Source organism: Vidua macroura, chromosome 3, assembly GCF_024509145.1.
Source record: "Vidua macroura isolate BioBank_ID:100142 chromosome 3, ASM2450914v1, whole genome shotgun sequence".
In the NCBI taxonomy this organism is placed as follows: Eukaryota; Metazoa; Chordata; class Aves; order Passeriformes; family Viduidae; genus Vidua; species Vidua macroura.
In genome coordinates, this window is record NC_071573.1 from 105,287,030 (window position 1) to 105,406,562 (window position 119,533).

Consider the following 119,533-nt stretch of genomic DNA (forward strand, 5'->3'; position numbering starts at 1 on the left):
TTTGTTTCACAAACTGTCAGTTAAGACTACCAAAATATACAGTTTTTTTCCTTTCTCCCTAACAAGGTTGTGAGGTACAACTGAATTTTACTACTTTATCTTTCTGTGCTTTACAAGAACCTTTTCATAGATAGACCTATCAAACATTTCTACATTCCTATACAAAGCAAAGAATTACAGCTGAAATTAACACCATCTGGTCATTGCATTAACCTATAAAAATTCATTCAGTAAAAAAAAAAAAATCAAACCCAAAACAAAATAACAAACAACTGAAAATAGAACAACCCAAAAAAAACCCATAATGGTTGTTGCAGTTTTACTTAAAAAACCAGGCAACTACACATATGCACAAGTTCTCCACGTGCATAAAGAAGAGTTTGGAACCAAGACATTTTGGAGTTTTTTTCTTGTGTTTGCAGCAAAGGCACCAATTTTAGCTGCATGGCAGCTCAGGAGTGTTTTATACTTCATTTAAATTACACAGGTTTTTAAGTTTGTCTGTTAACGTGCAACGTTTGTACCAACTGTTGCAGTATTGTCCAATATACTCAGATCATTCCCTCTGGCTCAACAGTACAAATATTTACATCAGCTGTAAACACTCCTCCACCCACCCCATACCTTCTGCACTGAGTGATTAGGAGCTGAAGTGGCAAGAAGCTACCCAAAGGCAGAGCAGAAGTAAGGCTTGTACAGAACACCACACTTGTGTTCGCACGGTTTGAGATATTCTGGAGAACTCCAGACCCCCACTGAGGCCCCAGTGCCTGACATCTGACAGCACACTGACCACACACAGCTTCAGGCATCCAGACTGTGCTCAGGAGGTGCTTTTCTACCCTTACTAGACTGACATCCCTGGAGTGGCTTCTCTCCAAAGTGCAGGAACAGCTTCCAAGGAGCCGCTCCGGAGTAGCGAGAGTCAAGCACACCAACTGCTGTATCTATTTAAGGCCACCTACACTCAGCCTTCCCCAGGCTCATTTCAGATGCTTCTCTACTCCTTAGCTGCAGTCATGACGTGCTGCTTCCCACCTCCCAGCCCTGTGTGCCATGGCACCCTGTGGCACAGAGGGCAGAGTAAGTTCCGAGACAACCACAGTGACGGGAGGTGCTACAACACAGCCCCGGTGACCTGGTACTGCCCAGGGTCAGATCATCTACAGCAGGACAGCCAACCTCAGCTCAGCACCTAGGAAAGGGAATGTCTGAGATGAGACTGCTTGGAAAAATCTACTTCTTACCTAAGAAAAAGAGGGTAGGGGGACAGCCCAACACTATTGATAAAATTAACTCTCTGCTTAGTTTTGGGGTTCTTGGGGTTTCTTTTCTGCTAGTGTATGTACCAGCTGCTTAGGAGCTGGTTCTGAGTATGGGATAATGCTTCTAAAATATAAGTTATTTTAAACCACATGACAGTCATTTGTTTACCCTGCCCCTCACACCTCCTTTTGGCAGAGATCAAGTTCAGCTTGATGTTTCATAGCCATTAAGTGCTCCAAATACAGCTGTCAGAAAGAGCTAGAGGATAGCAGTGTACCAAATGTCTGCCCAGCACAGCAACTTATTACACTCAAAACACATCTATGAGTTAAATAGGAAGGACCCCTGCTATACAGAATTTGAGCACTGATAATTGGTTATTCTTGCTAGCCCTTTCCCTAAATATCAAGAGTTTTATACATACAGTGCTCCTTTATCTTCTCCCCACCGCCTGTCCCAGCAGTCTTTAGATAAACCAAAGTGAGTTTAGGAACTTGCAGTTCTAATTCTGTTAAAAAAAAAAAAAAAAAAAAAAAAAAAAGTTGTGCAAGAAAGCAGGGAATGTTCAATGAATCCAGATCTACTTTGTAGTTATAAAAATTCCAATGGCAAAGTGGTAAGGGCAAATAACCCAATGATCATATGGCTTAAGTTTAATGCAAAGCACACTAGGAGGTCCACGTGCAGGGAGAGAAGAGTCCAAGAAAGATGGAATAAGAAGTGTCCTGAAGAACAGTGTTTATGCATAGAATTCCTCTTGTTTGTGTGGTTTTTGGTATCCTCCATTAGACTGTTTTGGTTCATCCAGTGAATAGCTGCCTTCATCTTTTTTCTTCATTCTGTACAGCATAAATGCAACTAGAAACACTGCAAACACCAAGCCTACAAGTCCTCCAGCAATTACACCTGGAAGGGGAGAAAAAGACACAGATTACTCTAGATGCCATAGCAGATAGTACTACTATGATTTTAAGTTCCAGATTGTTCCTTAACTGTCCCTGGCTTAATGGCTTAAATTAATTTGTCCTTCTGTTCCCTCCCAAACCAAGCACCTGCTCAAATACAGCAGCCAGTCCTAGGGACATGGATCTCCCACTGGGCCATGCTGCAGAGCACACACGGCTATGGTGTTCAACCCTGGTAAGTTGACTGAGGCAGCAACAGAGAAATTTTACTGTAACTTTTCAGAGGAGTGAAGGAAGAGGTTTAAACAAAGTTGCAGATAATGCAGTCACTGCTAGCTGCTATTAGCAAACTAATATTTGCCCCTGTTAGGGTTTTGGCAACACAGAATCATCACCCTAATTTCAGAGGTCTAACATAAAAGGTTGGCATCCTTGCTCAGAGATGTATTTGCACAAATGCAGCTTCTGTTGCCAGGAGACTCCAGGAATCTGCTGTTGCCAACTAGAAATCCAAAATATCTGGTACCTCCAAGAACTTCTTTTCTGTCCATAATTCCCGAGGCTCCTGCTGCTTTGGCATTCCTCTCAGAGTCAGCCAGTACTTCTGCATTCTGGGTGGGGAACAATTCCTCGTCTTTAGTTAAGATGAAGTCTCCCTGTTGGGACATACAAGGCAGGTTATTCATGTTTCTCATCATCTCTGTTTCTGGAGACTTTCTTTTCATCTAAAACCCTCCACCAACATAACCTATTAAACCAATCACTGTTTTTGACTAATTAACACCTATTCCTACCAAACCAACTTAGTAGATCCTACTAAAGACATCTCCCAGCAGAGGGTGTCAGAACTATTAGCCCTCACCGGGTCTCCAGAGCCATCTTCAGAAACCTCCTCATGTGTAGGAACGACATCCCTTGGAGCTGTGGCCGCGGGGGTGGCAGCGACGTCTCCCTCACCACGGACAGTAGAGTGGGGCTCAGGCATGTCCTTGGTGTCTGGCACATCAGAGCTGGGGATTTTAGGTTCAAGCTCATGGACCACAGCAGAGGCTTCTGAAGGAGTCACATGAACCACGGAAGGAAAGTGAGCAGTGGGACTTCTCACTGTTGTGACTACGTGGCTTGTTGGTTTCCCATCAGGTGAGCCCAGGATGGATACTTCATCCTTCACAGCTACAACTGGTTCCTCTGTCACTGGATTACTGGTTGCAGAAGGAGATATTACTTCCTTTTCAGTTCTGCTCTCAATCCCATGAAATGGCTGTTCACTGAAATCCACTGGTGCTGCCACTATTGAGGAATTAGTTGATTCTCCTGGGATTCTCCAGGTGCGAGACTGGTCAGTCAGGGGACCTGCAAAACAAACAAACAAGCAAACAAAAAAATATTATCCTTGGCCAGTTCAGAAGCCTATTAATAGTATCCTCAGGACACTGGTCTAAGAAGGATAAATAACCTTCAGAGTCAACTTTCATAATAACGGAAGTTCAGTTTGTAATTCCTCATCCTTTTCAGTGGAATAAGGAAGGGACAGACCAATGTGATGTTCAGCAATACTTTGTTAGTCCCCAAGGCAAAAGTGCCTGTTTGTGGTGAGGTTGACAAGGGAAATCTGCTTTCAGTACACTGGTTCCTCAGGGTGGATATCTGAGTCTTTTTCCATAAACACTTTTATTTGATTCAGAGCAGTCACACCTTCAGTCTCAACCACATCTGGCACTGATTTCAGGCTCTTAATTTCTGCAGAGTATAATCTAAAATACAAGCTTGTGGCTGGAAGGAAGCAGAAGCATAGCATGCTTCAGATTTCAATAGCTTGCTCTTTTCTCACTAGCATCCCCTCAACTTCAGTACTGAACACCAAGGGTCTCTCTCATGCAGTTTAACAATCATTTTTACAGACATTTCCCCCTACCCTAAATCCCCTTTATCACTTATAAAAATCTATGGCCCATGGGAACATGCACATCTGATGACAGATAAAGTTTGCACTTGATACATGTTGGTAGGCTGGGGTTTACACAGCCTCAAACATTATCTCCTACCTGCTCATAAAGGACCTTGTTATGATCTCTTTTCTTCATGAGTGAAGAATCAACTCCAGTTTCATAACATTCTTCACACAATATCTCACATTAGCAGTCACATGGAGTGTACCTCTGCTTCTGGCTCCCTCTCAAGTCTCTTACAGCTCATTTTCTACTAATTGTTAGAATCTCAGGGAATACAAGATTAATAAATTAGGCCCTTTCTCTGTTCCCAGCTCTCATATTCTGGGGTGGGTGTGTATGTGTGGATTCCTCCCTCTACCCCCCCTTCACTTGGGTGCTTACTGAGCTCTCAATTGCCACTTCCTAGAAGGACCAAGCACTATCAGCACAAGTGCTAACAACTCACCTGCACCTGAACCTGAGAACACATCATCCTCATCACCAGATGAATCAAGGTCTTCAGGGGGAAGATTCAGATTTGTAGTTTGCTTTAAAGAGAAGAGCAAAAAGATACGTCAGTGATGAGATTGAAGTGATCAGGTTGCTTGCTCGCTTCTAGGGTTTCCTAGAGGTCACACAAACATTTTTTGTTCAGATTGTATTTTTTCTTCTCCCTTCATTTCAGCTCCCCTCCCCAGAAGAGCGGATCTGGTTAGTATGTTTGGTGTTGGAAAGGTGAGTCTTGCTGTCTCCTTTCTCTGCACTGCTTCCAGGCTGCAGTTGCTTTGGGAAAGAAGAAAGCAAGGAATCCATTTGGTGTTGCATCCTGGTAGCAGGCAATGCCCAGTCCTTTCCAGCCTGTTTCAGGTGCTGACTGTTTGTGTCTTCCCTATGCACCAACTACTCCATCTGCAAATCACTGCATTAATTCTAAGGAACAGAAAGGAAGGGGAGGCAAAGGAGCTTGTCTTCTTTCCCTTTATGACTCAAATACTGTTCACATTTCTGAAACTAAAGCACCTGGCTGGAAGGAGAATCAATGTCCCTTTTATTAAGTATGGGCACTCAAAATGAGTCCGGAGATAGAAGCCAGCCTTCACTATTGGAGAATAAGCCCTGAGCTTTCTCCATTTACACTCTAAGGAGTACACTAACCAGCACTGAAATTCAGTTGCTGAAACAAGAGGCCAAACCCCTGTTCTATGGCACTTGTTTGTCAGAGCATACAACACTCAAAGCTATTCAGGATCTCCAAAGATGACAATGCTCTTTCAGTGTTTACTAATTTACTAATTACAGAATGATTACTTCATGCATCTCATTGGCCTCTGCTGTATACACTTACTGCTCCTATCATTACAACATGCCTGACTCTCAGCTCATGACGAGTCTCAGGTTTATTTCTGCAGGGCTACCGTTACCTGGTTAGTAATTTTCCCTTCTCAGATTTCAAACCAAAGCCCCGTTAAGTCACTTCTTCCAAAATTCATCTTTTTGACATCCAACTACATTCCCTGTTTTCACAAATTTTGACTTCTATCCCATCCTCAAGTCACTTTTGGCACCTCTTTCCAGCACTGCCATCTGCAAGTTTAGATGTCGCATCGAATCATCCAAGCTGCGGGATCCCTATGATCCCAAAAAGTGCAAAGTCTCATTTTATTATGTAAAAAAAGGACACACATCCTTTGCAGCCAGGCCCACTGTATTTCTTTAGCTCGCATTAACAAAGTGTCACTTAAAAATTAATATAACATTCATCCTCATCTCAGGAAGAAGTTAGCCAGCCCAGTATGTACTGTTGAAACAATCCAGCTCTGCAGTTGTCACTTTATTACCTACAATGGATGTGTTTATTGGTCCTATCTCCTTATTCTTAAGATACCAGGTTTACCCAGTTTTCTCTTCCATCCTTAATACCTTATCCATTCCCCCCATTTCCACACAACTAGTTTCCAAGGTGGTTAACTAGCCCATTAGATTCCACCTCTCTGAAGACAAGTAACCAAGTTGCCACCAGCCTATTCAGCCCCAAGATCTTACCCCTTCTAGGCAATTATTGTAGTTATACGTCTTTTTTAAAATAACAAAAAAACTAGCAACAAAACCTCTTATATAGACATAAATTTTTTAGCTTTTTTCTTCCCTACTGAAAATAAACCCCTAAAGCATTATTCCTTAAGCTTCTGCAAGCATATTTCTAGAATGAATTGCCCTTCGATCTCTTGCTTAACTGCAAGTCATGAGGTAATTTTGACTTTTAGATTTGTCCCTGCTTGTTTGCACTGTGCTTTTGCACCTTTCCACAGAAAGTAGGTCAGGTAAGTACTTCCCGTGTGTTTTCCTTCTTGTGTCGAAGGGTGGTGACTCACACAGGCTGATCTCACTTCAAATATTAAAGAGTATGAACTGTTGGTGCATAAAGAATAAAGAAAGAACTGCCAGGCTGCCCAAACTCAGCTCCCTCGTGTGCCCTTCCCAGTACATTCAGAAGATAAGTGAGGCCTTAGAAATTGCACTGTTTTTATTGATGGGGGGTTGGTGACCACTTTTCTCTCTCCTTCTCACACCAGCAGTGGCAAGCACAACCCTTTGTTCTTTCACTCAGCCTGGCTGATTGCAAAAGGGGAACATGTTGCTAAAGGTGGGGGTTGCATTCTCCTTCCAGCGGGAAAACTTCCTTGAAGCAGCTAGAAAGCAAACTCTCCAGCTTTTTATTGACGTAAGGGACTGCCAATACAGCATAAAATTGTATCACCCAAACATTCAGCTAGGATCAAGGCCACATTCCCCCCCAATTCTGAATATTCAGGGGTAGCTCATATGGATTTTCAACAACACCCGGACAGATTGATCATCTGCAGACCTCAACAATCCTCCTGAAAGGATCACAGACTGCCAAGAAATAAAATGGCAACTCTTGAACTTGACTATTGAGCCTGCACCCCTTCCCCTTGAGGGGTTAATAGGTGAGGCTTGTTCAGTTGTGTCACATTTCCTTTGTTCTTACTGAGTGTGTCCAGCCACCCTACCCTTAACACCTCCCCTCACACCTGAGCTCTGAGCCTCTCCCCAGGCTGCTGCAAGCTCTGCTTCTTCACAGCCTTTGTCATGCACCCATTTGATTCTTAGTTTGATTTCTGTATCTGAGCAGGGACAGTGAGGTCCTCCTCAGAGGAGAGAAGCCCAGGGCAGCCCAGTCTAAACCAAGGGAGACCCAAGGTGTTCCAGGGCAGAGCTGTCCAGCAGCTGCTCAGCACCCACCCTCCAAACACGGCAGATTCAGACCAGTCCTAGTCCCCTGAGGTTGGCTGCTGCATGTAAAAATAATAGAAAACAAGAATCAGGATCAGTAAAGCCTGCTTTCCACAGTTTTATATGAGAACTTAGTGAAGTTACATGTCCCCAAGGGTCTTGTCCCCTTGTCCCAGCTGCTCCTCTGGGCATTGTTGCATCTCCCTTTGACCAGGCAGCTTGAGGCTTGGGATCTGAGAGGGACTTTCTTTGGCCCAAATACTCAAGAGACAGTATAGGATTAAGCACATGTGGATAGCAGTCAGAATACCCACAAGGTGCTGTAATTTCATGACATCATCCAATTTCATGACACACGAGCATTAAGGAACATTTGCCCAATTTATTTAACTGTATGGTTATATAAAGACTACATTTCTTGCTCCATAAATTACAATTTCAATGGACATAAAAGATGGTAACCTCCCCACAAAATACAAGTAACTGTAGAAAGGCCATGTTTCTATAATGATCTGCTGCTGAAGGATTTCAGACACAGCAAGGTTAGAAAACACTGACTCAGGACAGCATTGGAAGGGACTGAACTAATTTGGGTTTGCATCAGGAAGACAGACTGTGCTGTTCAAACAACAAACACCTCATGGTCAAGGTTTTTTGATGACCTTTTATTGAAGCTGACTTACACCAATGGGAAAGGTTTTGATTAGCCAAGAGGATTAGGGGCACAGAACACTGGGTTATACTATCATACGAAAGAGCTGAAAATAATTCCAGCTTAAAACAAGCTTACTCTGCCTTTCAGACAGTGGATCCTTTGAAGGACCTCTGATGGGATCTCATGTACTCTAGTCAAAAACTCTTCACATTCTTATCAAGCATCTACAACATGTTGCTTTTTTACCATTTAACAAGCTTGTATGGTTTTGTTAGCAGTTCAGACAACTGGTTGGAAATACTTGTCCAGTCCTTTTGATTTGCTGTCACTGAATTCAGCTGCATGTGAGGGGTAAAATATTTAACTGTATTTTTGATATGCTTTAACCAGTTCTCATTAACCAGTGGAAGACCCTCTTCCGCAAGGATCAAAGCAGCCTGTTTAGGGGAAACCCTGGGGTGACTGTTCGCTTCTGCTCTTGCTGAGCACTGTATTGTTGCAGAACAATAGTTATTCAGTTCTGCTGGGACAACCAGAAAGCTGCTTAGTGGCATCTTCAATTTAATCAACAATGGGCCAGGCTTTCACAACTCATTAGCAATATTATTGGATCCAGAAGGCTGACATAGTCCAGACTTTTTTTCTTTTTTAAAGTATCATTTTTAACTATTCTTCAGTCTTCATCTTGGTCAGAGTCTCAAAGCATGAGTCTTTCTGGGCTTATCCCATCAGCTGCTAGAGAGCTCCCTCCTGCTATAGCAGAGATCCGAAGCACTCTCTCATTATGAGGGGGAGATTTGTAGTTGATTAGTTGATCTAACCCTGTCCTAACTGGGAACCACATTTATTTAATTTGATACATGCAAAAGGAAAGAGCTTTTCTCAAATTGCTCGTTGAGGTAAGCAAAACCACTGGCTTTGCCACAAGCTGCTACAAGCCCTTAACTAGATTAAGGATGGTTTGTATCCAGCTCTTCTTAATCCAGTTAGTGATCTGCAGTGTCAAAAACACTTGAAATCCTCCATTAGCTGAATAAAGCTGTTAAATTTGCACATTTATTTCCCCTAATAAATCCTTCTTACTCAGCTGAAAAAGAATGAACTGTAATGAGCTCTCCCACCTCAAACAGCTCCCTAACCATCCTGTGAGAGTATTGCAACTGCATAGGAAGGAAAACCTATAGTTTGCTCTTGTTTAAGAGAATATACAAGAGCAAGACAAGCATTTGCTCTGTAATTTGGCTACAATAAAGCATCTAGAAGAATACTTTCAAAAGTATTTGAACAATTCTTAAATAAACTCAAACAGAAAGGTTTGTCTTTCACCTTTTCCTGTATACTGCAGAGCAGAAATACTATCTGAGGCAGAGCAGCCCGAAGAGCTTCTAACTTCAATGTAACATTGGTATTTCAGTGGGGGGAAGACAAAACCACGTGCTGAAGGAAACTTTAGCTTTGTTAAACCTTGATATTCTGCAGTTAATAGCCAATGGACAATTAACTCCAATCCCAGATGTTCATGGTCAGCAGACAGCTTAAATGGTTAAGGGGAGAAAAAAATTTAAAAAGAAAAACACCCAACAACCAAAAAAAACCCACCCCAACCATATAAAACCCACCACTAGCATCCCCCTTCTTTTACAGACATACAGACTCTGGAATTAAGTTGGCCATGCAGACCTTCTCTTTAACTGTCAGCCATAAATTCTGGAATAGCAGAAAGAGAGCTGATGCTTTTATATGGCAAGTCAAGAGTGAAGCTTGCATGCAAGCCTATTACATCAGAACTCAGCAGCAGTGTGGCACCACTTCACCTAAATTCTCTTGTAGTTGTTTCTCCTGCTACTCCACTGCTCAAAATAAACCCTGGTGCTCCTTGGTGATCATGTAGGTTAATGAAGTATTTCTCTTCCTAGAGGAGCCAAAGATGCAGAATAACACAGGCCAAAGAGCACAAAGACAGCTACAAACCACCCCACACACAGTCCAAGGGCTGGACAGCCTAGATTTAAGCAGTATTTTATCTCTGGCTAGTGTTCCAATCAAGAATGCTGTGATGACAGGGGTATTGGAGCTAGGTGATCTTTATGGCCCCTTCCAACCGAAACCCTTCTATGATTCTACAAACTAAGTCACCAGCACTTCTTACTTCCTAGTGCCCTTCCTGTTTCAGATGGTGGTGTTTCCCTGCACCCTCAACAACCTTTTGATGTGTATCAACAAGCTTCAGCATCCCCACCCTTCCATTAATCAATCTCTGTCACCTGGAGCAAGGCTGGATAGTGGCTCAGAGGGTGCTCCTTCCAAAGAGAAGCAAGTGGAAAGCAAAGAGTGCTCTTTTGCTCAGCAAGGCAAGAACCATTTTAGCAGAAAGAGGTAAGCAAGCCAGTTAATCTGGCTGCTTATCTAGCAGATCATTATTAGGGCAAAGAAATACGGAAAATCTTGGTTAATTGCATTCTTACTGGCCTCCTCTTCTATTTTTGTCTGGTGACTTGAGAGAGGAACTATCTTTGAGGGAGAAGTCCTGGTTGTGTTTGAACTCCCTGATCATTACACAGTACTCAGCTCTCAAAGGCAGCAAAACACCTTCCAGTAGCTGCTCAAAACAGGTTGAGAGCTCTTAGGATCTATTCCACTATGAGCAGAACAAAGCAGACTCTAGACTGCCCACTGTTCACTAGGCTGTGATCCTCCTTTTCTTCAAGCTGTAGGAGCATAACCTGATCCCTTACACAAGATGCAGTGGCCAAGGAAGAGCATCCAGCTACTCCACAGGCAGAGCAGCCAGTGTCCCAATGCTTCTAGAGGCTCCACACTATTGCCCAATCAGCTTTACATTTTCTCCTTAGAGTGACAGAGTAACTTTTTAAATAAGTAGGGCAGAAATACAGTAATCAACATGCCAAGTGCAAAAATGAACCAGCCTGTTGCCATCAGGTTAAGTTTCACACTGTACAGCAGGGCCCTTTTAACTCCCACCTCCCACAAGAGCATGCCACTTCATGTTTCCTGGACCATCCCCTGCATGTCTGTTTGTGCACTCTCATGGTCAACCAGATCAGGGAACTGGTCTTGTTAAACTAAACAAAAGGAAAAACAAAAAACCACAACCAAACTCCCATCCCCCCCCCCCAAAAAAAAAACCAACAAAACCAAACAAAAAAACCAACTAACAAGAAAAAAAAAATTACGAAGAGGATAAAATATCATGCAAAGAATTTTCCAGCAGGACCAGTTTCCCAATCCTACTCAGTGCATGAATGCACAAGTGTTTGTGTTGGCACAGGGCAGAGCGTGGCAGCCAGGGCTGCTTAAGCATTCACAGAGGCTTACAGCCTGCATTCTGGGATGCTGACACTCATTCCCCAGCCCACCATGCATTATGGAAATGCACATCACCAGACTGCAGGCAACACACAAATCAGAGGCTGACTCAGAGGGCCACACAGGTTCATACAAAAATGAGCAAGCACAGGGGCTGTAGGGACAGTTCTCTTCTGCAGTGTTTGCTCATGGATTATGTTTATTCCAAGGTCTGACAGCAGTGCTTTTGAGTCCTCCCAGTCCTCCTAGGAGTAGGAATACACAGCTAAAGGCTAGACAGATGTCTTGTTCAAACCAGAGCAGTTCTAGTTTCATCCTGGGCCACCTGAACTTTACAGGAGGCCCAGTCCAATTGCCATTTATTCCTGGACAAAGAGTACATTGAACATCCTTCATGAGAGAGGGCTGAGCAAAGCTGGAGTAGCTGGAGTCCCAGAGGGCTATGGATTCCTCAGCAGGGGAAGCTCATGGCCGTGCTCATGGCAGCAGGGACAGCACAGCAGCTGTGCATGGGAGTCCTCTGTGCCAGGAGTGCACAGAGCACCGTGCCAGTTCTGATGCAGAAGAGCTCAGCTGCCTCTCTAGTCCCTCTCAGCCAGCTCCACTAGAAGCCTGCTCAGTCCCTCAGCAATAGAGAAGCGTTACAGCCTGTGCTCCTGCTTTTTCACCTGGACAATGTATCAAACAAGTTACTACACACTGCTTTCACTCACACCAACCTGCTCCTTCCAGTCAGGCTATGCAGACCAGGCCAAAGACTGAATCTCACCACAGATCAACACATCACAGACATGGCATACAACAGGCACACAGCTGAACTCTGTATCAGTGACTGGCTGTCACAATATGGCCAAAAGTGGGATCCCTTTTGTCTCCCATGTTCAAGGCAGCCCGTGCTTTGAAGATGCAGTCTAACGAGAAAGCTCATTTCCCTGCAGCTAATCTCATAAGAAGCAGCCAGTTCAGTTTTATGTTATAAAGCACTTTTCTTTAAAGATCCTTCCCTGCAGCTCTTTAACATACTTGATAGTTCAGGCATTTGTTTCTTGAGCTAGCACAAGAAAGCCACAGCTTTCAGGGTTTGTGCAAAGTAGGTGCAACTCACTGAGGCCCATCCATCCTGGGAAATTAATTTCAATCTACTTAAGCTGGCTTGAGAGATGAGCAGTGAGCTGCCTAAGTCAAGACTAGGCAAACCTAACTTGTCTTAAAACCCGCTGACTGAAAGCCACCAGCACTTCCTACTTCCTAGTGTGGCAAAACCAGCAGGGAAGATTCATTCTTACTGCAACAGCCACTTCATCTGCTTGTTTAGAAAGGAACAGGCCAAGAATTGCTTGGTTTCAGCAGAGGCTAGAGGTGGGCCACCCATCCCCGAAACCTGACAAAGTAAGGCTAAAGAGGGGAGCATGCTGGCAAGCAGAAAATCTTTATGAAATTGAAACCTATCCAGCAGAGGACTCCAGCAGCCCAAACCCACACATTACCCACACATACTGGTAACTACAGCACAGGTAAATGCAACCTTCTTGCCAACAGAAGAAATTAGAAGTGACAGGATCTAAACACCTGCTGCCTCTTCTTCCTGCACACATGCAGCCCCTGCTGTGGAGTTCAGGTGAGAAAGAGCAACTCACCTCACACAAGGCATCAGCAGCCACAGCCACTTTAAGTAAGAGACTGGACTTTGCAGTGTTGCCTCCTGCACATATAAACACACTGAGCTTATGTCTTCATTTTCCAATTATTTTTTTGCCAGTTATTCCTAACCAGCTGACCTGTGGTGGAGGCAAATTCCTCTCCTTGCCCCATCTCTTGACACCCACTCACCCTGTTCAGCGATCAGCACTGAGCACTGTCTTTGCAGTTAAACTTGCTACAGAATCGGAGTTTGTGACAAGTGAAACTGGGCTTCAGATTGCCTGGCTGCTCCTTAGCAGCATGTGTGGGCTGGGGAAGCCAGTCTCCTTTCTCCACACACCTAAGAAACCACCCAGCTCCCAGTGCAGCAGACCACTGGCACTACAGCCCTGAGGCTGCTGAATGGAGTCCAAGGCTGGGTTTGAGGGAAGACCTGCAGCTGGTGAGTGCCCCCATTTGTTCCATTTGGGACTGGCTTGTCCCAGCAGCCCTGTGAGCTCCAAATGCTCAGCGTGGGGCTGTCGGCCTCGCGCCAGGATGCCCAGAGGCTCGGCCCCGCGCGCTCCTCCTGCCGAGGCCGTGGCTGCAGGACAGAGCACGGGCCTGCAGCACACCAGTGTCAGGACATGGCAGAGGCAGCTCAGGGGCTTTGGTCCCACGGGAGCACAACTTGCTCTCGTCATCTTCGGCCAATCAGCTCAGGAGGTCCCAGCTCAGAAGTCAGAGGGGTCTGGCTATAGGAAAGCAAGATGTGGTCTATGGCATCTCAAGTCCTCAAATTATGGTGGTGGCGCCCTGTGCATCGCTGATGCCTCTCAGCAGCACCAGAACATGTGTGCCTCTGGCCTAGGGAAGCCTGTTTCCTGGAGACAAATGCTGTGCAATTTGGTTGGTGGAACTACTACCCATTTCAAATGAGCTCCATGGCAGCTTTTATGTGATCAGCAAACTACCACAAGCAGTGCTACAGCTGCACAAGTGCTCTGACCTGAGCAGATGTGGTCCCAGAAGTCAAAAACCACCTCATCACCATGCTACACAGTATTCTGAGGGGAAAGACACTGTTCTGCTTCATCCAAGGAAGGGAAGCCAACATGCAGCCAGGAACAACTGTCAGACAAGAGAAAATGCAACAGCCTTCAGTGTCCAGACACAAGGATAGGAAAATATTCAGGTTCTTATCTCAAGAGTTTCCCTCTTCTCCACCCTGAAATCCAGCAATCACCTAATGTGAGATATGCCAAGGAGCCAGGAGACCAAGTTCTAAGATTTCTTGAAGGATCACAGAAACATTTTCAGTCTACTACTGATGCATACATGTTTCTAATTTGAGCAAATTGCTTGCAGTGCTATATTAAATTAGTGAAATCCAAGTTTCAGATAAAAATCCCTAGTGTACCAAACTAAAAGCTTGTACTTAGGGCAGGACTTGTTGCTCCTGGCAGCTAGGATGTTGTTTAAACCTCAGCAGAAAGATGAACTTGCAACCCTGGTCTCAAAGGTCTCAGATAAAGCCATTGGTAAACTTAAGTTAGACTACTTAAACTTACAAATCCTTGGCCTTACAACAACAAAAAAGCTGACCAGGTGTTCCAATTAGTTACACAGAGGTACAGTGGAACTGCCCAGATAATGTTTTATAAGAGGATGTATTCTGCAGAAACCGGATAGGGACAGGACAACAAAAGTTACTTCTATTTGCTTACACCTCAGTGACAGAAACACCTGCCAGCTGCAAGGCCTGTTGCTATCAAACTCTGCTCTATCTTCCCAGCTGATCTGCTCACAGTCTAACTTACAGAACTTATGTCAGCTTCTTCATACCATGACAACATCCCAAGCCTCAACAATCCAAGGCCTCCTTGATTGCTTTTGTGAAAATTCCACATTTTCTTCAGCGGGATGCACAATGAAGTCTCCAAGGCTTGTGAAATTATTTTTTTCTAATGTCCCGGGGTGACAGGACCTAAACCAGGACAGCTAACACTCTGTATTTTCCATACAAGCATCCCAGACACGTGTTCCCTTGGAATGCTGTATTTCACTATAAATGTAACACTCAACTTCTCAATTGCAGCATCACCACCAGCCCTTTCAACCACAACCCCCACTGAAGAGCTGATGGATCAGGGGACTGGAAGCACCCAGAAGGAGCTGCCTGGCTTGACCAGGCACCAATGCAATCTCTCTCCCACATGTGCACACCAGATGGCAGGACCAGGGACATCTCAAAACCTGATTTTTTGGTGCTGTTGCTTGTCAGTCTGGTACAGAAGACCTGGCTACAGGGAGCTACAGAAGCGAAACTTGGGCAGCAAAATGAGCCAAGAGTTGGCATTCCACAGCACCCTTCTGATCTGGTCACAACTAAGCTCCAACCAGTTCTAAGGGACTCTGTTCTTGCACAGCAGGGCTCACAGCAGCCAGCACCAGTCTGTTAAGAATGAACTCGTGAGTCTCAATTGACAGCCAGTGGCTGGACTCACACAGACCATGCAGGCAGCTTTACATTTTGGGTTTGACCCAATGCAAGGCAGTTTCTGCATCTTGGCAGGTCTTACACTAGCACACAGTGGACTCAATGATCCTTGTGGAGCTCCAACTCAGTATATTCTATGATTCTTGGTGTTCTCTTTATGTTTGTTTGTATGGCTCACCATTGCCAGCTTAGATCTGATGAAATCAAGTCTCTCCCTACATTATGAGGCATGCTGTCCCATTTGTCTTATCTACAGGATCTCAGGGTTGACTAAGCCAAGGTTGTTTATAATGCAGAAGTCATCCCCATAACAGATGCAGTTACACTGCCATGACTAAGCCATTCGCTAAAGGACTGAAACATCTCCACCAGAAGCAGGAGGCACATCTCAGATCAGGAATACCCTGTTCTCCTATCCCAAAAGTCTTCTCAAAGAGGCACTTTCACTGTTACCCCCTCCTTCCACAACAGTCCTAGCAGCTCCTGAAGAAAAGCATCATGGGTTTTGGATGCTACTGGTCTCCTTGGAATAAGCAGCAGTAGTTCAGATGGTCTTTGGGCACAGGCTGCACCATATTTCACTGAGTTATTCTAAGGGAGAAGACAGTTCAGACTGCATGGATTCCCTTAGAGAAACATACATGCTCACACCCCCTGGAGCACACAGCCAGGGATCTACCCACATGAAACGGCACAGACCAAGCTCACAGCAGTTCCTCCTGGGACACCCAGGAGTCTCTGTGCTCAGGTTTACAAAAGCACTGCTAATCCAGCACATACTGCAAAGTTCTGAGAGCAGTTACCCCATTCATAGTTAAATTATGCAACACCTCAGTGAGATTATGAGAGTTGACTGCTGTACTTCCATGCTGAGTCACAAGGGTGTTGAAGTATCATGTCGGTGATGAAGCACCAAATGAAATCCTACCATCAGAAACAGTCTGATGCTGCAATTGTGCACCAGTCACCTACTGTTTCACTCATTTAATTAATGGACATTAAGCATTTCTTGACCAAACACCTACTGGATTAAACTAACTCTGACCTAGTCACCCAGTTACACTGTTTCATACCACATCTGTACAGCAGAGCCCTGATTAAGGGACTGTTACAAAGGAGAGCTAAATCAGAGCTTCCTTTGGATCTCAGCTGTTATCCAAGCCTCACCTCCTGCTGTCATTTTTGGGTATACAGCTTGTTCACCTGTCTTCCCCATGGCCCTCTTTCAGAGCAGCCACCAAATCAGGTGATAGATTAGAGTTTAGTGGGAGATGCTACCATGTTTGTGCACTTTGGATGCTCTCCTGCCTCCTATGGGCAACTATAAGATTTCAAGTTGTGATTTGGACATCCCTATGTTTTATACATCTATACTGTGAAGAGACAAGAGACACCACTAATGCTACTGCTGACAGATTGACAGGCACCACAAGTCAATAAAACAGTGCTAAAATTGCAAGGCAAGGTGAATGCTTTACTACCAAGTTACTCCTAGCACAGCATGTCCCCTAGTTCAAACCAGTTTCTGTCAAGAGGTACCATCAGTATAGCCAAGATGTGACATAACAACAGATCAAACCTGTTCAAACATCATTAAGTTGAAGATATTTAATATACATGAATAAATTTCTGGGTCTACTCAGTGACTACCAACTCCAGCCAGCACATTATCCCTCTAAATAAAGCAGAGGAAGAAATGCTGAAGGACCACTTTATGGGCCAAGTCTAAAAGCACAGGCTGAGCCATTGGCATGTATCAGCACCATCACACAAACACTGAATGCTGTCTCAGGTGTGTAGTATTCACCTTGCAATCCTCAGCTGATGGATTTCACAGGACTTCTCACACAACTGTACTTGCTCATCTCTCTGAGTTATCCAAAACAGCTTCCAAGAGAAGAGTTGTGATCCTCTATTGTGAACTTTCACTTTCTTTTACTGGATACCACAGTTTTCTCAACTTCATAATATTCTGGGCCTGCAGCCAGAGACCCACTGGCTACATCATACTAGTAAATTAAATAATATCAGAGAACATCCCCAGGCACTAGAACACTACCAATACCATAATATTATTAGAATGATTTATGGCATAGTTTTGAGCCTTGCCAACCAGTATGCCCCCAAATAAGCACAGGAAGGTTCTCAGGAGGCAGTCTGGTGAGGAGGGTGCATTACAGACAGGCCAGACAATTAGATTTCCTACACAATTGTGACTCCAACATTTAAGTTGGTCACAAGACACCTTGTGTCTAACATGCTTTATTGTACTGGGTTTGCATTGTAGGATTTTGGTAGCAGGGGAACTACAGGAGTGGCTTCTCTAACAAGACAGAGCTTCCCCTGTGCCTGACACAGCCAGTGCCAGTCAGCCAGGACAGACCCACTGCTGGCCAAGGCTGAGACCATCAGTGACAGCAGCAGTGCCTCTGGGATAACACAGTAAAGAAGGGGAAAGAAGTTATTGCACAGGAGTAATTGCAGCCAGAGAAGAGAGGAGTGAGAATATGTGAGAGTAGCAACCCTGCAGACCCCAAGGTCAGTGAAGAAGGAGGGACAGGAGGAGCTCCAGGCCCTAGAGCAGAGATTCCTCTGCAGACTCTGGTGTAGCTGTGCCCCTGAAGCCCATGAAGGTCCACAGTGAAGCAGAGATTCACCGGCAGCCATGGAGGATCTCAAAACAGAGCAGGGGGACACCCAAAAGAGGCTGCAACCCCATGGGAAGCCCATGCTGGAAGAAGCTCCTGGCAGGACCTGTAGCCCCCATTGAGAGAGATGCCCACAGCAGAGCAAGTTTGCTGGCAGGACATGTCACCCTGCTGGGACCCAAGCTGGAGCAGCCTGTTCCTGAAGGACTGCGCCCCATGGAAGGGATCCAGACTGGAGCAGTGATTTAGACCTGCAGCCCATGGGAAGGACTCACACTGGAGAAGTTTGTGGAGACAAACCATTTGCAAGGCACCCCACACTGCAGAGGGGAAGACTCTGAGGAGTCCTTTCCCTGAAGAGGAAGGAGCAGCAGAGACAACGTGCGATGAACCAACCATGGCCCCCATTCCCCATCCCCCTGAACTCCTGGGGGGGGAAGCTGGAGAATGTGGATTAAAGTTAAGCCAAAAAATAAGCCAAAAAAGGAGGGGGGAAATGGAGACAAGGTGTTTTTAAGATTTGGGTTTACTTCTCCTTATCCTGCTCTGAGATGATTGTTAATAAATAAATTCATTTCCCCAAGAGTCTGTTTTGCCTATGATGGTCACTGGTGAGGGATCTCTCCCTGTCCTTATCTCTACCTACAAGTCTTTTGTTATATTTTCTCTCCCTGCCCAGCTGAGAAGGGCAGTGACAGAGCAACTTCAGTGGGCACCTGGTACCCTGCCAGGGTCAACCCACCACATTTACTTTCAAGCACCAGTGTAGGTATGTTTGGTGAATTTTTTTAACCTCTTCTGGCTGCATGCTAGGTGAGGGGGGGAGGGCACATTGAGCATTTAACACTTTTGAGCTACTAGAGTAATAACTTCTAATTATTCATAATCACATCTTCCAGCTTGTGTAGAAAGAAGCTCCAGTGTTTCACATCTCAGTGCAACTACAGATGCAGACTGGGGAACTTTTTGCAGGTTAAATACACTTCAGAGGGAGCTGTGCTGCTGCAGGATTAAGCCAGCAGCTTTCTTCTGCAGGCCATGAGTCAGTTGATGTGAGCACGATAGCACAGCACTCCTTGCCACTGCCCAGACATGCCAGAGTCAGCCTCTTTTGTTCCGTCTTTTGTTCACTGATGGGAAACTAGTCACGATCTAGATGATTCCTCTGTTAGGACAGAAAGAGATTTAGAAGTCAAAGCTGTCTAGCTGCAGGCTGTTGGGCAAGTTTCGATGCAAGCCTCATCACCACCTTCCACTGCATGGAGGTGCCACTTACACACTGCTAGAGCCAGTGTGGTGGACAAATCTCATTTGTCCATCGAATCTGCTGGTGTGAGAGTCTCTGTCACAGTTTCATAAGCAACAGAGCACAGCAAGTGAGTAGACGAATAGGTAGAAGAATATCACATAGATTATCATCTGTGTTAGATAAGAATTCAAGCAAGCTTTGTGGTTCCTCTAGTTTGGGCTTTTACCCATCAGTTTCCTGACTGAAGAAAGCCTGGACTCTGTCCCTAAAGAAGATTCCTATTAGCTGGTCAATGGGATAACAGGTTCTCTCCTCTGCAGATGCTTTTAGCAGAGACTGATGTATTGGTAGATCAACAGGCTGCTCTGAGCTCCTGTGCTTGTGCAAAGCATAGGTATCAAATCTCCCAGATCACCATGCTAGGGCCAGGACACACAGCCTCCAAACTCTGCTGTCAGTTGGATAACAAGTAGCAGGCATAGATGTCTCTCTCTATAAATATATACATACCTATATTTGTATTTCTCCACTCTTCTGGTCTCAAAGGATAGGAAAAGACAGCATGGGATCCTGTTCTGGGACAGGAAAGAGCCAGGTAGTCTCTTCCTACAGCAATATAGCTGCCAGCTCTGATCCCCAGAGAATATACAAAGGTTTCCTACCAGCACAGCCACAGCAGCACCACTGCTACGACAGGGAGCTTCACAAGAGCTCCCATCTGGAACTCGTTAGGTTAATCACCGCTTGCTCTCTAGAAAGCAGACTGGCTCCACTCACCCCTGCCCACCTCTGGCTTCAATCTACAGCCTGCTCCTCCAGTAATCCCTGTATATGCAAGGGGCTGGACCGGAGCTGCTGCCTGCCTCTGACCAGGATGTGTACAGCCACCAGCATTAGAAACTAATTAGCAAGAGCTTTCCTGTGTACAGCACAGGACAATCATGGTCTGCAGTGCCGCCCAGAAGCATGCTCCCCTTCCAAGTGGAATGGAGTTCAAGTTTCCTTACATTTAAAAGAGGCAATAAGTTCCTCATCACATGGCAGAGGCAGACAAAGAGCAACCCCCATCTCCAGCTACGGTTTGTGTGTGCTCAGGTGATGGAGGCAGTGCACTCTGAGGAGTCGTTGTGTGAACTGGCTGTACTTTGCAGAAGGCTGCCTGACAGGAGTGTGTGCCTGAGACTGCCCACAGCCAAAAATCAAGACTGTCAGCCTTTGCTTCTATGACTGGCAATCAAGACATTGACATTACTGCACAGGCAGTGTAGAAAAGCTACACAGTGGAGTATGACAACATAGAGCCCTCATGCAAGGCAGGATACCCATGAGTATTTTAAGCTGGTTGGCAAGCAGTTTCCTAAGTTATATCAGCACCCTTGATTTAGTCAGTAGTCGTTCTGCAAGAGCAATCCAGAAGACCTTTCAGTTATTAGAAAAGCCTGAATGCCAAGACACAAAATGTGTGGACGTTAAAGAGAACCATGTTACAAAAACATGGGCTATGGAGAAGATAGTTCTGCCAGAGAGCAGAGCAGCAAGACACAGAGGTGAAGCAGCAAGAGTTCTTCAACTGAAAATACCCCAAGGAGTTTCTAACTAGAAACCTAGCAGGGAAAGCCATGACTTACAACACCTCCATGACTCAGTTGTTACTGCAGCTCCAGTGACTCAACAGGAAGTTCCATTGCCAACTCCATCCAAATCCCACTAACACATCAGTTCCCATCCAGCAAGGCAAGCCTCACTGGTGAGACTGGTCTCAGCAGCAAGATACAAACATTACAGTCGAGCAGGGCAAGGAGCCCAAGCTAACAGACTCCATTGGACCTGTGCCGGTTCCACAAGACCCAGAACGCCGACTGCAGCCAAGCACTGCTTGAGAAACAGAGAGCTTGGGAAACCACCACATTAGCAGATGTTGCCCCACAAGAGTTGCTTGTAGGAGGTCCAAATGTTATCTCACCTTGAGGTGAGGCTTCACAGAGCAGTAACTTTTCCATTAGCATCCCCACAATAGAAAATGCCCTGTCCCAAGTTTCTAGCCAGGCCAGATCAGGCTCATCGCTGCGGTACACCAGTAGCCAGCAGAGCAGCAGCTCAGGTGAAGTACAGCCCTAACTTAGAGACCTGTTAATAAAGCTGACACTCAGTACTCCAAAGGAGGCACAACATGCCTTCTACATTTAAGAGTATCTTCTCAACTCAGAAGTGAACCTATAAGAAACATCAGAAGTCCTTGCACTCTTTGCCAAAACAACTTCCCCACTGTAAGTTCACTGCCTATATCAAAGTCTACAGAGTAACAAAAGCTCCTCACATCTAATCCACAAATAAACAGTGTCTTTAAATATTACAGTGTTCTGATGCTTTCTCAACCATCCCCCCCCCAAATACAACCACTTATGTTTCTGCTTATATATATTCTGCTCACTTCAGAATGCTGAGACAGGACCCAGCTGTAACCCCTAATTTCTTCCACATTCTTTAGCAGAGCAAGACTACAGTTACACTAGAACAGAAGAGAGCTGCTGTTCTAGCCAGCAGTTGATGTTCTCCACTGCTTTGCTAGTTCTCTTGGCAGGAACAACTGTCCAGTCTGTTTCTTTATGGAAAGAGTTACCAAAAATTTCCACAGATAAAAAGTCCATCACTTTGAGCAAAATCGCTCTCAGATAAAGGCGACAGAGTAAAGGTGCTGTGCTCCTCTTATAGGAAACTTGAGATCTAGCCAATAAAGCCTTGACAAAGCAACTCACCTTGGAGCAGACGTGCAGGGGCTGGTCAGATAATCACTCTCTTTGGCTCCAGTGATTACATCGCCTTGACTCTAATGAGGCCTTAAGCACCCAGCATACACAGACACCTACATTTAGGTGCTTCAGCATCAGCTGAACGCTGTCCTGAGGGATTTGTGCCATTTGAACATAGCAAGCCCATCAATCTTCAGCTGTCATAGAGTGCTGTATTAGATGTCTTCTACTCTTTATTATCTCAAAGCTATTAGATTAAAACACTAACGCTGCAATGCTGAAACACTGCAATTTTATAATTGGCAGCACATATTCAGGAAAAGGCCCTATCTTCTCTCTCTCAAGAAGCTCCCTCCTCCCTGTAAGGAGGGCCTAAAATCTCAGCTCCTCAGATGCCAGAGCAAGTGTGGAATGTCCCTCTCAGGGATATTAGTATGGTTCTTGGACACAGAAATCACTTCAAACAAGGTTAGGACAGAGTGCTGGTATACAGGCCACCTGGAGACATCTGAGTACAGGCAATGCAAAACACATACTTAAAATGGACCAATTTTGCTGCTAAAACAGCAGCCTACATTTCAGGTTTGTGCACTAACTTAATTTTAGAAGGCTTACAGATTTCTTGCACTTGCTGTAACTTGTCTCAGGTTGTTAGAGAGGATTGTTTGTTTCCAGAAATTTCAGGGTGCTGCCATTAAAATGTTAGCTCTTCTCACCACTTGAAACTGAGAGAAACCTGGAACAAAGACTACAAAACTGCACCAGAGCCCCCTTACAACATACAAACTCCAGCTCATCTGCCACTGCTCTACTCAGAGCTGAGCAGATACAGCAGTCAGCATTTCACTGGGAGGTGGTCACCAGCAAGTCAGTGTTCAGATGGAGAAGCTCTGTTTACAGTGCTAGATGAATATTGTGACTGCTCTGTGCATACTATAGAATAAAGTGTTTCCTCCTTATCCACTGCCTGCACATTTAACAAGCAAGCTGGACTACCCAACTTCTTCTAATTAGTTTATGTTCAGATAGGAATGACATCACCCTTGGAAAAAGGTTTGGCCTGCTCTGGTAAGCTTCAGTCAACCACCAGCATGCACCTACACCAGATGAAACAATCAGAACCCTCCTCCTCTCACCATAGGGGCTGGATTGCCCAGTGCCCTTCTGCAGCGGGATGTACATCTTGGCTCAGTTGGCTTCCTGGTGGTGTTTTACTGTGTTTCTATTTTAGAGAGTAACAAGGTTAAACTGTTAAAATGGTAAGATGTATCAGCCTTCTCATTTCAAGGAAGTCCATGCCTCCATCATAACAACAGAGGGCAATTACTCTCATAAAGAATGTTTTAAGCAATGAAGTGTCACCTTGAAGGAGATCAGGAACCTCCCAAATCATTCCTGCAGGTAAGAGTACTCAGGAAGAAAACAACTATTGTTTGGCCAGTTTCTTGCTCCAGTTTATTATTCCAATGACAATATGCATAGATGAGCCAAGCTACACAGCAAGAGCCAAGGGCCAAGCCATGTGCCAGCAGCAGTGGCATCCATCCCAACAACCAGACCACCAAGAACCCAACACCACCATGGCAATGCCCACAGCACTGGAGTCTGGCAGATTCAAAGTACTGTGCAAGGTCACTCTGCTTCAATACGGGAGGTTTTCAGACACTCAGTGCAAAATCATAATTATTCCAGATGGGTGGGAAAGGCAGATTAGACCCTGTCACTGACATTTGGACATGGGGGAAAAAAAGAGCCATGTGATCACCAGAAGGGAAACAGTCTCAGTGCTGAGTCACCCGGAGAGCCCCAGGACTTCTGCTCCTCCGTGTGCTCACCCTTGAGACCCCTCGATCTGCAGTGCCAGCCAGGCCTGAGTGTCTCATAGGCACAGGAGAACTCCAGACAAGCATTTACTTCATGTCCTTCTCATTTCTAGTAAGGAATATTTATCACAGGGGAATTTTATCCAAATAGAGTACAGAGGCTGTAAATTAACTGCAGTTTCCCCACTTCATTAAGCAGAAGCTTACTCAGAAATTGAGAGCAGAGCCTTCCTCCCATGGAACAGTGCTGCCTACACTCACATGTTTGTAATTTTTAGCCATCTCATAACGACTCACTGCCATGTGGGCCAGGAGGGTCCACGTCCAGAACTATAGGCAAAGTTCACAGACAGAATGGTACAGCAAAACCAGAGGTATTTCAAGCAGCTCAGAGCCCACTGTGCACTTTGTTCTGCCACTCCTTATCCGACTGGTGCTGCAGTTTACCCCTAAGCAAGTTTTAAATCAATCATGTCACAAAGGAAAAAAACCCCACCAGTTTTACTTTGATAGCCCTGCCTGCTCAAACTATCTCATGCTCCATTTTTTCCGCCTAACTCATCCAAAGGGGAAGACTCCACAACCGGTGCACACTCAGGTCTGGTAGGGGACCACACGGGAAGCAAAGAAGCGTGTCCCTCATCTCAGAAGAAAGCGATGGGACTGGGGCTTTTTGCCCCACAAGATCTCCTGCCCCGCACCCTCCGACCGCACACGGGGCTCGACGCCGCCCAGGCTGCCAGCGCAGACTTGAAGCAGAGAGCACAGCACTTCACGGGGCTGCGGAACCAGGTTTCCGCGGAAAGGCTCTCGCAGGCGGGGCGGGAGCAGGAGCAGAGCCATCCCCTGTCCGCGGATGACACCTGGCGGCTGCTGCCGCTGCGGGACCCGCACGGCTCCGGGCAGCCCCGAGAGCTGCTCCCGGGAGACGGCAGCCGGGACAGGCCTCTCTGCCGCGGGGTCACCACGCTCCGGGGAGCGCCGGCACCGGCGCGGCCGTGCGCCCAGCCGGGCAGCACCGGGACCTTTGTTTCAGTGGCAGAAAGCAAAGCCCGGGCGTACCCTGCCCTAGGGCTCTCAGGCACAAAAGCGGCGGGGAGCCACCGACCCGCGCTCTCCGGCGCTGTGCCGGGGCACGGCAGGAGCGCCCCAGCTTCAGGAGTCAGCCGTGACTTCGGCCACAGCCGAACCACAAAGGGCCACATGTCAGCGCTCCCCCGGACCCGCCGCTCACCGCCTCCGGGGCGCGACTCGCCGGAGGGGCGGCGGGAGCATCCTGACCCCCCCCGGCCCTCCCGGGCGCACCGAGGGGTCCCGCGGCCGGGGGGCTGCGGGGAGCGCCGCCCGCCCGCTCCGCGGCGCCCCGGGGCGGAGCCGCGGGCAGGTCGGGAGCCGCCGCGGCGGGTCTGGTTTGAATTAAGGCTGCCGGGGCAGCCGGGCTGGGGCCCGCCGCCAGCACAAAGGCCACCGCAGCCCTCCACCCCGGCACGGCTGGGCACCGCTGCGCTCCCCTGCGGGAACCCCTCGAAGCGGGGAGCCGGGCGGTCCCCCCAGCCCAGCCCGGCCGTGCTCGGCCCGGCCCACCCTGCCCCGCCGGCCCCGGCCCCGCTCCGCACCCCGGCCCCGCCGCCCCACGTGCGCCGCGCCCGCCCCGCTCCGCTCCGCTCGGCTCACCGGGACAGCAGCCTGGAAGCAAAGGGCCACCAGCCACACGGCCACCACGTTTATCATCCTTCCTCCTCGCCGGGCCTCGGGAGCGCGCAGCCTGCCCCTGCTTCCCGCCGTCTCCAACGCCGTTCTTGCTCCGCTCCTCTTAGAATTGTTTTAAGTAGCTGCGGGTTTGCTCCCTTTTCTGGTTTCTTTTTTGTTTTAGTTTTGTTTTATTTCCCTCCTTTTCCCCCTTCGCACGCAGACGAACCAGCCTCCCAGCAGCGCTCTGCGATGGCGAGGAGTTGAACTCTGTCTTTTAATGAACCCACTGCAACAACCTTCACCTTACGGCCACCCCCCGGCCGGCTCCGCCTCCGCTCCGCTCCCCTCCCCTCGGCTAGGCTCGGCTCAGCCCGGCTCCCCAGCCCCAGCCCGGCCCGGCCGGCACGCCCTGCCCCGCCGCCCGCCCCCGCTTCCTGCCGCCGCGGTACCTGCGCCGGTGCCCCCTCCCCGGCCGCTCTCCCCCGCTCCCCGGCCGGTCCCCCGGCAGCCGCCGCTTCCCTTCCACTGCATTCCCAGATTTCCTCTCTGGCAGAGGCATTGCTCCCGCCGAGCTTCCTTTCCTCTCGCTAAAAATAATAATTCAAAATAATAATAATAATAATGATACTGTTAAAAGCCATCCCTTCCCGTTTCACTGTGGGAATAGCCCGGGGGCGCTCCGGAGAGAGGGGCGGGGGCTCTCCCCGGTGGCCCCGCACCCGGGGCAAACCTCTGAGCTCCCGGTCACCTTCAGCGGGGGCTTCTCCCCCAGAAAATACGTGTTTGGGGAAGTAAGGTATCTTCCCTCCTGCCCGCAGGTCCCCGGGGCCGGCCCCATAGCCTCTGCCCCTGCCTTCGTGCACACGTTTTTCTGCCGCTCGGAACAGGAGTTCTGGCAGTGTAAAATGCTGAGAGAGGTTTGCGGCAAAAATGCCGCTTTGAAAGAAGCGCCCTCCTGCAACTCGCCCTTTTTTTTCTGGAGTTAAAAGCGACTTCAGTGCTGCTGTGGCTTGGTCTTCGCACGTCCCACTGAAGATGGCAAAAATGAGGCAACAACCATCCAGCAAAAACACACTGCGGGATGAATCGTATCACCCTTCCACGGGGTCAGGGCTGGAGTTCCTGTTCCAGTCCATTCATTTGTCTTGTTTTATTTTCTCTGCTTGTGCCAGCACATGTTGAAATGTTTGCTATAAACAATGCAGATGAATGTGTGTGCAAATGTTATTCAAAAAAAAAAAAAAAAAAAAAAGGCAGATTTTAGGAATTTTACAGCTGCTGGAAGCTGTAGCAGCACAGCAGCACACACTGGCCACATGGCCAATGGGCACAGCATGGCCATGGCACAGCTGGATGGATGAGGGATGTGGTTAAGGCTGCAGCCACTGGGACCTGCTGCCCTGGAGTTGCTGGGGAGAGGGGTAACCAAAAAAGAGCCTTAACTGGTGTTTCTTGGTTGCTCTGGAGGCTCTCGGTGGGTGTTGATCAATCTGTGCCAGACCCAGGATCCCTTCCCACAGCTGTGGCCCAAAGGCTTTATAGACCTAATTGGATATTCAACGTGGCTAAAACTGTTGAGATTTTATCACGTCTTTAATTACCTTACTTTCTTTCCCTCTCTATTAAATTACTCATGCAGCCTTACCACCCTGCCTTTCCCTCAGCCATGGCCACCACGTTCTTCTTCCTGCCATGTCTTGAACCTGGTGCAACCAGAACATTGGATATGAGACTTTTGGGGCAGGGCTTGGGTCAGAGGTGCTTGGTGCCAGGACCTGCAGAGCACAAGGCTGAAAACGTCACCCAGACTTGGTGGGCGGGTGGTGACATCCATCTTCACAGTCATTACTGGGAATCAGGAAATGCATGCTGGGCACAGCCAGCCTTCTCAGCAGATTTTGGTGGAGCAGGGGTCAGTTTGGCCAATGCTGCATCTGGTGGACCCTGTCAGCACAGTGGAGGGAGGGAACACTTTCACAGCACTCCTGGGAGCAGTGGCAAGGCACTGCTGGGGTTGAGTGGCGCATGGGTTTCATGCCAGCGTGGGCCTGTGTGTGTCTTTGATCAAATAGGTCTGCGGTGCTTCTTGCTGAATTGGCCAGAAAAGATTTAGAGCTTGATTGGGATGTTCTAGTTGGGATCTGTGAATGGGGTGAGAGAAGAACAATGCAGCGTTCGGAAGCCAAGTGTTTTCAGTGACATTCCCGTGCCCTCTGCTTGATCATTGAAGCATGTTAAGTATTGTGGTTTCAGTCAAAAGAACTCCATGCTGAAAAGCCAGATGAGACTTGTATGGAGAGGAGTTTCTTGGCAGCCTGGAGCTCAGGGGATCATAGGAGTTGGTTGCTTCTGCCCAGTACAGTGGAGCTGTGGGGATTTCCCAGAATTGGATCAAGGGCTTCCAGCAGTGTAGCCCAATTGAACTCAGTCTCCTCGGGGAAAAGGAGCTGGTTTGAACTGTGTGCTGCCATGGGAAGAGAGGAAACACAGCCACAGGAGGAATCCAGCTCACTGCTTCTGCTACCACCAGAGGCGAGCTGGGAGCAGGGATGGCAACTGCTGCTTTTGGGCAACCACCACCCTTCTGCACTGGGTTCTGGAGCAGAAGCCATGGTCCTCTACTGTCGCACTACGACACGAGATAACTCACGCACTTACACTAAGATTAAAAGAGCAAAAGGAAGGAACTTTTATTTCTGACCTCGCAATATATTGAATTCTAAAAATGACAGTGAATTGGAGGATAAAATTGCCACCTCCCCAACCACACTGGTCAAACCAAGAGTCTATCAATTCTCTCCTCCCACAAAGAAGAATGCAAAACAGTCATTATTTACATGAACATGCGTGAGAACTCTAGTAGAACTACGTAAACATCAGAAGGCATAGAAAACTTTTAAAAGAACTTTAAAACCTTTAAAAGAACAGGGTGGCACCCTACCCCCGATGAATGTGATTATCACACAGCAGCAGGATCTGCCTCCCTGCCTCTCCAGACCCACCCACAGTAGTGAGTGAGGATATGCCACTGTCACTCTGTGTCCTCACCTCAAAGCTGCCCATCAGCAGCAGTGCAGTAGATGATTGATGGATGACTCCTGCAGCCTGCTGCCATTTGTCCTTAAATGGTTTATTAATGGTTTATTAATGGTCTGTGACCAGGTGGGGTAGGGTTAGAAAAAGGGTTAGATTCTGCTTTGAGCTTCTTACCAAGGGCTGGACTGTACCAGTGGCATCAAGCTGGACAGACTCACACATCACATCTCAATGATTTCATCAGCTGACAATCTTGTTTAAGTATGCTACAGCCTGACATCTTGGGATGGAGAAGAGAAATACATTCCCTAACACACAGTGGGAGGTTAGAATATGTGCAAATATTGAGATTGCTCCAAGTGTCCAGGCTGCCCACCTACTGGGGTTGACAGCTCATTGCTCACATGTGCTATTTTTGGTTGGCCTCAGGTAGTTGGCTTCTGAGGTGATGGTTGCCATTTTCACTGTTGCTGCTTTTGTGACAGAGAAAAAAGTCTGGTTTTCCCCCTGTGTGGTAGCTCAGTCAGCTAAAGGGGATTTGTAAGAACACAAAACCCACAGCTCTCGTGTTTCACTTCTCAGGTATAACGTGTAGGAAAGGCTTTAGGTGAAACTCTGAATTTCCATGGTGATTGCTGAACAGGGAAGAGAGGAAAGAGGGTGCCTCTGGACACATGGGGCAGTAACAGGATGCTAAATATATTTAGCTAAATGTATTCAGATTTAGTCTGCCCTAGAAATTTATTGGAGTGAGGTGGGAGATGCACACAAAAAAAAAGGGATGGTGTCTGGGAAGGGCAAAGTATTGTCACTGACAGTGCCTTCGATATCAGGGTTTTTCCCATGCGTGGTGCCTCAGAATGGTGAGCTAGCAACAAGAAGCTTTGATCAGTGAGCTAATACCTGCAGATGGAAGAGGAAGGATTGTCCTGACAGGAGTAGGTTAGGACAGTGTGGCTGGTGACCTATTTGGAAACTGTATAGAGCAGGAAGATTTGCAAAGTTTCATTTGCTGCTAGCCTGGAGCTTCTCTTCTTCTTCCCCTTTCAAGTTCCTCAGGCCAGTGCCTCTATTATCCATGGCCCACACCACATCCTTCTCCTTCTAAGTCCATGCAGTAAGAAAGAAGCAATCTGCCCAGTCATTAAACCAATACAAGCATTAAGAACGAGTCTGAGGAGGAAGCAAGCTGGATCTTCAGCCTCAGATTACCAAGAGCTTGTCTGCCAGCGTGCAACACTTGCTGTCCAGCCATTGTGCTACTCATCTCTGGGTCCCCAGACACAGGGGCCACTGTTCACCAGGTCCCCTATTCACCAGGCCATTTCTCTTTGTTCAGGCTGGTGGCACCAAATACAATTAGCTCTTCTAACTCCTTGTATGCCTTGGCAAATCCTGTGCATTTTGGTTTGGATGTCCTTTCTCACTGATGTAGAAATAATTGATTCTGACCCTTTCACATGCAGCTGTGACTTGCAGCAGGATCACCTGAACGCACCCAGTTTGCTTGCACAGTGATATCTGATTTTGCTTGTTCTGTCCGGCCGACTTTGCAGTGAGTCAGACATCTCTGAGCAACTCCATCTGCCTCCTGGCTTTCACTCCCAGGAAGTGAGAGACCAAAGGAGACTCCCTGTGGCCCACCCTAAGGTGTGGAGTGTGAAGTTAACCTGAGGCAATGTCTACTCTGATCTCCTTTCTTCTCCCCAGTGTAATGCTCTGATGGAAAGGATGATCTTGCTTACTTGGACAAGAATAAACCTTGTAAAAAATTGGAGGTTGGAGGTTTTTCCCCCACTTAAACAATGCAAAGTGTAATGGTCCAAGTGTTAGGGTAGCTGTATTGTTGGCTTTATAGTTGCTAACTGAATCAACTTGGCTGCCTCTCCCAAGAGTTTGCTGACCTTTTTCTTTCTCCTCTATCCCCTTTCCCTTTGTTCTACTAGTGAGAACTTCTGTGTGGACACTGAAAACTATATATAAATATGTCTGTGCCACTAACCAAATAATTCTTGACCTAATTAAGCAGAGCTTCCTTTGGCAAAAGCTCAGCTGGCAGTGGCATGCCACTTTTGTGATAGTTTTCATAAACAGCTGTAATAAAAGCAGCTGCATTGCTTTGATGCTGCGTGTGAGGGCCTGGTAGCATCCTGCATGCTCATTACAGAGAGCCTCAGAGCTGGATTTCGGGGGCTGGTGTATGAAAACCTACAGAGGGGTTTCCCATTAGCCTGAAGTTACACGGTGCTGCCCACAAGAAAAGATTGACTCGCCCTCTCTTAATGAGGCCTTTTCCTGTAGTTCTGGATGCTGCTTTCACTGTTCAACAATTTTCGCCCACCACTTTCAGAGCTTGTGGACGAGGCAGATATTTCCGAAAGCACTCACTCGAATAACCACTTTTTTTGTAGTTCTATCCCTTGCCCACGGAGATGCTCTGCTGCCTTCCTGTGATGCTCTTACCTCTGTGGCCAGCTCAGGGCAGCTCACTCACGGTGACTCATGCTGCCTTGCAGTGCATGATCCCTCGACCTCCGTGACCCTAAATAATTTGAGCACAGAATGGGATTTGCCCTGGCATGAAAATGAGCATGGAGAGAAGGGTATCACGACTTCCAGGAACATACAGGCAGGCGGTGCTGGGAGCTTTGGAGAAAAGGCAAGCAATTCAGGGACAACAGAGCTGCCCCGTTTCCACAGCACCCCTTGCTTGGTACCTGCTGTGTTCCCCTCCGGCAGCCGCCCTGCTCCTCCAGGGGAGGTTTCCACTGATCCTGCGGTCCCCCTGGGGACAGGAGCTTTCTTCATTGCATTCAGTGGGGAAGTGACGAGAAGTTTTGCAGATTGCCTGAGTTGCAAACCCTCTGACCATGAGAGAAGTTGGACCCTGTACAGCTGCCTGCCACCCTGCAAAATAGGAACTGTGATACTTGGTGCTTTTGTAGTACCTCAATAAGTGATGTGACAATAAAATACGTGTACTTTTAATCCTACAGCTGGCTCTGGCAGTGTCACAGAGACCCATTATTTGCCTGGGGGAGATGGGGACTCCAGATCGAATGAGGTGTAATCTCTTGTCAAAGGCCTCCTGTATTTTCTCTGTATTCCTTTGTTGTCCTGATTTGTGATATGCCTTATGCTCTATCTTACGATAGATTATACTTGAATAACTTGCACAAAACTTTAATAAAAGTTCTCCTTGTGTAATGTGGTCCCTGTTCCTCTCTGACCATACCCAATATACAACATACCCCTGGAGTTAGCGATCAGTTTTTGCACAAACTAGAGCAGCACTGCTGGTTAAAAAGTTCCAAACAAAGGAGAGAATGAAAGTGTTTTAACCAAAATACAGAAGTATTTGGTCCACATGAAACATGTTGACTATAAGACTGTCACGTTTAAACATCCAAGTGTCTTGAGTTAGGTGTTTCTGCTGCATGGAGAATTTGAGTAAGCACGTCTAACTGCAGGAATTCTGCCAAAGCAGGTTTAATACTCCTACGTATGCAAAAAAGCTGGTCTTGGGAGAAGCAGATGCTGCAGCAGAGCAGTTGTGTGAGCAGGGCTAGGCTGCATCAGTTGATTAGAACAGATATTTGGAACATTGTAAAAAATATTGTTGTCTTTTTATGTATTCATCAAGCTGAGGTGATCTGGACCCCAGACTGGCTGAGAGTCTTTGAGAAACGATGGCTCTGGGGCCAGCCACAGATTTTACCATTTCCTCTTGCTACCAATCATGACTATGTGGTGAAATTGATACGATATAACGTACAGGTTTTCTTCCTGATTAACCAAATGGATGCATCTTGCTGCAATTATCATCCTCCATTTAGCATTTCAAGGCCACTTACCCCCTTCCGCAGACATCTGCTGGCTGAGGGCTGAGTGCAGTCACTCCTGGCCGAATCCTCCAGGCAGAGCAAGTGCCTCCGGCCCTGGCTGTCAGAGCATTGATTCACCACCGATCCCACCCATCCTGTCTCCTCCCTCACCCTGGCCCTTCCCATGCATTCATTAGGAGAAGCCTTTCCCCAGCTCCTGGGGGTGGGATGCCCCCACCCTGGGTCCATCGGTGCTCGTGTGCTGCAGGGGTGGCGCAGGTACAAGGCTGGGGCAGAGACTGAGCTGTGTTCCAGTGTCTGCCTGCCAGGACCTTCCTGGTGGTGACCCACCTCCATGGGAGCATCTGCCCGGTGAGAGGAGGGCACAGGGCCACAGCGGGGCACATACCTGGATGAGGAGCTGGAGGGAAGGACGGGAGCAAGGGCTGTAACCCTGGCTGGGCAGTGGGGGGTCCTGCACTGCTGACCTACATGTCTGTAGGGTTAGAGAAAGCTGTGGGTTTACCATGGGGTGGGTTTCAGCTTAGTGTGGATGCCTGCTCAATTATGACAGCACTGACTTTGGCAGGGTGAACACAAATATTTTATTTGCTTCATATTTTATTCTCTTTTGTTTCCTTTTTTTTAGTTTGGTTTCTTTTTAGGAGACTGTGAAATTAGCTATACTTCACTGGGAGGCCTGGAATGAAGGTTTTGCAATGCATAAAGTGTCTTTTTATTATTATTACTATGTTATGTACTTTTTAAAAACACCATTTGGTTTTCTAGGTGCTCCTTCTACCTTCCCCTCCCCTTCTCCCATTATTTGTAATCCAAAAGGTTCTTATGGTTGTTTATTGCACTGTGGTTACAGTAGTTTTGTGCGTGTGTGTAGATGTAGGTGCTTTATTTCGCCACCTCTCATCCCATTCCATTCTTCAGTATGAAGTTGTTCTCACTCCCAATCCCAACAAACCCTTTGGGCCTAGTCCTTCCTTCACCTCCCTCCCTCCCTCCCTCCCTCCCTCCCTCCCTCCCTTTTCTTCCTCCCACTTTTAACCACTGACTTATAAAATGTTGCTTACTGATTTCTGGTATGTGCTAGGTGAAGAGACCAACTGTGTATATTAAGGTGTCCAGTGCCATCTAAGACGTTCTTCTGGAATAGAAGGTTTGGCTGAGGCAAGCTCCTAGGGCATGTTTCCCTGCCCTGCTCAGGTGTCTTGTATGCTCAAGAGTCCCTCCAATGGCACCAGATCCCTAAGTATGCAACAGGATCTGTTCCCAGTGTATGAGTCTGCCTGGGAGCATCTACATTTCAACAGATTTGGTTTTAAACTGGGGAGGTATTTCCCCCACAGCCTTGCTGGTGGGGTGTAGCTGCATGGCCCTTGTGGGGGTATCCCTTCTCCAAGTGGCCAGTGGGGGCCATGCAGCACTTCACAGAAATGTGGGCTGGGTCACCTTGAACACCCTGATCGGACCTCTGGATTTTTGGTACTGTGCATGTGGAGGGGCTGGCACATGCGGTAGGGCTGCATGATAGAGCCTTTCCCCGCAGTATGTGAACTTGTATGACTCCCAAACTGGGATGAATAATCAAACCCTTAGTTCTCATGAGACACATGATATTTCAAGGAAACAGGAGACATCATGTGAATTTTGGAGTACTTAAGATTGTGAGCTATCATACAAAAAGGCTTTTTAAGAGCCAAAAGGCCCAATTGAAAGAGATCAGTGTATAGCTTGGATCTCTGATAGGGTTGAACTCTGCTCCATTCATACCGTCCCCCATGAAAGGGGTTGGAATGGATTCTGTGATTTACACTGAGGTTGCCCATCCCCAGCTCCTCAGCCCAGCTTCAGTCCTCTGATTCTTGCTTATCGAGTGATTGCTCTGGTTGCTGTACCAGCCTCTGGATCCAGTTCACACAGAGGTGTGGAGCAAGGAACAGCATCTAGGCAGACCCACCAAAACTGAGCCCAGGCAAGGGGGCTGAATTCTTCTCCAAGATCCAGCCTGTATGAACAGATGGCCTCCCAAAACCTCTCCACCTGAATTGATCCTGTGCAGGGAGGAATAGAAATACTTTCTGATGCTGTATTTTAGCTGTCTTAGAGAAAGGGAGGTAAGGATTATACAGGGGAGGAAAGAGAGGTCTTCATTCCCACCAGGGAGCTTCCAGTTTTTGATCCTCAGTTTAGACAAGGAATAGGGTGCCTATATTTGGGAGAAGAAAGTATAGCTGTGAAATGTGCTGTCATCATCTCCCTTGCTAGCCAGGCTGGCTAGTGCTTTTGCTTTCTGCCACCACCTGTGTGTGTTCCCTTGCCATAACTCTTCCCTTCTTAGTTTCCATTAGCCCTCAGTAAGAAGTTGTATGTCTTTGGGGATCTTTACTTGGGGACCTGACACCTGCAACTGTTCTGCTTCCCCAACACTGAGGAAAGCCCTTTGACAGGAGCAGACAGTGGCCTTGCAGACTGAGAAGGCACAGCCAACATTACCTGTAAGGAGAGGGACCTCAGCAGGCTTGGCCAATGTCCCCAGTGCCCACGAGTGACACTCCTCTGCGGCAGTCAGGTACTGGGGCAGCTCTGTGCTGCTGTGGGTACGATCTGCAGCCAGTACTCGGAGCGAGTGTTTGTGAAGCTGGAGCGTGTGAACCTGTCCTGTGATCAGCAGACAAGCAGGCAGCCTTCCCCAGAGCCTCCACCACCTGAGCACGGCTGCGCTGGGGAAGGGCTGTCTCGCTCCCCGAGGCTGGGCTGGGAAAAGGTCCAGCAGCCAGACTGAGGAAGGGCTGCGGTGCTGTGCGGCTGCCAGGAAATCTGAACCCTCCAGGCAGGTCTGAAGCTCAAACGAAGCTCATTAGGGCTCAGCTATGTAAGGGGTTTCTCCCTGCCCGATGTTCTCGTACACCAGCTGTGTCACTTGCAATGTGCTCCGGCTCTTGTTTGCAGATCTGGGGAGTTTAGAGTTGGGTAGGCACTGTGCAAGCAGAAGAGACAGAAGGCCTTCTGTGCCTAGAGCACTGATGCTGGTGAGAAGGTGAACGTTTTACTCCAATGTTTGTTCTTATTCATGAAAGGAAGAGGGTCTTTAGAATAGGTCTTCCTGCATTTCAGCTGCTTTTTATAAAGCCTCTGGAAAGTTTCCAGTCTGATAATGATGGGGGAATGCTGCTCCCAAGATATATTTTGTATTAAGTGAGTCTGAGAGAATCGAGGTGGAGACAAGGATCTCAGGTGCAGAATTTCCAACTCCCACCTGCGTGCTTCAGGAGTCATGCTCCATCTTGTGCTCTTTGTGATGCAATGAATGGTTCAAGCTGTGCTAAAATCCCAGCCCAAATTCAGGAGTAGAAAGTAAACCCGCCCAGCTTCTTGTGGTTAGGAAAATGCTTGTGAAGTGAGGGAGGTGGGTTCAAAACCCTGAGGCTGGTAATGGAAACTAATTCAAGCATCTTGTTTGCTAGGCAAGTTCCCTAACCACAGAGCAAGCCTGCAGAGGGAGCAGGCTCCATCCAACAGAGGAAACGCTTGTGCACCACCTCACTGAGAAGCACCAGCAGCTCAGTTAAATCCCTAAGCTTGGTCTTCCCCATCCCTCCCTGCCTCGATGCAGGGTGGTCGCTCCCCCTCCCCACAGCCTCTGTGTTCTGACACCTGATGTGTGATGTTGGGATCTGGTTCATTCTCCTGGCTAAAGCAGTTACTGCCTTTCCTGCATCAACTCAGCAAGGCCCGTGTCCCGTATCGGCTCTGGAATACTGTCAACACTGGATGGATGAACATCCTTCCATCCTTTCCATGTGTGACTCTTTCTGTGATGACAGTGCTGGTTTTTAACCCCTCCTGATGATGGAGTTGGGGTGGCCTGGGGTGCTCTGCTGCACAGGAGACCAAACACCCCAGGCTCACTCTGCAGCATCTCTCAGATGGTCTCTTCCTGGGTGGCAGGACCTACACTTGCCAAGTTCTCCCACATTTCCCTAGCCCAACATCAGGAACCAAGCAGAGACCCAAGATGGATACATCCCTGACAGGAACCAAGCTTCCTCATTCCCAAGCCAAGAGGTGCTTGAATCAGCATCCTTTGGGCACAGATAGTGCCTGTGTATCTGAAACTGTTTGGGCTGAGTAAAGCACTGCCTGTAGCTCATCACATCAGTGCTGCCCACAGACTGACACTTCGGGTAGTGCTGGCAGCTTGCAATGGTGTAAACCACTGTGTTAACAAACCAGGCCACTCCTGGCCTGCTGTGGGCTGTGAACAGCTCAGATCACACAGCTCATGGTGTTTCCCTTTCCTTCCTCAAGTAGCATCAGAGAACTGTGTCACCACAGGGGCAGGATCTGCTACCCTCTGGACATGTGATGCTCCATGCAGAATTCCACACCCAAGCACTGTGGCTGTCCTGGCTGCAGGGGCAAAGTGCTGCTCTGTTCTCTGCCCTGAGTTTTCCCCTCAGGTGCATGACTTACATGCAATCTGCAGTTTCAATGACCAGTCACTAGGTATTAAAATACTTTTGCACTCTCTCAGCTTCCCCGCCTGACACAGTGGGAATTGTTGTCACCCCACTGTTAACCCACTTTCCCAGTTACTGGAATGCTCAGCATCAGTCTCATGGAGCCCAACCTCACTGCTGTGCTACTATGCTGTGGTGAGCCATCAGCATCTCTTCAAATGCACATTCTTAGAGAAGAGAGAACAGTGACTAAATTGGTTTCTGAATTTTCATCAGCACTTTAAAACATCTAAGCATTACAACCCCAAAAACCTCAATTCTCTCCATGCTCGGATGGAAAAGTCAGGGATGGAGGAATGGGCATTATGACTGTTCAGTCCACAGGGGCCCCTTAGGTGAGTTATTTCCCACCAGGCTCATTTCCTGTGCTGTCAGTCCACTTCACTCCACACCTTCAGCTAAAAATGGTCTTTTGAAAAATCTCCTGGGCAGTAACAGAAATGAGTGTGGACCCAGGGATGCCACAGAGAGCTAACAATTTCTTCTCTCATTTGAAAGCTAACCCTCTCAAATGCTCCTGAACTCATCCTGAATCCAGGGATGTACAAAGAAACTGTCACCAGACTGTAGCCTTAACTAGTCATCAGTAAAGATGTATAATATAGGAAGGTTTAGCTGCTTAAAACTGGCCTTTGAAAATTTAATGATCTAATCCAGGGTTCTTCAAAAATTGCCCAACTCCCATCAGAACAAGTGAGCAAGCACCTTCCCAAAACTGAGTTCCACAGACACATGTAAGTCACATAACTGAGAATATGGCTGGTTTCCTACAGGAAAAACACAAGACCAGATATATTTCACACAGTGTTATTCACACATTTTCATTTTGATTTTTACAATATATACACGTGAACATTACATTATTCAATACGAGCCACCTGGAGTCAAACCTAATCAAACTGGTCTGTAAACAATCTATATCAAAAAGCAATACTTGAGCAAAAAGTCTAGTGGTTCTACCCAAACCCTAAAATAGTTGAAAGGAAATCCAGTGATTTTCATGTTCCTGGATAAAATTTGTGCACAAATGATCTCAGGAGAGCAAGTGGAAGATTATACTCAAGATATTGAAAGCACCAAGGATGACAGTTACAGGACTGTTTAAATTCAACCATGGCATGAGTGCTGCAGGGACAAAGTACAGGGACATTATCAGTTTCTGTCTGGACATCCCCAAAAGCCGGACGTACTGTCTTATGTGTTGAAGGAATGCCGGCTCTGTGGATTGCAACACACGGCACAGGTACACAGGGTAAAGATAGTCACTGAGAATTGATGTGTCCAAGGAACTGGCTATGAAGTCATCCTTCGGGTGACTACAGGAAAGCTCTGGCTCCAATGACTGGGCTGGTACCTCGGGGGAGGAATTTTGTGAACTGCCATGCAAAAACTACTTGGCCATTAGAATTGTGCTTACTCAAAATAACGAGGCCTACCACTTCATTTCATGCAGGCACTGGAAGTAGGCCAGAAGAAACGTTGCCATTTGCCTATTAAGGAGTTATCACTACCATTAGAAACGCAGCGCCTCAGATGTCTGCTATAGTAACAGTTAGGTAACCCTGGTTATCAACAGTAACATGACAGAATTCCTCATACAAGTTTATACCACTACTATTTTCTTTCTAATGATCACACCCCTACCACAACAGCCTTTTATTTGATCAATGCTCAAGACGTGGCTTCGAAACTACCACGTTAATCAAACCTTTAGGTTAAGCCATCCAAATGAACATTTTACACAAAATACTTACTTCAACAACATACAAAGCACTTTCTTTATCTTTCAGAAACTGAATATACAAAGTAAGCTTTTTCCAAAATATTTCCATAGGCAAAGGATTAAAAAGGATTTTAATTATACACATATGGTCACAATTCTGCCTTAAAAAGATCATTGGGAAATGTACATAAGGCCGCTTGTATATGTACATCATCTTTATGTTACTGTTACAATGTCGTATGTCCAGAGGAAAAAAATCGACAGTATCATACATATTTGCTTTACGCTGCGAGAAGGCTATTCAAAAATACAGTACTCTTCTGTACAAAAAATTCATGCCACATTTATTAAGATGGAAGAAGCATTGGTTTCTGTAATAACCAAATATTTCAGTCCACTTCTTACTATGCTTATTTATCCTGATTTAAAATTTGAACAGATTGATTTCCCAAAGTGTCCATATGAACAGATTCAACAGCTATGTTATAAACAAAACATAATGTTTCTCACAATAGATAAAAAGAAAGCCGGTTTGTATTTTTGAAACCATATAAAGATAGAATTTTAAAAAAATCACTCTTGGTTTGCTGAAATAAATTTACATTATACAACACTATATGCCAGGGGGAAAGAAGGGAATGAGGATATGAATATACACTAAAATGCAAATTTTTGTCCCAAAAAGGAGTAAAACAAATTACATTTACAGCATGAAGGTTTACAAATGTACATCTGTACAACCAAGGTAAGCATCACTACTAAATTAGCAAGGCTTTGTAATAAACATCAAAAGGAGAGATTTGTTTTCAAACTGTAAACTTACACCTATTAACTACACGTATACAATGCATATATTTATAGGAAGCAAAAAGCTATCTGAATATTTAATCAATCATGCTTAAATGTTGAGCTATCAAGTTTACTTTTCAGTGGCCCCTTCTCTTTATCATTACCTATTTTTCGCATCTACAGTGAGAAAGCAAAATAAATGCTCAACACTTTCAAATCCTTACAATTCTATATGCAAAATAAAAAAATACGTATCTCTACTCTTCCTGCGTTGTAAAACTGACTGTATTGTTAATACAGGGTTCACTCCTTTTCCAAAAGAGTACTTAGCTGAATGGAAGTACCACCATCATTTTAATCCCTCTACCTTGTACAACAATTAAATATATAAGTATATACAGCACTTTATTTTTAATACATTGCTAGAGAAAACCTTAGGGCATGATTTAAAAAAACCTGTATCCACAGCAAGTGCCAAAACCTACTCTCTTAAAGTTTCCATCGTTTTGTTCTTCCCTACTTTAATTTGCTGTGCCCTGTTTATTTGGATAGGATGTTGTGAACCACCAAAACACAACTTAACTTTTCAACATGTTAAATAATGTTTATGCAGCTGATCAATTTTAATCTGGTATAAAAGACTTCACACAAAAGGGAAAAATAAGGGTTAATTCTATATACAACTCTATAAACCTGTTGTGCTATGATGCTGGGTAGACCTACCAGATTGCAAGCCAGTGTATTAAAAGAATACTGTACTTTTTCCCTTTAAAAACTATTTCAGTGACTTTACAAGGTAAAAATTTACAAAATATGTGACAGCTATTTTGATACAATTACATCATATACAGGCATTCTGTGCTTTGCCAGCCATCCAATCTGATAGGTCTCCGGATCAGGGCTGGAGATATTTTTTTAACAATTCACTCCCCAAAAATATACACAAGAATAAAAATTTTACAAATGGATGAACAAAGTCAATAAATAGATTTAAAAAAATCAGAACATTCAGAGTTAAGTTGTAGGTTTTGATAATTCACAATTTAATTTTTCTTCCATTTCTCTTTGTCTTTTACAGCATCCCATTTGGTGGTCCACCAATTGGCCCCAAATCAGCACTGTTCTTCAGGTAATACTTTTCCAGCTTGGCCAGAATGTGTTTGCCATAGGTGTATTTACGCAGAGTCGTGATGTGGGGTCGAATCTGTAATAAGAAACATGTTTGGCTTTTAAAACATCCACACTTTCAAGCAGAGGTGACTACACTTTGAAAAAATTATGCAAAAAGATGCCTGTATTTCAAAGTGCTGGAAGTTTCTGGAAAGACGTAAAATTGATGACTTTGACTCATCAAATAACTGCTGTTTCTGTTGCAGGAAAAGGGAGGCAGTACTTTGTGGGAGAGCCCTGTTGGTGACTGGGGAAGGCAGAGCTCCTGCAGGAATATCCTGGGCCCTGTGTTAAATAGCCTCCAGCTATTATGGCAACAGCACACTTCTCCATGTCTGGATATTCTTAAGTGGAAATGTGCCTGTATGCTAGGAAGTGTGGGAATCTCTTCTGGGGGAACTGCAGAGTGGATTTATACCCACAACCAGGAAATAAAAAGATAAACCGGTATTTCTCCTGTTATATTATTAGTGACAAGAGATACTACATTTTCCTGCTACAAGTATTTTCACATAAAAGCTGGCATAAAGACAGGAGATGAAATCCAACTATTGAAACTTTCCTTTTTTATCTCAGTGCTCAGAGACCTGAGTGTTTTCTGCTTCACCAAGCTCCACTGAATGTCATGGTTATACATCAAGTTCTAGATTACAGAAGCGTTGGGTTTTACATCTGCAGGGAAAGGTGCTCTGGCAGAAAAGCTCACAGACACATTTGTGAGTCTCTACACGCATGCTCATGCATACCTTGTGCATTATGATCTTCCTCTGGGCGGGCTCGGCCATGTCGATCATCTTCTGCACGACGTAGTTGGCGTACTGGTCCTTCATCATGGTGTATAAGGCACTGTGAGGGCCGTCGTTCTGGCAGCACACCTCGTCGATCAGCAGGGCTCGCTCCGCACGCGACGCGTGAGTCACACATTTTTCTACCACGTTGCTGAAAAATAAGGCAAGTCCATGATGGGACTGGAGGTGTAACATTCTTCCAGGTAACTATTATCAATTTCTCTGGAAGTTTATCAGTTCTTCAGGGTTCTTAATGCCAGTAAAAAGCGTAACTGCAAATGCATCAATTCCTCATTTCCAAATTTCCAGTCTAATGACTGAGAAGTTAGTCACCACATCACTATTACTTCACCCATGTGACAGGGTTATTTTCTGATTATTTAGTAGGAGAGACTTTTCCATTGAACCTACATAGGTATAGTGGACTTCAGGCTGCAGATGTGTTCTAGCACATCTATTCTGGTTGTGGGCCCTTTGAACACACAACAGAGAAAGCTAGGTATGAAGATTCTTGCTTTTTGAATAAATGCACTTTCTAAGAGCATGCCTGCATCAGAAATTCCATCAAATATTCTTTTGTAGAGCAAGTCTCTGACCTTCTGTTTTTATTTCAGAAGCTGGAAAGGCCATCAAAGCTTGTAACACAGCAAAATGATCCTGGGTCCTAAATTTTTGCTTTAGAAATTAAGCAAGTTAGAGGGTTATGAAGAGTTCTATTCAGGCAAAAGAAAAATAAAATCCAAATAAACTAGTTTGCTAGCAATTTTTAAAACAAATGCTCCCATAAAGTCACAGTGCATTTCTATGTCGTTCTGATGACAAGGTCAGTCTCACTAAATAACCTAGAATGAATTCTGAGGTGTATTTTTCCTTCACAGAAGGCATATAATCCGTACTTCAGCAAAAAGCATGAAAGTAGGAGTTTTAGGTTCCAATGTCAGAACAGTTCAGGCCTCCTACAGCAGTATTCCAGACTTTCTAAGGCAGAAAATCCTTGTCAGACTGAACTACCACTTTTTAAAGCTAGCCTTGTTATACTTGCAGATTGGTAGGCTGGATTAAGAGTCAGCAAATCCCAGTTAATCATCATCAGCGCATCACTCAAGTTCCAGCAGAGCTTTTCACCTGGCTCTGGGCATCCTTACATGAAAACTTGGAACTTGTTCCCTGCATTTGCACAAAGTGAACAAAAGCCATCCCATAAACCCACAGAACCTCTTGTTTTGCTACAGAACATTTGCCTCTTCCCTTCCCCAAACCTAGTATAAAAGTATCACTATCATTCATCTCTATAAAAATATAAAATTTCAGGAGGTAAGATAAAAAATTAAAAAAAAAATCATATCCCTTTTGTAACACAATAAATAAACCCAGTGTTACAACTATACAATATTAATGAATCTTTAATATATGAAAATTGTGCAATACCTGGCAAATTTGTGCTGACTCAGAGCTAGAACTTTTCCTCTTATTTCTGAAACGATTTTGCTTTTGTCTTCAGGACGACCATGCTCCAGTACATGTTGAATAACGTAATTTCCATATTGATCCTGAAAATAAGATGACTTAAATTTTCTTTTGTGTTCATACCAAGTAATAAATACTGACAGCTTTTGTACATGAGCATAAAGTATGAAAGTACTATTTGCATGGATATAAGGAAAATACAATAATGTCAACATTACAGAAGCAAAGTGATGCAAGAAATATTTAATCAAAAATTACTTAATGGACTATAAATTTTACATAAAAATGTAAATAATCCGTAAAACCAGTGTTTTGCTAGAGTATCTTTTATCCTCTTTAAGAAAGAAGTCCTCAAATTGAGGATCATACTTTTTAACAGCTGTAATATTCCCCTGAATACCAAGCTACAGTCAAAAGTGTAAGAAAAATGCTTTTTATATCTTCTTTGCCTCTCAAGTTCCAAATTCATTTTCATTAAAACTATGAAAGGAAAGAAAAACAAAAAAATCAATGTCTACAAAACTAAAAAGAGGTAAATGCATTTAAACTAGGATACAGGAGTAAATTATGGCAACAAAAAACTCTGAAGTGCATTAAAAATGAGCCTACATGCACTGACCTGCACTAGCTGTTCTGTGTGCTGATGCAGTTCTTCTAAAATTGGCAAAGTCTGCTCAGCAGTGCAGTGCTCCAGAATACGCTGAATTACTCTACAACCATATGGATGAGTTGAAAGTACAAATACCTTGAAAACAGGATTGCAAACTGAAGTTAAACCGACCGAAGCTCACATCTATTACAATATTGCTGCATTCAAAATGGAACTGAATGTAACAACTACTATTAAAAAAAGTTTTGTCTGCCAAGACCAGAATTCCATTTCCAGGAAAGTCAGGAAAAGATGAAAAAGCAAGTTTTTATGTGTCAAGGACCTCAGAAAACATACAACTAAGAACCCAAGTGTTCATTACAATGTTTCTGTCCTACATAGCTGCAAAGGAAAGCCTGTAAGTATGACCCTTAGGTAACTGCTGTTCAACTTTCAAGCTTTCTTTTTTACTTTCTTTTCAAATTTTAAGACTTTGACACTTATAAAAATAAATTAAATAATGGTGGCTGATTTTCACCAATTTCATATTCTACATAATAGGCTACCAGTTACATATATAAAGTTTGTAAATAACTACTCAAAACATACAGCCATATCTTGCTTATTCCTTCTGCTTGCCTCTCCCAAAGCTACATTTATGGTTTGGGGATTAATTCCAAAAATTTCAGTGTTGGTCAAGACTGAATACAGAACCTTGTAACCTTGTATGATTAGGCATCAACTCAAATGATGCAGACACAAGAAAATGATTAAGTAATATCATGTAAATGTGCCATTTTCTATATATAATTACTTGGTGCTTCGGATGGATATTCAGTACATAAACTCACACTTTAATCAAGGGGCTGTATTTACAGTTTAAAAAATGCATCTCCTGTACCTCATACACACTTTTTTGGTGTAAAAAGACCAAACCCTAGAAACCTTGGTATGCAATTTAGTACTATGTACAACGGTAATTCAGGTATTGCTGTTGTGTAAAATGAGAAAGATATTGTAGATTTTATTAGGAAATATATTTGGCCATCCATTAAAGTAAAATTTAGTTATATAGCCAAGTTAGTAAGATTTTTACAATTCTTCTCAAGACTATAAAAGTACACACTTGTCTCAGAGGATTAAAATGTTATTTAGCTGCAGAACATTCACTAGCCTGCAGCATAGTATCAATCTTACAGTAATAATGTTTTTTTGGAAACAAAGCAAAAACCCCAATCTGAAGTAAACAAATACTACACCCCCTTCACACTAGTCCATATGAAGGGAACAGATTAGTCAATTTCATCACTGCAGTTCCTTAAGGACTGACATTCATTGGGAAACACTGAAAGACACATGTGCAACACAAGCAACAGGAGAGGAAAATGTAATTTTTAATGAAAAATATATACCAGAGAGCACATACGTTATTATTATAAAAATAATGACCCTGCAAGAGTTGTGAAGGAAATGTGAAATGGTGTTATCACAAAACACAAACACAAACCCTGGCCTTGCAAAGTCCCTTGTATGTATTTATATTACATAAATATTTATTATTATTTATAATACATACAAACATGTCTTTCTAGAGCCTTCTCTCCAACAAATTCATCTTTTTACAGCGTATTAACTGTCTCTCCAACAGCTTCCCAATGCCATCATTCCCTTTTTCATTCTACTTAAAATAAGCTGAGTGCAAAGTGGCAAATTCTCTCTTGTACATGCAAATGATGGACAAAGACCTGCAGATCTTTTTCTGTGAAATCTAAGCAACCTGCAAAGAGGAAATGAACCATTGACACTACCTGTCCTTTGAATGCATCAATGATGAACTGGAGCGACTGGGGCTGAACACACTCAATGCATTTTTGTACAACGTGGTTTCCATTTTGATCCTTCACACATTTCAGAACATGGCCATCCAGCTCTTTCACCATTTCATTCTGGAAAAACAAAGATTATCCTTGTCTTTATGATGGTATTTCCCCCACCCTCCTTAAATGGGGAAAAATTTAATTGCATCCTGACTCCAACCTTCATATTCACTGGTGTTAACTGTGTACCTCAGTACTTTCATTTAAACAACTATTTTAGCCCCCAGGATATTTCATGATGAAGGGAATAATCATCAATTCAATGAAGTAAAAAGAGGGATACAATAAAAATAAATAAATAAAATTTAAAAAGCATTGCTCTAACTTACAATTACCTGCTGGTCAGGTGAGATTGACTCGAGTGCCTTCTGGATAACACGACAGCCATACATCTGGAGGGCCAATGGCAGAACGTGACCACGGATGCGTGTTGCTAGGGCTAACTTTTGATCCAGGCTTCCAAACTAAAAGAAAATAAATATGCTGTTAACAAATGAAGACATTACAGTGTGCTGGAATTTACATGTCAGAGTAAGTATTGTCAAGATGTACATGACTGTAATATTTGGATAATTTTTCACTTTGTGTTTTGGTGGGTATATTTACCAGAAGCTTTTCTTTTCTAAATGCAACATTTTGTAATATTCCACATCCAGTTCACATACCTCCTATCAAATGCATGACCTTGAAAGACAACAGAAGAAATCATATAGTTTATGCTTGCCTGTCTATAGGAATATTTAAGTGCAACTAACCACTTTTTAAAATTGTACTGGCAAATTGATCACAGGTCACTATTATGTATGAATCCAAATCAGACTTTCCATCTTGTACAGCATATCTCACATCTTGTAAGAGAGGTCACAGAAGTGACCAGCTGGACAACCAGCTGGTGGCATGGCAATATTCCTGCAGCATTGCTGAGAATTGTCAAACTCTACACCTGTAGTCAGCTCTGAAGAAAGCCTGACCAAGAACTTCACCTGCCTACCTATACAGTAAACTGAGGTCCCCTATTACATGTAAGGCCACATGCACTTTTTTCTTGAGAAGTGCTCTGCAGAATTAAGATGAAAACACTCAGCTAACAATGATTAACTGTGTATTCATCCAACTTAACATTATGGAAAAAATAGCAAATGATGACCCTTAAGCAAAATCAAGATCTTTTATATCGTATGTCAGTGACAGTTTACAGAAGATGTTTTGATTGGTTATTAAAAAAGAAGTAAAAACAGTGTGCACATTAAAAATTACATTCTTGTTTATAGCAAGTATCTTTATTTCTTACTGGGCATTTTCTAGCATCACCTTCCCTCCACCACTCTTTGATATGGTCCTTGATTTAAAGTACACTATACTAGATACCCTTCCTACACATAATTTTTCCCGGGACACATGTATTACTTTTTTCTTCTCTCTGTAAGCCAAATCTTGTAATTCTTTGATAAAGTCTTGTTTTTTTTTTTTTTAACCACATAGTTTTTAAGAGAGGACAAATCTGTTTTAAATTCTAGTTGTAGTAATATTGGATATATCTTATGGTGGATACCCCTTACTCAAAACTCTTCTGCTTCTATACATTTTATGGGAATTTCCTCATACACAGCACCCGATGAAGTTCACACAGCTGTTTGAGTGCAAGTACATTTTCCAGACCCATTCTGTACCACGATGCAGTAATCAATAAAAAGCATTTTTCAAATATTTACGTTCCCTTTCATCTGCTCAAAGTCTCTGCAAGTTCTGCTCAGAGGTTTGTGAAGCTTCAATGTGCAGCCTGTGCATTCACTGGTGTTCACCAACACATGCACCACCAGTGTAAGGAGAAACCATGTCCATTATGGCAAAAAATACTGGGTACAGAACAGAAAACACCCAGGCAGAGTTACACACTTGGGTTCTGTGGAAGTCATGTAGAATTCTGCTACGGTGTTAAGGAAAGACCAGTTAAATTTAATCAGATTTACAGCACTTCATTTGCATGTCCATACTCTTAGTGCTATGCTTACCTCAAAGAACTTCTGTATTACATAGTTTCCAAATACATCAGTCATCAATTGATAGGCTGCTTGCAGGATCTCATTAAATACCATCTGGCGCTCAGCTGGAGTAGCTCGCTCCAACTTTTGCTGTATAAATCTAAGTGCAAAAAAAGGTCCATTATGCTTTGCATCAACAGCAGGAAAACCTCTCAAACACTGTTTCAATGAGACACCTCAACACTCTGAAGAAAGCAGTTAACATTTATAAAATTTATTAAAATGAAAGTAGCACCTCTGCATATAAAAGGATACATTTTAGTAAAATTAAGACTTTAAAACTTTCATTTGAAAAGCATTAAGGATGAAAAGAATAACAGTAACTAAGTACCTGATGATGTACTGACAAAAAATAGTTTTACATTCCAGATGCCACAGAGTTTGTTTTCTTAATCAATGCCTTTTTGATTCCTTAATACTAGAGCTTACAAGTCTAGTTATGAGGCTATTTTTACACTGAGAACTTCTACAGGCAGCTAAATTAATACTATTTTTACAATGAAATTTCTTAGAGAAGGTCAGCCTAAGAATGCGTGCTCCAAATTAAGATGCTTTGAATTAAGATGACAAGCACCTCATTCAAAAGTTTCATATTAATAAAACAATATCAAAGCAGTACAATATTATTAACTATTCTTGTAATAATTACCTAGAACCATGCTGGTCTTGGGAAAATTCAACAATATGTCCAACAAGGTCCCTTAGCTGTAGATTAGGGAAACGATTGTTTCTGAAATCTTCCAGCAATCGGCTGCGTCCAGAAGGCATAATGTCAGACCTACTGTAGCGGAGGCGCGAAGGAGGGAAGAGCTGGCTGGTGGAGCTAAAGAGACTGGAGGTGCTCGCTGCACTGCGATACTTGGCTTCGGCTCCAGGGGCTGCAGAAATATAGCGACCACTACCATTTGTCAGTCCTCCTACAAGGAAGCAGCTCTGTCAGTAACAGCCATGAGCAAAATAAGCAACAGCAAAACAGCAAGTGAACTAAAACTACAGATACACCTTGGAGCCAAAGAAAACAACAGTTTTGTCTCATTATTTATATTTACCTCATTATGGCTGGAGGAGTTAGATAGCTTTATCTTGCAATAAATAAAACCATTCTCCTCCTCATTTTTATGTGAAGGGCACCAGGAAAAGAAATGTCATTAGAAGAATATATCAAGGTAGGTAAAGTGAACACCCACTCAGCCTTACAGAAACCTTAGAACTGGGTGGGCCTTAAGCTTAGTGGGCAGATTTCCACTTCACGAGTCATACTGGCTTATACCCTTGTTAGTAGTCTTGAAGTTAGCCAATTGTGTCAAAATAGACCATGAAATCTGAACTACCCTTCAGTCCCTACTGAGATACCTTTCCAGCTTACAGTGTGTTAAGGGCATTTCTGGGGAGGTACATGTGGTGCCTCTTGCCAAGCTGTACCTGTCCTGCAGGTTATTTGATGACTTTAGCATCCCAAGCTTTCAATCTGGTACCACTTCTCAGCACTAAATAGGTCAAATTTCAAACCAGATAACTAAGAATGCTCTTCTTACTATCAAACAACCACAGATACCTCAAACTGAAGCTCCTTTTAGAAACCTGAAGTCCTTTCCTCACTGCACAAACACTCACCACTCTCACTTCATCCTTCCTTACTTTCTAAGAACTGAATTGCCTCCCTGTGTCTAGGTCCTACTCCTGTTTGCTAGTGATTCCACCTAGAGCTCTTGTCACTCTACAGTCCCGTGCATTTCCCCTCACACCTTGCTCTCTGATCAGTGTGTCTCAGAGTTCAGTCACTCTGAACTCCTCCAGCATGCCTCTTCCCTCCACTTTACAACAGGCAGCAATTATCATAAAAAGCATCCAAAGCATTTTCCCAACTGTTGTATGATTTTTCAGAGGGATACTCTTACTATACTACAAGCAGAAAAACTCAAAGACAATTCCCACATAGAAACCTCAACTCTACTACTAAAATCAAACTAACGAAAGAAAAAAATGAACACTCCCTAAAAGTATTGACTATGAATTGGAAAAGGAAAGCATTTTGTCTCCCTGTCTAGGAAGTAACATTATAATTAAAGCCTTTTCAAATTCAACAGAATAAATATCTACATTTGAATTTAAAACAAATTGCAGTATGTGCTGTTTGAATGGTGCTCTATTACCAACTTAATTTTTAAACAAGGCAAAAAGAAGAAAAATGGAACAAAAAAAAAAAAAAAAAAAAGAAAAAGAAAAGAAAAAAGAAAAACACAAAAAAACCCTCCCCAGCTGATTGTGCCCTAGCCAATCCTTCTTTTCCTTTGGTTCCAAGTATTTATAAGGCCAGGCAATAACAGTGTTACAGTGGACTGGCAATGTATTAATGGTAAAGTTATCTTTCTCAAAAGGTCAAATTCTAGTACCAGAATCTGAGATGTTAGTGCTCTGAAAAACACATCAAGCATCACATTTATTGCACTGTATAGTCTTATGCCCTAAAACAGAAATAATTAGTACTTATTTTATAATTAGTCTTCAAAATTCTGTGATAAACATCAACAAATACTTTGTGCCCCACAATACCATTTAAAAACCACTAGGTTTTCTCTTAAATTAAAGCCTCTTAATTCTGTACAGCCATAAAAATCAAATTTTTCTAACTATCATTTTTAGTTTCCATTGAGAAACACTATGGTACTAACAAACAAAAGGAAAAAAAAACCCAACATTCTGCAGGTGAAGCAGTGTGCAGAGTGATGCTCTGCCATAATTTCTCCTCTAGGAATGGACTTCTAAAGAACAAAAAATGTTATGCAGCTGGAATGATGGTATTTCTCATCTGGACTATGTAAACATTGCACACCACTGCAATCCTGGCTTCCCTGTATGTGCTGTGCAGTAACACTATTTAATATCACGAGAGGGCACCAGAGCCCATCTGAAAGGAAATTATAGGCTACTTTCCTGTTGCAGGATCACTATTACTCCACTGATCACATGCTCAATTCTGTGCCAGAAACTAATAGGGCAGTTTTGATCATATGCTCAGTCAACATGCACAGTCATAGAACTGAACATGTGAATCAGGAATTGTTTCAGCTTGGGTTTTAACTGAGCCTTCATCTCTATAAATTAAATGTGATAATTTATCCAGCAACTAAAATAGAAATTAAGAAATTTGGTAGCTTTTAACAAATATGCTATATATGTGTAATATACATTTCCTGCTGAGAATTATTAAGCCTTTTTTCAGTCTAATTTGGGAACCATCACTTTTTAAGACTTGTAAGACAACTATGCTGCAACTGGGAGGCTCCTGTCTAGTCTCTGAGACTATTTCAGACAATCACATTAAGCAGGACAATAATACAGGAAGGCTGTATTAAGAAAGCACATCCATTGTGCCCAGAAGAACCTGTGGTACTCAGAAAGCACAACCTTGTAAAACACTGGATACTATTATAAAAAAGAGTAATTTAATTAGTAATTAGCGCTTTTTTTTCACATAACCTTTAATTACAGTAATGTTATGGCTCAGTGGCAACTCTGCAGATTTGAAAAACAGTAAACTCCCAAAATAAAGGCATATTGTCTTAGGTACTTATTACATGCAGACATAATTGTGAGTACAATGGCCTATTTTCTTCACCAAACTAGGAAAGCAACAGCCTAGATCTTGTAAGTTATTTGGGGAACATACCTACTGAAGAAAACACTGAAAAATTAAAATACTTATTAAACATCAGTATAGCCACACAATTCCAAACTCTTGCAGAATGAAGTGTGCAGTTAATTATTCAGCTAATCAATCAGCTATCACTTCTGATCTTATAAAACAAAGATCTCCAAAGCACTGAGTAATACAAAGTTGTTTAACAGTTTAATTGAACCTAAACCCCCGTGGCTAATCCATAGGGAGGAAAAGGCAGAGAGATATAAAGGAGATACAGATCATCTAAATCAGAGCCTAAGTTTCAAGGACACAAAGCATGTTCAATAATTGACTCCTTAATATATTTGGTGTTAAGGAGAACATGAAAAAGACATTAAAAACTAGATCCAGGCACATTTATTTTGACAGCATTAGTCTGTTAGTATTTATTGAAGTATTTTTTCAATTATTTCTAATAAAGACAGAAAACACGTCTACTGCAGAGTAACTTATTTACGTGTGTCAGCAGTATGTTCTAGTAACACACATACACGCATATAAATGTTTTAAACTTAATTTCTATTAAGTATTTGTTCATCTGTAAAAAAGTAGCTTAATCTCATCCTAAGCTTAAAGTTTATTCTTCATATGGAAAATAGAATTACACATATCTATGTATGTTTTAGGAATCAATGCACGTGTTTACAATGACTGGTTTACTGCAGCCCTACAGAGGAGGGACACAGCTGAGGCAATGCAAAGCTGCCCACACTGCCTTGCCAAGCGGTGTTTACTCTCACCCAGAATGACCATCTCTGAAATGAAACATCAATCCCAACTGCTAACAAGCCTGGCTCACAACACACAGGAAATAATTACCTCCAAAACCCCAGATTTTAAAAACCCTACTCTACACCACAACCCTACTCTTAAAATGCTGCAATATACCATCAAACAGGGTAAGGATTACCAATCTAAAAGGATTTTTTATGACAATGGAAAACTACTTCCTCTTGCAGTTCCTTGTACTTGGGAGTGAAAGGGTAGTTCAAATTCATGACCTTACTGCTCCAGCTGATTACAGTAAAGAAGCAGTCACAGACAACTGACAAATCCCTTTAAATACAGGAAAACTGACACTAGCACAAAGTCATTAGCACATTCCTATTTTAATACGTTGGATAAAAGTTGGTGAGAAGAGATAAAAGCAGTAAAATGTCACAAATTTCTTGTAAAAGGGAAATTGTTCTTTTAAGCTACAAATTGCAGCAGTGTCTGACAAAGGGGTTATAAAACCATGCACCCTTTCCCAGTGTTGTGCTCTAGATTCTGGTGGCTGAAACAGGAGCAACCGAGTTTGATGCCCATTTAAAAACAAGAGTTAAACTTAGCTGAACCTGTTGGTAAAAGCAGGCAGGACAAGTTTGGAAGGTGGAGGGAGAGCTGCATTTGACAGGCATTATCAGAATACCAATGGAAACTGCATGCAGACATGAACTTAAAATGTTGTTCTACTCTGAAAAGTGACTACATGATAACCATACCCTTCTTAAAATACACTCCCTGTTTGATTTCAGGTATAACTTCTCACTTGGTGAGAAACCTTTTTTATTTTTTTTTGTATGTGAGAACAAAACATGCTTCCAAGAGTGGTCGATGAACCCACTGAAATAAATATAACAAAACAGACAATTAACTGCAGAAATAGTATTAAACTCTTAGATGGTGCACTTTGAATGCAACTGTACAAAAATATGGCACACGGCAGAAAGGCTAAAAAAAATTACTGCATTTTTGTGAAAGCAAATATCCAAAAGTCCTCCATTGCCAAATTTCAGGCTGATTTTGTAATATAGCAAAAAGTTTATCAGTAATCATGGTCCACTTCACTTGGAGGATGAAGAGGACACATGGAAGCCAACAAGTGTCAATTTTCAGAGTACAACTGTATATTCTGGCAGTTACACAATGATCTAGTACATGATTTTAACAAGCTATTAGGCTTAGCTGACACTGCCAAACAGTTCAAAATGGGTCAAAGTCAGTATTTAACAATTTTTGCTGATAGAGGCAATCCTCTATACTGATCACAGTCTATTTTCTCAGAACTGGAAAAAAATCTTTTAACATTTATCAAATGTCAAACAAACAAAACTTTGACTGTTTTAAATTTTAGATAATGCCTTCCAAAATTTGGTTTAAGTATAGTTTTCAGTAATATGAAAACTATGGTGAGAGTACTTTGAAAAGAAAGAAAGAAAAAGATTTCCATGATAACCCCATTGTCAGATGTTCAGAACTTTCTCAAAAGCCTCCATTTGGGCTGAAACTTTCCATGCTTGGTCTCAGCCCAAAGGTGCACTTTGTAGACCTGAAAAAGGAAAAAAGGTAAGTAAAAAAAAATAAAACGTGCTGAAACATCCCCTTGCCCAGTTTTATTTTGGGTATTCAGCACTTAACCTTGAAGGGGATACTGTACTGCAAATGTAATATATTTTAATTATTTAACCTTGCTATACAAATCACTCACACATTTCTCACTTTAGGTGTATTCCAGTAGGCATCTAAATTTTTTTTTCCTCTTTTATTTGCACTAAGAAGTATAGGGGATTATGCTGCCTATTGCAAGCATGAAACTGTGCACTGAAGTTACTGGAGCAACTGGCAACTCAATCATGAATTACATCCAGTTTCACTGTATGATTTTAGCATCCAAATTAAATGACTGCAACTATTTGCAGCAGAAAAAAGAAACTGTACTAGGTAACCTCTGGTTAGAGGCATTATCTTCTAAATATACTGTGTATTGTGGTGGGGTTTCATTTGATCTTTTTTTTTTAATGATTTTTTTTTAAGAAAGGTTGGGCTCCCATGTCATCTTACTAGCCAAAAAAAAAAAATTGAGAAATTATTTTCAGCATTCCTTAAAAAATACATCTGATAACAGAGAGCCACCAGTAACAAGGCCTTTGCTACTTCTTTGACAAGTGCTTTTTTTTTTTTTTTGTCTCCTTCCATCAGTCTGGTGATAAACTACTGTCTTCTTGGCAAAGTAACTGGGCCATGAGGTTGAGTGATTCAAAAATCACCTTGCAATACATTTTACATTGAGAGAGAGCACTGCTCACTTTTCTACTTTATCATAGCTAGGGGCATTAATGGAAGTCACTTCACTGTTAAACACATCATCTAAAATGTCCTTAAAGTGGCAACACAGTGGAGGAGAAACAAAAATAATGCACCTTTGCTTGTCGTACTGTGGAAATATAATAGAAAAAGGACCAATAACTCTTACTGGGCTCTCTACTGGGCTTCTGCAAGGGAAGAAAAATCAGTTGTTGGCCTGATACTGCCAAAAGCTGAGTGCCCTCCACTGTCAAATCAATAAGCATCTGAACATGCTCTTCACCTTTCAGGAATGGCCCCTCTTCATTACGAAACTGTTTAACAGCAAAGGTAATGTGACATCTCTTATGCAACATATATTTTACACATAGAAATACATACACACATACAAACAAAAAGTGTTTTTTTGGTTTTTTTGTTTTTGTTTTTTTTACCTAAATGCAAACTGGATGAGGATCCATGTGATGAAAGTGATGGCGGTGGCGTAAGTGAATGTCCTGGCGTTTGGCTTGGCAGAGGCATGCCTATTGGACTTGGAGAGGAGGAAAATCCCAGACTATTGTAAAATGGCTGCCCTATGGGTGCTAGGCTGCTACTAGATCTTTTGTACAAGTCAGAGCTAGTAGATAGAGAATCTCTCCTTGTGGCACTACTACTTGCAGAACTGCCAACTGAAGAAGAAATAAAAAGACCCTAATTACACAGTGTCAACTGAATAAAACCTATCCCCAACTACAGCTGGGCAACAACAGATGCGATCACAATAATTACAGCAATCGTTATGACAAAGACAATTACTGTGATAACCACACATACTTTTAAATAAATCTAAGTGGGTATAAACATACCACTGGCAAATAATTTCACCAACATCCATATTTTTCAACATTTCACACTAGACTTCTCATAGTAATATTACAGTACTCTGTTTTAAACGCCCGACTTCAGGCTTTGGGACAAATATTGAATTTTTAAGATTAGATTACACTGTCACTTTATAGGATAAATGATTCTAAAAATATTGCCACTAAATTATTTAATAATTTTTTTTCCCACCATATATTATTAGTCAGACAGTGACACTCATTTCAGGAAAAAGTCTAGAGGAAATTAGTTGTTGTTTAAGGGTTCACAAAATAAGTTATACTGCTGTTCAGCTGTTTCTGAACTTTCTCATTTGTGAACCCCTCACCTGTAGGAAAAAAATGACTACTTTAAATTCCCTATGAGAATTATGGCTCTTAAAGAAGTATTTTGAAAAGGTATTATAAAGAGGGAGTAGGCCAAGAAAGAAGATGAGAAGCACAGCAGAGATAGGAAAATTAAGCGAGAAACTAAAAATGTGATTTTACTACTATCAGTGTTTCTGAAAGTCAAATTAGACTAGAGGCTTTGGATAACAGTGTATTAGTGAAGGACTGGTTATCCTGCACAGCAGCATTCAGCAGGGCGATGAACAGTCTAGGACAAATTAGGAGAACAATAAAAAGTTTTTAGAAATGTTAAATTCTAGTATCTGCTGCATACTAGTGAAGTATTAAACTAGAGTGCCTGTTTTAAACACTGAACATTATTATAATCATGAACCAAACCAAGATTATGGATATTTTAATAACAAATATCTTTCTTAAGCTGAATTTGGAAAATTGATTACTACTATTGACTACTTCAACTTAAAAAGGAAAGGTCAGAATTTTTACTTCTATAACCTTTATCTTTTTCAAGTACCTTCCTACTAAAGCTGGTGGCATGGAACAACATAAAGGTCACTTGAAACTTCCCATTTTTAAGACACTAATTTGTTTTCTCATAACATTAACAACTTGGCTAATATTTTTCATGGCAGGAACTTGCTTGGACAAAACTTTTAATAGAACTTTTGTCTAAACACTGCCATTTCAGAAATACCGGCAAAGAAAAGTGCTTTATCCTTACCAAAATAATCTAGCTCCATCTTTGAGTAGCTGATGCTTTCATTTACTCAGACCAAATATGCCAGCAACAGGAGTCCTTTATTTTCACACTCTTAAGACTGGATTAAAAATCTTTGCAAAATCACAGTTCATGTAAGTTCAGCACAGATCTGCTACCGACTCATAGCTGAAAACTTAAACTCCTGACCATACACAGCATGTCTGAGATGCTTGATTAAGGTTGTGCTTGCAATTGAACTTCAATGTGCCATGTCACAAATAGACTTTGAAACTGCTGTCCAAGATTCCACCTTGTGTTGGAAAGGCCCATGAGGCAATGAGGAAAGGAAGTTTTCCATTTCAAGTGCCGGGGAGACAAAAGCCAAACACAAGAAGTAGACTAGGGAGAGGGGAAAGAGAAAAAAGGAAACCAGAAGGAGGAAGAGAGAAAGGTAAGACAAAGGAGCCAACAAAGAGACTGCAAGAAAAATTGGCAAGCACCTTCAGTGGGACTGAGGATGAGAAGAAAGCAGATCTGAAGAAAAGTTAGGCTGTAGAAGGTGTATGTGACTGTGGGGCAAAAAGACTGGAATAGTAAGCTGATGATGGGAACATCACACAGTACAAGTAGAAACAGAAACATACTTAGGAGGGAAGCAGGAGATAAATGTTGCCTGGAAACTGGGAAGGAAGACATACTAGAGGAGAAACCAGAAGGAAAAGATACTGGACTAACTAGGCAAGGAGATTGAGAATAAGAAACCAGAAGAGCAAATTAAGGCAACAGTTGAAAGAAATCTCAAGCTTTGAGACCAGCTCTACAGGCTCTGGCTCAGTGAACCATATAAATGTTAATACAATGCTACATGATGGACTGCTATTTTTCCATCTTTCAGCGTTTCTTACTTGGCTACATTACTGCAGCTTAACAAGTTACCACAAAGCAGCTGAGCTGCATTTTCACACAAAAACAAGCAAAACTCACAAAACCCAGAAGATAAGTTGCACTAACTTACTCCTCTTCCCCCTTCACTAAGCCAAACCAATTCCTTTACAGTTGTTACAAGCCAGAAGGCAGCATCTGGAAAGCTGCCATAGTTGATCTAATTCTTGGCTACCTGTTAAGCTGCAGTAACTTATCATAATATACCTAAATCTTTAAAATGGAGTATGAATAACTCTATTATAAAAGAACAGAGACTGTGAGTATATACAGTAATTTATATGGTATGTTTGCTACTTTCAGTTGTTACTTTGTTCAGTCATTCAAGCTAGAACATGCTCACCTTCGCATTTTTTTGCAGCTATTTTTGCCCCCTGCAAAAAACTGAGAACATAAGGGCAAAATGTGTTCTGCCATCTATCAGTCTTCGTGGCTATATTTTAACGGAAATTCAACATTTTCAACACACTGACTGGAGTTACAAAGAAGCTGAAACTGTGTCATATAAAAAATTAAACTTTCAATTCGCCTCCATATGTATGAATACCACTTGTTTAAGTGCTCATCTGTGTAATTAAATTCATATATAAACACAGGCCAGAACTCTAATAAATAAATAACCAGGAAGCATTTTTAAAGTGGCTATTAGTGCACGTACAATTTATACTTGGCAGAAGGGCACTTTCAATATACTTTTATTCTAATAATCCTACTAAAAATATTTCAGGTTTAGATAGCACCTTTCATCACCACTTCTCAAGCTGCAAAAGCATGGGGCTCCTGCTTCCCTGTGCAAACTACCATGCTAATTAAATCACCCTGGATACTGCTGCAAGATTTCAGCATGTGCTCTCTGTGCTGAGGGCTTTGGACAAAGCTCTGTAACTGACCTTTGCTACAAGAAAAAGGCTTAGTCTCCTGTGCCAGAAAAACCTATGTTGACTTTATTAAGTAGATACACAACTAAAATTTGCGTTCTATGGAGGTTCTTCAGATAATGCAGGATAAAAACTTTTATGACTTAAATCTATTCTATTCAGAGAACTTAAACAGTAGCACTGTATTAAATATATATATTTACTATGACTATCTACCACTGTAATGAAACTGTATCTAGAGTGAAACAGCTGCTAAGGATTCACTGAAACCTTACAAATAGCTCAGGACAAGTTATATTACATAATATTGGATAGTATAATTTTGTAAATAAAATTTACTTGCTGCAAATTAAGGAAAAATTAAGAAAACCTACACTACTGAGTAGCCTTTTTTTTTTTTTTTTTTTTTTAATTGAACACAGGATGTTTAAAATCAAATGCTGGACAGGATCAGTGTAAAAACCTGATTTTGGACTTCCTAGCACCATCTTCGTTGAAGTAAGTATTTTTTCTGATTATTCTATGAAAAATAACACTGAGAAAAAAAACTCACTGTTGGTATGCAATGTATTTGATGTCACTAGTCACAGTCACCAAATAACAACGACCATGACTTAACACTGAAGGGTGTGCTTTTCCTTCCGTTTTTTTTTCTCCCATCTATTAGGCCATTTTGTAATTTTTAAAAGATTACTTGCTTTAGCGCTAATTTTCCTCAATTTTGCAAAGAATACTGTTAGAGTGCATAAAATTCTCCCAGTTTCTACCCATCTGCAAGATATGCAAGATCAAACATGCTCCCCTGATTTTATTAAAATAATATTAGTAGTAAGAAGCAATTCAGTGCTGTAAACTTAGAGATTAATAGCAAAAGGAAATGTTCTTAAAAAATGTTTATCTTGCCTTACTAAAACTGAATCTGAAATATAAGAAAAACCTACCTTGCATGTTTAAAAACTGTGTGAATATGAAATTTCTGCTTCAGAGTAGAAACGTGACAGAATGATTTTTTTTTTTTTTTTAATACAAACTGGTTGGTAATATTTAGTAGTATCTGTTGAAATAATTAAAGGCCCCAGACATGCACAGAATATTTAGGCTTAACTGTATCTACTATTAAACCTGAAATAGAGCTAACAAGGACTATTCCTGGGTATTAGGTATTTTTGTTTGATAAATCCTTTAAAAATGTTATGGAAACAAGCATTTTGATATTAGATCAAATTTAGAAAGTCATATGCTGTTTGATTTATTAATAAGAAAATTAGGAAATTTTTTTGTATGATTATTAAAACAAAAGAATGTGTATCTTCACTATCATCAATTGTTACTTTAACCACAGAATGAAGGCTTCCTTGAAAACAAAAGCAGCTTACTGAAAAACAGTAACAAACTTCTGGGGCACAGTACACAGATCATTATGGAAAAGTATTCTGGAGATACCTGTGACTACAGGATATTGTTCAAAAATGTATCTTCTATACAGAACACAAGTGAATTTAAAAAACTTTTTTTATTCCCCTATAATTTGTTTTGAACTTAAATAACCTATTTTTGCACTCTTTTTAGAAATGTATGTATATATATGATGCCTGACACAGATACATTTTTTTGCTTAGCACAAAAGTCTCATGGAATGTCCTCACTATATTAACAACCTACCTGATGAGCCAAATCCACCAAGTGCAGAGCCGATAGCTGCTCCTAAAGAGCTGCTACTTCCAAAGCCAAGAGATGTGCTTCCTGGTTGGCCAGGACCATGTGAAAAAAGGGAACTGCTCTGGGAGTTATTGGTCAAAGAGTTACTGCCATAAAATGAATTGGATTGTAGGCTACTATTTGTTTGCTGTTGCTGTTGTTGTGGCTGGGCACCAAGTGGCCGAAATAGACCGTTCGTGGCTCCCGCGAGATTGTTTGCTGTTCCTCCAGCTGAAGCAGCTGCAGCTGTAAAACACATGTTTTCAATCATAATTACTCTCTCGAACATTTCTGACTGAAAATGGATTATTCAGAACTAAATTGTATTTTCTTGAAGCCCTCTTAAAACAAGCAGAAATTCACATATAAAAGGACTAAGAGATTTAATAATATTACACAGTCTTAATTACTCAAGGAAAAAAGGTGAAGACAGCACACGTTTTAGACTAATCAAGGCTGCAGAATTGTTAATGTAATTGAGGGAATTTTCAGTGTAAACATATAAGACATTACTGTTTACTGAACTTTTTATATCCAAAGTTGCAGTGGCAGAATTGCAGCTAAGAGTCATTCAAAGACATCTTCAGCTACTGTCAGAAGCGAGTTCTGCATAGAGGAAGAAGCTGATATATTAACTTAAAATCTAATTTTCTGAACAGATTAATTTAATCAATCCAGGGTTAATATTCTAGATTTTAATTCAACAAATGCAATAAATGGTTCAGTAAAGTAATACTACATCTTACAACTGGTAAAAAAGAAGGAAACTAGAGAGTTTTGATATAACTAATTCTCCTCTTTTGCTTTCCATTCTACACATAGCTTTCTCTTTGCCACATTTTTCAGGAGAAAATAAGTTTCATGAAAAAAGCATAGCAAGGTTCCAGAGCAGTCCATCTTCTGCCAGGCCGAAGCAATGAAATGATGCTTCCTAGAGGACACCATTTAGGGGATTGATGAGAAGTGCATGTTATAATGCATGGGGAGAGGAAGGAGAAAATGTTCCTATCTGACAAGTAACACTTGAAGAAACATGCCTGTGTATGTATGGGAAGAGGACTGTAAATTCCAAATAAAAATGGAAAACCCCATCTGTGAGAAGGAACAGGAAAAGACAGAAAAAAGAAGCAAGCATGCACAATATATCCTTCACAACTATAAAGCTTCATTGATGCGTAGAAAACAATACTAATCAACACTACTGTTCAAATACTAATCAACATTACTGTTAAGATTCAGTAGAGAAGTGAAAGAAACCTCTGTGCAGGATTAAATATTTACCTGCTTGTGCTGCTGCAGAACTGATTAGAACAGGAGTTGAGGCCACCAATCTGACCGGTGCACCAAGGCCAGTTCTCGCTCCAGGGCCTACTACTAAGGCACCAGTCTGATCATAATAGGCAGTGGGAGCCAGCACTTGGTAACCTACACAACACAGGAGACAAGGATCAGTGGTACACACAGTCTCATACAGTCAGCATTTCCTCCCTCCTTGAAATATTCTAACCACAAACTGCATTTTCTGCCACACTGTCTCTGAATATCAACTGGACATCAAAGAAAAAGCAGTAAAGACCATGAAACACTGGAACAAGATCAGATTTAGAAATGCTTCAAGTAATTTTTTACAACTAAAATAACTGTTAGAATTAGTTGTCTAAAGTTGAACTTACTGTCAGGGTTGAAGTTTCTAATATCATACTGAGAAGGTATAGGTTCAACACAACTGGGAGTGTTTGGATCATTATCAAATCAATTTCTTTCAGCAGTTTAAAATACACTACATTTCTCTTGTACTCCTTTGTACATGGAGAAGACCTTGAGACATGCACAATTAAAAGGCTGAGCTAAATGCAAGTCTGGCAATTCCATACATTACCTACCAACACTTAAAATCCATCTGCAAAAAACAAATTAGGAAAGGAATGTTGTGTGTGCAGGAGTACCTTGGACCAGTCAGTTTCACGGGAATAAAAAAAACTGTAATCCAAGCATAACACTTCATTCCGTTGACAGTTAAGAATTGGAATTGATGAAGAAAAGGAGGGGGAGTTGAAAAAGGAGAAAAGCAAGCAGTAGGAAGGAATACAGGATACAATATATGAATAAAGAAAAGCAAAAGAGACAAAAGAAAGCCAAGCAAAAAAACCCCCTTTATTTAGAACAAGATCAAGATAATTAATTTTAAAGCTCTTGACACTTTATAGTGAAGTAGATGAAATGGAATAAGAATCCCTCAAAAATGGAAGACAAGCTATGATAATCTAAGAAAGGGTGCTGATATTTAAACTAGAACAATTTCTAATTGATAGGTAGACTATTCTTATGAAGCAATAAAAAAAAACTCAATGGAATTTCAATGTTCCTCCCATGTTCAAATATATACTAAAGCTATTAGGAAAAAAGATTGCAAAAGTCACACATCTATTTTTGTACATGTAAGAACAAAAATTTGCATTCTGTTTTAAGTCAGCTGTTCCCATTAGTTGCCTTGTATGTTCAGAACTAGGTCTAGCAGATTTCTCTCTGAAATTCATATGGACCTGAACGCAACTGGACCTCTGATTTAAGGTAAGTACCACAATCACCAGCCTTCCAAGTCATACTTTCTCCTCCTGGATTTCTAAAACATCTCTGTAATCTCCTCTGCCTAGACACACTCCAAAAAAGAGCTGGAAACACATCTCCCTTCTGGGCTGGTGGTTACAGTATTCTGCAGGGAAGCTGAATACACAGGTCCAAATTCTCACACACTAAGAAAATATGAAGATATGAAGGAGACTCAGGTAGCACTGAACAGGAGAGGAGCAATGAAAATCCAGATCTTTAGTTTCAATTCACAGTTCTGGAGGTGAATGCATTATAATGGTTATGAAAAATCATCATTGCTATAATTCTAAACCTGTCTGTTCTCACTGCTCACTACTTGCTTTGCATTCCACGCACATTTACCTTCTCTTTCCCTCCAACAGCACAAGAAGACAGTTGTCTTCCACATAATTTGTCTGAAAATTTGGCTAGTTAAAACCAACCAAAACAGGATCTTACACTTGAACTAGTTAGAAATACTTTGCTAGAGGTGCTACTGCCTCTTCCACCTACAAAAATGTGCTCTGCTCTACCCCTTCACCACTAAGAAAGGTTGCTACGTTCCCAAGGTAGGGAAAGGTGACAAACTGTTGTCTGTTTTACTGTAGTTCTGCAGATAACACAAAATATTAGATTAGTGACACAGTAAAAAGCTCATTATAATAACACATGTTCCCGCACACATTAGCAATGTTTAATTACTAGTACCCACATAATTTCTGCTTTTACTTGTAGCTGGTTCAACTGATAACAACATGTTTTGTTTGTTCCTGCTGTTATCATATAAAACCACTTTTTCAGAACTCAGAATTAGCTAATGATTACCAGTATTTACTCTTCCCACCTACCCTCTTCAAATTCACAAACCCATGGATAATGCTGTAACTGTTAAAGTAAAACTGCAAAAACCACCTACTGATTTTATGTTTACACCCTTCTGCTCATCTGAAACTAATATACTGCTTTTTATATGACTTCAGGCCCACAATGTAAACAAACCTATTTTCCAATGCAAAATACCTGGAGGGGGGCAAGGGAGATAACTTACACCTCGCATAAATTCAATTTCTTGAAATTAATACTAATGCAGTTTAATACACTAATATTAGATTTTCTAAAATAATTTACTCGTATGACTGCTAAATTTAAAAAATGGAAGCAATTTGCACTTGCTCTTTACATTACCAGATGCCCAAGCCCTCTTGATACTTCTCTGACATTATATGAACCTGTGATCCACCCATAGATAGTGCATTTAAAATAAGTAATGATAAGATAGGTCAATAGCATCTAGATATTGTCACAGAAGGTTCAAGCTATGAATGAAAACTGACAGGTTCCTCTCTGTTTCCAATTTCTGAAATCCATTCTGAACCAAAATAGGCCTCAGCTTTCTACTTAAATCTACCACAACAAAGCAACATAGGACCGACTATTTGTAAAATTGCTAAAACCTTGTTAAGTGCATCTGCAACCTCAAAGGTATAAAGTTTTTTGCTTTGATATCAAAAATAAAATTTCAGAGAGACCATCTAACATCAGATTAAATAACTGAAGAAGAGCTCTCACAGCAAAACTCAGATCTTCTCCTTTCCACTATTCCACAAATTATGCCTCATCCCAGAAACCTGAGCACAGATCTAGCAATTTCCCCTGCCTTCTCTCTTATCAAGAGATAAGGTGGTGACTTGGCAGATCTCCTCTCTAATTCCCTCTCTTCCTGTTTCAGTTTTTATTACCTTCCATCACATCATCATCTCTCCCTGTGGCTGTGCTATTTCCCCTCAAAATTAACAATTATCAATCTCACTTCAGTGCCTTCACATTCAAGTTCACTGTGATGTTCCCATGCAGTCAGAAAACTAAAACATACTGTTTCCTAATCAGTTCCTAATCACACCTTTTATTTTAGAGTTTAATTGCTCTATCTACACTTACTGTCTCTGGATCAGCAGAGAATATGAAAGTAAACAATCTAGTTTATAACTATGGTGTTTTGCTGAAATGACTTCTGAATGTCTCCAGAAACCACAGACTCTGAAAAACTTCCTGATTCTTATCACACAAGCCTTGAATATACCTAAAGAATGAGAGGAAATGAAATCTGTTCTCTTGGCTCATGCAGCTCATCTTTAGTACTGCCCTTATCCATCCAGTAGTGCAACTTCCCTCAGAGATGACATCCAAATATATGCCAGTTTGCTACTTCTCTCTACACAATTTAACAGACACTGCTTACTGCCAACTCAATTATCTGCTCCTTATAAAAATGCCATCCTCTCCCCTCCCCAACTCTCTCTGCCCAAAACCTGAACCCCTATAACCTTTTGCTTGTACTGATGAAGACATGCTCAGCCTTATCTCTGCACATCCTCTCAAAAATCAAATCCAGAACTTACTATCCAGCCAGTAACCCATTTATACTTTCTATAACCACTGTAATTTTGCCTATACTGTGTATCTGCCACAATGAAATTTGAATTCTATTTCATACTACCCACTGCAATGTCACACTTCAAATTCTTCTAGGTAATAAAACCAAAAAATGCTATGCCAATGGATAGAAATAGTTGATTTTAATGCTTTATACATGGGCGTTTTTCCCAGACTACTCATTTTACATGTCCACCTGCAAGCCAGATGCACCATGACAGCTTTACTGTGTGAGCTCCATAAAAAACGAAGTTGTATCTGACCTAGTCAGCACAGTCAGTGGAGCCTCTGGTGGGATTTGGCTGACCTGCTGTTACAGACATCTATTTTAGGGTAAGCTGAGCAGCTCTGCAGTCTCTTTGGAGCAACTGCACAAATGAGATCTCCACTGGACTCCTTAAGACAGCTGAAGTCTCAAGTAGACTCCTGACTTTGGATGATTAAGCCAAGTCCAGAAGTTGCCTGTGATAAGGACTGGTTTTATTCATAAGCAGAAAGTATACTAATTGCTCTATGAATTTGGGAATAACCTCTGACACTTTCTTACAGATAAGGCGAAACACTCTGTTTTTTAAGAATCTTTGTTATTGAATGACTGCTCAATTAGGATAGAAGAATTGAAAATGATATTGTGTAACTTCAATGCAAAATGCATTTCACATTAAGTGGTTTTAAAAAAGAACCTTAAGTTTTACCTTTTATCAGCCTTCCAGTACCTAGAGGGGCCTACAGGAAGGCTGGAGACTTTACAAGGGCATGAAGTGATAGAACAAGAGGGAATGGCTTCTAACTGAAAGAGTGCAGCTTTCCATTGGATATTAGGAACAAACTTTACTGTGAGGGTGGTGAAGCACTAGAACAGGTTGATCAGAGAGGCTGTTGCCACCTCACCCCTGCAGGTGTTCCAGACCAGGGTGGATGGGGCTCTGAGAAACCTGGTCTAGTGGAAGGTTCCCTGTCCATGGCAAGGGGTTAAACGAGATGATCTGTGAAGGCCCCCCCCTTCCAACCCAAACCATTCTATCATTCTATGATTTTCTCAAAGGAGACTTAACAGTGACATTATGTGAAAAGTAACCTGAATTTCAAGCACTTTCCCTCTGCAAGTAGAATGAGATGGGTATCTTAAGCAACACAGGAATACACCTTCCTAAACAGTTAACAAAGAAACACCTGAAATATCAAATTTCAAAATAAAGCCATCAAATAGTTGGGATAACATTTTTATCAATTTCATCCAACACAAAGGCTGTGACAAAGAGAAAGCAGCTCAAATAATATCAGGACAGCAGCATGGACAAGCTGAACAATATACTCTGACTTGCTAGCTCACAGTGAAGCCAAACTACAAATATTCTCTCTGTAAAGAGTGTTTAAAAGCTTGAAACTCAATTTAGACTTTGACTTTCTTGTAAAACATCTTAGTCCATTGAAACATGAATTCCACATGAAATCTTGTTTATTACATTACATGTCTTGCTCAGTGGTTGCTGTCTGGGATTCACTGAATCACATTTTGGTATCTAGATATTATTTAGTCATCTTGATTCAGTTTTATAGTAAGGTAATAGAAAAAGGCATCTCTGGAGCCAAACTCACTTTACCCTAAATCAGGAAACTAAAAGAGGCAGACAAATCAAGAGTAGAAGTTCCTATTTCTCTTTGCTTATAAATGGAGCCCAAGCATCTCTCAAATACAGACACCAAACCAAGTAACAAGATTCCCACATATAATGGCAGGTCTTCACTTCCTCATTCTATATTCTTCTTACCCTAAAAAGAGGAATCACCAGCACTCCTAGGAGTCTCTACAAACCTATCTGATGATGCCTGAAAAAATGTCATTATATTTTGAGTTCTATTCTCTGTAATACTGTGGTTGGTAAAGCTTAAGTCAGTTGCACATAATTCCTATTATACAACAGTCTGAAATATATTCACAAGAATAAAGTTCCTCTTTGGCCATCCAGGCTTGCAGCACCATATGGGATAAAGCAGGACCCTACAATAGAAACTGAATAAAAAGGCTCCTGCCCTCACAGAAAACCTTTTGAGGCTTGTGGAAGAGGAAAAAAAGTCTTCAAGTACCTTCTTCAAGGGACAGGTTCTTGCACTACTGAGGCTATGTATTTGACCACTCAGTATTACTTTCAATCATCTACCTGGAGTTGGGGGGGGGGTGGGGGGGCGTGTATGGGTTTTAGGAACTCGTCTTGAGTTAAGACAGCTACTACTCTGGATGTAAAGTAAGAACTAGTAAGTAACTATAAATAAATGTACACCACACCCCCTCTCAAAAAAAAAAAAAAAAAAAGTTATAGCTAAGCCTTTGAGGCTTGTGCAAAGATGGTTATAACATCTCTCACATGCCTCATTGTTTGTAGGCCTTATCCACTGCTTCGGTGAGGTGCAGAAGTACCACTTGGCAGGTGCCAGGACTGCACTTTGCTGATTCCTCATTTTTAGGAGAAAGATGCTAAAAGCTGAAGATAACTACTGCATGAGAAGAAATAGAAATGACAGTTATAAATGAAAACAGACAGGAAAAACACAATAGGTAGTCTGCTCTGCAGCCAGAATCTAAAATGTGCTCAAGGGAGGCCAAGTGCACAATGCAGCCCCAGAGCATGCAGCAAACAACTCTGGCTCCAGGTTGCAGGGCATCTCACAGTGGTGTTGACCAAGGAGAGAACTTGTACAGGTCAAAGGAATGGATCAACATTATCTAACTTAACTATGTAAAAAACCTTAATTTTCATACTGAAGAACAGCCAAATACACTGAAATTGCTCTTGCTCAGGTAACTGTACCAAACACTTAGATGCTGAACAAGCTAACCACTCCACAACACATGAAGTATTCCTTAGGAAGTCAGAAGCCATGCACACTAAAAGAATCTGAGGCTCCAACCTTTGGAGTGCTTCCAAGGATTTTGTCATCTTCAGATCAAGCAGTGATCAAGCAGTAATTTTTTTTTTAAATATCTTACTTTTGGATTCTGAACTTTAGATATTATTATGCCCCAAATAAAAAGTTATTCTAGCAAAACTTAATACTTCCTGTTGCAGAGGAACCAGAGAACAAATGACTTTTTAAGACAGCATGTAGTTGCCTCACTATATACGAAATTACCTTTCAAAAATTGATGATATTTCTTGTGCATGCATTTGTAACAGCAAATACCGAGAAAACGCTCCAAATAACAAATGCTAGAGGAGTTTCTTGTGCTCTAAAAATACTGTGCCAGTATTTTAAACCAACTGAGTAACATAAAACTATAAAACTCAATTCTAAGCAGTTTATCATAAATGGAACAGGACTTTGTTAATCTGTTACCTAATAACACCAATATTCTTACTTTCTGTGAGTCTCTTAATCCACTGGTAACATACATACCTGGCATGCCTGTAGCAAGACCCTGACCAAAAGCCAAAGCTGGATTTGCTGCTGCAGCTGCTGCAAGTGACTCTGCCTGCTGCCCTTGCTGCCCCTGGTTGGGAGTGAGCGGGCGCTGAGTTGCTCCAGCTCGCAGGACCTGGAAAAGGCCGACACAACACTCCTTCCTTAAAAGGTAAGGAAGCCAATCTATTACGTGCTAACAAAGGCCTAGAACAGTTGCTTTGAGTATCTGATGCCTCTCAGCCCTGATTTTCACTTTGGGAATCCTGCATCTCACTGGTTTCCAGAATATACACATACAAAGAATAAAAGGTATATACCATTTTGTTGACAAACGCGACCATAAAATATCTGCCCTGCTTTGGACATCAGGACTCAGGTATGTTCCATCAATGGTAATGAGTATAAAGGAAGGAAGAAAATCTGTGAGAGTGATACATTTTACAACCTACATTATTTATTACCTGAGCACCTGACCTTCCTTGATAAATACATTTGTTTACATTATTTCCAGGCAACTGCATGATGTAAATCTGAATATTTCAGCACTTGCAGTAACTTGTCTACATAATTAACACTCCACTGCCAACAGTGTTGTAAATAATGCACCCCCTAAGTTTTAAACATTCACTTAACACTCCATCACCATGCAAAGCAGGCATATTTTATTATGTTGTGACAGTGAATCTCTGGGAATCTGATTGAAAAACAATCTAAATTCTTGCAACTACTCTATTTCTCTTGTTTAAAATCAACTTCTTCAGGTCCAAAATAAGGGAGAAATACAACTCACAATATTTACATAAATCGATATTAATTTTATAGAGAAAACAAAAAGGAACTGCAGAGACAATATACATTCAGTTACCAATGCAGGTCACTGATAAAAACAATCATTAGAAAGAAATATCCACCTGAACATAAAAACAGTGATGAAATCTCTGTAATTACATGGTATCTCAGACTTCTTATATCACATTTCGAAGAAGAGAATTGAAATTAACCATATTGCTGATAAAAAATTTGAAATGCTTACATTCATTCAAGTGTAAAGTCATTTAAAATCTGGGATTTTCCTTTGTCAAATTTGCTATTCATTTATGCTGAAAACTCATACAATAGTTAAAAAATGCATCTAGAGTAACAATAGAAAATTAGCATTTTTAAAGAAATATTTAAAGAAATTGAATTTTCAACAAGTTCTTGTAACAATTGCTCACTCTTGCTTCATCAAGGCAAAAACACCATATGGCACATGGTAATGCTGCAATATAATTAATGTCACAGAAAAATAAGCTGGGCAATCCTTCCTTCCTGTGAAGCAACGAAACTACTGGTAACACATTTATTTCCCTACTTTTGGAAGGGACAGAAATATGTGTAACATTCAATCTTCCAGCTAATTTATGAAAACACAGATTAGTTTTTTCCCAAGCTTAAAAGAAACAATATCCTCCTAAAATTGCCAGAATGTATCTTTTCATCCCCTTATGTCAGTTTTCTAGATTAAACTTTACATTCATTTACTACACAAGAAGCACCACCTACACACATAACAGCACAGCAAATGGAAGAAATGAACCATTTTTAATGCTTATTGTCTTAAGAAATGAGACTGTAAAATAACTTTAACATGGTCTGAGATAGTGACAATGAGTAAGGAAATCGAGAGTTTTCAACATCCATTTATTATACACTAAGATGCAACATCTGAATTCTGTAAAGTTTTCCAGCAGCTGACCCTTCCACACTGGAATGTTAAGGTGAGGAACCTCTGCTTTTTATGCTGAACATACCGGTTGCTGTCCCTGCTGTGCCTGGGAAGCCGCTTGCTGATTTGCTGTGGTATTTGCTGCTGCAGCTTGCTGCTGGAATAAATTGGCTGGATACACCCCCCATGGAACACCATAATACTGAGGTGGAACCACAGCAGGACCTAAAACCAGAAAGCATGATTATTCCATCTAGTGCAGTTGCTTAAAATACTGTTTGTAGCATCCTTCATTGATCCATCTTCTTATTTTCAGAAGAGAAATCAGTATTAAGAAGAAAGAATTCCCACGTTAGCTAAAATGACACATGAATACAAATGGGCTAATTTTAAAAATTCACACCAAGTCTTATCTTCTCTATGAGAAAATGAATACCCTTGTGAGACTCAGATGACAAAGAAATACCTTAAAGCATTCAGAGTCTGGGTACAAAAGAACATTCAAAATCAGTTTTCATGGTTGGAAGAAAAAATAATTTCAGAACATCACACTATCAACAAAATTTATCCTCCTGATAGTGATGTACTGAGACTTTGATCATCTGTGATTCCTCCTTTCTGTGTGATGCCCTTGCTTATAAACACTATTGCCTGTGCCTCCCCTGCATATACACGATGCTCTTCAAAGTGGGCACACTTAACTCTTCCAGTCTATCGATGAAGAACCTGTAGAAGAATAATCTCTCTGTATCATGGGGTTGTACATATAAACCATTATGAATACATGTCTTTTAGTTTTTTCTACTGCCTTCCCTGTGAAACATCATATGGAAACAAAGGAGTTTGTTTTTTTAATGTTATGCTCAAGTCTGAGCACTACCTGGGACTTGAATACTCAGTTATGTTGTTTCACAGTGATATCTAGTAACTTTTTAAAGAGATTTTCCTGTGTTTCTCTGTTGTCTGGTCCTTTTAGCATGCTGGAGACCATCTTTATTTGCATGCCCACTGGGAATGAGAAAATCTGGAATTAGAAAATTAATTCACTGAGTAAAAACATACAAGGAAAGGCTAGCTGTCATGTCTTTTGAAAATAATACATATTGTCAAAGTCAGATTCACCTTATTAAGGATAAACACTTTTAGAACAGAAAAAAAGCCCTCAATTTTGTGTATTAAAGTCCAGTGGCAAGAGAAACTTGGAATCCATATATAACAAACTGAAATCCTTTCTATTGTATTAAGAATTTTCAAAATGGCAGTATTCATTTTTTTTACAAGTCTCTCCTTTCTAGAACTACATTTGCAGAGATAAACAGGACAGATTTCACTTTTTTTCTCTTTTTGTTCGGTTGAATTATCAAGACAGACACTTCCCAGTGTTCAGTTACCTGCTAGGGTAGCTGCTGCAGCTAATCCAGCTGCAGTGTACGGGTCAGTCCCTGGAGGAGCAGCGCTGATAATATATGGGTTTGGCACAAAAGCAGCTGGGGCCAAGCCTGCGGAGAATACGCCTGCTGCAGTAACAAACAGAGTTTCATTACAGCCAACATTCTTAGCAAGCATCATCATACTCGCACCACCCAAATCACACAGCCTATCTGTTAAAATCAGAACTGCTTGTACCTTGGAAGCTCTTAAGACCAGGTGCATAATTACAGAAATCAACACTTTTATGTCTTCTCATCAGTCCTTTCTTACTAATCCCAAGGCATAACAGCTTTGTTTTGTTGGATCTAAAGACTCCAAGGAGATTTGTCTCATATGTGTCTATCCATCCTTGCACAGAAGGGATTATTCAAAGTGGAATTTATCTTGCCCAACTTTAACTATCTGAAAGTTAAACTAGTCTTGCAAGGAAATCTGTAACAGACAAGTTATCTAGTGTGTGAATCAGCCAGATGAAATAAACCACCTGCTAGAGACAAAAATCTGTTCACTGACAATTAGGAAAAAATTTAACCAGATAGTTTAAGTCAGATACCTAGCTTTTAAACAGCCACATATAAGACGCTAATCTTACTTCCCAAGAATCCCAATTTGATATAGGAATTGTAATGGAAGGAGACAACTGCAGAAACTCCAGTAAACAAAGCATCAGCACCCAGAGTTTCCCCAGTCAGTTGGGTTCACATACTTTATCCAGCACTGACTCAGCAACTGTTGAAGCAAGCAAGGCACATCAAACTATGTCCCTCCTTCCAAATATTTCTTGATAGATTTCTATTAATATGCACATGAGAAGAGGCTGCATTTTAAAGAGAAAAATTTCAGCTGACTACTCAGTCAGCACTTCATACAAAGCAAGGCTTCTCCAAAGTTTAGAAGTCAAAGACAGGACCTGTGGACACAAACATCTCAATCTGCCATGCTTCCAGCTCTCAACCTGTATTTGTGAAGAGCTGCTACTTTTCAATCCCAGCTATAGGCTGCTGATCCCGGTCTGAGCAGACCTCACAACCTACCTAAACAACAAGCTGGTAGGAAAACTTACTTGCAGGAGAGCATGGACACAAGTCACTGGAGATGCTTCCTACTTCTGCCTGCCTTTCTGATCCTGAGAATCCTTTTTTACTCACAGAGGAAGACATTTGTGCACACACCTCAACAGTCCAGTGGAACTAGGGAGGGTAGAAATCTTTAAACCCTATCTCCCTTCCTTAAACAAGGAATTGTTTCCATGTGTGTTCCAACCTCCCTCCCCTAAACACCAACAGCTTCCCCACAGTGGAACATAAAATTGTTGTCACTGAAATGAAGGCTCCTTGTTGAGTTGCAGCACATGAAGAACTTGGTGTATTTAACTAACTCACTGAACTAAAGGCACTGAAAAAATGCCTGCTAAAGAATTAGCTCATTAGGGTACCTGCAAGAAGAAAGAGTTGTTTAAATGGCACCATTAACATGGAAAAATTAAAACTTAATCAACACAACAGTATGGTTTCAAAATTCTACTCTACAATTGTTTTTAACTGGATTACTAAAAATACTGAACTGCAACAGAATCTTAGAATTGCATACTGGTTTTTAGTATATAAAGCTAGTGTTTCTATTACTGCTTATAGCAGTAAGTATTTTTAACTTTTACTCCCATCAACATTCAACTACTATGCTACAGAAGCAAATATAAGATTTATTTATTTGTATACAACTGTCCAAAGGGGAAAATTTACAAGAGAAAACCTCCACTAAGGACAGTACAGTCACAGGCAGTCATTCTGAGCAGTTTTCATGAGAACACTGCAACAGGCCAAGTGTTCAGTATCTATTTGAATGAGAAGACTGGGTAAATTGAAAGGAGTCTATCAAAGCAACACACCCACTTTTGCCAGGGATGCTTGCTGCATTGTACAGAAACCTCACCTATGTGTGGCTGCTGAGCTGCAGCCAGTGCATATTGCTGCTGCTGGGCTGCTGTCAACTGCTGAACAGTCAGAGCATTAGTCCTCTGGAAAAGCTATTGAGGGAAAAAAAAAAAAAGGATGCATTTCAGTTTTCAAAGGTCAGGGCTATAATATACTTGGATTTGCTTACTGAAAAAAAATATGTCAAACCAAACTTCTGTAACAAAGTTACTAAAGTTAGTTACTAAAGTTACTAAATAAAAAAAAAACAATATTCTTCTAGATTAATTATTAATTATAGTTATTCACCCTTGACTAAGTCACAGACAAAATAATATTCAATGCATTACATGTTGAAATGACTGATTGTCAAGAGGATAATCAACAACTTAAAGGATCAATTTTCCACAGTCCATTACTAACCTGCTGCTGAGAATTGTAGTCAAAAAGTCCTACAGTAGCTCCTGAAGAGTCCATTTGTACCTGATTGCCAGGATAGTCAAACTGTAGAGAATCAAGACCAACTTGTTCCATGGCATCTAGATTCTGATTTTCTGGATTTGAAAATTCTTCTACCAGAGGCTTGTGGGCTGTAGGATTGGGAAGTGGACCTAATCCTTCTGTGGTGCTGGGATTGGGGCCCAGGCGTTCAGCTACTTCTGTTGGGGAGGCCTGTCGACTTCCAGGGGTACGACTGTTCAGAAGAAATTTAAGACAGACTCTTCAGTCTTAAATAAAGCTGTCCGTGGACAGAGTACAGCTCTGAACTCAAGAGACTTTACAAAGGGAAGTGACATACTCATTTTAACATTTTCAACCAGCATGCATTGATGGCTCAAGATAAAGGATGCATTTAACTCTAAAGCATAATTTTATTTGGTTTTTTTTAAGTTTAAGACTGACTATAGAGCTCTTCAAATCACTTGTGAGAAAAACAAACTGATCTGTGAGGCTGTTTTGTGGTCACCTGCGAATTTTGGGATGTCTATTGTATTTTGGTAGTGACGAGAAATGTACTGTAGAGAAATTTAACTAAAGAAATGGGTAAGGGCATCTCACGCCAAAGAACCAAAAGACACAGCAAAATTTCATTTGGCAAAGACAAATGAAACATACAATATAGCAACCATTTTTCACATCTGTAAAGCAAGGAATATATTTTTATCTTGAGTAAAATGAACAAATAACCACTTCATTTAGCATGTGACTAAAACATTTAATTTCCTACACAACTCATTTAATAGATTATACTATACTGATGACTGGTGGGGAAAAAGTGTTCCTAATATAACCCTGAATAGAATATACAATATCAAAGATACAGTATTATATATAAAAGCTGAATTGCTCTCTCATCTGACTGGCAGTCTACAGGGGACTTTTTGTACATCTATAAACACCTACAGGCAAAACGATGAGGTGAGGTGTCAACAGAGTAACATCCCAAAGAGATTCCCAACACTATTTGGTTAGATTTAGGATATCTTAATTTGGAGTGGTCTCCCACCTTCTGTGGGAAGCCATATTGTTTAGAGTATCAATTTTTACTGGCAAAAATCTAAGTTAACTACTAGGAAAGAGTTGTGTGAGAAAATCTATGATCCACTAACATTATTGCGTTGGCAGAACTTTATGATTACATATTGTTTCTCAGGAAATTCAGAACTTCTAGTTTAGTTGGCTTTACTTGTGAGAACTAGGCTCAAATACCAAATGCCATCTTACAGGTAGAACCTATGTTTATTCCAGCAGAACAGTGCCAGACCAGTCTGCTGTACTGCTAATTCTAGGTCAGAGACACAGCCTCAGTACTACCTGCTCTGCTTCCTCTTCAGGGCTCCAGAGCCAAAGTATCTATTCCTCACTGAAGCCCATGACTAATGCAAAAAAATCTACTAGCACTTACGTAATGGCTGATAACAACACTTAAGTCTGTACAGCTAGAAATCAGCCTTTCAGGGAGTTTACTGCAGCAACACTGTATGATTTATTACTCTAGACAAAATATGTCAAAGAAAGGAGCAGGTTTTTGACAAGAGGTTTTTTTAATGTAAAAAGCAACCTCAGGAGGATTGTATATAACATGCTGGCTTACCATCTAAGTATCCTAGCAAGCAACCATGTCTTGCTGAAAACTTGAGTTTAAAGCCCTTTAATATTCCCTATTTTTCCCAAGTGAAATACAGCATCAACAACGTGAAGAACAAAAGAAAAAAAGGCAGTTATTTCAGTACATACTTAGTTTAAAATGCTACAAGTACAATAAAAATACAATGAGGAAGACAGGATGAAGTTTCTTTGTTAATACTTATGGTTAGATAATACAGGTTGCTCCTTACATTGGTGCTGTTCTGTTGCTATAGTTAAAGTTGTGTCAATACTTCAATTATAAACCTCTGTTTTGGAGGGCTCTATAACACCCCTTTATATGGCCCATTTCATTTAGATGGCCTTATTTTTTTTTTTTTTAGAGAGGTTTACTGGCTTTGGATGCTTTTTTGCATTTGTGTATTTTTCAATAACTTCTCTCTTTAAATAAAATACAGAAGATACTTCACAAACACCTATTTCAAAATTGAAATAGATACTGGTAAAGAAAAGCAGGACAGAAGTTATTCTGTATTTGCTATGGGTAACAAAGAAGGTAACTGTTTATTGTGCATATTGCAGCACACAACTGAAAGGAGCCAATGTGAGCTCTCTGGTATGCTTGGTATTGTATTATTTTCGATTATATGTCTTGAAAAATAGACCTCAAGAATCCCTCTTTAGCCTCAGGTAAATACATTTTTTAAATGGTAGGAAATACTTACATATGGGATTCAAACATGCATTTTAATATACTTTTCAGTAATGAACTAATGAAACCACAACTATCTGGTCATGTCCATCACATTAATACAAATTTATGAGCAGCACTCTAGTTCTCTATCTTTTTAAGTCTTCTGTATGACACCTACAAATGCATCACAGTCATTCAAGAAAGAAGGATCAGCCCTTAAAAAATACCCAATTTAAAATGCAGTTTAGTGTTAGAAAAAAAAAAAACTGGCTGTGCTGTCATATGAGTTCACTGTTCAAAAGCTTTAGCTTGGTCCAATCTATTTTTCCCTACAAAAACAACCAAACCACAACACCATTCCATGGGTGACACTTAATTATATGAATAGGAAAATACATTGCTCCACCTTAGTCAAAGATATGGCTTCTATAAAGACTTATGGGGAAATGATTAGTTGTATTAGGCTGTGGTATCCACTAGCAAAATCACAAGAAAAGTTAAAATTCTGTAGGACTTACTCTCTACAACACTCAGATACAAAAGAGCATTAAAAAGAAGCAGGGAGAGAAAGAAATTTAGTTTGACATTAAAAGGGTTAAAGTTTTCATCCCTCTTTAATGCACCACATTCAGAAGGTACCCATTTACTTTTAATAGTTACTACGTTAAGATGAATTTGTCTCATGAGAAGTGACACACACATTAATGACATCCTAAGAAACGTGGCACAGTGGGAAAGGGAGGACTTGCAAGGGGAAGAATCAGTCTGCGGCTGGGTAATGTTTAAAGCTGACACACAAACCAGAACTGTAATAATGCCCTTAAAGAGACATGCTCGTCTTCTTGAGAAACAGTTAAAAGCTTACTTAAAATCTTTGCAATCGGCATCCATTCCATTTGGCAAACCTCTGCCATTTATTTTAGTAACATCCTCATCATCTCCTTGTTTAAGATCTCTGTTTTTGTCCTCCTCAAATGGAGAAGCCTTGCCTTTCTGATCTCCTTTCTCAGGTCCATCTGTTTCAGCATCTCTAGTCCCCTGAGGAAAAAGAATCTGTTTGATTCTGAATATTGAACAGAACACAATAGGAGCACCACAAGGTGACCTAATTCTACACTACAGTGCACGTAAACAATACAAACAGTTTGTTGTCAATGAAATTGCATTTGGTGGGTCACTTGATCATCAAGTTTCAACCACATGCAATTAATAACTGCCAAAATGTGAAAAGGAATGCCAAGATTTATAATGGAAGAGCTAACTCAACCTTAACTATAGCGGTGCTGTTAAAGCAGTAACACTGAATTAGAGAAAAGTTTATATTATACAATTAAAACATCCAGTTACAAAACAAACCCACAGGAAAACATAGAAGATCTAGAATAAAGCTCATCACACATTTTAAATTAAGCTATTTGCAGTCTTTTTCCTACCTTTAAATGAAGTTTTTAGGAAAGCACTTTAAGACAGCTATTTAGTTAAGATGCCCAAACCACTTCCCTCTTCTGCCCCCTCCAACCAAAGAAGACAGACAGCAACTACTTCCTTCTAATGAGTTAAAAATTAAAATCAGACAAAGAGAATAGAAAATATAACCATATAACAAAGACCATAGTGGGTAACCAGGCAAGCTTAACACATTGCATTACTTACAAAAGCTCCTTTCCTAAACCGTGAATCCAATTTATCAGCTGGAGAGGAACTTAACACATATTCTACCATGCTCACTCCAAGGCCACCACTTTCTGATCGTGGAGACAATACAGCATTTACTTCACTGTTTCCATGAAAACCCTGTCCAGGCTTTCTCTGTACCATAATAGGCTGGGACATAGAATGGTCTGTTAAAAACAAATAAATAAATAAAACTATAGTATTTTTTAAAATACAACTTGTAGTGTTTGTGCATTTCATTACAACAGCAATATTAAGACAAAAAGTAAATAAAAAATTCCAAATCACGGTTTCAAAAAGTGTTATTGAAACACAATCACCATGCAGTACACATTTTCACAACTAAAATGAAAGTAAAATGTAATATTCAGTTACAAAATTTGCTTTGAATAACATTCAGTAATCATGACTGATTTTTCAGTACATATACAGCAATCACTTACGAGGAGCTCCCCATGCAGTCTCTCTCCACTCATCACCAAGGAATATCCCTTTTTGTCCATCTTTTGCTGAATCATCAGGTTCCCAAAACTTTTTGGCAGGTAAAAGCTGTTATAAAAGAAGATGGTTTTATTTAAATATGCTTAGAGATGGGCAAAAATAACAGAGGATATTAAAAGGATATGCAAGTAATCAGTTTTACATCATGGAATCGTAGAATGGTTTGGGTCAGAAGGGATCTTAAAGATCATCTAATTCTAACTTCCCTGCCATGGGCAGGATTGCCACTTACTACAGCAGGTTACTCAAGGCTTTATCTGACCTGGTCTTGAACACTTCCATGGATAGGGCAGTTACAGCTTCTCTGTACAACCTGCTCCAGTGCCTCACCACCCACATAGTAAAGAACTTCTTCCTTATATCTAATCAAAAATCTCTCTTCTTTTAATTTAAAACCATGTTCCCTCATTCTACCTTTCCTCATTCTGCCCTTGTAAAAATTTGACCTGCTTCTTTTTTTGCAAAAAAGGAATTGCTAAAATAACCCCAACAATATTGAGATTCTGAAGTTATGAGGAAGAAATACAGAAGCAGCTGTGAAAAAAGCAAATCAAAGTAATCCCTGTGTTAAGTCAAGACAATCTTCTCAGAAGTTTTAACTAACAGTGCCTTCCTGCTAAAGACTCAGAAGTTTGGCTGTTAACTAATACTGTGATAACCAGAAAGAGCAGCAGTTCATTGAGAACTTCTCTTCACTTGGAAATGCATCACGTTCCAAATTTCAGAAAGTGACTAATACATATGGTAGCAAGTCCTTATGGTCCTTTAGACCATAGGGCTGTTAAAAATCTGTGACATTCATATGTGAAGTTCCACATACCAACACTGTTATTTAGATGTATGGTTTTTTCATTCCTACTTGTAAAACAGACGGTGTCATGTTACATCAGTACTTCTTGTACTGTCTTCAACAACAGAAGGACTTAGTGTGACATGACAGAAGCACCACACAAACAAGAATTCCTCAAATACTAGCATCCTTTTCACTTTGATTTTACTAGTTTATTCCTGTACCTTTTCCCATCAGTAACAGTACAACAGCCAAACTCTACATGTCATACTTTCCCTATATGTAACTAATGCATTCTTAGACAGAATAGGTACTTTACAAGGTACATCAACAGAAAGTAAAGTGAAAACAACTTGCAAAATGTAGGGAAGAAGAAAGCTGCACAATCCATCAGATTCTGCATAATGTAATGCTGTATTTAGAATTTTAAATTTTGTGAAATTAGAAAAAAACAAACGTAATCTGATGAAGCTGCTCAGGGGATCTGATGTCCCCTGCCCTATCTGCAATAAATGAGTACATTCTGGAAATTTGCTTCTTCTGTAACTTAACTGACTTAAAACCCCTTCTGAACTTCACAGGTGGTAGGTATGAGTCTTGATGAAACTACTAACAGGAGTCAGTATATAATATAGATGATTTCTTAGCATGACAGTGAAAGTGCTTGTGAAAACAGCCTCAAGAGGAGGTGGATAAGACTGCCACTTGCAGGCCCCAGTACTAAGAGTGCAACAAGAGGTGACAAGAGCTCCTCTAGACAAATTGAAGATTGCTCTTTTCCTGGGCTGCCCAGAGCTCTTACCAGAAATGAAGGTGTTTGACTGGTTAACCTAAAATCCCTAGGCTCCTTACAGAAATTCATTAACAGAGAAGGATTCAGGTGGGAAGATGATAAGCAGCCAAAGCTCCACGAAACTACAGGAGAATGTTATGCTTGCAAGAAATGCTGTACTGTTGTGATCTGCCCTGACAGAGATGCCCACTCTTGAATGCACTGTAGAACCACCACCAGGTGTCAACCAAACATAATTTGCGAGCAGCAGGATATTAAGTTTACCTCAAATTTAAGAGCTGAAGTTAACTATCCAAAGGCAGAGAAATAGATTAATGGAATCTTACAACTGCATTTCAACTAAAAGCAGAAGATTACAAAATTCAGATCTGCCTATGGAATCTACATGTCATTTTTAGCTTTCTATTTGTAAAAGGTTTGCAGTACTACCTAATTTTCATTTTCTAGGAGAGTGGTAGAACAGAATACAAGCATTTAATGTTATCTAAAGAACCTTGCTTTTGGGAATCGTATTTTATTTTAAATGCTGTCTAAGCCAATTTCAAATATGTGTCCAGTTGAAAGCTTTGAAACACCTAAGTGAAGGTGTCACCACCTAACACAACCCTGTCAGAATAAAACAGATCTAGTAATATCTCAAGTGCCATAAAATGAGAATTACCTGACGTATGCTTACCCTGGAATTAGGATAGTAAATTCCACTATCAGACAGGTTTGTTCAGACAACTCAGTGTTAAGAACAGTAAGCAAATTTAGAGCAGAAGGCACTGCAATACTGGTTTTGATATCAAAACTCATTAATATGATTTGTATGAGAGGAAAAACTGTCCCCTGGCAGAAAGAAGCAATAATCCTCACTGCAAAAGTACAAGTTGTTTCAGGGGGAGATTTTGCTGCTGCTGTTGTTTGTGTGGGTTTTTTAAGGTTTGTTTTGGTTTTTTTGAGGTTTGCCCTTTTTATTTTGAACTACTTAACCTCAAATTTCAAACAAATAAATTCAACTTTCAGTCTTCATGCACTTTATTACACAAAGAGCATAAAGTATCTTTAACACAAAACATAACGCATGATCCATACTGAGAGGCTAAATTTAAACTACTGAAGATTAAAACAGATTTACTGAAATGATTTTCATAAAATTTCTACACAACAAAGTCCCTTGAATACTTAAATAAATGCAATTTTACAAAGTTTACAATATTGCAACTCCCTGAGAGACACTGATTTAGATTTATTGTTTATTTTGACAGATGGGTATAACATACACTATGCTCTTTTTAAATGAATGTAGTAGCTCTTGGATTGTCAAATAAACAGCCCTATCAGTTGTCAATTCTTCTAATTGTAGAATTAAAATAAGTACTTTTCAGAAAAATGAAACAGACAGGAAGAACAATGTGTTTGATTAGTTCTACCGGAAAAGACTTCATCTAGAAGTCATCTCAAATCAATGCAGATGGTTAAAATCATTGTGCTCTACTCTTTGATAGCATGTGTTTTCCTCAACATTTTCTGCATTTAGTGCAATAAAACACAAACTTTACAAAGATACATCCAATTATAAGTAAAAATAATGGAGAAGGTTGTCGTATTTCTTACTAAACTCTCCCAAAAGTACACTAAATGTATCCTTTTCAGTAGCAGCACTGATCCCTGTTAGGTGTCTGCCAGATGAACAAAGCCCTTTACCACACGTAAATAATAACAAGCAGCTATACTAACTCTGCCTCTTAACCAGCTCTCTGATATGAAACTGCACAGTCTCTGCTGCTGACTCTTGAATTAAGGATTTTTAAATTTTTTTTAAATTTTATTTTTAAGATCACAAGTTATTCCTACAGAGCTCAGTGAACACCTTAGCTGAATTTCTCTGAATGAAGTTTTGACACTAGAAATGAATATTTTGTTACTAAAATTAAGTCTTAGTGCCTTGACCCTTTAAGTTAACCAACAGATATTATCAAAAGAAGATTTAGTTTACTGTTCTGTTTGGCACTAAGTTTTGTGTGGCTGTAGTGGGTCACACTAAAGTCCTGCAGCCCACTCTGGCTTGCCCTGATATAGCAAACAGATGCCCACAGAGAAACAGCACCATGTGTTCTTATTTCTTTAGAATACTAACGTGACAGTACAGGTCACCATAGATTTTGGGAGCTGGAGCTAGAAGCATCATCTGTGAATAAACAATGTAACAATTTAACCAAACAAAAATTGTGAAACACATTTAGAGAAAGATGTCTGCAACACAGACTTAACAGCCTCCTAAATGCCAAGTATTGATACCCAGTTGTGAAGAAAAGTATCGGTAAAGATTAGAATTATGAAAAGGAAATTAATTTCAGTTCAGAGAAAAATCCTGGTAGACACAGAAAATAAGGAACATGATTTCCCAATAGCTAGAAACAGTTCACTTGACATGACCTCTCACACCTTTCAAAGCATATGGAAGATAGCACGTAGGAGCCTCTACCAATTCGAGCTTACTTTGTAAGGATGTTTCCTTTAATATTCTAGAAGGCTATAATCAAGAAGATTAAAAGAGCCATGGAATGTATCCCAGAATTACTTTACTGTAGTGCAATACATCAAGAAAATTACTGAGTAAGTCAATCTAGCTATGTGAACCTGTATTACCTCAAGATACCTGGAATACACCATTGAAACAAAACACAAAAAAACCTGGTGAGTGCAGGGTCACAATATAGTATCAATTTCTGATGCTGCAGTGCTGCAGTGTATCAAAACTCTGACTCTTTGTGTGTGTTTTTTTAAAACATCTTTATAGATCCACTGAATGCCATGAAAACAAACCAACAGATTCCTAATCATGCAGAAATACATCTCTCCATCTGAGATAACCTAAAATGAAGACTGGTATGAACAGTCATCTATACTGTAATTTAATTCCCAGGCATTTGTGCCATCCTTCACTTTCACTGCTTTCCATCTTTTTAGAGTACTTTGTGGGTGTCAAAAGACCAAATACCACCATGAATTTTACCCATCCACTCTATCACACTGCTTGTACTATCACAGATACTTCACTAACACTTTTACTTTTCAAAAGGACTTTTAAGAACTGGGAGGGGAGAAGTGTGGCTACTCAGGCTTCTAAAGAACAGGTCTTCATCTATTATTTTTTTCAAGTGGGAGATGGTTCAAAGACAACCCTGGATGAAGCAAAAATTGCTGAAAAGCCAAGTGATTCCTGAATGCTTCTTTAAAAAAAAAAAAAAAAAAAAATCAAGTAGCAATGGCCATGTGTCTGCTCAGAAACAGTCAGCAACAAGAACACAGCACATATTTTTCACCAGTAGTTATGGTTTCCATAAAGACTCCGACCATCATTTTGAGAAAGTTAGGCTGCAATATTGTCACTGGTTCAACTATCAACTGAATTAGGTAAAAATCCAGCAAGACAAAAGGATCCACATTTGAAATCTTAGTTCAACATTAATTTCTCCACCAGGTCCGATCAGGGCAAATAACCCTAATACTTGTCAATTACCTTCTAAACAGTTGAGGGAACTGCTTTTGAAGGAGTCAAGCCATCCTTCATGTTCCTAATTTTTTTCCCCCAACCTTAAACTACACTGACTTTAAAAATCCCAAACAAATTAAATCAGTCAAAAGAAATAGTCCTTCTTCCCTCCAGCTAAATTACATAACAGCATTCTTCAACCTAGTAAAATCTTTTAAGGAGTAATTACCAGCGAAAAAATAGTAAATTACCACACATTTCTGCTGGGTATGCTAGTTCACTTTACCTGGAGCCAAACCTTTTTTTCAAATCCCAGTCTCCTTGGCTTCTCAGGAGTAGCAAGCAATTGTTCCACTAGCTTAGATACACCGAGAGTGAAAACATGTCTCCTTTCATAGAATTGTACACTCTTACAAAAACTTACCCTTTCACTCCCCTACAACTATCACTCATCTAACAAGAATGACATAGACCCAGCAGAACCAGACAAAAGCAATCCCAATGTTCTTTTAATGTAATTAGTTTCTCTTCACCTAAGACAAACACAATCAACTTGTTCTTAAGAGAAGCTTTTTGCTTCATGTTGTATTATTTAGACTTAAACTGTATCAACATTTCCAAACCACCAACTGGATTTTCAGCCCTCAATAATTACCTCTCCCATTCCCCGAGATTCTAGGGCAAGAGCTTGAAACTCATGATTCATCTCATCCACAGATCGAACCTGTAGAGGGAAAACAGAAAGAAAAATCCATTAGTCAAATACCTTTTCAAAAGTTAGAGTTTTCAATACTCCAGAAGATTTTTGAATATTGAGAGCACACAAAAAAATGTGCTTCCCAATTCAGTCTGAACAGAAGTCTGGATTTCATTAATAGATATAGCTAGTGACCAATTTAATGTACCCTGCTAATATAACAACATGCAAGAAATTCCAAGAGACTTAAACAGTTTAATCTCCACATATCTGTACAGATATTAGTCAATATAGAAACGGTAGCCAATAGTACATTTGCAATGAATGTGAAAAAAAAGAGGTGAAAGGAGAGGAACTGTTGCACACTGTTACTGAGTACACCTGGCAGCAAACAAAGAAAAGCTCACAAGGCAGGTCAGAAAACCTACTAGCAATGTGTTGCTTTTAAAATCTAGTAACTGAGTGCATTATCACAATTCCTCATGTTTTCTTACAGGAAATCACATTTTCCTTCTCCACAGGTGTTTTTTTTTTTTTTTTTTTTTTTTTTTTTTTTGTTGTAAATATGAAAGGCATTTTACTAAAGTAAGTGGTGCTGCTGCAACAAACCACCTCCTTTTAACATGGCACAGACACAATGCACTGGGCTTATTCTTTTCTGAGAAAATGGTTTCCAGGAGGACTTTTCAAAGCCAGGATAAGCTTAGAAAAACAAACAATATAAGGAAATTCAGAGTTGTTTCTTTCCCTTCTCTTCTCTCCAAATAGCGACATCCAGCAGGCAAAGTTATTCAAGTTCAAATTAAGATTAACTTCCCTCTCAACACTGCTCGCTTGAGAAGTCACTTTCACCACTAAATCCATCTGTTTACACCAGCCAATAAACCAAACTGAAGTTACTCCACACAGCTGATAACACATAACTAACACTTTTCAATAGATGCACAAATACTAGGCAAAGAAACAATCTGGTGCTTTCAACATTCTGGCACAAACAACTCTTTCTTAGCATTGGAAAAGCGGCCAATAGATGCTCCATCCTCAAAATTTTACTCCCAAACTATTGTTATTGCCTCAATCATTCTAAGCCATTAACTTCTGGGGTTGAGTGTCTCTCTGCTTTTGACAAAGAAATTTCGCAGCTCAAAGAAATATTCCCTCATGAAGAACAGTATTTTAGTTAAGGTGAAGTATGAAATCACTTCCCAACAATTTCATTGAGATACTGAACAGCAAATTTAGTTTCAGACTGAATTATGGGGTAGGCACATGAGCACACTGGCCTTATTCCAGTAATGCTGACACTTAATTAGGCTGATTTTAGTTTTTTAAAAACTGAAAACAGATTTTAACAAATCCTTAAAAAAAAGCTAAAGTTATTTTTCTACAAATGAGTATTTAAAAAAATAGATACATATTTTATGCAAAACTTTTATTAGCTCCAAGGGATAATCAAATATTTGTGCATGCACACAGAAAATATAATGGTAGAAGAGCAATTACTTAAAAAAAAAATCGGAAACTCAAACCTTGAAGACTTCTGAATTTGAGTATTACAATTTCTGAAAATGTTATTTCTTCTACAGATTGCTGAGGGAGCTGATTATCTTACCTAGCTAGGTTACTGCTCGTGCTGAGGTCATACACTTTAGTTTCATTTACAAACCAATATTAATTTAGGTACTTCTGTCTCAATATGTAGTTTTGATCTAGTGATCTCTAAACAGATATGCAGTAAAGCTTCCCAAACTGTATTTACCATAAACACTACCCAAATCACTGTTAGATAGCAAACAACCAAGCTTGAAAGAGGCATCATTTTTTTGGTTGCGTTGGTTTTTGGGTGGGTTATTTGGGGTTTGTTGTTTGGCTTTTTTTGTTGGTTTTAACTTTCAGTGGTGGTGGTTTTAGTGCTCTTCTGGTGTTGCAAGGCCTAATAATAAATGCTTATTTTTCACAATTCAGTGAAGTCCAAAACCATGGCCACCCCTCCTTCCATGTCTCTGAGAAAAGACAATCCAAGAATCAGGGTAAGAGCACAGCTAACTCCATTTTTCCTCTAAGCAGTTCCAATACCATTATAAGAAACTAAAGTTTTATGAAAACTGTAAATATATTTTAGCAGAGTGAACATTAATTTTGCTCACCAGCCTCTTTCTTAAAAATTTAAAAATTAAATTAGCATTATCTATTGCTAATCAGTAGCAAGAGAAAAAATAGTAATTTTTTCCATCAAAAACAACAGTCCACAAGATCCTGCCCCATATCATAAATTTGTGTTTCACAGATCGTTTACAAACTGGAGGAAACACAGGCAGCACCAGTATCTCCATGTCTTTCTTCAACACTAACCCAGCCCTGTCATTACAACAACAGAAGAAAACATCCAGAATGACACCTAGCTAGATCTCCTATGTATAAAGACATGCCCTTTCCCCAAAGGAAAAACTTTGGTTGGGATTATCTGTATTACCAAGTAGTTTTTATTTTCTCTAATTCAATACCAGCATTAACTTAATTCATAGGTTCCAGAAATAAACATTTTAATACTTTTCAAAACACGAATTCAGAACATTAAAAAAACCCTCTTTTTCTATTTTTATTCATACCCTGCTCTACAGAATAATTCGTAAGTCAAAAAGAGGCCTGTGGAACTGCTCAACATTTACAAGGTTTCTTTCCCTGGTTTTGTTTGATTACATCACTGCCTCATCCCTGGAACTGCTCAAGGCCAGGCTGGACAGGGCTCTGAGCAACCTGATCTAACAGAAGGTGTCCCTGCCCATGGCAAGGGAGTGGACAACTGTTTCAAACTTCCAATACACAGCAGATCATTCCACAGGGCCCCCAAATTATGCACAAATATTACATACCGAGCTGTCTTTAGGTAAAACAGTTCCTCACATACTGCTGTTACATAGGTAGAATGGCTTAAGCATTAATGATTTCTTCCCCCTTAACACATCAACAGAAAATCCTCATCTTCTTCTACAGGTTCTAGATACAACAAACCAGCACATTTTAGTCCATTTTTCATTGCAGCATTAGCAATGAGATTTTAACACAAAATTTCTGTTTAAAAACAAAATTATGTTTTAGTAGGCTCTTTCTTTCTAAAGTTTACACCTCCTCTCTCTCCTTGAAATTTAAAATAAATTTTATAAATCTAGAGGCCTACACAAAACCCGTTCCTTTACTCTGTTGAGACTCTGTAGAGGACAGTCCTGTCACACTTCACACGACAGTTTTTAGCACGCCCCTTAAATGAACTTGGTAACCATTGAGGTAACTGATTCAGAAGGTTTTTTCGCTCCTTTTCCATGCATGAGACTTTCACCAGATCACCCAGAGAAGAGGCCACTACACCGGGGAGAGCAACAAGGAGAAGCCAGTGTGGAGCGAGGTGGGACAGGAGCATCCACTCAGTGCTGCCTACATGGTAACTCAACCAGAAACATGAAATCCTGCCCTCGGCAACTCAGGGCAGAATTCGGGAGGCACTCTTGACTGGAAATCACCTAGGATTACCACAAGGAACACTGCTTACAGTAATATCCATTTCTGAAATCCAGGCATCCAGATCTTGGGACAACTACTCTCTCAAATAACCCTGAATCTTGCCAGAAATAAGCTTGTAACCATTTTCTTGCAAAAGCAAAGAACAGCTCCTTCTTTGAAAAAAGGCCTGTAGAAAATAGTAACAAAAAATACAGTATCAAAGAGAAAAATATGACTTTATTTTATACATCAAAAGTGGTGACCAGAAAGTAGGAAACCCACTTTTTCTGCATTAAGAAATGCCAAATCCCATCCCTCCCCTCTCAGGTGAATACCCTAACCACTGTGACAAAGAAGAAATATTTTGCAGCTGAAGTTGTGTCCTAGGCCAGAAATTCAACACAGAACACCTGGTAATTACAGCACTGGGACTGGGAAGAAAGCAAAGCTGCTGTTTACACTGCAAATGCTCCTGCATTTTTCTTAATTTTACTCATTGACTTCAATGCAAAATACGCTTCCAGCAGCATTCTACAGGAGTGGCTCTTCTGTAGCATTTATTTTATGCAATATATATGCTTATGGCAGAGATTTAACATTATGATCAACTTAATCTATTTTGAAAACCCAATACATAAGAATTCTGCCAGCCCTCTATTAAGTTGAACACTGTATTGTAAAGCCATGTCAGACACTCAACAAGACATTTAAAAAGCTCCCCAAAAAGACAGCTCAACAAAAACCTTTCAGATAGGTGGCCAACTTGAAATTACTAAATAAAAATAGTATTTTTAATATAAATATTAGAAATCTAGAACAGATTCATAACAAAGAACAAGAAACAATAACTATATAACCAGCCTAAACTGCACATCTCAAAACCTGTTATACCATAGTGCAGTAAATAGCTGTATATAGAGATTTCTACTCTATAATATTTTTGCCAAAATTACATAAAACATCCTTACTTTGATTAAGAGGCCAACCCACAGTGCACCCAGACAACAAAAGCTGTTGAGTAGCTGAACAGGAAACTACAAGAAGCACAACTGAACTGTTTTGTACCCTAAGCACCAACTATTTTCTGTAACATTAAAAGAAAACAAGACATTTGTTTGATTTGTTTGCTTTTGAGTAGATGTATCTTCTCATACCTCTTGGAAGCATCAGAGAACCAGAGGTTCACTTACTACCAAACTGGTTAATGAAAGTTACTGCTCCTAAGTAATTCAAAGTCAACAGGTGCTGTGTTTTGATAAGAGGCAGGGTTTTCTGAGGGCCACATGGAACAGTAACACAACTGAAAATTTCACAAAATACTCCAAAATGTCCAGGCTCCTTAAGCAGTCCAAACAAAGAAGGTGTAAGGCACTTCTGACAAAAGACTTAGGCAACCAATTTTAAGTTCTAACAAATATTTATATTATTACAATCTCAAAACGACATCTTTCTCCAGTAAGCACTTAACAATTTTCACTGTGTTAAAATAGTATTCTAAAACCAACCAAAACTTATGCAGGGAAGTGAATAATTCTTCAATTGCAGTATTTTTGGCTTCTTAACTCATTCTCAGACTGAGCAGTACTATACTTCTGCACTCTACGACCCCTAGTACATCCAAATATTCTAACAAGATCAAATTTTTCAATTTAGTTGGCTTGGCTCAGCAATCACTCAGGATCTTAAGGTTCTTGTGCTTTATTTCCTTGTGAGCTTTGTATTGTAGTTTGAGAAGCAATCCTAGCAGCACTGAGAACGCTGTCAATGACAGAAAAGAGCAGACTTTGAGGTGGGGCTTCTGCAGCACATTGAAGGGGCAGGGGAATACCCTGAGCCAAAGCAGATTCCAGCCTGCTGAAAAAGCCAACTCACATTCTTTGCTAGCTTGTTTTCAACAGGAATATCAATAACACCAAAGCCTGCACAGAGAATAAATGAATTCTCTAGGTTTTTATCAACAGCATGTATAAAAATGCATATATGTTATATATATATATATATATCTCCAAGTATGCTGGATAGTATCTCACAAGTCGCCATCAAGTTTGGAAAATACTGATTTACTTGCATAGTCTTCTGCCAACAGATGACACAGAGAAATCATTATTATATCATCACTATCCACAAAGAAGAGGAAAATGATGGATATCTTGCCCCCCATTTCAGAACTACATGATGGCTCATTCAAAGCAGCTAAGGATTCTAAGAAATTGTACTTGCTCCCCCTAAAAATGAACTCTTCCATCACATAAGAAACTTGCCTCTTCTTTGCACAGGCCTTCATGATCCTCCTTCCCACCCAACCAGTTCAAGCTTTGCCCTAAGACTGGCGGAACTGTTTGTACAAGTTTTCCTAAACTACTGTCAAATGTCCTCGAGCTCAGGATTTTAATCTGCACAGCCAAATACTGGCAGAGCTACCAGGCTCACATAAATTAATGTGTTTGTACTGAAACCAGATTTCATAACCATTTATAACAGTTACACTGTTTGTACCATTTGAAAAGTTGAAGTGATATATTCCTACAAAAATAGGGCATATAGTTTAGATGAAATAAATTTAGCAGGTTTCTCAGTTTTTTAATTGTGTAAGAGTTTCATTCAAAAGAGTTTCTAAGAAATGTACAGCACAGCAGGGAGGGTAATAGAAGTTTGCAAATTAATCTAGAAATGCGATAAGAAGTATGTAATTTTACAAAATGGAAGAAAAAGTCCATAAAAACTTGTCCAGTGAGAGGTTTTGTAAACAGGAAATTATTTTTAAAAAATTAATTAGAACAGTTGATTAGAATAATATTTCCCATACACCTTTTAGCTTATTATTCAAATGAGCTACAAGAAAAAGTAATTCTTAAAAAAAGTGGCTGACTGGTCCTTTACTGCCCAGAAATCAAACTGAAGAACTATTTTTAATACAAGAAAATTTTTTCATACAGGTTTAATCACCAATATGAAATAGTTTAGGTACAAATCTCATGTAGTTTGGTGAGACTCTTCATCTTCCTTTGCTGCACACAGTGTTCTGCAACTCTCACTCCAATGATCCTTCATAAATATACCAGAAACAAAAAAGGAAGACACCAAATATATTCAGAAATTTGAAAACAAAGCTGTGAAATGAAATATGAGTTGCAGTTTCTGTCTAAACATGCTTAATTTAACTGGTGCTGATTACTTATATGCATATTACTAAACTCTTTTTTTTTCTAATTTTAAATATATACACTTCTTGTTAAGCTGGTTAGTCAGCATCCCCTTCGTGGTAGCCGTAGCAAGTGCTACAAGTGGTGTAACAGAAGTTTAGAGGAATTTAAGAGCCAAATTTCTAACCATTATTATCCTATTCTACACAGAAAGGCTCTGTCAGTAAGTAATAACAATCCAGCTACTTCTATACAGAAGTGTGACATTAATTTGATGTGCTGCTGCTTTGAGACATCAGCTTTCATTACTTCATTATTTGCTCTCATTCAAAAACTTTATTTAGTAAATTAAAAACCTTAAAAAAAACTTTGAGTGCTTTCCAGGCAATATACTATAAAAAAAAAAGGCTTAAAACTTTGCCTTTTCTGAAGATGAAAACTTTGTATAAACTCTAAAGATATCTACACAAGCAGGAACTAGGGACAATTTATCTCAATGTATTTTGTAATGATTAATGACACATAGCTTTCATTCTAATAGAGTCAACAAGCCTGTCTTAAATGTGTTAACAAGAATTGGAACACTGGAATCCACAGGCTTCGAATTAAGTACAATTTCCATAAATTAATTTTCTACATTTTAATCAAGAATACCTTTTGTTGATGTGTTTTCTTTAGAAATCTCAACTATCTTCACTTTTCTGTTTATTACCAAGGAATCTGAAATAGAACATCTCACCTACACAAATGACTGAAAAGTTAAAAAAAAACCCCAGACTTTAAATTTGTTTGACAAATTATGGGATTTTAACACCACTTTAATGTGATCCTAAAGAATCCCATGGAACATAACTAATTTATACACAGAATCATTTATATGAAGAAAATTATTTCATATGTATGTACACACACAAGGACACCACACCTATGAAAAGTGGGGCTGAGGAAATACCAGAAGTCATGCTAACAGAATTTCCAGGAAACAATTTTATTTTGTGTTATTGTAGAGCTGATATCACAAACTCCCATTCCTAGCAACTGATAAGTAACTGTGGTGTTGTATTTTAGTTAAATGGTATGCTCTGTTTCACTCCTCGAAAATGTATGGTTTATTCCAAGCCTGTAATCCTCCCCTGAAGTATCATGTGTCTGTAATCCCATTGGCCCAATCTTATTCCGCACCCATTTTGAATCTCCCTGTTAAGTGTGCGGAGGGAATGGGGCTCTCTCTGTTAGCCGGCTCTCGTTGCCGGTGCTCTCTCTGCCCCTCTCTCCCCCTTCCCCCCGCCCCCAGAAACCATGCTCCCAAATAAACCCTGATCTAATGAGCACCCTCAGAAGCCGTGCGGGGTCTCCTTGCCTGCCTGCTGCTACCAGCGAACTCACAGCTTAGGGGGGCACCCGGGGACACCCCGGAGGGTCCCCCCAACTGCGCCGCTACAAATGGTGCCCAATGCCTGGCACGAGAACCAACGGCCCTGAGACCGCCACCGCCCTGCCGGGACAGCGCAGAACCCCGCGGAACACGGCTTCAGCACCGCCTCCAGCACTGCAGAGTGGCCGCGCCGGGCCGCAGCCGCGGCCCCGTCACCACCGTGCAGAGATGCCCCGCGATCCCACCACCAGCAGCCGGCGCGGCCCCGGCCCAGCGTGGGCCCGGGCTGTGGCACGGCGCGACCCCAGTGTGGCGCGGCCGCGGCGCAGGCCCGGGCCCTCCACGACCCCGCCGCTGCGCGCCCCGGCACCCAGAGAAACCGCGCGGAGTGCACCCAGGCCCCTCAGAGCGGGCAGACCGTGCGGAAAGCCGAGCCCAAGCAGCCGATGCCCTGGACCACACCAGTGGCGAAAGCCCACCAGCTTCCACGAGGGAGCCACCAGACGACCTGAGCACCGCATCCCCCAAAACTGCTTTCGTCAGTTCTGTGACCTCCTTCCTCAGTTTTATGCTCTCCCTCCCTCGCTGCCCCTTCTCCCTAACTTCATCCCTAACCCGCCTTCCCCTAAACAAAACCCCAGGATTATCCAACATAGCCACAACCACATGTCAGCCAGGATGGCTCCAGCCACATGGCATGGCACCATCTTCTGCTTCTCCTTCCCTAAATCCCTTTCTTCCCGCTTTTTCTCCCCCGTGCTCCGCCTCTTCCCTGTCTCTTATGAATCACCCCCCCCCCCCCTTCAGCTTCTAGTTCCCGCCTTCCAAATCCCACAGGGTGGGAGCTGGAACTGGGGAAGAAGCTAAGAAACCAAAACCCAAAGCTAAAATAATTTTGTAATACCAGTTTTAACATCCTTGTATATTTAATTGAATTGTAAATTGTACTTCATGATCTCCTTTTCCTGTTATTCCAAGAGCAGGATTATATCCTTCTCTGCAATCCATACCCCTTTTTTCCTTATTTTGGGTAGTTCACCGGGAGCAAACTGCTCGAAGGCACAGGGTACCCTGAAAAGATTTTTCTTTCGCAGAGTCCCTGGCTCCCCGTAACCTCCCCAGTTCCCAATCCCTATCCACTTGTTCTAGCTGAAAAGAGCTCATCAGCTACAACTTTTATCCTAAAACTCTAACCTTTTTATCCCCTTCTCTCCATTTCCATCCCCTCCCCATGAAGTAGTTTTTACAATTATGCTTTTCTAGTTTTAAGTGTGCGTTCATGTTGCAGACTGTCCTGTTTTCAGTTTTAGAAAGCAGGGGCCTGTCACATCACAAGGGTAGATCCAACAAGAAGCAGTTTTCAATTGTTTCTTGAATAGCAAGTGTTCAGAGAGTATTAGACTGCTGGATCAGAATCGCTTTTGGATTTATGCTGTCCTCAGTAGGTTCTGAGGGTGACTGATAACCTAAAATGGTGTCGGGGAAAGTATTTTGCGTTTTTTTGTGGCGAATGCTCCCTGAGTGTAGGCCATAGCTGAAGCCAAATTTATTTTTTTCCTTTTTGTTTTTCTTTTAGTGACCTAAACCCGGGGGGCTTCTGGGTTAAATTGGTTGGAAGGTGAAAGCAGTGGTAAAGTTCAGATCCAAAGGTGAGAATCTGAGACCACAAACCTGCCTGGAGTCCAGGGGGCTCCAGGTGATTCCCCGTCCCTAAGAGGGGGAGCAGAAGTTGGCACCATAGCCTAAAACTGGGGGCTGTGGTGTCTGAAAAGCCAGTTGGAAAAGGTAAGACACCATTGGGCCAGTCACACTGAAAAGGCCAATCCCAAAACTCTCATGAGCTTAGTGCCAAAGGCTGAAGCCCTTTAAGCTCTCGCCCATGCTTTAAATTCCTTTAAAAATATGCAATATGGACCCACATAAGCCGTTTATTACAATTAAATACTCATTTTATCTTTGTACTGTGTTAACACCCTTTCAGAACTGAACAATACCTACCACCAAAGGCAAACAGCAAGTCAAATGGACTGTTTATCGTGTATTCAATTTATCCTCACTGCAATTGTAATTATTTTACGCTGTGAAACTGTGTAATTACTGCTTCATTTTTAAATTGTTAATGGTCATAATTATCTTCATATTTTTTCTAACAAAAAAGGGTGAATTGTGGTGTTGTATTTTAGTTAAATGGTATGCTCTGTTTCACTCCTCAAAAATGTATGGTTTATTCCAAGCCTGTAATCCTCCCCTGAAGTATCATGTGTCTGTAATCCCATTGGCCCAATCTTATTCCGCACCCATTTTGAATCTCCCTGTTAAGTGTGCGGAGGGATGGGGCTCTCTGAGCCCGCTCTCGTGGCCAGTGCTCTCTCAGCCCCTCTCTCCCTCCCCTTTCCCCCCCACCGTCCCTCAGAAACCATGCTGCCTCCCAGGGGTAGGACCCCAAACAAACCCTGATCTAATGAGCACCCTCAGAAGCCGTGTGGAGTCTCCTTGCCTGCCTGCTGCTACCAGCAAACTCACAGCTTAGGGGGTCCCCCGGGGACACCCCAGAGGGTCCCCCCCAAACCCACCGCTACAAGTAACAATCCCTTTCTTCAGAGCATTTACTTGCATTTGCCACACAAAATATTAATTTGTCAAGGATTTAGCTTTCAGTAACACTACATGGAAAAACTGAAGTTCTCCCAGTAATTCTCCTGCTCAGAAGTTTCCAGCATCATGGAACTCATGATCCAGTATCATCTGAACAAGCTGTTGGCCTTTTGGTTTTGCTTTTTTTTCCCCTCCTGAGCAGGCAAGAAGAAACTAGGTGATACCAACAGTCTGATCTCAAACTGAGTGCTACAACCCTAGATGAAAACTATCTAGTTCTTATGCAATGAACTCAACAGCTGATAGTACAAAAAATACCCACAAAAAAACAAGCAAATTGGAATTTTTAGACTCCTCATTCCACTACAAACAACTACCTTTTGCAAAGAAAGGTGCTGACACAACACACAACTTCTCTGTATCTCCAGCATAAAATAACAGTGAAAAACCCCAAGGTTTCGTATATGTCAGTCTGCTTCAAAACCCACCTTAAATTTTTTTGTGCTTTTATACTCTGCATAACCTCAAGGAGAGCCAGGGAATGGTAAAACAAACTTCTTTTAGTGTATCTTTTTAGTTCCTCCCTTGCTACAGGGAAGCATATCTGTTTTCTACTTATCTGCCTACAGCAGGTGAACGGACATTTAAAGAAATTGCTATTATCAATTATTTCAGCTGTTTTCTAAGGGTGTTCTCTTTGTACAACAAGCATTTAAACTACCTGTAGATTTCTACAATTGCCTAAAAGCTGGAAAAACCAGCCAACTCTAAAAAAATACAACTAGAGACTACTTTTAACTCAGTAATAGCCACTTCTAATTCACTAAGAGTTGCGGCCTAGCTTTGGACATTAATATCTCATTAAGTGCTGGCTAGCATAGTCCTCCAAAGGAAGTAAAAATCTAAAGTAACACCAAAGACTTTATACCAACGACAGTAAACAAAAGTAAAAAATTAAAATTAAGCAGGCTATTTAGAATTGAAATTGAAGTGACAAAAGCTTTTTAACAAGAATTAGTTCAACGATTGCTATTGATACGTCTGTGCTTCAATGGATTTAAAACCAAATACTTCAGCTTTTTCATTTAAGAAGCCAGAAATTTAAGAGCAGTTACACATAAAAGCCTCTATCAGTAGATGGACAGGCACAGTAGGTAGGGCAGGCAAAAGCAGTAATTTTGAATAGAAACAACCCACATTTGAATTATCATCTAAAAAAATATCAGATGGTGATTTTATGAGCAAAATCTCTGGTTAGATGTCTAAATTCCAGGTTATTCATCTTCACACAAAATAAAGTATTCCCTGTAATCATTTACCCAACTACATGCTTCCCTTCACTATTTAGCCACTTTGCATTCTCTTCATCTTTACACTGATGATAAAAAAGCTTTCATATAACTCTTCATAAAGACATACAAGGGCCTTCTTCACCCTGACTTTAATGAAACTGGTACCAAGTCAATGTAGTTCAGAAAGCTAAATGCAGCTCCTCTGTGCAATACAGCAGTGTCATATTTTCAAAACCACCAATTTTAAATCACATTAAAAAAAGGCCAACAGCATTCTAAACCCACCAATAAGAACTCAGATTAAGCAAAAGAACTAACACTAACCCATATTTTTATTTTCTTGACACCATGAATAATGTAAGGAAATGAATAAGAACACATCAAGAAATTTGCTGCAAATGCAAAATGCTTGAATGCCTATACACAGTCTTTTTTAGCCAAGTTTTCTGGCTCCCACCACCTGGATGTCATGCAAAACTCTCCTAAAAGCCTAAAACAAGTTTTAACTTTAGGACAAAATTCCACAGCCACACAATAACCATGTTTAGAACAAGGCTTCACAATCTCACCTAGAACATGGAGCACATGGGAATGAATGCAAAAAAACTCCAGCTGGCTCCACACACCACCAGCTCAGGTCTCTGGTTCCTACTCTAGTCCTCCAAGGCAGCTCCCAGTCCACACTCCCTCTGGAAGCAGCACTACTGTTCAGGTTTATGCTGCTGTCAGTAATTCCTCACAGACCTGAACAGATTCTGTGCAGAGCCACTGCTGCACAAGCACACACCATAGTTTATCTCTATGTAAATCCAAGATAATGCACAGCTGACCACATGCCATTTGTTTGCTATAATATCAAACCAGGCTCTCCCTATGCTAATTACTGAATAAGTACTAAAATATGAAGGGCTCTGCTTCAAAGGACTCTAAGTGTAAGACATTACAAAGACTCACACAACAAGAAACCAAATCGGTAAAATGAGATAAAGAAGTCATTCACAGGAAGACATTCGACAAGGCCTGCCAGGTATTTGGAGATATCAAGGCAGGTGGAAATATAAAGGAGTATGTTGGACAGCAGCAGGACACTGGTGAAGATATTTAATAAAGACACAACTAACACAAAGTCCACATGCAGGAGGCAGCAGTTCACCACTTGACACCACATGAGACAATATGCAGTGGGGGGGAACTGGTCAAGTTCCCTCACCGGCCGAAACTATCACCTGCAGTTCGAAATGCTGCTGAAAAGGCCAGAAACAGCACAGACACACAGAAACAGCAAATGTGATTGGAAGGAGCGATTAAGAAAAAGTCTCTAAAGAACCGAAGTCACACAGAATAAACTTGCTTGCACAGTCAAGTGACTGCAGAAACTCTCCTTTTCCCTTCCCTGATGACAGTTCACTTTAAGTTGCCTATTCCATGCACTACATGCTGGAAAATACTAAAAATACAACCCAAGTATCTACAAAATTCAACACTGTAATTTTCTTCTATCTGGGGATGTGCTTTAAAGCATATCACCAAAAATTTCTCAATGCTTTTCTTTCAGTCCAATTACATGAAACCATGTTGCAATACATCACAAAACACTCCTTTTTCAGCTACTTCAAATCAAAGAGAGGGGAAAGACAGACATATTTCCTCTTTGCAGCTATGCTATCAAAACTGAGAGTCACAAGCAGGCAGGCAATAAGGTGGTATCTCACTAATCAAGTTGCAAGACATTTAATTATTTTAACAGAAAAAAAGGCCCAACCTTACAATTCAATCGAAAAACTAACAGTATTTACCCCATCTCATACAGCACAACTATGACAGAAAAATTTCACCAGGAACTTATTAAACAAGATTTTTTAACAAGGAACAGATTTTCCAAAACAGGAATCAAATTCTCTCCTCCTCAGCTCTTCTCTAGGCACAACAGAAAATCCTGCCAGTCTAAGATTTCTTTTCCTAGTTTGTGAGACTTGAAAAGTTTAATTATTTGCAAGTTTGAGAAGCTGCTTAAATCATACATTCAACAATCATAATCTGGATTTCTAGTTTGGTGGAGCTAAACTCTACTGGAACTAATTGATGACAATGGCAAACTCAAAATTAAACCAGAGGAAATCCAAGCACAGAAAGATAATACTTACTAAAAAGTTGTTAAGAGAATTTGTTGCTTGCAGAAACAGAAATAAATGATCTTCAGAACAGCTTCAGAGGGATGTTAACTTTACAGGGAGAACAATCCCATCAATCAGCTAAGATAAAATTTGAGCTATTACAATGAAAAACTAACAATTATTTATGTGTTGTCTATGTGATTAACACCTGAAAAAGTTAAAAATCTATTGAAGAAAATTAGTTTGAAATCACTTTAAAATAGTTATATTTCACAACTACACTTTTAAGTTGAAATAAAAGTTGTAAACAAAGATAGGAAATTAAAAAATGGGCTGCAAGCATATTTAGATTTCTAGGGACAGTTTTAAGTAAAATCTATAAAAGGAAGAACGATTGAGGAAATGCAATTCCCACTGTAAGGTCAGGAAACAGATTATGTTGTTCTCAATTTGAATCAAGAGATTATGTTCATTGTTTCAAGGCATGGCTACATGACTGTGAGGTCTCATATGGGAAAATTATTTCCCAATTTCTATTGCACAAACATATTAGTCTATCTTACTGAACAACAAACAAAATAATCTTATTAAAACCGAGGCAGAATTTTTGCTAGGAATTGTCCATTCCATCCTGTTAAGTATTTGCACATTTTGCTAGTTTAACAGCATCTATACATTTTCTCATAGCTATATTAGTTCTAACAGACCCCCACGGAAGTCAGGATGGAATGCTGCAAATACTGAAACACACAGCTTCTCTTCCAGACCACAAAAGTGCCAAAAAGCTCTTGAACTCAGTAAGACTCTTTGTTCTCTTCCCCTCTAAGGAAGGATTTTTCTTTATTGCAGCAGCTACTCACAAAACTTTGAGATGTTTTTCAATTCTAACACAAATGAGTTGCAGCAACTGCAGCTCAACTGAAACTTTGGGTAAAGACACAATTTATGTTCTTTTGTTTATAGCACCCACTACCCTTTGGATTTTTGGAAAAGGCTGCAACAGCCAAAGCTTTTCTCTGTCACATCTTGCTTATCAACTCTTGCTTCTTCAAAAGCAAAGAGGCAAAGACACCCAGGTCATGTTAAAATCAACAACCTAAAATATTTAGATTAAACTAATGAAGTGTTTAACTACCTTTGCCACGAAGGAGGGAAGTAGATGGAGTTGAAGTAGGAAAAGACAGGACAAGTAGCCTGGGCAGTACCACACGGCTGTAGCTGTTTGCTTCAGAATGTGGGAAGAATATCTGCAAGCAGTCCAACATCCTAGAAAATATATCCTGACTTTACAAAAAACTTCTCTGTAACTCCAAATATTACACACTGATTGATGATCACTAAGACTATCTGCAGCCTCATGGGGATGTGAACAAAAGGATGATGCCACAGCACACAGCAGTCTTCCTCAGATGCTCTGCTACCAGAGACTGAAATGCTTTTTTAATGTTGAGGGAAAGAAAAAAATGTCAAAACCTCAAGTGAAATAGTTTTCATACTTAGTTCATTATCCTTTATAACTCTTTTCAGTATTAAATATTTTAAAGAAAGATTAATGGGAGTCAGGGATGATTATCTCTAGGTTAAGGAGTTTATACTTAACCTGGTCAGTAAATGGATGGTCACTACTGTTTTAATATGGAAGGTGACAATGGTGGTGTCTTGACTCAAATTAACAGTGCTGGCTTTGACATCTTGTACTGAGGAGCTGTGCATGCACTACTATTCAGCTGAATGTCCAAAGATTTTTGGCTATCACCTTTCATGCAAAGCATGCTCCTCTAGCCTCTGCCCTCCTCTATGCTGCAAATTATTGTTTAGAGACTCCCCCTCTGCCTGCAAAGTAGTTCAAGTCTCTGAAGTGCTGGCCATTAGTAACTGCTGTCCACCACTTCAATTTTTATTGCTGCAGCTGAAGCAGATATAGAAGAACACAACAGACCGAGAATATTAACAATTGGCATGTTTCTGCGCCTCTTATGCTGAAATGCTCTGTAAGACGATGTTAGTTCTGAGTCAGTGGTTGGTTAATTTGGACACCAATGTGTCAAGTGTACACTTAGCAAAAGGAATTTTCCATTTCTACCAAGTGTTGTATCCACTTGTGGTGTGTTTGAATTTCCTGCTCTTCTCTTAAATATTTGTGCCATCTGGAGTTCTTCCATTAGTCTTGGTAATTTCCAAATTAGGGTAAACTAAGCCTCAAGACTACCATGGATCTCCAGGATAACCTACTTGATCTTTCTCTGGGCTATCAAAGGCCTCCAGTGTTACCATGAATTAACTTAGAATACTTCAGCTGGACTAATCTAATCCAACTTCAGGGCTGACCAAAAGTTAAAGCATCTTATTAATGGTATGAACTGCCTTCCAACTATTGACACATCAGTGAAAATTCCCACAGTTCACCCCTCAATAACCCCTTATCAGGGACACTGACAAGCAATTCCTCAGACTTTACCCACAGTAAAAATTAAATATCCTAGCAGACAAGTAATTATCTTTACTAAAGACATTGTCTGCCTTATGTTCAGTTCTTTTGAAGATATTTCAGATGGCTTTCAGAAGACCAAAATAATGTTTCACTACTCTTCCCAGGAGTTCATGTCTTGCAGTTAAAGAAGAATATTTATCAACTTCTTATTCTCCTACTGAGATTCTTTAGCACTTTAACTAATTTGAAGATTCTTCACAATGTTAGTGACTCCAGCCAAGCTGATCTATTTGTCTTATTGCTAGCAACAACAACTCTTTCAACAAACTTCTATGTATCATCCAGTGTCAGTCAAAAAGTATCACATATCTTCTGGTATGAAAGTGGATCTCCGTTTTTTCCATATTCTCTATTAACTTGAAATCACCAGTTAAGGCCTCAGGCTCATGGGATTTACTTGATAGAAGACTATCCCTGTGGAATCCTCTGAATCCTTCCCCCTCAGGGAAATCCCCAGAGCACTGCCTTGGAGAGACTTACCATAGAGTTTTCCCCACCTGGGTGGACAGAAAGGACTCCCTCTGCATGGACCCTTGCTTAACACTGATCCATCCCAGATCCTTTCCCCATGTGTCCCAACTTCCCCTGGTTTCTCCTTTCCCTGTTTCCTCACTGGTTGTGGTACCTCTGGTGGCCACCCCAGTCCTCCCTGTAAGCCAGTGCCCTTTGTACCACCCCTGTGCCCTCCCCTACTTAACCTTGCGCACTGCACCCGGTCTTGTCTTTGTCCCTGATCCCTTTGGCGTGGTGGATGCAATAAACCTTTGCTGGAGTGCATCATACAAAGATCCTTCCTGTCTTTCCTCTGCCGAGCTACCTGTGGTGTGTGTGTGTGCATGGACTTGAAATAGCTGTTCTTGTGGTCTTACTCTGAGTGGCTGCTGAAGGAGATGCTTCAAAGAAGGCTGTAGCTTTTCTACCACCCTGCCACGCTGCAACATATCCCTGGAAAACTGGATGGAGCACAATGCTGGGGAGAAGTTCTTGGGGTTTTGGTGGAGAGCTGGGGTTCTTCAGCCTAGGGAAGAGAAGGCTCTGAGGACACCTTAGTGCACCTTCCAGTACCCAGAGGGGCTACAGGAAAGCTGGACCAAGGCATGGAGGGATAGGGCAAGGGTAAATGGCTTTAAACTGGCAGAGGGCAAGTTTATACCAGGTATTTGGAAGAAATTCTTTACCATGAGGATGGTGAGGCACTGCTGGCAACAGTTGCCCACAGAAGCTGTGGCTGTCCTACCCTTGGAAGTGTGCAAAGCCAGGCTGGATGGGGCTTTGAGCAACCTGATCTAGGGGAATGTGTCCCTGCCCATGGTGGTGTAGGGGGGTTGGAACTGGATAATCTTTAATGTCCCTGCCAACCCAAATCATTCAGTGATTCTTTGAACATCAGACATTACAAGATGTTTATCTACTATATTTGCTTCTATTAGTTTTCTTCCAATTTTTTCTTTGAATGCACAATAAAATTCTAATATATTAACCTACACAGAACATAATCCCAGCTAAACTCCTTCCATTGTTTGCATAAATACAGACTTTAGAAAACCCATTTCTTTGGTACATCTAACTCTATATTTGTTTTCAAAAACAAATCCCCCCAAAACAACAAACAAACAAACTCCCCCTAAAAAACCAAAAACACTTCCAACAAAACAGTAACTTCCATCTTGACTAAATCCCAAAGAACACTGGTACAAAGAACTCAAATCAAAGAATTGAAATGGAGAAGTCCCCTGGTCTGCCCTTGATTTCTGCTGGTTTATATTGCCACTGAAGAATGAGAGCAAACGAGTCAAAAACCGGCACAAAAGTAAGATGATGATTACAGTAAGCTGAAAACTACTATTCCCACATGGATAATGCACAGCAAAAAGTAGCTTCCCCTTCACCTAATCTTCATAATGCACAGAACCACTGAAGCACTTAAAAAAATTAATAGTAGTTCCTCTGCATCCCCCATTCAAGTTACCAGAAAACACATATAAGGTTCATGACATTCACCTGCAAGAGGAATCCAGAAGTATTTGGATGGACCTGACTGAACTAAACAAAGCTGCTATAAAGGCATGGCTCTGATCACTAGGGATGGAAAGCAGGTGGCAGAAGGTACGTGTAACTGTTATTCAGCACTGACTTCTCTGTGAATAATTTTACCTACACAACATGTCAGCATGGAGAAATGGTAGTGAAAATCAGCACCATTAACTGTGCAACTTCCACTAGCAAGGAAAAACTCATCATTTTCATTCTCAGGAAGTGCATCCAAATGGACAAATAAAATATTGTTGAATTTTAGATTTACAAAACTGCTTTATAGCTTCTGCACAATAAAGAATGTGATACAGCATGAAGCATGACGTCAGGTGAAAGGTTTTCTATTTTACAATGTAGGTCAATATAAGAGGAAGAAAACAGTGAAAGGGAAAGCCAGAAACAAAATGCCAAAAGAAATTCAAGAATGAGAAACAACAGGTGAAGAAGAAGATGAAGATAGAACAGGCATTCCTGCTTGTAAGGTCAGCAAATTTTGTTTATTTACATTTGCTCCTATACTTACTACAATTTTGAGTACAGTCCCTACATCCTTGGGCTTGGGAAGGTGCAAAAAGTTCCTTGTAGACCTAAACTGTGGCATGCTACCAGAATCCTGGGGGAGAAAGTAGTTCCTACCTTCAAATCCAAACGAAAGTTTTTAAAGGAAACTTGGGAAGCTGTATCAAACATTTGAGGGCAAAAGGCTTAAAACTGAATTTTGTTTTTCTTCTAGGTTACCATTTGCAAAAGGAGAGTTACATTTTAATCTACACTCAATTCTACTTCTATTTCACCTGAATAAAACATTCTCATCTCTAAGTGTAACAACTAAGACTCAGTACTAAATGCATATTACTTCACATAAAGCCTTCCAGGAGAGAGTGCCTTTTCAAACTGAACCAATTGCTTAACATAAATTCAAAACTAATTATTTTATCATATTCTGATAAAAAACAGGCACTCAGAAAAATATGATATGCTTATGTATGTTTAAAAAATGGTTCCACCTGAACATTTCAAAATTATTTTATGCAGTTTCATGTATAACTGCTTTAACAAAATGAATGGCAAGTTTTAGATTTTATTATTACAGCATTGAAAAAATCAGCTTAATTCACACATACTGTTCTTAAAGATGTGGATTTGACACAAAACACATCAACTGTTTCAATGAAAAACAAATCTATGACCTACTGTATGACCTATATGAACGCCATCTCCTGTGGGCCAGCAGCGTTTGCCAGACACACAGCTGCCCTCCAGCCTGCTGCTGGAAGAAATTCCAACTGTGGCACGGAGACCATCCACTGAGGGGTACCTGGATACTGGAAGTACCTGACACCACAGTTACAGGGATAGTATGAGGAGTGTTTCTACCTGAACCAGGCCCTGATGTTACTGCAGCTACTGCTACAGGTGGGGCAACCCCTACTCCAACCCCACTGGCTTCCACACCAGCATTCAAATGCATCCTTCCTCTGATCTCCAGCCGGGACACCACAACTCTGCCTAGGAGGACACAAGAAATGCTCACTCCATAAAGAAAGCTAGAAAGAAAAACTTTTGATAACAAAAAAGGCTCTCCTACATATCTTTAAATATATAGCTCTTATAATTAGAACTGGAAAAAAAAAAAGAAGTCCAAACAATACAAGAACAATATTTATTGGGAAATATGTTTACTGATTTAAACTTTAAATCTTAAATGCCACTGTCAAACTAGGACTACAAGAAAAAAAAAGCACCACAGAGGTTTTTACAAAACAACATATTAAAATTGTAGAGCTCCATACATTATAAATGCTTGCCCACGTATTTCCCTGCTAAAAAAATCAAAATACAATTTTCAATCACAAAGGCAGCAGTTTCTTTTACATTATTACTCAGCATGATGTGTAAAACCACTAATTCTGTTATACTGCTCTGTCTGATTCTATAATTAGTAGACTATGTATCAAAGTAACACAGAAAACTAACTTTTCTATGGGAACTACATCTCACTCTTACACACCAGACTCAATTGTTCTTTCAAATGTGTTAAGCCACACAACATTCTAACACAGTAATTGACATTAACCATCTCTAACCCACACAGCAGTACATGTGGGGGTCTTCACAGAACAAAGATTTCAGACTCAGATTAAAATTAAATTCATCAGCTTACTCTGAAACATTTAAGACTTGGCTTAAAACAATTATAAATGACAACAGCAAAACACTCTGGTATTGACAAAGTCCTCTCAGGAAAAAACACATGTCCCTGCCTGAACACTCACACTTAATCTCCACACATTCCTAATCTACCATAACTGATGTATTATCAGCCTTTTAGTATCTGAATGGATATAAATAAATCACAAAATACCATCTACAATCTAAAAAAGTACTTCTTAAAGGAGAAAAAATATTCAAGTCCAAGAAATGCCTTATTTTTCATGCTAAAGGAAAGTGGCAAGTCCAATTAAAATCTAACATATGTGGATAGATATTTAATCAGACTACAACACTTAGATCTCAAATATCGACAAAATAAACCAGTCCTTTAATCCCTCTACACAGTTCTGCCTTATTCACTGAGTCTTACAGACTACCAAATGTCACACCTTTAAGGAAAAATATAATATATAGACAAGTATATGGCAGGAGTATTTTTTTAAATCTTGGTTTTGTCAGTAATGTAAGATCTAAAGCTATTTTGCCTTATCAGTATTGTTACAGTAGATATTTGCCTATTGTCAAAATACTGTGGTAACATGAGTTCTGGAACTTCTTCAGACCATGTGCTTAACTCATCACTGTACCACGCCAGAACTAAAATTTAAGCAATATATATCACAGAGGAGACAAAGAGAGGATACTTGAAATATATGAGTCAAGCTAGACTCCTTATTTTTAGATCAACTACACAAAGTAATTTCCAGTAAGTCTAACTTTGTATTTAATCAATACACACGTGAAGAGTTACAGAATTTAATGCAGCTTTTAAAAACTCACTTCCTTTGTGAAGAGATTTATGATCTAATTCTACACGAAACTTTTTATCAACCATGCAAAATGACTATATGACTAGTTCAATCCCATAACCCAAAATTCTTCCTAAAAAAAACCATGGATGAAATCTAAGAGCAAAGTTATGAACACATAGATCTGATATGACTCCGCTTACTTCCACTAGGATTTACATACTGAAAGCATTATATGGGAAGACAGACAACCAGACCTATTACCTTTAACTGACACTTTTGCCAACACCTCAATAAAGCAAGAGGTAGTCTATCTTGGAGTTGTATGAAACATTAAATTTAAAATAATCACAACTACAAAACGTAGACCAGATTACTTAGTCCAAGGTACACAAATATGTGGAGTCAAAAAATAAGCCTGCCTAGAAAGCAGATATGTTTTTAGCACAGACTGCCGAGGACAGCAAATCATATCACCACTCAAGTTTAGTGCAAATAAATGCATATACAGAGACTGGCAAAAAAGTCAAACGTGGCTTATTACTGAGATGGTTTTGCTATGGAGTTAGGCATTTCCTTCTTAACTCCTAAGATGGTTGTCATAACCTCCTCAGATACATTTCCTCTACATACCTACAACTACACTTAAATAACCATGTTTAGAAAAAGTATCTGTTAAGCAATAATGAAATATAATCTTTAGAGATAAGTGGTCTTTATTTGTAAGCTAAACATTTCACATATCAGCTCTTGCCTTCTATTCCAAAAGTCACAGCAGGTACTCTGAGTGAGATCAAAACTAAATCTTGCTGTAAAGTTTCAGCATGCAAGCAATTGTATAAATTTCATATAACTTGTTTGAAATGACACTGAAGCAGCTAGAACTGAATCCTTTACATGTTTTGATGTAATTTAAAATGCTTTTCCACTATATGACTGTGAAGTGCCTCCAACTTCACTACTAGCAACACTACACAATTGTATTATTTGTTACAGGAACTTTTAAAGGGAAGATTTCTTTCCTCATTGCCAAGACAAAGGTCTGGGCACTGGCTTATGTGGAATAAGCAAGACAACAGTTATGTTATGGGTGGGGAAATTGCAATTAAACGAGGCAAACATTTTCACCTAAATTACTTGAAGATAAAGAAGATTGATAACTCTTACATACCTACACTTTTGATACACACAAAGAGAAGCATTTATACATCATGTCTACTGTCTTATGCTGTTTCCTCTGTAGAGTTTCTGTCAAACTTTGTAAAAAGAAAATACAATGTATTGATGCTCATTTTACAGGAGATTCTCAACACAGACTTTAACATTCCAGAGAATTTAGGGTTTTTTTTAGTGTAATAGACAGTTAATTTTCATGTAGTTCCACAGTCAAAAAAAAAGCAGGAAGACATACAAGTAGGAATTCAAACCCTCTATTGGCTTACTTGCCTCTGTGTATAAAAACGTAGTCTAACAATTCTGGGATTTTGGAAACCACTGTAAAAAAGAAAAATATTAATTTATCAAGGAGAATGCTTCTACACATGCTGTATACACTCAAGTATCACTGAATGAAGGAGAGGGGGCAATACCTACAAGTGAACTAGAAAGTACTGTTTAAAAATCAAATCTAGTTCACAGCAAGCTGACGTTCTATTAACACACCTGCCCTAAACATCTGCAACATCTGGCCCACCGAGAACATTGCAGAGAAACACCCAAGGAAAACAACTATATGAAGCCTTCAGCGTACTCCACAATCCACTGTAAGATTTAATATAAACTGTCATAACAAGAGGCATCTTCTCATAAAAAGACAGGCAAGCCCAGTTCTTTCAACCAACTGCTTGCACTATTAGCTCAATCACGATACCAGATACAATTACAATTGCCTCAGCGCTGTGCCAACATCCCTAACACAGAAGAAGATTTATTACTACAGAGTGATACTACAGGAAAAAAAATAACAAACCATTCTTATTAATGCAGAAAAAAGAGTATTCCAATAACACGGACTTCCCTTTGTACAACATCCACGTAATATACTGCAGAATGTGCATTATCAAGCAGTTTCTCACATGCATTTGCCTACTAACCGTTCTGCTGGGCCAAATTCCAAATTTTCAACTGTGAACACTTCAGAAAACTGTCAGGTGATTTGGTGTCATTTCCACCCATATAATCCAAACGATACCACCACTAAATTAGCATTTCCCTTTTAAGGCGAATTTCCTTCTCCCACTGCTCCCAACGCTAGCATATTTACACTCGCGTTGACATGGAGTTGTTGAGCAAAGCCGGCAACATCTCCCTCAGCTTCTCAATAAAACTGCGACTGTTGTTAACATCTGGTTTTAAACCTATACGTGACTAAATATAACACAAAACTATGCTTTATGTGTAAAAATGGTAACATAGCATAGTAATTATATTTCGAATGCATTCATATCCCACATACCTGAAGAGCTACACCATCAGCTCACTGAAACTATGAAGGCCTGATCTCTCAGTGGAGATGCAACAAAGAGAAAGTAAAATAAACCTCAAAGTATTTTGTTAACATGTAGCATATGGAGGGAATATTAGGCGAATTAAGAGTTTTACTGATTCACATTGCTCATACACATCTAACTGCTCAGAAAAAAAGCATCCGGAAATCAGGTGATAAGAGGCTCTTTATCACATCTCAAACACGCTGCACATTTTGGTATTAAGCCGTCTTGCTACAAACTGTAAACCAGAAGAATATAAACCGTCCCAAAAATATTTTCTCTTAAAGAAATAAGGATCTGACCTTAGGAAATATATGAAAGAAAACAATGCCAAAACAAAACCCGAAAATCTTTGCACAATAACTGCCACGGAGATTAACCCCAAACTGTTCGCAGTATGCACGATCCACTCAGGACAGGAGGCATTTTCCTCAACTTTCTATTTTTGTGGTCTGCCCAGGCAGATCTGAAGCAGAATCAAACCCTACCGCTTCATTGTGTGCCACCGGCTACCAAAGGCATTTGGCCTTTTCGCTGCACTCTCAGGAAGCGGTTATTATCTTTAAGAGTACTAAAAAAATAACACAAGTTTTTCGTACGTTTGAACAAAGCCCGTGTGATCCCAGCCACGCAATGGCCCGTGGGGTCCGAGCGCCGCCCCTGCCTCCGCTCCCCCCGAGCCGGAGTCCATTGTAACCCCGGTGCTGCGTCCGCCCCCGTCTGTCCCGCTCCCCCGGGCACCAACCCGGCCCCGCACACCCCGCCGGGCCGGGGTTCGGCTCCCCCCGAGTGCACAATGCCGCCCGTCCTTCCCTCGCTCCCCCGGCGCCGCCGCCCCTCACGGCGCTCGCTCTGTCCCCACCTCGGCGCCGCTCCCGGGCGGACACAAAGGCGGCGAGGCCGCCGCGCAGGCCCCGCGCCGCCCGGTGACCTGCCACAACATGGCCCCCTCCCTCCTCCTCCTCCTCCACCTCCTCCTCCCCTCCCTCTCCCCTCCCTCGGCGCGCAGCCGAACCCGCAGACAAAAGGGGGCTGGAGGAAGGGGGGCCTGCCCGCCCGCTCCGCCCGCCTGCGGCCTTCCCAGCGCGGCGCCGGCCCCCCGGGGCTACTCACGGGCTGGCTGGCGGCGATGGAGCCGGAGCGGCCGCTGGGACACGCCTGCCCACCCACCGGCCCCTTCCTCCTCCTCCACCTCCTCCTGCCGCTCCCGCGGGGCGCCGCTCCTTCCTGCCTCCCCTCCCGCCCGCCCGGGGCTCACAACAACATTGCGCGGAGGGACAGGGACAGCGAGAGCGCGGCTGAACCTCCTCGGCCGCTCCCCCCGGCCGCCGCCGCCGCTCGGCCCCGCCGCCCCTGCCCGCCCCGGCCCCGCCGCGCCTGCGCGCCCCGGCCCGGCCCGGCCCGCGGGGAGGCGGAGGGAGGAGGCGGCGGCCCCCGGCCCCTTCCGCCGCGCATGCGCCGCCCGCCGCCCCTCAGCGCGGGCACGGCGGCGGGGGGGTGTCCCCGTCCCTGTCCTTCCCGCCGCCAGACAGCGTTAGTGCTCGGCTGCGTGTGTTTGTGCTCGCTTTCATTTACTGTGTCCAGGTCTGGGCTCCTCAGTGCAAGAAAGACAAGGAACTTATGGAGAGGGTCCAGCAGAGGCCACAAAGATGATGTGGAGTCGGGAGCATCTCCCGTATGAGAAGACACTGTGGGAGCTGGGCCTGTTCAGTCAAGAGAAAACCGAGAGGGGATCTCATTAATGCATATAAGTATGTCAAAGGCAGGTGCCAAGAGGATCACAGAATCATAGAATTTGCTGAGTTTGAAGGTACCCATCAGGATCAAGAAATACATCTCCTGGCCCTGCACGGGACATCCCAAGAGTCACACCATGTGCCTTAAAATGTTGTCCAAATGCTTCTTGAACTCTCTTAGGCTTGGTGCTGTGACCACTGTCCTGGGGAGCCTGTTTCAGTGTCCAGCCAACCTCTGGGTGAAAAACCTTTTCCTGATAGGTAACCTAAACATCCCCTGACTCACCTTCAAGCCACTCCCTTCGTTCCTGTCACTGGTCACCAGAGAGGAGAGATTGCTGCTTGCCCCTCCACTTCCCCTCATGAGGATGCTGAAGACTGAAATGAGGTCTCCCCTCACCTTCGTCCAGCCTGAAGTGCCTGGCTGGTGCCAGACTTTTAAGGGGTGCCCAGTGACAGGAGCAGAGGCAATGAAGTAAAACACAAGAAGTTCCACCTCAACATGAAGAAGAACTTTACATTGAGGGTGGCAGAGAACTGGAAAAGGCTCCCCAGGGAGGCCGTGGAATCTTCATCTCCAGAGACATCCAAAACCCACCTGGACACATTCCTGTGAGCCTGCCTTGGCAGGGGCTGGACTAGATCATCTCCAGAGGTCCCTTCCAACCCTAACAATTCTGTGATCCTGTGATTTTAGGCTTTTCAGGAAGTGTGGCGGTGGGAGGTGGTGCCCACCTGGGGGCCTGGGAGACAAAGGGAAGGCGAGGCCTGTTTGAGGGGTCCCCAGTGGTCCCTGGTAACGCCCCGCACGACCTGTGGGATGTGCGTTTGCCTGTGTGTCTTACACCAAACAAAAATACATCTCAGCAGTTACTAATTTTTAGTTAACTGCTGTGCTGATAGTTATTGTGTGGTGATTTTGGGGAAAGAGCCAATTATGCCCTTCCCATGAGACATTTAAAGATGGGATCACTGGTACAGCAAGGAGGTGCTGGTGGTAAATACAGTTCTGGTGCTGGTAGGCATTGCCAGCACTGCGTGTTGATAACTTCAATCAATATGAGCATAAATTCTGCATATTCAGCAGCCCCTAGGAATTAGAGGGATCTCTGCATGTCAGTGACATTTTAAAACACAAGAAAATCCCCTATTTCGCCTTTTTAGCCATTCTTTAAGAGCCTGGTTGGAGAATGATCCATTGCAGGAAACAGTGACAGGTGCCATCCACAGATCAAACCTTCAGACAAGCCTGGCTCTCGGTCCTGTGGGTACTGCCCAGCCGCTGCTGCTGACCCCTGATGTGCCAGCAGGGAGGAGTCAGGCCCTCGCAGTGACTCCAGGCGAGCAGGGCTGCAGGAATAGCACCTGTACTGGTGCTACTGCTGGCACAGCAGTTGTGTGGATGAGATGTCTGTGACTACCAACTGTGTTCTTAAAAATAGAGATGTCTCAAAGGAGAAAATCCTCACTGTTTTCAGTATTTATAGACACAGTTAAGAACATAAAAGTTCCCAGCTCCTGATAAAGATAGAAACATTTTTGCAAGAAATGAAAATTACTTCTTGAGTCTAATACCAGTCAGCTAAATACTCAGATGTCTGCAGCCTGCTGCCACTCACGTGGCTAATCTCTGTGATCCCCAGTGTCCCATCCCACTGCCACCTGGGGCTGTCTCCAGGGAGGCTGCAGGGCTGAAAAGCGAATTCCTGTGCTTACTGAGGAGGGAAGGCCTCTAAGTCACAGCCTCCAAGCCAGCCCTTCCCTTCATGCAGACCAGCTGGGACTGAAGGAAACCCTGTTATGCTCTTGACATCCTGAACACTTACAGCAGCTGGTCTACATTACACCAGCTCTCCAGCTCTTACCCTTCTGGGGACCCTGTTTGTCCTTGATAATTATAATCAGTGTTTGTATAAAGCATCAAATCTTCACAAAGAACTCAACATGCATTTGATAAGCATAAGCTTGAATGATTTCAACATCAATGTGTTTCTCAGTGTGCTTTTTCTCAGAAAAACCCAACCTGATCATGAAACAGAAAAATGTTTAAGTGCAATCAGTTTGGGATTTGATCTGATAAATACAATTATTTGATTATTTTCTAAAGTTTGTTTTTTTTTTTAAAGAATAAAACAATTCCATCACCACACATCTCACAATTTAATAATGGCACTAAAGCTTTTGACTCATGCTAAAATAGTCCAAGAAATTACTTTCTCTCTTACCTTTGTTCTGAGTGGAAACTTTTAAAATACTTAATGCTTTAGATAGTTTTACTTGATATCAGTTCATTACAAAATGCTTTTCCTAGGTATTCCTCTTGCTAATGATGTGTTAACAGCTGTCTGAGCTCTGCTTACACTCCAGACATTTCAGATAAACTCCTCTAACACAGTAATGCTTTGTTTTTCTGTGAATAATTATCCTTAATGAAAAATACTAAACAGATACACACTCTACAGTTTAAGTCAGTAGCCAAGGATATGGTAAGCCTGGATGCCTTTGCCTTTCTCCACAGTCTTCCTCTGACATCTTGGGTAAGGCACTTAACTGAGGAGCACTCAGAGAAACTGAAAGCTGCAGCCCTAAACACCCCTGCTCAGCTAGTGCCTAATCATGAAGAAGTCTATATTCTCTATAGCCACAAACTTCAGGACTTAAAACTCTGGACATAAACAGAATTGATCCTGCTGTGCCATGACATTCATATCCCCAGCAGTTTTGACAAACAGTTGGATCTATCAGGGTAGCAAATATTTAGCCTGTATTAATTAAAACAAAGGTATTCTGCCATGAAAATGAAACAACTAGATGTGGTAGACACTCAAACCATCTCCACAAAAAAAAAGAAGGTCCCTGCTAAATATTGCACTCTCTTAAAACAAGGTGTGAGATCCTTCACTCCCAGTATGGGGTAGCACCCAAATTTGATTCCTTTGCTCAAGATTTACAGGCATGACTCCCTTGGAAAGAGTCCCCAAATCAGCAGCCTACTTTGGCTGCCCTCTGCTGCAGCTGGTCTGTTCTGCAGGGAAGAAGTCAATATCTTTGTCTCAGATCTGCTTAATGGCCTTGCTGGCCTTGCAGTCAGAGAAGCATAGAGTTGTTTGGGTTGGAAGGGATTTAATGACCCTCTAGTTTAAACCCCAAATCTAACTATCCCCTGTCTAATCCCCAGTCTGGCTGTCATCCTACATCTTAAGAGGAGCAGTCAGGGATATGTGAACCTCTGAGTTCTCTGAAACAACAGTTGCAGTTAACACCTTCACTGAGGGATGGCCCTGCAGCTCGGGAGCCATTGGAGCTATCTGTCCAAGTTCCAGAGCAGGGCCTTGGAATGGTGCTTTATATCCTTAGCATGTCCCTTGTGAGCTACATCTTGGTAAAATATGATGGTCTGGATGTACGTTTCATGCATTTGCAGGAGCAGATCCCATCCTGAAGTTAACTTTCCCACATCCTACTGCATACCAAATCTAGGCACCCAATGCATTGGGTTCTGCATTCCATTTTGTCAAGAGACTTAAAATTAATTAATAAAATCAATGAGTCTGAAATACTACAGTCACTAGACATGCTGCTAGATGTATCACTGTAAGAATTTGTTTGTATTTCATGTTTTACCATAACACATAGGAGGGTTTACTGCAGTAAGAACTCTGTTCCAGTAAGCCAAGCCTCCCTCTTGGCTAATCTGTTCCCAGAGCTTCAGAGAAACAGGCTTAGGAGCTGCAGACTCTTTTTACAGCGGGACTTTCCCATTCATGCATAGTTTTGCCTCACCATTGCTTCACCAGCACAGCCTTTCCCTGCCACAGCCATTCATGTGCTAAGTCAGGGCTGATCTTCTGTTCTATTGCTTTTAACCTGTTCAGTCTCTGCAGCTTCTCCTTGTACTGACACTGTTGTCTGAATTCCCTCAATCTTCATAGTCTGTCTCAGCTCTCTCTTCTGATATGGAAACATTTGACCCACATTATGCAACTGCATCCATTGTCTAGTTTTAATGTTTAAAACGACATGTTTTAAGCCTTTAATCCCATGTGCGGGAAGAATTCTTCTGAGTTACTTATCCTTCAAATTTCCCATTTAACACAAAAACTGGATACAAAAAGCCCTTCACCTAGTGTTATTCCCATAAACCCATTTGACAACAGCCAGCCTCTAAGTATGCTGAAAAGGCCAATCTGCTCTATTCCTCAAAATTGTGGTATTATTTCCATTTGTTTCCCCCGACCTGTATGTGCACCTGTAAATTTCTTCAAGGAAGGACACATAATTTATGTGTTTTATGGTCTAGATAGCAACTGGCATAACATACTGAGCTAGTGCACATTAGTTTAGCACCTACAGAAAATTCACAGTTGTATTATAGTAAATTTTGTCACTAATGCCATTTTTGAATGACTCGTTACTTATACTACTGTTCCAAAATGCTGGCTTGCCATTCAGTTGCACACGTGGTCATTGCTCCTGTAGACATTATTAGCAAGATAATAATTCTACGAGAACAAGATGTTTAAAAGAAATGCATGTGAGGAGATGTCAGTGAGTGGTGTGCACAGCCCTGCAGCACAGATCATCATGAACTTGTCCCAAGAAAGAAATGTCTCTCCTGGAAATGCTTTGCTAAGTAAATTTATGCTATAATGGTGGAGGATATTTGTTTCTCATGCAGGATGGCTTTGGTCCCCGAGTCATTCATCCCCTCATAATTGGCTAAGGTCTGAACAAACTTCATAAACATACCTCAGAGTCACAGCCACCAGAGACTGCCATTGTAGCACAACAAAAGTCACTAATGGCGTCACCTCACGTAAATAAATGAATGTGAATAGCTGTGGAGAGCAAAGCCAGAAATAATGCCAGCTGGTTTTTATATTCACATTCACTTCATTCACAACAGAGTGGCATCAATGCTTATCTTCAAAAAAAGAGCTTGCGTGTCTCAATAGAAGTATATTTTTGTTTCCAGTGGAGAATTAAGTTCCAGGAACTCTCCATGATAGAGGCAGGCTGTGGCTCTTAGAACTGAAGATTGAATATGATAGTCAGTACAAAGAAGGAAACCTCAGAGTTGGGTGTCAAATTAATTGTCACTCATTTCATATATTAAGCAGCAATGAGTAAACATTCTAATTTCTAAAAGGGGGAGAAAAGTTCAAAGAAATATCCAAGGCAATGGAAGCAAGCACAAGAACTCTGAATAATAGGGAGTGGGTTTTTTTTGCACACTTAAGTTTACATAATTCAGCCATATCAGAACAAGGAAGAGTGGGAAGAATGTTTGTTTTTTTTTTCTCTTCTAGGGAAATACATTATAAGAACCCTAAAAGCATATCCAGAAGTTTTGATTTTTTTGCATAAAGTTTCAACAACTTAACTTGCATGAACTAGAACTTCTCTGTATCTTCAAAAATGAGAAGCTGTAGTGCAAAGGGTAAACTAGAAGAAAGATCTGCAACAGTACTTTGACTTATATAATTTCATGTCTTAGGTTCATTAGCACCCTTCTACCTCTTGCCATGGCAAATACTGATCCTCCCAATTGCCAAAGGTTCTTCTGACAGGGCTCTGAACTAGCAGCCTTGACACCAAGTGGACTTTGCTTAGGGTAACATTTGGACATCTGCAGTCATCTCTGCTCTTCTGGTGTAATGACTAGGCTATAATTTTTTCTTCTATCTTAACTGTGCCTGAAGCTCACAAGAATTTCCTGTTCTTATACAGTGTCAAGGAGGCCCAACCACAAGCAACATGATGACACATCATTTAAATACCAAAATGGAGCACAGATTATTAGCTCAGAGGTAGTTCAGACCTCTGTTCTGACTCATCATTATAGCATGAAGATATACCTACCGGCCCCCATTTCCACACTGAGAACCCAAACCTCCTTCTGTGCCAAACATGCCTTCAGAGCAGCAAGGTCCCAGCACAGTGAGTATAGAATGCCAGACACAGACTGAGGAAGGGAAATTCCATCTTGCTTCCTGAGCATAAACAAAGCGGTTGAGCACTGTAATACTGAAAAGTAGGTGCCAATGTTATGCACATATTACAAAAATAATAACAGTGTACTTCTAAAGTACTTCTCATTTCTGATGCATCCTTCTTCCTAGGCAGTTAGTCAAATACAGAACAAAACAAGAAATTAATTGAGCTGAAACAATGCGTTTTTAAACATTACAAAATTCAAGTTCCTTTTGTGAGTCAGGTCTCCTCTTGTGGTACAGGACCCTTGTCTTCAGCTAATCTATTATCAGGGCCCAACGGCTGGTTTTGCATCTGCACTTGCACCCCCAGTGCTGGGGTGGGAACCCAAGGGTGAGCCAGCATCTGGAGTAAAAAATGGAAAAGGCAGGGCGAGAGGGAAGAGAATTGCTTTGTTTTCCTGTGGGAGCTGCTGGGGGAGAAACCCCACCACCCAGCCAGCTATACCTTTGCTGTCTCTGTGACACCAGGAATGAAAAGCTTTGCAAGTGAGAAGCAGAGATTTGCTCTTCAAATGGGAATAATCAATTCCCATTTCCCTGGCACAGGAAAAGTAGGCACAAGACCACACCCTGCAGCTTGCTTTGCCTACTGGCTTGAGCTGGCTCCAGACTGAAATCCAGTTTGTCTGGAAAACTTCTTCCCTTGTAATACATCCTGTTAGTGGGTTGCAAATCAGGAAGTTTTCATGTGTAAATAAGAGGTGCCTTTCCACTCATTTTGGCTAAGGACAAAGAATTAGAGGACATCATCTGTAGATGCATCCAATTCTCATTCAAGAGAACAAAACTACTTGAGAGTGATTCCTGTACATCCATGTTACATCGTGCTGACTGCATCATTGACAAGGGTGATTAAGGAGCTATGATCTCTAGACGGAAGAAGAGCCCTCCAAACCTTTTAGCACAGTTCTTTTCTTCATACGATCTCAAGTGAAAATTTACCAAGTAGAATGGAAACCTGGTTCCCACACATACATACTTCCCCTGGAAGGCCAAGGAAAGATGCTTAATCAATTTCATCCTTCCTTTTATTTATATCTATTTTTAGCTTTAACCAAAGCGTACAGATGGGAGGAATTAGTCTCAACACATCACTATCTTCCCAAGATCATTAGTTTTTCTGTTGGCAAAAATGCATGAGATGAAGCATTAGTTGGAAAATACACGTTTGTTGCAACTTCATAAAGCAGCAGCCAGAGATGTCATAACTTACTTGACTTTTCCAGGCAAACATTAGTTTTTCCTTTATATTTGACAGAGTCTAAGTGATGTTGTAGTTAAACAGCATTAAAATTACCCCCTTGTCCTAGCTCTTTGAGAAGCTAGACAGTTACTGGTATGGACACTGGCTGAGCCCCTTTGATCCTGGCTGAGCTTATCCCAGGAGATCAACTTCACAGGGCTGGAAGCATGGATGGCCTAGAGCCCATCATACAGCTTATAGCCACTCCACAAAGAAAGTGTTTTGGGCATGTAGGGACAAACCCTGCCCTCATGCTCGCCCTGACTGCGAGCTGAAGCACATCCCACCCCTGCGTGGGGGGAGAGCAGTGGAAGGGTGATCTGCCTCACACTCACATGTGTTGACAGCAGCAGTGGCAGGCAGGGATAAGCCACCCAGCCCCACCCTGCACTCCTGACTGTGGCCCAGGGAAAGCAAACAGGTGGAGGCAACTCACAGGACTTTCACCAACTGCTGCAAGCAACCTTACCCTATTTTCTTTCCTGGCTGTTTTTCTCCATGTGCTTTTCCTAGTACCCTAGTAGTAGGGCAGGTCCTCTGCTGTACCATACTACCAAAGCTGGTGCTTCCCTCACTTTTGTGACTAAGAAGAAGAAAAGAGGCAGGTGGGCAAACAGCCCTTCAGTCTTCAGGGTTATTGGGAAGAAGTGGCAGCAGTGGGACAGGCTGGGGAAGGGAGCTGCCTTCTATGTGCCCTAAATGTCACTTCTGGTCCAGGGTTCCATTCAAAAATAGGGATCAGTTTTTGTAAAGTTTTTCAGGAATTCAGTTTAGTTCCTGCAGTTACTATGTTCCCTTTTCACCTGAGGACAACTGGAATTATCTGGGTCAATGTCATTATGATGTTTCTGACAGGAATTGTACAGAGAAAACTATTTTATTATAGAATGCTACCTAAGAGAATGAATATAGATTTACAGTTTAAGCTGTAAGCATGTATTGTAAAAGTTTATCTTAAAAATAATAAAACTATCTTGTGTTAGTGAAGGTATTACTGTGCATCTACTCAGAAATACAGGAATGCATTTCAGTGATTAAATAGAATTTTGGCATGTTTAAGTTCTATTTTTAATCCTGTTTGCTAGACAGTTTTCATGAAAATGTTTATTTGTTTTCTGGTAATGATAACATTCATTTGATAAAGACTTTGTATAGGACAAGATAATCTAATCTTGATTTAAACTTCATAAATAAATGACACTTAATTCCAACATTTAAAAGGAGTTCTTAAGAGTACAAACTAATGCAAATAAATTATTAAGGCTAAATTGCTAGGAAAAGAAAACAGGACAGATTGTGTGTATATATACACATATTGTGTATATATATATATATATAGTGTATATATATATATAGCTATAAACCCAGGAAATACAGAATGCAGGAAGAAATTGGTATAATTTCCCTCAGTTGCTGAAAGAAAAAGTACCAATAGCACTTGATAGATTAACTCAACCTGTGCAAGCAGCAGTGGGATCAGTACTTTTCCTAAGTTGTAATTATTTCTTTTCAGCTGTGGTTCTCATTTCATCAGTGTTTCATCTTAGTCCACCAGCATCTTCTAGAGCAGCTAGTACCATAAAATCATAGAATCATTAAGGCTGGACCTCCAAGACCATCAAGTCCAACCTTTGACCAAATACCACCATGCCAACTAAACCCTAGCACTAAGTGCCACAACCAGTTGTTTATTAGTCACCACCAGGAATGGTGACTCCACTATTTCCCTCTGCAGCCCATTCCAATGCTTAACCACCTTTTCAAAAAAAGGGTGAAAAAATTTTTCATGATATCCAACGTGGACTTTCTTTGGTGCAGCTTGTGGCCACTTAAGATTCACTCTTAACCCCCCAACTTCAGATCCGCTATTTAACATGACAGGGAAAGGCAGTTACTCTAAATATAAACAAGCTCCTTTTTAGTGATGATTCTTGTTGTGAACCCTAGGGATATCCTGTATCCTCAGAAATGTCATTTCTACCCCACCATCCTACTCCCAGTCACCCGAGTTTGTTTTTGTTTTGCTAGCTGCAGCTCACATTGGCATTTTTAAAATCCCAGCCAGAGCTCTGCTGCACAAGGAGCCCTGGTTTTTATGCCAGGGGCACTGTTGCTTTGGGGGCAGCCACACACTACTGGCCCCTGGGCACATAATGAAAGAAGCTGGTGGGTCCAGGCCATCTCCAGTGGGGTGGAGGGCCAAAGCTGGACTCTTTCAAGGCTCAGATGTGAGAAGAGCCAGGATACACTGGGCATGTAGAGCATTAGAGTCAAACACATGGGGCACCCATTCCCCAGGCAGATATATCTCAGTGAGTCCACTTTCCTTTGTCTGTTTTCACATAGGACATCTGGGGTGTGTTGTCTCTCTGCCCCAATTTTTCTTCTGGGCTCAAGGTGTATTTCAGAGCTCCACTTTCCTGGCCTTTATTTCCTCTCTGTTTTCAGTCAGGCATCTCTACTTATATGGCAAGCATAGGCATCAGGATCTGCCTGCAACTGCAGTTCAAATTTTGCATTTTGGAGGTGAGAGTATTCAAGCTGAATTTGTGGGTTTCCATATTCTTAAATAGAGAAGGCCATCAAACCCCCATCCTGGATGAATTCTCTAACCTTTAGTACCTCTCATCCAACTTGATGTTTGTTGTTTGGTGAGTTTTTTAATTAAAAAAAAAAAATCTTGATCTCTGCACAAATTTATAAGTATAGTATTGGTGTCTACCTCCAGA

At 41.3% G+C, this 119,533-nt stretch overlaps 2 protein-coding genes across 11 annotated transcripts in view; both read right to left on the minus strand.

The window, feature by feature from the left end:
• Positions 1-25,889, minus strand: part of SDC1 (syndecan 1) — a 26,019-nt gene extending 130 nt beyond the window's left edge. The window contains exons 1-5 of the mRNA XM_053974634.1: positions 25,604-25,889; positions 4,569-4,650; positions 3,034-3,524; positions 2,698-2,827; positions 1-2,172 (exon numbers count right to left, since the gene is read on the minus strand). The exon at positions 1-2,172 is cut by the window's left edge and continues 130 nt beyond it. Of these exons, the coding sequence (XP_053830609.1) occupies positions 2,006-2,172; positions 2,698-2,827; positions 3,034-3,524; positions 4,569-4,650; positions 25,604-25,660 (927 nt within the window). The 5' untranslated portion in view covers positions 25,661-25,889 and the 3' untranslated portion in view covers positions 1-2,005. The remainder of the gene's footprint in view (positions 2,173-2,697; positions 2,828-3,033; positions 3,525-4,568; positions 4,651-25,603) is intronic.
• An 11,918-nt stretch (positions 25,890-37,807) lies between these two features.
• PUM2 (pumilio RNA binding family member 2) lies at positions 37,808-108,987 on the minus strand. Of its 10 annotated transcripts, none has more exons than XM_053972423.1 (21): positions 108,943-108,987; positions 83,794-83,862; positions 78,017-78,122; positions 77,553-77,740; positions 76,765-76,937; positions 73,541-73,811; positions 73,137-73,230; positions 71,165-71,290; positions 69,859-69,998; positions 68,060-68,198; positions 60,923-61,066; positions 59,606-59,887; positions 54,644-54,880; positions 48,111-48,378; positions 47,432-47,561; positions 45,749-45,883; positions 45,351-45,488; positions 43,573-43,698; positions 42,915-43,036; positions 41,445-41,637; positions 37,808-40,732 (listed from the first exon to the last, which is right to left on the minus strand). In XM_053972423.1, the coding sequence occupies exons 2-21, from the start codon at positions 83,842-83,844 to the stop codon at positions 40,601-40,603; spliced, it is 3,195 nt and encodes a 1,064-aa protein (XP_053828398.1). In that variant the 5' UTR covers positions 83,845-83,862; positions 108,943-108,987; the 3' UTR covers positions 37,808-40,600. The 10 variants fall into 10 exon arrangements, with proteins under 10 accessions (XP_053828398.1, XP_053828399.1, XP_053828394.1 ...); XM_053972424.1 differs by lacking the exon at positions 108,943-108,987 and adding an exon at positions 108,692-108,710; XM_053972419.1 differs by lacking the exon at positions 108,943-108,987 and adding an exon at positions 96,308-96,484 and having other exon boundaries at positions 71,165-71,272.
• Positions 108,988-119,533: the final 10,546 nt, after the last annotated feature.

Excerpts from the sequence above, each read along its gene's own strand:
- PUM2 (XM_053972423.1), bottom strand. The coding sequence starts at position 83,844 with ATGAATCATGAGTTTCAAGCTCTTGCCCTAGAATCTCGGGGAATGGGA. Across the intron at positions 77,741-78,016 it reads GACTGCATGGGGAGCTCCTC|ACCATTCTATGTCCCAGCCT; the intron begins GTAAGTGATTGC and ends TGTTTTTAACAG. Across the intron at positions 40,733-41,444 it reads GGAAGATCATAATGCACAAG|ATTCGACCCCACATCACGAC; the intron begins GTATGCATGAGC and ends TTCTTATTACAG.